The sequence below is a fragment of the Indicator indicator genome, chromosome 2, assembly GCF_027791375.1.
Source record: "Indicator indicator isolate 239-I01 chromosome 2, UM_Iind_1.1, whole genome shotgun sequence".
Classification (NCBI taxonomy): domain Eukaryota; kingdom Metazoa; phylum Chordata; class Aves; order Piciformes; family Indicatoridae; genus Indicator; species Indicator indicator.
In genome coordinates this window covers 56344028-56486690 of record NC_072011.1, presented here as the reverse complement: position 1 = coordinate 56486690, position 142663 = coordinate 56344028, and the positions used below count along the sequence as shown (strand labels likewise).

General features: G+C 43.0%; 4 protein-coding genes and 1 non-coding gene across 9 annotated transcripts; 2 read left to right on the top strand and 3 right to left on the bottom strand.

The window, feature by feature from the left end:
- Positions 1-24405: 24405 nt before the first annotated feature.
- On the bottom strand, positions 24406-39897 carry BROX (BRO1 domain and CAAX motif containing). The gene is made up of 13 exons (XM_054393792.1): positions 39842-39897; positions 38439-38569; positions 37599-37705; positions 36069-36165; positions 34037-34132; positions 33332-33404; positions 32876-32981; positions 31635-31724; positions 30191-30276; positions 28761-28842; positions 27587-27737; positions 26027-26186; positions 24406-25539 (listed from the first exon to the last, which is right to left on the bottom strand). Exons 2-13 carry the CDS (start codon positions 38537-38539, stop codon positions 25453-25455), a joined length of 1236 nt encoding a protein of 411 aa, XP_054249767.1. The 5' UTR covers positions 38540-38569; positions 39842-39897; the 3' UTR covers positions 24406-25452.
- Positions 39898-40923: 1026 nt separating this feature from the next.
- AIDA (axin interactor, dorsalization associated) lies at positions 40924-72552 on the top strand. Its single transcript, XM_054395421.1, has 10 exons — positions 40924-41033; positions 45218-45287; positions 51959-52012; positions 54467-54521; positions 61671-61734; positions 62835-62941; positions 68343-68465; positions 69501-69623; positions 71190-71307; positions 72193-72552. The coding sequence occupies exons 1-10, from the start codon at positions 40924-40926 to the stop codon at positions 72287-72289; spliced, it is 921 nt and encodes a 306-aa protein (XP_054251396.1). The 3' UTR covers positions 72290-72552.
- Positions 72553-75563: 3011 nt separating this feature from the next.
- On the bottom strand, positions 75564-105429 carry MIA3 (MIA SH3 domain ER export factor 3). Of its 5 annotated transcripts, none has more exons than XM_054399277.1 (29): positions 105279-105429; positions 104405-104538; positions 98179-98265; positions 93374-96302; positions 92208-92495; positions 90831-90946; positions 89407-89538; positions 88186-88207; positions 86077-86165; positions 85855-85932; positions 85529-85639; positions 84649-84720; positions 84354-84458; positions 83483-83605; positions 83244-83367; positions 81996-82051; positions 81824-81914; positions 81558-81696; positions 79582-79683; positions 79421-79481; positions 79257-79292; positions 79099-79166; positions 78460-78557; positions 78216-78347; positions 77943-78011; positions 77745-77815; positions 77534-77605; positions 76744-76900; positions 75564-76358 (listed from the first exon to the last, which is right to left on the bottom strand). In XM_054399277.1, exons 1-29 carry the CDS (start codon positions 105427-105429, stop codon positions 76033-76035), a joined length of 6039 nt encoding a protein of 2012 aa, XP_054255252.1. In that variant the 3' UTR covers positions 75564-76032. The 5 variants fall into 5 exon arrangements, with proteins under 5 accessions (XP_054255252.1, XP_054255253.1, XP_054255255.1 ...); XM_054399278.1 differs by having other exon boundaries at positions 77534-77602; XM_054399280.1 differs by lacking the exon at positions 105279-105429 and adding an exon at positions 104901-104931.
- Positions 105430-110330: 4901 nt separating this feature from the next.
- On the top strand, positions 110331-125427 carry TAF1A (TATA-box binding protein associated factor, RNA polymerase I subunit A). Its single transcript, XM_054397229.1, has 10 exons — positions 110331-110466; positions 111729-111895; positions 113047-113160; positions 114542-114740; positions 116977-117107; positions 118010-118168; positions 119729-119795; positions 120953-121073; positions 123014-123174; positions 125154-125427. Exons 1-10 carry the CDS (start codon positions 110331-110333, stop codon positions 125294-125296), a joined length of 1398 nt encoding a protein of 465 aa, XP_054253204.1. The 3' UTR covers positions 125297-125427.
- Positions 125428-141394: 15967 nt separating this feature from the next.
- Positions 141395-141467, bottom strand: TRNAT-UGU (transfer RNA threonine (anticodon UGU)). Its single transcript has one exon. It is a non-coding gene; the product is annotated as a tRNA-Thr (tRNA).
- Between the last annotated feature and the right edge of the window lie 1196 nt (positions 141468-142663).

The window sequence follows — 142663 nt, the reverse complement described above, 5'->3', positions numbered from 1 at the left end:
CTCTTAAAACAGAATTAAAGTAACCTGTTTTCTTTGGGCAGAAAAACTGATTTAATTTTTTTTTTAATAAGAACATTTTCACACCTTCACATAGTGTTTAATTTTTGCTGCACTTCACACCAAAGCCCAGCTGACTTTGTAAAAACTGCTCACAGGAAGTCACACTAAACTCAGAAATACCATATGGTCACTGAACAAGAAAATAGCCATGGTTACCAAAACAAATTAATGCCATTGATCACTTTAAAGAGAGATAGCTGTAAGGCTTGCTAATTATCCAAGGTGCTTATTATGTATTTCAAAGTTTGAAAGTAATTCTATACTTCTATCAAAGCTAATAAATCAATCATCTCTGTTAGAGGCTTGGAGGGAAAGTAAAGCTTGCTGCTCACATCTATGGTCAACATATGAGAAACATTACTATGAAAGCCATTTGAAAAGCCTCCTCATGGGAAAGGGTAACATTATGAGAACTAAGTGTTTTCACATGTTCCTTCTACCTTTGTTCTTTTACAGTCTTATTTTTCACCTCTTCCACAGCAAGATTTTTTTTGGAGGCTACTAATCTGAATTCCATCTTTTTCTTCTCCAGGCCCCTTGGGACTGTTCTCCCCCATCCATGTCTTTTATTCCTGTGACAGTAATTCTCTGATCAGTCAAAAACAGCTTCACATGGCATTTTCCAACAGAGTTGGGAATCTGCAATGGTAGCAGATTTGGAAAGGAGCGAGAAAGAAATCATCTGAAGGGAAACACCCTACTTTCTTACAATTTACTTGTTGTAAGACTGTCTGCTGGGAAAAAAAAAAAGAAAAAGAACATGCTCCATCCTCACGTCATGCCTTTTATGCATTACTGAGCAAAAGAAGGCAACTAAACTGAAGCAAAGGCACTACTCTGTATATAAAAAAGCCCAGACACCATAAACTTTCTCCGTGAAGGCAAAGTCACCACTGCAGCATTATTTATTATACAACCTGCAGACAATCTTAACTCCACTATGACAAATTCAAAAGCATGTTAAAAGAAAACAATAATTATAAAAAAAACCTAAACACAACCCCCCCCCACAACCACCTCCTAGGCTATGCTATAAAGTCTCAAATCCTAACTCAAATTCTATGTCTTCCATCAGTATAACATCACATCCCATTTTCAACATTCATCTGCTTTTAGCATTTGTACACATTTAAACCTCTAATTTCAAAATAACCATGTCCTCAAGCCAGGCTATTCTATTACCACAGGACATTATTCACTTTGCTGTAAAGTAGGAAATAAATCTTTCTGCAGAATTTGGATTTTCCTTTCTATTTAATGACTCGCAAAACACATTGTGCTACAATCATGGCGTAGTTCAGCCATTCTATTCCTGAACAGAACATGAATGTGAAAGCCTGTTATGCTTTCTTACTTTAAGCTTAATATTTCAAGACAAGTATATAAAAAGCCCCTAGATGTTTGTTTGCCTCCAATTTGCACCACAGTTCACTTGTACATTCAGCAATGAGCACAGGAGGCACCCCATAGTACTTGCAGTTTCTAGAAGCTGTTGAAAAACTAAAAGAAGCAAAAGTCATATTTATTTTGCATTCAAAGTAAAAGCTAAGTATATACAAAATAACTTGTGAATGTTATAAAGATAAATAATAATATCTATAAACATTCACAGTATGTTATAAAGTCAACAATTTCGTGATGACGAACTCAAGCGTTTGCCACAAGAGCCTATAAATGTTGATGCTTTAAATGTTTATATTTTCCTAGTATGCATTTTCCCACTCTGAAGATTGTTACCCCCCTCCTTGGCTGTTTCATACTGGATCTCTTCCACTTGCACCAATGCAAGCTGTTGGCTTCAGGCTGATTTCCCTTTACCCAGTTAGGGAGTACCATTTTTCTCCCAATCCCTGTCTGTCACAACTGCTTTCTTGCACCTTTACTCCACTGCAATACCACCAGTCAACGTTTTTAAGCATTTCAGCACACTTACAAGCCCACTGATAATTTGGATGCCCTATCTAATTGTTACTATTTTGCAGATTTGCCTAAGCCAGATATTCTATAACAAGTTACTTGCAATACTGATCAGAGTTTTTGTTCATTTCATAGAATCATAGAACTGTTGAGGTTGGCAGAGACCTTTGAGTGAGCCCAACTGCTCACCTAGAGCTCACAGTCCCACCACTACTGCTAAGTTACTATCACTCAACCATGTCTCTCAGCATCACGTCCACACATCTTTTAAGTATCTCCAGGGATGGTGACTCCACTGCCTCCCTGAGCAGCCTGTTCCAATGCTTGATAACCCTTTCTGGGTAGAATTTTTTTCCTAATAGCCAACCTGAACCTCCCTTGACACAACCTGCAGATGTTTCCTCTTGTCCTGTCACCTGCTGCATGTGAGACCCACCTCCTTCCAACCTCCTATGAGGTAGCTGTAGAGGACAATGAGGTCTCCCCTCTGCCTCCTCTTCTGAAGGCTAAACACCACCAGTTCCCTCAGCTGTTCCTCCTAAATCTTGTGTTCAAGACCCTTCCACCAGTTTTGTTGCCCTTCTCTGGACCTGCTCCAGCACCTCAATGTCCTTCTTGTAGTGTGGGGTGCAAAACTGAACAGAGTATTTGAGGTGCAGCCTCACTGATACCAAGTAGAGGGGGATAATGACACCCCTAGACCTGCCAGCCACACTATTCCTAATCTAAGCCAGGATGTCATTGGCTTTCTAGGCCATCCAAGCATACTGCTAGCTCAATCAGCCAGCCAAAAGCACATTCAAGTACATACAGCTCTTCATCCCTCTCCTGAAAAGGCCTGGCTCTCATTTGGGGCTATACAATAGGAATCATTAACCATTCAGCAAAATCGTATTTTTCAATCTTATCTTGAGGCTGAGAAAACAAAGTGTCCTATTGTCTTCCTCATAGAAGTGTTTTCAATTAAATATCCTCTAAAGTCCTCTCTTCTTCTCCCAGGAGAAAGATGGGAGGAAACCATCAGGTGAGCTGTCTTTAACATGGAAGCTAACCCATTCTGTAAGCAAGTTACAATGACAGTTTCAATGGCTACAGATGCCATCACTGATAACAGTAACTGGTTGCTTGCAACGAATCAGAAACTGAAGATGCTTGTGTGTGCACTGGTCATATATATATATATATATACACACACACAGCTGTACAGTACCAGGTTGGAAGGGACCTCAAGGATCATTTGGTCCAACTTTTCTTGCAAAAGCATGACCTAGACAAAATGACCCAGCATTCTGTTCAGCCAAGTCTTAAAACCATCCAATGCTGGGGAATCCACCACTTCCCTGGGAAAATTACTCGAATGGCAGATTGTTCTTACTGCATCTCTCTTGTAAATCTTCCCAGGAGTAATTTGTACTCACTACCACTCTTCTTTTCCATGTGACTGCTAGTAAAAGGGGAGTTTCTATCTTCTTTGTAGCTACTGTTTAAATACTAGAACACAGTGATAAAGGTCTCTCTTAAGCCTTTTCTCAAGGCTGCAAAGCCTAATTCTCTCAGCCTTTCCTCGTATGACTGGCTTCCCAGTGCTCTGATCATCTTTAGGGCCCTTCTCTGGAGGAACACATAAAGAACATAACATACTCATCTCTGGACAGAACTCTGCCTTATTGGTCTCTCCAACCTCCCCACTTTCTACCACCACCACTGCAAGCATCGATTAAGGAGCTTACCAAATACTAGTTGCACAGGCAAATCAGGAGTATCTTAACTTCCCAAGACAAAGGGTGCCATGAGCACCCTTCAGAAGCAACCGCTTTGCAGACCTTACATTACCACAGTTTTTGCGCCTAACAAACAAACGTGGTAGCTACAAGCAGCAGCGTACATCTGAACAAAAGACCAAAAGCACACGAAGGCTAATCGTATTTCAGACCATAATGAATGAAGTTAGGTGCCTGCACGTTTTTTTTAAAGGAAAAAAAAAAGCCACTACTCACAAAATAAAAAAAAAAAACCCAGAAGTCAACGCAAAACTAAAACAAAACACAGAAAAACCCCATAATATTAATTTTTACATCACGTTTTAAAGTAAGGCTTGGAACACACAAGGGCATAGCTGGCTGCCCAGCACCTGCAAGGGCAACCATGACCGCCTGTACACCTCCGCCCCAGCTAGAGCTCTTCCTCCTCCGCTGAGGAGGCGCCGGTACCCCGCGAACAGGGGTCTCCAGGGCGCTCAGGAGCGCTACCCCCTGGGGAGGGGGCTGCTCCCCCTGTTACTGCGACCGCTACTGCGGTCGAACCGTCGCCGCCGGTTCGACCTACTCCAAAGCGCAGGTCGGGAGGAAGCTAGCCCCATACGGAGACGGAACGGGAGTCCAGCAGACCGCCCGGCAGCCCCGAGTGACTTTAAGTGGGGGTAGCCGTCCCGGCGATGAGTCCGGTGGACAGGAGGAGAGAGGGCTGCCGACCGCAGGGCTGAGGGGCCCCGTCGCCGCCTGCACCGGGCTGCCGGGGTGCTCATAGGAGCCGGCTGCGGCTGAGGCAACCGGTACCGCCCTCCCGCCGCGGGGGCCGCACACCTCAGCCACGGCGGCGCGGAGAGACCGCCCCGCAGGGCCGCCCGCCCCCGGCGAGCTCCTCTCACCTCACGACCGGAGGCGGGCGGGGAAAGCCGCTGGCCCGCCCGGCGGCGCGTACCTGACGGCTGCCGGCGGCAGGGCCCCGGAGGCTGCTGCCCGTTGTTGTGGCCCGGGTGGCGACAGGAAACAAGCAGCCCCCGCGGTGGCGGCGTCTCCACCGTGGCGCAGTTACCATGGGACGGACGCCCTCTCCCTCCGGAAGTCACCGCCGGGGGGGTGGGGAAGGGGGCGGGGAGAGGCGCCATCTTGAGCGCGGCGCCCGGCCCGGTGTCTGTTTTCTGCCATCTTGAACGTGGCACCGACGCAAGGCGGCAAGGGCGAAGAACTTGCCTGAGGACTTACTCGAATCCCGGTCCTTCCCGCTAGGCTCCGTCCCCAGGAGCGGGAAAGGGTTATGCCGGGGAGATGATGACAATGCTTTTAAAAAAAAAAACTCTAAAGGATTGCAGCCTCATACACACAGATTTAAAAAGAGATTAAAGCAGAAAGTCATACCTGGGGTTGAAATTATTCTCTTCAGTGTATATATAATTGTAATAAAATTACTGTAAGGAAAAGAAAAATTACCATAGTGTAGTTAGTGGAAAATCTGTGGTCGTTTGGTATTGTTGTGTTTGGTTTTTTTCTGGAGAAATTCAGAAAGACACTAAGCTTGCCTCAGCAGCCGCCTTGTAATTTGAGGTGGTCGCAGAGGGCCTCTGGCATCACAGCAAGAGCGGGAACGTGGCAGAAAGCCCAGGAACGGCAGGCAAGAGGGGAGCACGATGAGGGGCTCACGTTGGCTACTCCGCCTCAGCTCCAGCAGCCAGGCCTACACAGGGCACAGTGTGGGTTGTAATGTCCGTCAGGTGGTTTCAGCTCAGCCTATAAACCAGATCGTTTCTCTGGCACATGCAGCATCCCCCTGCACACAACGCTCTTTCCGAGAAATGTTGATATGGTATGGAAAATTACACGTAGAAAACCGTATTATCTGGATGGATAAATCCAGTGTTGAAGCGCTAGGAAAAGCTTGCTACAGCACTAATGGTGCTGTCTTGTGCGTATGTTTTAGTTTTTAATTACATGATTGCATATTATTGTGTCCCGAAGGACCTCTGCCTCGTTTAGTGCACAGAATGGGCTGAAAGATGGTTGTGATTTTACTCAGAGATGTGGAAGGTATGTAACCTTTCAGCACTTGCTTTTGTGGTTGTAATAAAAGCATGTAATTTTTAAAACTTAGACTACAGCATTAGATAATCTGCAGTGATCTCTTGCAAATGACAAGCTGTTAGGCTTTCATCCTAGCATGAGGGTAATCGGGTCTCTGTAAGTCACTCAGAAGCACATGAAACACCTCAGGTCAGCTTGTCAGCGGTTCAAGAGCTGGAGTTTGCAGCCTGAGTCAGAGACACTGACCCCCTCCCTTCTTCCTCTGGAGTTCATTTAACATGTTTTTTATTAAAGACTCGTTATAATCTTGAGCTCTGACTCAGTCTTTATTCTAAACACCAGCAGTCCTTCTCCTGTATCAGCCTAAGAGTTTGGTCAGGCAGGAGTAGAATCAGAGCATGAAATGCTGTGGAAACTGATGGGTTTAACTCTGTCAAGTCTGCCACTAGAGCTGCACTTGAGCAGAGAGAGAGAGAAAATGAATTTTAGAGGCGATTTCTTCTCTGCGACTCAACGTGAGCAAATGGAAGAAGAAAAGCTCCAGCCCTTCCAGCTGCAGAAGGACTTTGCCACCAGGCCTGGTCAATTAATATCATATTCTGCCATTTAATCTCCAGCTGTGCTGATTTCTTCTATCAACTACTGAGTCACATATTACAGTTTCTGTAACTCCTGTAACATCTTCCTTCTCTTCATAAAAATGCACCCTAAGGAATGTTGTTTCCATGCCACGGCTCCTGTCTTTCAGTGCCATCTAGTGCTCACACGTGAAAGAGAGGTTGTAACTGATGGGATTTCTCATCAGAACGATTCGCCATGATTAACAGATTTTGAAAACTGATAGAGGGCACTGATACTGTATCCTTTTACAAATAGAGGACTGAGTGCACCCTCAGGCTCATGAAAGGCGTATGAGGAGCATCTGAGGGAACTGGGGTTGTTCAGTCTAGAGAAGAGGAAGCTGAGGGGAGACCTTGTCACACTTTACAACCTCATTTGGAGCAAGGAGGGGTCCAGCCTCTTCTCCTTGGTGGCAAGCAACAGGACTAAAGGAAATGGTCACCATCTGCACCAGGCAACATTGAAGCAGGATATTAGTAATTACTTCTTCACTGAAAGGGTTATCAAATATTGGAATGGTCTGCTCAAGGTGGTGGTGGAGTCACCAGCTCTGGAGGTGTTCAAGTGGTGTGTGGTCCTGGCACTTAGGGACATGGTTTAGTATTGACCCTTCAGTGCTGGGTCGAGGGTTGGACTGGATGATCTTCAAGGTCTCTTCCGAACAGATGTAATATATTCTGTTTCTATATATAAAGTCAGAGACATATCTATTCATTTTTTATTTTATGGCATTAAATTCTGACACAGATCTCTTTTACCTTACTTAAAATCAATAGCACTCACAAATCAAACACATATATATATGCACGTGTATATATATAAAAGTTATTCTGGGTATGCTGTTCTCTGTAATCAATTAGATTGCTTCAGAAAATAGTGGATGCCAAAAAGAAAACATAAACTATCACTCTGCTTCATTTTCAGCTTTCTTGAAAAAGAATAGCCATCCAGATCAGAGCTCAGCCAAAATTCTACCTGCAAAGTAAAACTGCAAAGCTTGGAGCAACAGATCATTCAGCCTGCCTACAAAAAGGAGCAAGGTGAGTTTTGAAACAGGGAAGAGACTAATGCTGAGGGATTATCCAGAGGTCACCGGTCGTCAGTTTCCTACCTTTTCTGTCTTGATGTCAGTCTTTATAGTGACTTCTTATTCCAATCCCCAATCCATGATCAGCAGTTAAATAGTTCATAACCATTGAAACACCCTTGTCTATTATTGCTATTAATGCATAAATTTAAGAGATAAACTTGAGTGACTTATAAAACCTCATATTGCTATGAGGGCCAAGAAAGGCAATGGAATCCTGGCTTGTATTAGAAGCACTGTGGGCAGCAGGAACATGGAAGTGATTATCCCCCTGTACTCGGCTCTGGCGAGGCCATACCTCGGGTATTGTGTTCAGTTCTGGGCCACTCAGGATGAGAAGGACATTGAGGTGGTGTTCAGAGAAGGGCAAAGAGGTTCATGAAGGGCCTGGAGCACATGTCCTATGAGGAGCAGCTGAGGGAACTGGTGGTGTTCAGTCTGGAGAAGAGGAACCTGAGATGAGACCTCATCGCTCTCTACAACTACCTGCAGGGAAATTGGAGTGAGGAGGAGGCCAGCAAAGTGACAGGACCAGAGGAAATGGTTTCAAGCTGCACCAGGGGAGGTTTAGGCTGGGTATTAGGAAAAACTTCTTCACTCAAAGGGTTATCAAATGGTGGAATGGACTGCCCAGGGCAGTATTCGAGTCACCATCCCTGGGGGTGTTTAAACATTTTGTGTACCTAGTGTTTAGGGACATGGTTTGGTATTGACCCTTCAGTGCTGGGTCAAAGGTGGGACTGGATGACCTTCCAACTGAGTATCTTGTGTGATTCTGTGAAAAAAGTGTTTTGCAGTCACCACAGAAAATTCTCTCTTGAAGATCCTAGATTCTGAATTAAGGTACAAATCCTGAACAGTACAATAAAAGGAACATGAACACAAGATTTCATCCCATAGTTTTGTACATACTTAAATCCTTATATATATATATTTAATGAACTTTACCCTGTCTATCTGGTCATGAAAGAATTTTGAAGTCATTATTTTCCAAATTAGTCCAGCTAAAAAGGGAACAAAGCAAGGTGCTCAGCTGCCTTTATTCCAGTAAAAAAATAATTTAATTAGAGAAATTTCAGATCAGACTTCTGCCATCTGTGTTTATCACACTTTCTTGAAATGACAGGAATTAGCATTGACTGGCACGAGCAAAGCTCATTATTCACCTGCCCACGTCCTACCACCCCTTTGGTTTGTCTGTTTATTTAGCACTTTAATAACACCACAGTAAATAAGATTTCATTAGGGAGCATTCATGGGTTTTGTCAAACATCTAGCACAGGCTTCTTCTAAGTCATGGTAGAAGCCCTCTTTGCAGGTTTGATGAAAAGGCAGCTAGCTGTTCTCCAGAAGAGACATTTTTAATGGATATGGACATTTTAAAGGACATAGACTAGGATCCAGAATGTCTTCTTTCTTTTTTTTTTGTCAACAACCAGAAAATACCTGTCTTTCAACAGAGGGGAAAAGTACTACAACCAACCTCTCGTCCCTTAAGGCACAGAAGACTGTCTGAGTTCAAAGCCAGACAGGTCATGAGGGACGTGAACTTTGAGGTTTGGGGAAAGAATAAGGTACTGAAGACTCAGCTCTCTGTTTCACAGCTGTCTTGTCCTTTCTGGCTCATATGAAGGTGTGAGAGCTGCCTGTTCATTCATGGTACACAACCTGCTATCATCTCTTGTGAACTAAAAGTAGGATCTTGGTGTTAGAAACCATCTCTTATTTTGTGCTTGTGCAGCACTTGACAAAACAGGGTAAGATCCCTGATCAGAACTGCTGAAGCACAGGATTGATGGATCATAGCTCAGATGTCTCTTTTGGAGGCATGTATAAAACTGCTGCCACATGAGACCAGACAGCAGAAACCTTAACAGCAGGAACCTGCTGCCTACTTTGCAACCTCAAACCTCTGTCACCGGGGGTGACACAGAGAAGCAGTTAGGCTGGGGTCCCAAGTCTGAGCTGACTACAAGATTAAGAGTCACAGATTTCCTACCCAAGGCAAGGTGGTACCCCCAAAATTCCTGGGGCTCGGAGATGGTGGCCAGGGCCTGCACAAGAGGGACCATAACATTTAGGGTGGTACTTTTTCTGAGGGCACTGGGGCTGGATGCTCCCAGTTTGGGTTGGCATCAGAGCTCTTCCAAAGTTCAGTTCTCAGCAGTAGTTTGCACATAATCATGAGTGTTCAAGGATGACAAAATACAAGAAAACAGTGTCATAGGAAAAGAAAAAGGAAAACTGCTTTCAACTGCTTGAAAACAAAAAGAGATAAAGCAAATAACTCCTTTTGATTTTTCAAAAGCTGGAACCCAGTAAGTTGAAGAGGCAGGTTCAGAGCAGATGCCTTTCAGAAGATTCCCTCCAGATCTCACCTTTACCCCTAACTGCCAACACATATATCATCAGGTACAAACCAGAAGCAGTAAAGAGAGACAACCTGCAAAAACTGAATAGGGTGCAAATGGTGCCTCTTGTGTGTGTGACTGAGACAGAAATGGCTGATCACAGGCCTCTGCTGTGCTTCACTTACTTTTGAAATCAGGAGAAAGTCAGTAAGAGCAGCTCTGCAAGCAAAGGGATAGTGTGGGCATTTTCTACCTTGCAGTGAAACATCAAAACCAATGATGGAAATGTTTGCTCCTTCCCTAAAGTTTACCTTGCTATAAGCAGAACAGCAGTCTCCCCTAGACAGTGGTCTTGGCATTGACACTAGCTGAAAGAAAGAAATTCAGAGCCCACAGTTAAAAGACATTGTTCAGAATGTGAACAAGGAACAGCACAGCTATAAGACATCTCTCCAACAAGCATACAGTTCTGAAGAGAAGTCAAATTTTTAAAAGATCACCAAAGAAGACAGATGAGAGAATGACTAAAGGGAATAAATTCCACTGCTTTGACCACAGCATTACTTGATCAAATCGCAGGAGTTAATAGGCAACAGGATTTTCATAAGACAACAGCTCTGCATAGTGGAAATAATTTAAGTTTCAATGTTTCATCCAGCAATGCAGACAGGCCTGTGGAGTGTGCCATCTTTATCAATGGTGACCACTGATTTATACATCAGGAGTTGAAAGGTGAAGGATTCAACTCTCCAGTTCCGAAATTAGGAAGAAACAAAATCGCCAGGGAAATGAGACACTCGGAAGCCTGTGAGAAAGTGATGTAAAATGCATGGCTTTCAATCACTTAACAGCACTTGTTATGCAGGAGTAGGCTGAGCTTCCGGTTTTGCTTGGAGATTGTGTCACTTCTAATCATCCCTGTTGAGACTCAAGCATGGTTTATAGTGGTGATTTGCATGTAGATGAATGAAACGTCTGCTTTCAGTGATTGTATTTCTGAAACTTGGGTTTCACTAGCTGAGTAAGAAAACAGCTTTTTGAGGGGACTGTTGCTCATGTAAAAAATCCTCATCCTCTAAACCATTGCAATCTGTCTAACTATATTTTTTAAAGGAAAAAATAAAGCTTAGCACACAGAACAGAGTAGCACTGATTTGCATTTCCAGCTGACAACCCAGTGACTTGTATATCCCGTTTAGCTAGGCAGAAACCACACAGGCTCATGCAAAAAACAAATTTTGGAGGTGCTTTTTCTCAACTACCACGAAACTGTCAGGGACAAAGAGAATTTAAACATCTTTTCAAAACCATTGTCTAGAAAACTTCTCTCACATAATGCTTTCCATAATCCACTCTTCCAGATGTACTTCCAGGTGGATAGATGATGGTAGTGCAGTGGATGTGGTTTATCTTGATCTCAGAAAAGAATTTGACAGCGTTCCCACAGCATCCTCACAGCTACGCTGAGGAAGTGTGGTTTCAATGATTGGGTAGTGAGGTAGATTGAGAACTAGTTGAAGAAAAGAAGTCAGAGGGTTGGGGTCAATGGGAAGGAAGTCTAGTTGGAGGCCTCTATCTAGTGGAGTCCCTCAGGGGTCAATATACTCATTGATGACCTGGATGAGGGAACAGAGGGTGCTGTCAGAAAGTTTACTGATGACACCAAACTGGGAGGAGTGGCTGACACACCTGAAAGCTGTGCTGCCATTCAGTGGGACCTGGACAGGAAAGAAAGTTGAGTGGGGAGAAATTGGATGAAATGCAACAAGGGCAAGTGCAGAGTCTTGCATCTGGCAAAGAACAACCCCATGTACCAGTATAGGTTGGGGACTGACCTACTGGAGTGCAGCATAGGGGAAAGGGACCTGGGGGGTCCTGGTGGACAGAAGGATGGCCATGAGCCAGCAATGTGCCCTTGTGGCCAAGAAGGCCAATGGTATGCTGGGGTGCATTAGAAGTTGTGTGCTTAGGAGGTCAAGAGATGTTCTCCTCCCTCTCTACTCTGCCCTGGTGTTGATGCATCTACAATGTCCAGTTCTGGGTTGCTCAGTTCAAGCAGGAAGGGACTTTTTAAGCTACATTTCAATATCTGAAGGAGACTTAGAGGAAGGCTGGGGAGGGACTATTTAGAAGGGCTTGTAGTGATAGGACAAGGGACAATGGTTTTAAACTGGAACAGGGTAGATTTAGGTTGGATATAAGGAGGAAGTTCTTCACAATGAGGGTGGTGAAATGCTGGAACAGGTTTCCCAGGGATATGGTGGAGGCCCTGTCCCTGGAGACATTCAAGATCAGACTTGATGTGGCCCTGGGCAACCTAATCTAGTTGGAGGTGTCCCTGCTCATTGCAGGGGAGTTGGTCAAGATGATCTTTGATGCAATCTGTGAATCTGTAAATAATAAAAATTGGAGTGTAGCAACAGAGCAATGGCCTTTAGAGACTGTCAGTGAGCTGGTAAGGGAAAAACATTTTAGAATTTGTTTTTTGGGAAGGGTTTTCTATCACCCTCATTCCAAAGAGTTCTTTCTGTTTAGATAAAATTTTCTAAGGTGTTCCTCTATTTCTTGAGATTTTTTCCTCAGGAAAAATCCTCAAAGGATTTTTTTCCTTTGGCCCCAAAACTGGGACAAGTATTTGTCTGCAAAGCCTAGGCAAATGTTGGTTTCTGATCCTTCTACCAGAAGCAATACTGAAATGAACAATCTGGCCACGCATCCACATCACCATTAATGTGCACCTCCATCTCATCAGTCTGAGGAATAACATTCCTAAGGTTTTTTAAACTTCTTGTTTGTTCATGTTCAAATATCCATCAAAATTTCAATATACAATAAAAATCCAGCTTAAATGCAGTAACTTCAGAGTGTACAGGACTAGTGCATGTAATAGAACACACAAACTAATAATCACACTGAAAGGTCTACTAAAGCTTCCAAATAGCTTCAGATAATTCAGTCAAAAAAGCATTACAGAGCCAAATTTGGTCCAACAGTAGATTGTTCATGGCTGAAATCATATTTTAACATCTTTTGTGGCATAAAGATTTAAAGCCTAATGAAGCACACCCTTTCCATTCTCCTAAGCAAGATACAGCTCTTGTTTACCTGGTTCTGTGTCCTGTTGTATTCCTCTACTATGTATTTGTAGCTAGGTTCACTGAGTCCAGGGAGTATGGAAAGTGTCCTTTTAAGGGATTCACATTCTGAAAACACCCAAAAGATGGGTATTAAATGGAACATCTTCCTTCTACTAAAGGGCTTTTTGCACAGGCATTTTGCATGATGGCAGAGATTTCCGTGGAGCAATCATACATATGAACATAAAAGCATCAGCAGAGGAGATGACATAGGGCAAAATTCATTTATTTAAGTGAAAAATCTTCTCCTTGCTTGGGAAATCTCCTTCATAATCCAACATTTACAACTTTTTCCGAACGTCTGGCCAACATTTCTGGGATAGCCATATCTCACTTACTCCATTCCCTGTCTATAAAAATTTCTTCCAGGCTATGTTTCAATTAAACAACTTCACCTTGGTTTAATTAATGACATGACCTCATAACTGTCTCAGCACAATTACCTCTTCCACCTCCTTGCTCTTTGTAGAGGTTAAGAAATAGAACTGACGTTTTCTGTATTTTAGGCAGCTGCTGAAGAAAATGAACTCATTGCAGCTGCTTTCAGGCCCCACCTTTTCAGACACAGCACTGCCCTGCCTACAGCAAACTGACAGACGTTGCCTGGAGTAAACCTCAGCCAGCACAATCCTGCTGTCAGCCTTCTGACACCATGTCCTTACAGCATTTATTACTCTGGTCCTTTCTTTCTGTGACCTCAGTTTCTGCCTCTGGGCCAGTTTCTCCTGCTTCACCTCTCCTTACACTCTTTCTACATTTGCACCATCCCTCTAGTTATGCCAGTTCAAGCTTAGATGTTCAACTGCTTTTCATAAAACTGCAACAGGCTTAACTCATAACCAATTTTCTTACTGCCTAGTAATTAATATACTGTATTGTGGGCCACACTGATTGCAATACAGTAACGAAGGTCACTGACAACTTATCATAGACTTTCTTTTCAATTGCCAAAAACTTACTAGCACTGAAGTATTTTGTCCAGTGTCGGCAAGAAAAGGACTTCCAAATGTCTGAAATCATGGGTAGGAATCAAATAACATTTTTTCTCTGGTCCATGTTAAAGCAGTTCTTTGTTTGCTTCACTGCTGTGAATCATAGAGGAACTAGGGCGTCTCAGAGTCTTGAGATTTGAGAGAGATGCTCCCTGGTTCAGCTTTTGCTGAACATTTGCCCAAGATGCAAATATTAGAAGCTGGAAAGAAGGTTTGTGTGTGGAAGGGACATAGGGCAATCTACAGAATTACTTCTTTTTTCCAGCATGCTCAGACTTTTGGAAAAGACTAATTTAAAGTGAACTTAAAAGAAAGCTGAGTGGCAGAACCAGTAGTTCAAAGTTAGGACACATGCTTTGAAGGTTACCTCATTACATTTTTCAATAAATCCCCTACTTGTGTTGAATCATGGAAAAGGAAGCGTATACACTGTGATCATGTATTATTTTCCCCCTATGATTCATGCCTTCTTATCAGTTGGAGAGGGGAGACTTCAGAGCACTACCTTTGGAGCTGGTAAGGATTACACAGCAAGGAAAGCTGCTGTTTGTAGGACCCCCATCTTCAGTCATGGAGAGCTTGAAATAAACAGAAAACTGAGGAGAATGAAAGAGTAAAAAATGGATTATAACAAAAGCATCTGAAAGGTGATACAGGGAATTGAGCCCCATGGCAGCCTCTGCCCTGCAGCTCCATAGGATTCCTCTGTGATTTTGGCAGCTCATAGCCACATGGTGTGTGCTTGTGGGCTCTGGTACGAAGCACTTGCCATCCTTTGGCAGAAGTGCTGACCAGAGGTTTGTGTAGGGGTCTTGAGCTTGCTTATTTACTTCTGATTATAAGTGATGTCTCCAAAATGTAAATAAATCTGCTGGAGAGGGTCCAGAGGACACCACAAAGATAGAGGCCTGGAATGCCTCTTCTACAAGGACAGGCTGAGGGAGATGGGTCTGGTCAGCCTGGTGAAGAAAAGGCTCCAGGGAGACCTTATAGCAGCCTTCCAGTACCTGAAGGAGTTGCCTGTGGCAATAGGATAAGGGGCAATGATTTGAAACCAGAGCAGGATTTAGATTGGACATTAGAAAGAAGTTCTTTACTATGAGGGTGCTGAGGCATTGGAGCAGGTTGCCCAGAGAAGTTGTGGACACCTTATCCCTGAAATGCTTAAGACCAGGCTGAATGAGGCCTTGAGCAACCTGGTCTAGTGGAGGGTGTCCCATAGCAGGGAGGGGTTGGAACTAGAATATCTTTACAGTCCCTTAACCATTCTGTGATTCTGTGATTCATAGTCACTGCAGAAAAATACAGAAGGACCACTATCCACAGTGTAACATGCTAAACATCCTGCAACATTTCTAACTGCATACTCTTAAAGTTAGTTGGTAGTTGACAAACTTGACTCTTGTCTTTGTATTGTAAAACATACTATTTTCAGATGCTTATCTGACATACTCTTCAAAAAGTCTCCATCCTGTACTACATTATGATGTTGCACAGCATACAGAAGAGGACAGAATGCAGGACATATAAAACACGCTGAAAAAAAGACCATGCTCTCTTGAATAACTACTCCATGAGTAAAGTCCTTTGTAAAAAGTGCTACATGACCTTGTAATTAAAGCCTATCATGCTGCATAAGGACAGAGGGCTGAACTGAGATTTCATACAGCTATTCATACTTTTCCCCTTAACTAATTTTGCCATCTTAAGTTGCTTTTTGATGTTTAGCTGCAATGCAATAATTGTTATTTATAATTAATACATCACCTGGTAATAAAGAAAGATAATCTAAGTATCTGCCACAAGGCTATGTTTGGAGATGTGATGTTTATTTTAAAAATCACTGGCAGCAAAAAGCACAGTGCACATGAGAGGGTGGAATGGCAGCAAGTAGCTTCAAGTAGCTTCATGTTACCTCAAATAAAAAAGGGTCAGGCATGGGTCTGATTTTGCTTAGAGTATTTACCAATACTTCACTGTCAGCATAGAGGGATAGACAGAGCAGGGCTCTGCCTTGGATATTTGTATTTAGTGTTTTCCTTAGGGGATGGGTTGATGCAATAGATGTACCTCTATTTTTGCAAATAATTGAGAGCAACATGGAAAACAGGAGTAGCATTCAACATAATCTCTATAAAAGAAGCATTCTGACAAACAAAAAAAAACAACAACAAAATCAGACATACAAAACAAAACCAATCAACCAACCAACCAACCAAAACAAAACAAGAAAAAGAAACCCAAAATAAAAACAAACCCAACAAAACAACCAGGATGTAAAGAAATAATTTCAGGGTTCTGCACTGAGACAAGATGGGAAACAGCTGTTTAGGTAGCAGATATGCTTACTCTTGGTGAGAACCAGCTGGAGGCTTCTGTTCTCTTTTGTATGTGACAGCATTTGAAAAGCATGTAGAGAAATTAGAGAAAGTCCAGAGGACAGCAAAAAGAGTAAGCAAATATCTTGGGAACCAAGATGAAGGCAGAAAGATGCAAAGGGATGGTGATGTTTAGTCTATAGATGAAAAGACTAAGGGGAAGTGTGGTGCCAGTCAAATACAGGGAAAGATCATGTAAGACAAAAGGATAGTTTGTTGATAGAACAAGAGAGGAGCTTGAAATGCAGACAGCATGATCTATATCAAATAAACTCTATTAGTGAAAGGATTCAAAAACACTACAGCCAGTTATCTGGGGGGCTGATGCAGTAACTATTACTAGAAGTCTTGACAACCCTGTCCAGAATTACTCCATCTCTCTTAGGGAAAGAAGCCAAACAAAATAATCCATCCTTAATTAGAATTCTCCTATTCTGAATCTTCTGCAAGTGCTCTCTGCCATGCTGGTTTAACTGTGAAGGTTGCACAAAATTCATAACATACCTAACATACTGCACTCTGGTTGTTACCTACCTGCATGGTACTGGCAGCCTTCCAGTACTTGAAGAGGGCCTACAAGAAAGCTGGGGAGGGACTTACTACAAGAGCTTATAGTGATAGACAAGGGGGAATGCATTTAAGCCTGAGGAGGGCAGATTGAGACAGGATATTAGAAAGAAATTCTTTAAAGTGAGGGTGGTAAGACACTGGAACAGGCTGCCCAGGAAGGTTGTGGATGCCCCCTTCCTGGAGGTCTTCAAAACTAGGTTGGATGAGACCTTGAGCAACCTGGTGTAGTGGAAGATGGCAGGGAGGTTGGGACTAGATGATCTTTAAGGTCCCTCCCAATACAAACCATTCTATGAATCTATGATAATCAGGTTTTTCTGTTGTCTTTGATTTGCTCTTTTGCTTGCATCAAGGCTGCCTCTAGGTATCCAAACCCAAAAATAGCTCCTTTACGGGTATTGTGAAATGCATCCTTTGGAAAAGACCAATAGGCTGATAGCAAGCAGTGTAGTCTGAATTATGTAATTGTTGATAGTGTTTATATCATCTGGCCAAAAGAAAACACAGAGCTTTAAAACTCAAGTGTTTTAACTCCTAGTAATAATTCCTTGAGACAAGACTAGTATTAAAAGAAGAGGAAAAAATAGCAAGGTTCTAGATTTGTTTATTGAACAGTGAATGCATTCCAGTTAATCCCTTAAAGTAAGCTAATCCTTCATATTGAAAAAAAGAAAAAGAAAAAAAAAAAGAATAAACTTTAACTTACTAAGAAATTTAGTGGTTGCAATTCAAACTGCCCAAAACTGAAAATACAGCCCCCAAGGTATGCATGGACCAGAGAGCATAAACAAGAAGAAAGCTTTTATTTTAAACGTCAAGACAAGCTTATCCATCAAGTTGCACTAAACACAGTCTTGTCCCATTCAGCTTGCAATATGAAGTGACCTGCCAGTTTGCAAAGAGGAAAGCCTATTTTCACTGATCTCCTCACACTGACCAGATCCAGCTAATACATTATTTACTGTAAATAATCCCACCATGACCAGCAAATTTTGATGGGATAGCATGTGCAACAGCTATACAGAGACCTGATTTTGTAAAGATCACAGAATGCCAAGTTGGAAGGGACCCCAAGGATCATCTGGTCCAACCTTTCCAGCTGATAATGTGGTTGAAATGGGATGGCCCAGCACGCTGTCAAGGTGAGTCTTCAAACTGTCCAATGTAGAAGAATCTGCTGCTTCCCTTGACACTCGATTCCAATCTCTAACTGTTCTCATGGTAAAGCATTTTCTTCTGGACTCCAATCAAAATGTCCTCAGGAGTAACTTGTACCCATTACCTTTTCCATGGGACTCCTTGTAAAGATACAAGTCTTGGAGATACTTTACCTGGAGGTACTTCACCTGTATCCCATTTGCCAGTTTGTCAAACCAAACAAGACAAAAAGGGCAAACTTCCATGTTTTCTCCCAAGAATCCGTAACTCCTTGCCTGACGTCTCTAGAGGGAGGGTTCACATTAACTGCAGTTGTGTCATATTTAACCTAGCTATTGGAAGACCTCCTTGGCTATCTTTGTAAATACCACACCTTTTATATGTCTTTCTCCATTTTTAATACTGATGTTTTGCTGTGTGGAGATTTCTTGTGGTACTCACAATTTCTTCTAAAAGCCCATGGCTAATCCTCCTGCACGCTGCTACCCTCCTCATTTGCAGATGCTCAGTGGTGGATGATTGTGTCCCATGGCTAATCCTCCTGTACACTGCTACACTCCCCACTTGCAGATGCTCAGTGGTGAGTGATTTGTGTCCCATCATTCTACTGTTGCATGCATGGGGTGTTACTGTTATGATTTAGAGGAATCTTGTGGTTTAACCCTGGCTGGAAGCTAAGCACCATGCAGCCACTTGCTCAAGTCTCAGCCCTGTGGGACAGGGGAGAGAACTGGAAGGAGAAATGAGCAAAAAGCCATGGGGTAAGATAAAGACAGGCTTGTTTTTTTTATTTTTTTTTAAAGAACCAATCAATCAAACAAAACCCCAACATCAATAATGACAATAATAATAATAAAAGACAAAGATGAAAAAAAACCCCAAGAAAACAAACAAGAAAACCAACTGAAGCCCAGTCAGTGCCTGAGCAAGAGCAAATTCTGCTAACCTCCCTCCGCCCCAGTTTTACTGCTGGACATGAGATCATATGGTGTAGGATAGCCCTTTCATCAGTGGAAGTTGGCTGTCCCAGCTGCATCCTTTCCCAAGTTCTCCTGTGTCCCCAGCCTGCTTGCATCTGGCCATGAGAAGGCCAGATGATGGTCTTTGGCCAGCAGCAAGTCCATGTTGGGATTGGCTGAAATGGGCTTTGTCCAACATGGGGTGCAACTTCTGGTGTCTTCTTACAAAAGCCAGCCCTGCAGTCTCCCAGCTACCAAATACTTGCCACATAAATGCAGCACAGGACCTCAAAGAAACCCTACACAGGTGTTATCAGCATCACACCACTCTCTTCCTACAGGGCAAATGCCTTGAAAAGGCTGCCAGTCCCTGAGACACAGCCCAAGAGATTGTCAGAGTTTGTAAGCGCTCCTGGTCATGGCCTTGGCAAAGACCTTTATGGAACAGCAGCTGCTTACTTCATCACAGACCATGAATGGGTTCCTGGATGTCACCACATAATTACACTGATGTTCGTTTGAGTGTCACCTGATGTAAAAGATGAAACTTGTTACACCTCTCCCCGTTTTAAAGCTGCAATGTCACTCCTGGGTGCCTACCCTTTGTGTTACACAGCCATCTAGAGGGGCTGCTGCCTGTGCTGACTCCATGCTGTTGATCAGAAATCACAAACCTGCAGGAAAATAGAGGCTCTGCTGACCCTTAGTGGCCATAAATCCATTATGGTACTGTAGGAATGTTTTTATAAATTCAAGAGTGCTCTTGTTCTGGTGCAGTTATGCAACTGTTACATTTTTGGGGGAGGAAGGTACTGACTGACTTGCTGAGGGCATAAACTGGGAGAAGAACCGACCTCCACCTCACTCCAACAACCTTTCAGGGAGTTGTAGAGAGCAATGAGGTCTCCCCTCAGCCTCCTCTTCCCCAGACAAAACAACCTGAGTTGCCTCAGATGCTCCTGGTAAGGCTTGTTCTCCAGATCTTTCACCAGCTTTGTTGCCCTTCTCTAGAGGTGCTCCAGCACCTCAGTATCTTTCTTGTATTGAGACACCCAAAACTGACCCCAGTATTCAAGGTACAGCCTCACCACGTTGACTTTACTGAAATCACAACATGCATTAATTAACACCTTTTCTATAGTTTTTTTCAGTGTACCTTGTTGAGGGAAAATTAACTTATTGCAGAAGGAAAAAGAATCAGAGTCTGACAATTTTTATCTTCTGGAAACTGCACTAGAGCCTGGGAGGCTAAAAGGCCTTAGTGTGTGTTTACACTAAAAACTGAAAAGGCCATCTGTGCCTCTGAAAATGAAAAACATGTTTCCTACAAATCTGCTTGCCACCTGAAGTGGCCAGCAATCCTCAGTTCCCAAATAGCCCCTTCACATATTGTACAGAATAGCCTACAGCATCCCAGAGCTTTGCAAACACTAGGATTTTGTATGGGCTTACAAAATCAGAACTTTTTTTTTTTTTGAAGAACCAGAAGCTTGGAAATTGCATCTCCTCCCTTCCTGCCCTATGACTTGAAAGTGCTTCATTGTAGCTACCACTTCCACATACACCCAGTCCATGTATTTTGCTCATTTAAATCCTCCTTCAGCCATATTCAAAGGATTCAAGTATTCTCTGTAATTATTAGTGTTGCATGACATTGGAGAAAGTAACACTCAGGACAGACCCTTGTTCTTGCTACTACCCTTAAAATTTTAAATGATGAAACAAAACCTGGTACATTAAGATTGTTTATTTTAAATGGTATTCCAAAACCCGTGGTTATATACAAATTTTCAAACTATGAAGCTTAAGATTGCATGGTGACAGTCCTCACAAAACAAGACTGCTCAAGTCAGTCTTAGCAGAGCTGATTCCATTGATATTTGATTACTCAGAGTACAGGATGGCTTCAAGAAGTTGCAGTCCATGAAGGCACCAAAGGAGGTAGGCCTTCCTATGGAAAAAGCTAACCAAGGGCTGCCTCAGTTACCATGTGACATCTCTTGAAATTCAGAGCATCACCAGGGGGAAAAGATCGGAGTGAAACCAACAGTCATTGTACAAAGGTCTTTATACTGCACTCAAAATCTGGAGACAGGTACCTGTTGCAGGGGCTTTTCCATGCCAGTCATACTCCCTCAACTAGGCCAGTTAGGGGGAAAAAACAAAACAAATTAAAATAAAAATAAAAAAGCAGCCTATGCTTTTATGATAATTTGGCAGTGATCTTTAGAGATGGGTTGTTATTTCAGGGATTAATGTATAGGCATGGACAGGACTGATGTTAATGTTGAAACTTAGTTTAGATACTAGACACATGGATGGGATGAAATGTGTCATCCCTCAACCAGTAGATAGCAACTTTTCATTTCTTTGCCTTGACAACACAGGCAGATAAACTACTGCCTCCTCTCACCTTTCCCCAGTACTGAAGGCAGAGATATGCTTCATGAGTTTGTTTTATACACAGACAGTGAAAATACATTTTAGTAATGCTTCCCATAAAACTCTTACCAATAGCACAGTACTGAAATCAGTGCAACAAAATCAAAATGACAGGAAGGAATATTTACAACCATATTGTATTGTACTGAAATTGCAAGGTCAGAAACTTCTAAAGTGCAAAGCTGACTACAGTCTACACAGATACAGGGATCCGTTCTCTTGCCCATTGTATGAGCCACTACCACTACTACATATCCATGCTGAACACTGAAGTGACCAAAGATCATCCTGAGGCTGACAGGCAAAACTCCTCTGCTGAATGCAGTGGGAGGCACACCTCAGCACCCAAGGGCCAAATTTAGTCCCTCAGTTGTAGGAGTGTCACATGCTGGATGGAGATTAACTACTGTAAACCCAGGAACAAGAAACATGGAGGAAAGTGTATTTAAATACATGGAGGAAAGTATTTAAATAGAGATCTTACAAAGAACTTTATGGTTTGGTTTATAGTAGGTTATAGACAATCACTACAGTTTTAAAAGCACAAAACAGAGGGCCCAGCACTCTGTAGTTTATTTAGCTGCAGTTCTGTCCTAGTTCAGACTGGGCACAAGTTTTTAAAGACTATTTACACCAAAAAGATTTGCAGGTTAGCCATGAGAGCCTCTAAAATGAAGGAGAGGCCAGAAAACCAGGCTCTTGCAGCATTAGAGTATTACCAAGTCACCACTCAAAAGACTTCATCCTTAAAAATATCTAAAGGAAATCGTTAACACAAGGAATGTGGCTGATAGGTTTAACTGAAACCTAGATTAACTGGAACTGTGAATTCATCCATATTCTTAAAATACTGGACAGTTAACCTACACATTATTTACCATAAGTCTTGCTATTACCCAACAAAACCAGAAGAGAAAACTGCTCATTGACTCATGGCTCTCTACACTTTGCAAACTAAACACTCTCTAGGTTCTTAGTTTTGAGTAAAACCATCCAATGTTTGCCATAGGATTTTAACTACATGTATACAAAATTTGTGTTGAAAAGCAACACATGTTAAGTGAATTGGTTTGTTCCATTAGTCTATTTTTAAACTACTACATCATATTTACTGAAATAGTCATGGCCTAAGAGGTTACATAGCTAGGCTTAAGTAATGCCATAATCTGACACAATCCACTTGGGGATGCCCAAAACTATTTACAGTCAACTTGATTCAAACAAACCACTTGGTTTGAGAAAGCGTCCAAAAAAATTGCAAATCCCTTAAGTTATCTTTGTTAAGAAGTTGTTTGGGAATGATTTAGCCATCATCTGTTACTTTTATTTTACGATATTCATATATTGACATACACTCACAGGGAAAAGCCTCATTTCTAATGAGCACCAGGACCTATACATGCATCAACAAATGGGGGAGTCTGTGCCTAAGTCCATAGGATGTGGAAGGGAAAATGAAGGGAGGAGGGAAAAGAATTCGGGCTGCATAGAAGGAAAGGGACAGGGTATTGCTTGAAAGAGTCCAGCCCCAAGCCACAAAGATGATTAAGGGAGTGGAACATCTCCCTTATGAGGAAGGGCTGAGGGAGCTGGGTCTCTTTAGCTAGAAGAAGAGACTGAAGGATGACCTCATTAATGTTTATAAAGATGTGAAGGGTGAGTGTCAGGAGGACAGAGCCAGGCTCTTCTCAGTGATGTCCAATGTTAGGACAAAGGGCAATGGGTGCAAGCTGGAGCATAGGAGGCTCCATGTGAATATAAGGAAAATCTTTTTCAGTGTGAGGGTGAGAAAACACTGGAACAGGCTGCCCAGAGAGGTTGTGGAGTCTCCTTCTCCAGAGACATTCAAAACCCATCTGGATGTGTTCCTGTGTGACCTACTCTAGGTGATCCTGCTCTGGCAGGGGAGTTGGACTCAATGAGGTTGCTTCCAACCCCCAACATTCTGTGATTCTGTGTGAAAATGAATTAGGTTGAGACAAACACACAGCTACCTCAAAACCAGTAACTAAAAAGTCATGTTATGAAACTCAATTAACTGCATCTTGATCCTTAAAGGGGGCAGGCTAAGCAAATGGAGATGTCTTCAGCTGCAGTACAGTTTTTAAAATTGAAACCTGTGTAAGCAAAGTAGCTCCCTACTCTGTTCTGGCATAAACCTAAGCTGGTCTTTTAACAAAACAAGAAGTCTGATCAAACTGATCAAGTTAAGAACAAATTTGAGTAACTCTTCATAAAACATATCCCAGGCCCCTGTGCAGTATCAGAAGAATCAGACCAATTTTAGACAGACATTCTTCTTGATGCTCATTATCCTCTATCTCCTAAGCTCTTGCAGAACAGAAACTTCTTTCAAGGCAGTGTAATTGATTTTACACTTATTTTTTGTGTGCAGAACTGGCTGAAAGAAAATACAGAAAGAAGGAGTTCTGCATTTCATTCACCCATAACAGCTATCTTTAAAAGCCTCTTTGCCTTTTGCAGCAACAAATTCTGTACTTTGGTCCAGTACCTCAGGATAAGCTTCCTATTACCCTTCCTCAACAGCTTTTGTTCCACAGGCCTTCAGGGAGCTACACACCTGCCCTCTAAGCTAAGTTACTCCAAGTCCCATGAAGGATTTCAAACAGAAGCACTAAATTATACCACAGTGGAAGATGAATCGATCCAAACAGTACAAAATGAGGAATGTGTCACAGTAAGTGCATAAGCCACCACGTTTTGTTGAAATAGGGACATTTTCAGGCTGTTCCTTTCTCAGGTAAAATGAAGTGATGCAACTGGTACCCAGAGACTGCAAGGCCCTCACTTCAACATATGCATCCAATCTGAAAGATGTTTTTGTTGACATGGGTGTTTTTCACTGCTCAGCACTAAAGAATGTTATCACATTTTCCACAGCAGGCAGAAATGGAAGAAGCAAGTTCTACAAAACGCTTTCCTCAGTCTTGACTGGGCTTGGCTTTTGGCAAGTTCTCTTCATTAGGAGCTGGTTTTAGTGCAATACTGCAAAAGCTGAGAAATAGTAGTGTTTACATATGGCATAAAGGAAACCTAGAGTTATGTTTCCCAGTTACACCTTCAGCTCATCTTTTGTCCCTTTTCTTCTAACAGCTTCTTATAGACACTACCTTGGTGGAAACACAGCATCTTAGCTACAATTCCATTACCTTATGCATCACAATTTCATGAACTCTAGTGCCAGGAGATTTCAACTCTCTGCATCTTTCAAACTTACCAAATCTTCCAAGCTTGAAAACTTCGAATGAATGACACTCTGGTGCATTATTTCTAAACTTTCATATTTCTTGCTGCATCATCTTCACATGCACTTAAAGGATTTTAATTGAAGGACAGGCGAACTAAAGCACCTTACTACAAATTTTAATCCAAGAACCCTTGTCAATAGAGAAGCTAATCTTTTCAGAACATAAAGTGTGCTCTAGTTACACTAGAAAACTGAAGGTTTTCCATGGTCTCTGAAATACCATATGGGTATTACAAACCAAACCCAGATTGGTTTTCTTTGCTCACTACAATTAAGTGAGCAGAACATGACAGGGTGCTAAGCCTCAGTGACAAAACCTGAATAAATATAACTGTTCATGCAAACTTTTGTTTGCAAAATTTGACATTACATAGCATATAATTTAATAGAAAAATCCTCAAGCATTACAATCATGATACTTCCTTTGCTATTTGTGGGTAGAAACTAAATCCACACAAAAAGCAACTCTCTAGAGGCACAATAGGAACATTTAAGCCCACTCATTCTATGATATCCCACTAAATCCCCAAAATAACTCAGATATAAATAAACTCCTAGAAATCCACCACATTCTCAAGCAAGATAGATGCACACTAACTAAATTAAATTAGTCCTCTAAATTAAAAAAAGAAGAATTAGAAAAAGTGAGATCAAAACTAAAGCCCCGAAGTCCACGTAATACAGTTTCAAAGTGAATTCAAAGCACTTATGGCACTTAAGAAATCTGGCATCCACTGTCTTTTTGAGGCTTTATATCTGGTTCCTTCAGAGGTTTTACTTCTTCATCTGGTTTTGGTTTAGCCTGCAAACAAAAAGAAAAAAATAAATACCACAAGTACAAACCACTGTGTCTGCACAGTATTTACCCACAGCTAACTTTACATATTCTAGTTTCACAGTCCCCTCTCTTTTCAAGGCTGAGTACTTCAAGCAAGCCTCAGGCAAGTGGGAAAAGCAAAATATTCTCTATTTCAGCATCCTTAAATGAATCCTTTTCTGAAAATATTTTTTTTCTACAGCATTCACTCCTGTAGCATTTCAGCAGCTTATACACATTGAAGCAATTCCTTCTATTCAGGACTTAGGAACAAATGACTCTTAATTTGCAGAGCTGACAGTATGACAGAGAGGTGAACGGACTTGCCTCCTGTCTTAGCTAAAATGTGAGCTCAGGTAGTAGTCTTGTGTCTGCACTGAGCTGGGGAACATGACAGAAGAGCAAAATAGCAACTCTGTATTCTAGGCAGAATAAAGCTAATAAGAAAGAAGAGTACATAAGATTATCTTACAGTGTCATCCTTTGGCCTCTTGGTGAGATCAAATGCTGCAAGTGTTTCAGGAGTCCAGTGTGCGTTCAAGGCAGGGAATTCAAAAGGAACAGGCTCTACTAAGCCATAGTTTGCTTTCAGTTCCAGCTGGGGAGCCTCTGCTGGCACCTTCTGAAAATAGCTGTAAGAGAAGACAGCAATGTATTTAAAACACAGTGCACTCTCTGCACGTCTGGCTTGCAATTCTAAACAGAAATTATCTGGGTTTTTACAGTGGCAATCACTGCTGCTCACTTTCTCGTCATTAAGGCACCATCCAACATGCATTCTCTCAGCAACATTCACAAGAACAAAAGCAATTCCTTGTTGGTATTGTTCATCCCCTACTAGATGTTTTCTTTCCTACTTGATAACCATTATTCCCAGTGCTTCAATGAGAAGAGCGTTTTTTTGTCCAAAAAGACCTTCAAAATCCAAATGGAGATTTAAAATACTTTCCCAAGAAAGACAAAGAGGACAATTCTTTTCCTAAATCAATCTTAATGTGCCACAGGGCATAATAGCAATGACACTGCACCATCCACAAAGACTTGCTACAACCCAAAGGCTGAATGAGGGTATTAATCTACTTTCAGCAAACCAGTGAGAGCTGAAAACTGACAAATACTGACACATGCTACCTTATTTCCTGTGCTGCAGCAGAGCTCTGTGGCAGGCACATCTCCCAAAACAGTCACTGGTTATCTGGTTTCTCTTTCAAAGTTTGTTTCTAGAGGGACATGGATTTGTTGAAATCTCCTGTATGCTGTTGTTGTAAACTATGACAATGGTTATTGAAGCCAAAGCAGAGTAGAGAATTTATTTTCCTATCTGCAGTTCAGCTTGATGTACTTGACAATTCTTTTCTTATTTAATCAATTCCCCTGTCATACGGGTCTTTAAATATCATATAAAGGGAAATAACAAATCTATTATGGAATACTATGGTTTAAGAGGAAGGGAGGGGAGAAAGAAATGAGCAAAAGCATTCTAAAGCCAAACTAATCTTGCTATTTTGAACTGTTTGGTAACTCTTTTTGGAAAGGTCATTTACTAACAGAAAGCCTTCCTCATAACAGTAATTATACTGGTAAAGCTCCTAGCACCCTAAGCATATTCTTCACTGAAGGCATGATTGTGTTTCAACTTCCTTGCTAGCAAAGCACAATCAACTACCAGTCTTCTCCATCTCCTCTCTGTCCTCTTTTGCCTACCAGATCCCAGCAGCTGGGAAGGCCTCAGAGCTACACAGCAACCTCTGCAGGACTTTCTCTTGTGCAGAAGGAAAAGAAACCAAGTGGCTGAGGAATGAAGGAAGAACACCACTTAACCTTTTCAGCATGCCAGCCCAACCTACTCTGCTAACTGGCACAGAACAGAGTGTGACAGCACAGACCCACAGCAAATCTGCTAAGAAAAAACGAGAGAACTGCAAATTTCTCTTTAAGTTACAGCCATGCCCTAAAGGACTGTAAGAACTGGAGAGTAAAATTTACCATCCTGTCATGAAATAAAGGCAGTAACAATTCACAAACTACTTACATGAATCCATTCTCTCTCTGGCATTTTTCTAGTGTGTTCTTAATCAAACTTCCCAACTTCCTAAAGAAGAGATGTCCAGAAGGTTTGGCAGTAGACCCAGGTCCTTTAGTTTCTCCATATTCTTTGCACAGTGCTTCAGCCTTGGCAAAAACTTTGCAAGAATGAAAAGTAATAAAAACAATTTACATGACTCTGCTAAATCATGATTCTGATCTACAGTGATGCATTTTTAGGAGATACCAGAATCTGTTTGGGCTTCTTCCTTCTCTGAAACAAAAATAAACTTGTTCCAAGGCAGTACTTCCAGTCAAGATTTACTGCACTGAAAAAGTGACTAGGAATATGAGGGAAAAAAAAAAGGAGAGAGAGAGCTCTTTAGGTAGGGAGATGCAGGAAAGCATTTGTATGCATGGGCCAAACTGTGCCACATAGTAGGAAAAAAGAGAGGGTATGAAGTTGATGCTCAAAAACTGATACAGGGTTGATGCCCAAAAATAAACACTTAAAATGGGTTGGGAAAAGGAGCACTTAGAAGAGCAGGCAGTATTTGGTTTACTGCAATTAATTCAACATAGTTTGTTCTTAATAAATCCTTTTTATTTATTTTTAAAATTAACAGTTCCTGATCTGATTATTTGAGCATTTTTGCACATTGTGGTTGTTACACAGTGCAGGCCATTGGGGTAGCAATGGCTTTGAGAAGGATGGGCAGAAGAACCTGAACTACTGCAAACTTTCCTTAATCTATCTTTCACATGAATGAAAAAGGAGGTAAGTTTCTGAGAGCCGTTTATAAATAACTGCATGTGGTCTAGATTTACTGTTTAATCTGAAACAGAGCAACCTCCAAAGCAGAAAAGGCTGCAGTAACTTAACAGACAGACCAGAAAACGTGATGAACAGACAATTGATTTTTACACTGTATTGCAGGCAGTTCAAAGCCAGTCTTGAACAGGCTGAGAGGTGAAGATGAAATTTGCTGCAGCACTGTTACAAAAGACCCTCTTTGGTAAGACAAAGAAAGAATATACTGTCTGTATTCAAAAGTGTGCTGGATTTTCATCTGGTGACAGATAAAACCTCATGTCTATGGGAGGCTAAATAAATATGGGACAGTAAAATAGAACAGGCATGTCATGATCAGACCCTGTAATCCAGTCTCAATCACACTTACATTTTTCTGATTCCTGCAGAGATCTGATTGCTTCCCCACATTTATCACTCGCCAGTAAAGTTTGGCCATGGTAACAGTATGCCTGACAGGAGAGGACAAAATCATTACCAAAATCATTGGGCACTTCCTGCACCAGTTCTCCTCTTCCTTACATCAGAGTTGATTTCTCTGAAGCTGCCATTCCCTGCAGATACTGACAACTTGGGAATGCAGGTCAAAGCAGCATTGTTGAACAATGCAGTTCAACATCAGTATCTCAAGGTAGATATGAAGCAAGTTGCCTCAAGACTAGCCAAGAGTAACTTTGAGCTGCATAACTGTTTTACCAAAAGCACTAGAACACAGTCTAGTTCAAACTTCTCTCTCACTGTATCAAATGTGCACCACTAAGTCCCATCACAGAAGGAGGATGAACCCAAATCAAACTTACAAAGCAAAGACTCTAAAAACTAAAACTACCTGAACACTCAAAAACTCAGTCTGCCACAAACATCACTGAATCCAGAAGCTGTTTTTTGCTACTTGAGATATTTAGCTATAGTCCAAATAACTTTTCCACCCCAGAAAGTCCCTTGCTTCACACTTATGCTTAAAGATAGTATTCTAGTGAGAACCGAATTGCCTCTTTTTTATTATCAGTTGTTGAGTTTAAATACTAAATACCACAAGTGGAGGGACAATCCCATAAACCAATGTCTATCTTGCAGTCCTTCCTTTGTTCTCACAGTATAGCAAGTGTTACCTAAATCTACCATTGCCACAGTTACACAAATTAAACAGTCAAAACCCAACACAAACCCCAAACAAACAAGAAAAAAATAGCACAGGTCTGACTCTCCCTCACCTCTCAAACTTGGTAAAATAAGGCAAGTGGCTTTTAAATACAGCTTTAATATAAGAGAAAGATAACTGTGTTAAATGCTTAGTTTGGGCTTCTTTTACAGTATGAAAGAGCCAGGAGACAGCCTGTGGCATGCTACAAGAAAAAATCCCAAAACACCAATTTGAGCAGCTGATGATCCCAAGAGGACCACTGCACTTGCTAAGAGATCAGTCATGCAAAAAAGGACAGCACTTGGAATGGTATCCAACATTACTTGATGCAGTTTCATTCAGGGCCTTCAGAAAGACGATCAGCTGTGGACTGTGCCAGATTGTGATGCAGATAATGGAAGATAAGTGTTATGATCACCTTGAATTGCTGCACTTAACAGTATGTGATCACAATCAATTCCACACTGAATTACTGAAGTAATTCCACTTGGCTCAAAAAAACCCCACTTCTAGTGCCACTGATGCACAGTTACCCTTCCCGGCATGGAAAGTCAAGGCAGTACTTGGTCCTCCTTCCCTAACCAGCCCTTAAACACCATTAAAAGATGTTAAAACATTAAAAACATGAAAAAGCTGCTGTCAGCTGAAGTACTTACATAAGCCATATAGAAAGAGGTCTTCAAGTTTAAGTACTTCCTCCATTTACCTGCATAGGTTGGATCCAAACTGGATAATGTTTGATCTATGAACACACATGTAAAGTTATTCTTTAAGACATTTCCATTAAAAAAATCTCTCACTCCCACACTCAAAGACCAGAATTCTTACACTTAGCGATAGATATTATCCATAAAGTAGCCAGAAAAGAAGTGGCAAACTACTCCTGAGAAGGCATAGAGAAACTGTGAGAAAAAAAAAAAAACACAAAAAAAAAGAGTTTATTGAGCAGCTATCCCTAGAACCCCTGAAACTGCTGTCCACTAATTCTGGAAGGTTAATGCTTTTAAGTATTTTTAGGCAGCATTTCAAAGCTCATTCCTAGTTTATAATCATAACGTCCTTTCCAGCAGGACCAGGGAAGTGATTGTCCCCCCGTACTCAGCACTGGTGAGGCCACACCTTGAGTACTGGGTTCAAAATTCAGACCCCTCACTACAGGAAAGACATTGAGGTGCTGGAGTGAGTCCAGAGAAGAGCAACAAAGCTGGTGAAGGGTCTGGAGAACAGCCAAAGGAACCTGGATTGTTTAGTCTGAAGAAAATGAGTCTGAGGGCAGACCTCCTTGCTCTCTACAACAACCTGAATGCAAGGTGCGGGTTGGTCTCATCTGCCCAGTAATAAGTGACAGGATGAGAGGAAATGGCCTCAAGTTGCACCAGGGGAGGTTTAGATTGGATATTAGAAGAAAATTCTTGACTGGAAGGATTATCAAACACTGGAACACACTCCTGAGGGAGGTGATTGAATCCCCATCCCTGGAGGTGTTTAAAAAATGCGTAGATGTGGTGCTAAGGAACATGGTTTAGCACAAGACTTGGTAGAGTTAGATAATGGTTGGACTCAATGATCTTAAAGGGCTTTTCCAATGGAAACGATTCTATGATCTATAAGAGCCTATGTATGCTACAAGATTTTATCTCCTACAGTGACTCCCATATTATCGCACTTACCCACTTGCCTCAGTAAGCCCAAAGCCCAGCTTTCTCATCTGGAAGGATGTACATAACTAACCTGCTACACACTTTACAGTCTGCATCATAATCTTCTGCTGAAAGGCAGATAAACCACACTCCCATTTACATCAAGCCATTTGTTTGCTGCTCATACATATTCTCAAAACATTACTCCACCTCGTCTTCCCTCACTAATATTTCCCACCCTTAGCTCCAGAAAAAAAATCCCACAAGATAAAACAGGCCTTACCAAAATATATCTGTTACACTGATAACTGAAGCCTTAAATACACTCAATAGAAGCTAAATACACAAAGTACATCCACTGAGAGACAGTGATGATATCACAGCTGATGGGTGGGTGAACCATGTCTGCTGGCAAGGAAGCATAAACCAGGTCACTAAGGATACAAAACAAGTCACTTACCAGCTTTTTGGTAGAAGTTGGCTGTTTCATAAGCAAGAGCAGCTATTAGTCCTGGATTGTGTTTCAGCTCAATAGCCCGAGCAATTGTCACTGAAAAAAAATTCCACACCACAGTATTAAAGTTTAATTGAAATGTCAGATCAAATCAGCAGAGGCATTTAGTGTTTTAAACCCTCACCACGTGAGCAGAAAACAAATATTGTGCAGTTAAGCAAACTGCAGAATAAAGATGGATTGTTTCTTGGATAGGATGATTCCAAATTAATAGAAAAGCTAAGGAAGTTTAGTCTGAATTCTGGTTAGTAAACCGAAGATGCAAGTATTTTGAAGTAAAGGAACTTGATGCATCCTGGGCTGCATCAAAAGAAGAGTGGCCAGCAGGTTGAGAGAGGTGATTCTGCCACTCTGCTCTGGTTAGACTTCACCTGGAGTACTGTGCCCAGCTCTGGGGTCACCAACACAAGAAGGACATTGACCTGCTGGAGCATGTCCAGGGGAAGGCTACAAAGATGCTCAGAGGGCTGGAGCACCTCTCCTGTGAGGACGGGCTGAAAGAATTTGGGTTGTTCAGCCTGGAGAAGAGAAGACTCCGAGGAGATCTTGTAGCTGGATTTCTGTATCTGAAGGAGACCTACACGAAGGCTGGGGAGGGACTGTTAGGGACTTGTAGTGATAGGCTGAGGGGCAATGGTTTTACACTGGAGCAGGGTAGATTTAGGTTGGACGTAAGGAGGAAATCCTTTACAATGAGAATGGTGAAATACTGGAACAGGTTGCCCAGGGATGTGGTTGAGGCCCCATCCCTGGACACATTCAAGGTCAAAGCTGATGTGGCCCTGAGCAATCTGATGTAGTTGGGGATATCCCCGCTGACTGCAGGGGGCTTGGACAAGATGACCTTTGAGGGTCCCTTCCAACTCCATGTGTTCTGTGATTCTTTAAACTGGGAATTTTTGTTAGGTGTGCATGACAGTGAAAGGACTGCATGAAAGATGAAAAAAGAAAAGGGGAGGAATGTCACATATGAGTTTTTCCAAAGTGGTTCCATTTGTAGTATCAGACTAATTTTTGGCATTTTCCTCCTATAATTGTAACTTAATTTTCTTTAAAAGCAACCTGCCCCACTAAACCACAATAATTCAGGAAGAACAATGGCATTGCTGCCAAGCAGACTTCATGAGACAAAGTAACCCACAGAGACTGTCATTTCCCAACCCCAACAAAAATGAATTTGAAGATACCTTCTTGAGCTTCAGCTTGGCACTGTATGATGTAAGAGTCTATAAGTCGAGCTTCTAAATCTCTTCCCTTTTCTACTGGTGTAATCAGTTTTGGAATGTGACTTTCCTAAGTACAAAGCAAGTCTCAGAGTTAGTTTAGGCTTAATAATACTGCTGCCACTGAAATGCAAGACCCTTATGCCTAACTGGATGGGACACAAAGTGAAGGTCCCAAGATGGCTGACTGCACTGTGGCACATGCCACTGGCCAGAGAGACAGACTGCTCGTCCACTGCCACTGGGAAACAGTAGCAGGGATTGAGTGGTAGCACAACATCTTGATACCCTTCTTTGTCCTGTTTCATTCAGGTAGTCTGAAGGATTTGTTTGTTCTGTAACCTCATCAGAAAAGCAAGGGCTAATACAGTAAGTCAAGCACTTGGAGACAAGAACAGACAGCAAAGACAGTTTTTCTACCTTCAAGTGTTTAAAAATCCCAGCTGCTATCTTCAGGCTCCTGTGAACATCTTTTGCTTCATCTTCTGTTATACTATGAATATAGAACAAATCAATGAAATCTCAGTTAGAAAGGACATCTAGATATCATTCAGTCCTTTGGAGAAGGACTATCAACAACAGTAGATCAAGATCAGTTATAGCTTGTCTAGATGAATGCCTCAAGAATGGAGAGTCTACCAATTCTAAGTAATCTGCTCCACTGCTGTAGTACTCTCATGGTAAACAAGTTTCTTACAGAGTCCAATAATTAAATAACCAAATAGAACTCACTTGAAAAAAGAAACATGAGATGTTGTACTGACTGTCAAATAAAAAGTAACCTCAGTGTTAAAAGCCAAAATTCTGAAAAAGTCAGCAGAGCTGTTACTTTGAGAGTCTGAGTTTTGTACCTGAACATTTAGAGAAGGACTGATGAAGAGTTTACTCATAACTAACACTTTCTCCATAGCTCAGTCACATGAGCCTAGTACACTTTGTTCATGGATACCAGAAGGGACTGAAGTGCACTTGGACATTACAGCACATGAATGAAAGCCAACTGCCTCCTCGAACTCCTACTGTCTCAGCTGGACATGCACTGCAGCAGGCAAAACTCACAACCCACTGCATTTTTTTGGTGGAATATCGCTGCAATGGAATAACTAAGAAAAGAAAAACACTTACTCTTCTTTTCCAGCGAGTCTAGATGCATATTTTGTGTACCACAGAGCGACATTAAATCCCATGGAAACCAGTTCAAACACTGCATCCTGCTGGGCACTAAAGAAAGACAGACAAACCCCCTCCAAACAATTTAATGCTTTCCATTTTGTTCTAACAAGTTCTCTTTGCTGACAGCTGATATAGCATGAACTGACATTACTCTCCATAAAATAAGAATTTTCCATTTAAGAAGCGAACAATTTCTAATTCAGAATCTCCTACTTGCTGAACTGCCTAAAAGATACTTCAATTTTTATTTTCTCCCTTTAAGAGCTCTTAATTATAATCTCCCACATTCAGATACCTACTCTCCTCACTTGGGAACTTTTATTTTAAAACAGTAACTTGAGATTTGTTTAGCTTTGGGTGTGGCTGAAATTTTTCCATCTTTTACTTTCCTTTTTTTTTTTTTTAAATTGCACATTTTGTGGAAAGCCTTCCTCTGGAATGTCTACTTTAAAGTTGTAGCTGCTAAGTTAATAAGTCAGAGCCTATTACATCTCTCTCGAATGAATGTTATTGCAAGTATTTATATAACTGTAGACAAACAGCATGTGCAAATAGCAGGGAAGTTCAGACACTAAAAACGTGGTCTTTGAAAAGAGTGAATTTGCAGTCACAAGCTCAGTATAGCTTAAGAACCAGCAAACTTTAAAAAGAAAGTTGTGGGAGTGGGAAGAAAACTATTGGCACAAGTACAAATGTGTATGACCATTGAGAACATTAGAAGAGAGTCCTAATCAACAGACTCTCTTCCAAGGGGAATAAAAGCTTTGAGGAAGTTGAGCACTTCTAGATAAAAACATGACAAATTTGTAAGCATGGTTATACAACACAACTACAATAGCAAGAAAGAACTGAATAATCCAGAAGGTTACAGATCTATGCTCCTACTTAAAGCACAAACTTTGTTTGCACCAGGTGTACATGTACTAGCACCTTCAGAGGACAAAGATAAAACCAAATTATTCAGCAACATTCAGCCTGGAGAAAAGGCAGCTTCAGGGAGGCCTTACAGTGGCCTTCCAGTCGCTGAAGAAAGCTACAGAGGGACGTTTTACAAAGGCTTGTAGTGATAGGAGAAGGAGGAATGGCTTTGAGCTGTAAGAGGGGAGAATTGGACTGGATTATTAGGAAGAAACTCTCTATAGTGAGGGTGGTGAAAGACTGGAACTGGTTGCCTAGGGAGATTGTGGATGTCTCCCCCCTGGAGGTGTTCAAAGCCTTGAGCAACCTGTTCTAGTGGAAGGTGTTCCTGCTTATGGTGGGAGGTTTGGAACCAGATGATCTTTTAAGGTCCCTTCCAACCTAAACCATTCTATGAATATATGAACATTTGTACTTCAAAAACCTCAGAACATACTGATCAGGCAATAGTGCCAAATGACAATGATTTAAACTGTAGTAAAATGTCTTATCATATTCAATTCACCAATATTCTCAAGGCTCTTCTTTCTGCTACTGCTCTAGCCAACTGTAGATACAGTTTGCAGATCAACTAAGTAACAATGAATCCTTCTAGCATTCATTATCATTGATTATCACATCCTTACAGAAAAATGATTAACCATCTTTACAAAGATAATATGCTTTACAAAAGAGTGGAACATCTCCCTTATGAGGAAAGGCTGAGGGAGCTGGGTCTCTTCAGCTTGGAAAAGAGGAGACTGAGAAGTGACCTCATTAATGTTTATAAATATGCAAAGGGCAAGCGTCAGGAGGATGGAACCAGGTTCTTCTCAGTGATGTCCTGTGATAGGACAAGGGGCAATGGATGCAAGATGGAGCACAGGAGGTTCCATGTAAACATAAGGAAAAACTTTTCTCACTGTGAGGGTGACAGAGCACTGGAACAGGCTGCCCAGAGAGGTTGTGGAGTCTCCTTCTCCAGAGACCCTGAAAACCTGCCTGGATGCGTTCCTCTGTGACCTGCTCTAGGTGATCCTGTTCTGGCAGGGAGCTGCATACCCTGTCATCACTAAGGCACACCCACCTTGGAACTTGTCCTTGTAATGTGTCTGTCCACTTGAAATTCTGAATGTATCTCAACTTGCAGTCTTGGGAAGACTCATCCGGTGAAAGGATAAAGCCTACAGAATACAAAAATGTGCCAAAAGGTACCCTCAAAGAAACAGAAACAAGTAATGAAGGAATGGGGATCAATGAGAATATGGATACAGAGAAAAGAATGCTTCTCACTGTACCCCTCAAAAACACAGGTTACATCCTGAGCCTTTTATTTTATTCCTTGGTATCTTTAGAACAAGATGTACAAAAAACCAAACTGGTTCCCACAAGAAACTCCTTGCTCAGCAGGTTATCAGCTCAACCCTGCGAGTCCTGATTGCTCAAGGAAAACCTTGCAGACATCTGCATGTCCCATATGATGACCAGCTAGGAGTTAGGACTGACCCAGGCACAGGATGGAGGGGCTGCACAAGGTGAGTGAGTGACTGTCCCTGCCAACATAGTAATGATGGGGAAATTCCAAGAAAAGCTGCCTCATCAACAGGGAGAGGAAAAAGGGCTTGTAAGCATGTACTCATGTAGTAATCACCTCTTTTGTCTCCAGGGCTACAAGAAATCCATTCTTTAGGTCCAGCAACCCAGAAAGCAGCAGTCAGTAGGATGAGATTTATATTTCACAGGCCAAAGAAATTTTTCAGGGAGGAGTAAGATGGACCTTAGTCTGATCAGGTCTTACAGACTTCAAGAAGTGAGGACTTGCAACAGCAACTATTGGGGTTATAGCTCTACGTGCTGTCACATATTTAGGAAGATAGAAAATACTTTTTCTTTCACATGCAGAAGATTGTAGTGACCAAACTCGATACTTTCCTGATACTTCTACTTTGCTGTAGACCAGACTTGGTCTACAGCAACATGGACTGATTATTTTAACTTTATATCTAGACCGCTGCCTTAGCTTACACCCTCCCAGAGACTGAGGGAACTAAACCAACTTGAGCTGCTTCACTTCCCACAGACTGAAAGATCAGAGTTTCCATGAACCACCTGAGTCCTGAAAACTCAGTCCTGAGCACCTGAGTGCATCATCAGAGGTGACCATCTACTGAAAATACAGACACTGTGTTAATGAACACCTAAATATACCCAGGACAAGCAGCAGCAGAAGTATAAACATGCAACAGAAGTTTACACCGACAAGTGACTCCTATCAACTAATTGATAGATTCAAGTTATCCTTAAGCAGCAATTCACCATAATCTAAGAGGCAGACAAACATTTTTTCCTCCAGCAGGAAGCAGAATGAAGTTAAAAGCAGGAAGACAGGCCTGCCAACACTTGGCAGGGTCACAAATGACACTGAAACTTGTAGAAAGGTCCTGGTGAATACTCATGACTGGCATCAAGCAATAGGAGCCATGAAGATACTCTTCTTCCCAAGAAGTGCCAAGCTTCTTTACAGAAAATCAGCACATGACACATTCTGGGAAGCATCATTAAGCCTCAAACTATATACCTTTTGAGATATTAGAGTATTGCTAATCAATGTTCCTACCTTGCAAGAGTGAGAAGTACAAGTCAGTTGCATTCTTCATCATTTCTGGATTACAGCTTGAGTCTGTAAACAGCTCCAATAGTCGTGTTCGAGATAACCTCAAATCACTGCATGGAGAGGAGGAAGTAGAAAAAAAAATCTAAGAAATTTTACATCAAGATGTACTATTAAGAATGTGGCCACCCATGTATACCACTATCCTTTTGGCTGGGACAGTGAAGGGAGCACCTGATTGAGCTATCTAAAGGCAAGGAAAAGTATTTTACAAGGACAATGCCTCTGGAGACATAGGATTGACTCTTTAAACCACAATCCATTTTGGACAGATAGCAATGGATAATCAGACTCATTATCAACCTGTTATTCTACCACAAACTAAAATAATGATGCCTTTAACTACCAAGAGGTTGAGTGCAGGGAAAGGGAAGGGAGGTAATAAGCAGGCACATTCCTCAACGTGAAGAGGTAAGAATAGATCTGCAAAATAAGCTGAGATCTTTTTTTTATTACAACATCTACAATAGAACATTCATGTCTTATTCACTTATGGAAATTGCTTTAAGTAATCTCTTGCAGAAGAATGCACAGTCATCATGAAGACAATGAAATGCTTAGTCCTTTGCCTCTGTATTATCATAATAGGCTTTGCCATGCACTCAGAGACTTGAAAACTGGGTAATTCATTCTTTGTAACTGAATGATCAAGCGTTGTCAGTGTCTTATTGCCTCAGCCTACACATTTCTTGTCATCTTCAAAACCAAAACTGAAGACTAACCATTACTTTTACACGTCTTCCAAAATGTGAGAGGTAAAGTGAAGCTAATCACGAGGACACTTACTTGCAAAGCTTTCCTGCAGCTGGAGTGGTAGCTACCCCATAAAAATTAAATGAAACAGGAGCTGTAGCCTTCAAAGGGTTGCGATGAAACCAGTGGGTCATTTTCTTTCTGTTGTGTTGTTTATACCAAATCTAAAGTGTAGAAAGAAATGAACAGCTGCAGAAATAGGTACAACTGAGACGGTGTATCAGTCATGCTCCTCAGCTCATAAAAATCTATTCAAAATGTAAAGTATTAGGAAAGAAATTAATCTGCAAATTTGTATGTCATTAGAAGAAATTAGATTTCTTATTTTCCATTTAAAACATTGTTTCCAGACACCTTGTCTTCACCATCCATGTGCCTAGTTTGAGAACCTTACTCTCTTGGAAAATATATACTTTCTGAGGCAACTATTTCAAATTGGGCAAAAGCCTAGAACATACTCTGCTCTGTATTACTTCATACTTTCTTGCTCGAAACCCTCCGCATTTGTTACCTCCTGTGTAAAAGAGAATGTTTCCCATGTAATTTACAGGTGTATCTCAATGTATTGGGGTGATTATATTGTGTTTGGTCAATCACAGAATGGTTTGAGTTGGAAGGAACCTTAAAGATCATCTAGTTCCAACCCCCTGCCATGGGCAGGGACACCTTCCACTAGATCAGGTTGCTAAAGGCCTCATCCAGTCTGGCCTTGAACACCTCCAGGGAGGGAGCTTAGCAGATTTTATTGTGGCACCACGGATATAGATAAAAGTGCAATTACTTGCAACCCCTGCTGAAAACAAGGCATATATTTACACACATGTAACAGACCTGGAAGTTCAGCAGAGTACAGCTGAGGCACACCATCTGTTTTCTTTTACTTCAATTTCAGCAAACATACATTAACATAAGCACTTCAATGAACTTGCAATAGCGATGCATGGTGGGAAGATGAAACAAGAGAGGTCTGTACTGCATAAAAGGAGAAACTTCACAGAATTGTTTTGCTTGGAAAAGACCCTTAAGAACAAGTCTAGCCATTATCTAAACTCTACAGGGCTAAACCATATCCCTTAGCACCACATCTCTGTGACTGTGAAACACCTCCAGAGATGGGGATTCAACTACCTCAGGACAGTGGAAACGTGGAACTAGTTGCCCAAAGAGCTTGTGTGGTCTCCACTTTCAAAGACCTCCAAGACCTCAACAGATATAGCCCTGAGTGATCTGATCTGATCTCAGAGCCATCTACTCTGAGCAGGACGCTGAAGGAGAGACTCTCCAAGACCTCCATTTTTTGAAGCTGTAAGTTCATTGTTGTAAAAAGCTTTGCAGCTTCACTTAAAAAAAAAAAAAAAAGACCTGCCGCCGTCCAGGTCTTCCAGACCGAGAAGACAATTTAATCTGTCAACACCTATCACGACATCTTGACCCACCTGCGCAGCGGTCTGCACAGCGGAGAGGTGCCGTCACACGCCTCAGTCACACCCAAGCCAGGGGACGCTTTGACAGGCACGGAGATCTTCCGTCTACACACCGCCTTTAGACCCCGCACCCGACAAAGCACAGAGAGGTTTGTTCGCCGGGAGCCTGCCCGCTGCCGACCGCCTTAGGCCTGCGCCGTCGCCTCGCCAAAGCCTGTCCGGTGCCAGCGGCACGCACCGACCGACGCCCGCCCCGACGGGCAGCCCCTTTCACAGCAGTAGCTGCAGTGCTGACCGGCTCTCCGAGACCCGCCGACAGCAGCGACTCGGCCACAGACGGCCCTCAGAGTCGCTGGGACCCTCCCGCTAACAGCCGCTTCCGCCCGGCCCTGCCGCGGCTCCTGGCCGTGCGTCACCCCCGCAGGCAGCACCGGCAGAAAACCGATAACTTCGTCCCGCGCAGTACGGTGGGCCGAACGCATCGATCCCGGCGGCTACATCCTCCTCGTCGGGTGCCCCTGGTACACCGGCCCCAGCCCCGTTCTTGGAGTCTCCCCGCCAGGACAACCGACGGAGGCATGGTCAGGGCCCGCAGACATCCCCCGGTAGGGACCCCTCAGCACCACAAAGAGGGGAGGGCACGGCGGCCCAGTGATGACACGGGCCCTCTCGGACAGATCACCTGTCTGCAGCGCTGCACAGAGGCCGCACTGCTTACCTAGAGGGGGCCTCCAACGTCGGCACGGCCGGAAACAGAAGGAAGGGGAGGAGCGCAGTCGTCCCCGCCTGACAGCCACCACCGCGACCCAGCTGGGAGGGCGGGGTCCCTCCGGAGCCATGTGACAGCCGCCATGACCCATACCGAGGCGGACGTCGCGGTTCCTCCTCTCCAGCGCCTCGACAGCGATGGCGTGAGCGGGCGCGGCCGGCGCAGCCTACCTCGCTGGGCGGCGCTGGCAGGAGGCGCTCGCCGCGTTTGGTTGTCGCGGCGGCTGGGCTGGGCCGGCGGCGGGCGCGGGGCTGGCGGGAGCGGCTGCGGCTGCCCGGCGCGGTGCCCCGGCCCGGGGTGAGCATGCTGCCCTAGTGCTGGGGCTATGTCGGAGGCGGCCCGGAGCCTCCTGCAGCGCTGGGGCGCCAGCTTCAGGAAGGGCACCGACTTCGACTCCTGGGGGCAGTTGGTGGAGGCGATCGACGAGTACCAGATGTGAGTGCGGGGGCGGGCGGCTCCCACCGCTGCCCCGCTGGTTCCCCGGCACGGCCCCAGAGTCCCGTGCAGGGGGCCGGAGGAGGGAGCGGCTCCTGGGCGGGGTAGGGCAGGGGGGGTCCTCGCCGGGCCTAGGCCGCAGTGCCCCTCACCCCTGCGGCGGGTCCCCTACTGTAATATAGGGTGTAGGGCCGTGGGCCGGGCCGTATCCTGAGGCGAGGTGGGGTTGGGGGTTCGCCCGACCCGCCGGGAACCGCCCCGTCGAGACCAGCGGTCGGTGGCTGGTGCTGCGCTGGGCGCTGCCTCGGAGCTGCTGGGCTCCCCTCAGGCGTGGGGCATCGCTTCGTGTGGGCACCGCTGGGCCAGGATACTCCCATCCCATCGTCCTGTCTCCCGGGCTTGTGGGGAAGGTGGGACTCGAACTGAGGAAATGGGCTGCCGAGGCATTAGTCTTACCCCAAAACCCCCATGCGACCATCAGGGTGGAAAGGGGCGAACCTGGCAGCCCCAGTTAGATTGGCTTGCACTGGGTGTGACCACATCATCCATGAATCCTTTGGCATCAGAGGGGGAGTATTGGCACTGCAGGGCACTGGTAATACTGTTCTTAAAAACACACCTGGTAGTTTTAGCTAAATGCTCTCCTCTACTGCTCTCTTCACCATGAAGATGAAAGTTATTTCTTTGTGATATGATTGCTGCAGGCTAAGTTTCTTACGGTGAGTTTTCTGGAAGCAGTCCAGAGGGTTTGCACTTGTTCACCGAGAGAAAGTCAGCTGAAGAGATGCTCTCCTAGAGATCTTCCAGCATTACTCAGTACTATTCAAGTCGTGGGCTGTAGCATCACTGGCTAGTGGTTCAGTTGCCATTCAGAGTACTAGGCTGCTGGCCACTTACAGCATAGTCATGAGATGCTATAATCTCATCATTTCATTCTCTCACCAGACATGATGATGCAAGTTCAGTAACTTGCAGTTCGCTGATGGTCTTTAGAGCAGGGCAAGTTATTACTACAAACCTTGGCACAGGGATGAAAAGAAGTTCTTTTCCAGATCTGTATCTGAGAAGAAAAAAAAAAACAATCATTGGAAAGTAAGAGAAAAAAGATATTTTTAATAATAGCCCTTGTGTGGACATCTATGGGGAGTCCAGTAGGATCCTAATGCTTTAAATTGTCTTGGCAGGCTTAGCAGTTTCATGTAATGACCTTTCTTCAGAATGAAAAGTCTTCAGGCTTCTCATTCTGAGCTCACTTCATTGAGAAGGAAGGTCACTAAACATTGGCAGACAGTCCAGTTTGAGAGTCGAAGTATAACTTTTGTTCCTTTCCTCCCAGCATCAGTTGCATCTGATGAGAATTGAAGTGATCTCTGTGCTCTTGCTTTATTTTGACTTTGTAAGAAAGCTCCTCTTGGGTAATAGTATTGTAAGCTGCTCTTATAAGCCTTATCAGGGAGTTTCTACTGAATAGAGTAGTCACCAGTAGATGAACTCTGTGGTTCCAGGAGGGAGAAGAAAGGGGAGAGAAGATCAAAGGGTCACAGAGAGATATCTCCTAGCGAGGAGCCAGAAACTTTTCACTGTGTTTATCATAAGCTTCTTGTACATACAGCAGGTAAATCAATAGTACTTCCAATCTATAGTGTAGAAGCTGCAAATAAGCAACACAGGGCACGATACCTACTTGTAGCTCTGGATGGACATAATATCATGTCTTAACAATACAATGGCTTTGTGTTGCTGCCTTCTGAAGTGGCAGTCTGAGATGGGATGAACAAGTGTGTTGCTGCAGTTGGTCAGGTACTGCTAACGGCTGGGTCTGTACTGATCAGCACAAGGTGGCTGGGAAGAAGCTGGTTGTGAGCTTACTGTTGGTGAGCTTACTGACACTGAATTTTTTTGTTGGTTTGTTCCTTTTGTTTGTGTTTTCTTATTTTTTGTTCGTCTCGTTGGGATTTTTTGTTTTGTTTTGTTTCACCCAAATCTGAGCTACTTCAGACCATGGATTTAATGGCTGCTGATGTGCAAGAGTTGGGGCTGTTTAGCCTGGACAAGAGAAGGCTCCAGGGAGACCTTGTAACAGCCTTCCAATACCTGAAGGAAAGCTGGGGAGGGACTTTTTACAAGGGATTCTAGTGATAGGATGAGGAACAATTGCTTTAAGCTGGAAGAGAGGAGATTCAGACTAGGTATTAGGAAGAAATTCTTTCCAGTGAGGGTGGTGAGACTCTGGAACACGTTGCCTATGGAAGCTGTGGATGCCCCCTCCATAGAGGGGTTCAAGACCAGCTTGGATCAGACCCTTGAGCGACCTGTTCTAGTGGAAGGTGTCCCTGCTCATTGTGGAGAGTTTGGAGCTAGATGATCTTAAAAGTCTCTTCCAACCCAAACCATTCTATGAATCTATGATGTAAAACACATAGACTTATATCTACTCAGGTTTTTGTTACTTATGTAAGTACAAGAGCTTGGTGCAAAGACTGGCCCTTGTTTGCTCGTGTGCTTACTCATGCAGGAGCCCTCTGAGCTGTCAGCAGTGCCTTCCACATTCAGTGTCCCCATCTGTGGAACTTGGTCTGATCCAACTTTGAACAAGCTTCAAGAGGGATGCCAGATGCATTTATTTGGATTAGGGTGGTTGGGTTTTTTTTATTAGCGACAAATGGAAAAGGAGTTGTGTTACTGATGCTTGCAGAATGTGGTGTTGCCTATTGTGGGTGGTATGCTGCTGATATGGTGATACAATTTCTTACATTGCTGCTTTTAAATGTCCTTTCTGTATGTCCACTGTATCATATTGGCAGGGTGGTAGGGAAGGAGCATACATTTGAATTCAAGCATGTTTGTGCTTCTTGTCTTTTCTCAGATACCAGCTTTCTCCCTTTACAGGGCCACTGAGTTGTGCAGTTACCTTGTCCTGTTTGGTTGTGATTTCACTGATGCTAGCTAAAAACTACATTGCCCCCAGTCCTTGTGTCTTTTTAAGAGAGCTTATTTTTAGGAAAATCCTAGAAGTAATCAAGTTCCAATTTTTTGTTTCTGACACAGGCTTTCTTGATAATCTGCTTTGGTGTATTACATCTTGGTGTATGTATTCTAATTCCCCTCTGAAAATCAGACTAATGCTCTCTGCAGTGGTGGCAAGAAGATGAGTCTCTTTAACAAATCGAACTTGTAAGGTTCTAGACCAAAGTGTATCATGGTATCCAGAGTACTGCTGCTGTCCCTGGGTTTCCCCTCAACCCTCTGTGCCCTTCCCCCTCTGCTTTTTTAGATAAAATTATTTACAGGCAATGGCAACAATTGCCCAAGGGTTTGGGTTGTTTAATGTTCTCCTTCCTCCCGGGACGGAAACTGTAACTCTTCCCATAGCTTCCCTCTCCAGCTTCCTTTCGCTTTCTGGAGCTGTTTGCTTGCTATTACTTTCCAAACCCCTTGGTACTCCTGTCTCTGTGGTGACAAGGGGTGTGGTCTCTGCTCTGCATGCAATGCTGACAGGCACAAATGTGAGCTGATGCAGCCCAGGCCAAGCCACCCTGCACCTGGCTTCCAACCCTGGAGGAGTGTGTGGCCATCACCTCGGCAATCTCTCGCACCCATCTCTCCTGGCAATCCAACACGGGCTGTTGTACCACAGGGGGTCATCACAGGGTGTGTGGTCTGTTAGAAAATAAGGGGATGGGGTGAGGTAAAAGGTCAGTGCTTGTAAGAGGGGCTGTTGTCTAGAAGGACCTTCCTACCTGGTCTCCCTTCACCACACATTATATGTGTAGTCTCCTCCGCCTAATGTAGGTGCATACTTTGTCCATCTTCTGAGATGTTTTTTTTAAGAGGTCCTACCATGGTTATCAGCCTGAGAGTCACAGAATTGTTTTGGTTGGAAAAGACTGCCAAGATCATCAAGTCCAACCTTCAACCAAGACCACCATGGCCATTAAACCAGGCCCCACAGTGCCATGTCCACAAGTTTCTTGCACACCTCCAGGGACGGTGACTCCACTGCTTCCCTGAGCAGCTTGTTCCAATGCATGACCGTTATAGAAATCTGTGTTAAAAAACAAACCAGCCCCAAAACTGTTTGGAGTAGCAGTCTGTGGGCCTCTTGGCTGACTTGTTGTCTGGAGACTGGAGGGGAGTGTTCTGTGTTGTGTTCCCACTCTACAATTTTCTTTCCCTCCATCCAGATTAGCGAGGCATCTACAGAAAGAGGCGCAGTCTCAGCACAACAATTCGGAATTCACAGAAGATCAAAAGGTGAGTATTGCTGTTTGCTCAGTCAAGGAGCTTGACTCATAGGTGTGGATGTGGATTATGTTTGTTTTATATTTTTTTTCTCTCTCAGACCAAAGCCTTATGAGACCTTTTTTCCTCCCTCAGTAGATGCAAACAGCCACAGAGCCCAGCATGGCTAACACGGTTACTGTCATTAGATGTGACAGATGCTCTGCTGTGTGATATTGAATGTCATGCATGCTGGCCAGAGTCCTTCATAACCTGGGTGTTTCTTATTTTGGGTGACCTTTTGGTAACTGGCTTATACAACGTTGTGAAGACTGAATACAAACTGTCTTGAACTGCAGACATACAGGGGTGTGTGAGGAGGATGTTAGCTTAACATGTAACACCTGACTGGGAAGGGTCCTGGCAGAATTCTCCCTAGTAGCCTCTCGACGTTATTTGTTTATAATCTTTCAAAATATTGAAATTACTTTAGTCCTTCCTGCCTCTTCTCAGTTAAAAAGGCTGTTTCTTGTCTTAGCATCACATTAATGCAATTCTCTGACAGGATTAAAGAGGAATCTACTAGCTGAGGCTCATACACTCAAGTATTTCCAGCAAAATAAAATCTTTGAGGTATGAGTTACTGCTGAGTTTCTGTCTTGTATAAAGGCATGCTTTTTCTTTGGAATAAAAAATTCAAGAACCCCTGTATTCCCAGACTTCCAAGTCATAAGATCACTGCTTTGAGCAATGGTGTTGCCTGAAATTTACATTCACTAGCCCAGAATCTCACTTAAGATAATAGGTGCTAGGGTAATGGAACCTGTGTTCGGAGATGTTGGCCCTGAATACAGGTCTTGGCTACAGAAATTAGGGCTTAACTGGATGTAGTGAGTTTCTTTAAGCACAGAGAGATTCACACCTTTACATAGAGTCTGACAGAGCTTTGTGACTGATTACTCAACATATACCAGTAAGAAAAGCAAAGAGCTGGTCTTCCATATTCTGTTTACTTTATGCAAAGAAGAGCATAAGGCTTGTGATCACCTTAAACAGAGTCCTAATCTTGGAGAAGGATTTGGTCCACCTTTCCTGAACTGAAGGCTTGGGAGCTTTGTTAGTGTTGGACAGCTGTTTACTCTTTGATAACTTCTGCTCTTAATCTGTTGCTGGTAGCTTTCTCCATCCTCCTCAGCTATAGCCTACTGCACGTTTCACTTCTGGAGATACTTTTGAAAAACATGGTTACTTCACGAATGTGAAGCTGTTACTCTCACCTCTGGAGGCATCATCTCCTGTGAGTATGGGAACAAGAACTACACAGGGCTTTGCTTCCAGATGTTCCCTGAATCTTATGGAAAGAACCTTGGACCAGATTGTGGAAGTGAGTGAGGTCAGCCATGAGGGAAGGCCAGGGGGCTCAGGAAGCAGAGATAACAGGCCTCAGATGTTAGATGCACAACTACCATCGTGTCTTAAGGCAACAGTGTTCTGAAAAGAAGAAATGAGTGGCTGTTTTGAATCCCTGCAGAGGTATACCTCTTCTAAAGCTAATATAATTTAAAGAGGTTGACGTTTCTATCTTTTTTTGTTATTATTTTGCAGGTAAGTAAGGTGCTAATGCACTGAAACTTTGAGCTTGTTCATCAGATGATGGTGCCTATTTCCTTAGCCACATACACAGATGAATATCCCAGACATCTTGTTGTGAGAACGTTCCCTTTCCCTCCTCTACCATCAGGAATGTAGTCACAGCAAAAATAAGAGTCTTGCTGTTGCTTTGAAGGAAGCACTGAGATCTCTGTACAGCAAAATCTTTTCGTGTGATGTCGAGCTCCTTGCTGTTCTGGTCTTCCCAATTTCTGCAGGAGCTCAGCCAGTATAATGTAGTGATCATGACCAATTACTGTCATCGCTAGTATCAGACACTTGGCATGCTGGAGAACAGTTCAGCATGCTTCTGGGTTTTCAAACAGTTTGGTTAAGTAGAAATGTATCTTCTCTCTAAAAATCTACATACCAAAAAAGCTACTTGTGTTCAGCAAAGTTCCTGCCAATGCATCAACCAGCATACCATTTCCTGGTGGTTCTGGACAGTTTCTTGCCCTCTTTCTGAGGTTCTGTGTGTCATTTAAGAGCCACCTCTTTATTTTTTTCTGACTGTAGAAAAGTGTTTAGGGTTGGCTTATACTACTGGCCAAGGCTGTGTGAAGAATTTTATAGACTGGAGAAGGCAAGGCTGTGAAGCTAATCATGAATTCCAGTTGCTTGATCCACCCTCACTGCAGTCTTTGTGTAGATGTACAGTTAGCTGTTTTCCAAAGGACCATACGTACTGCTGAGAGTTACTGTGAGGCTGTCATTGTGTCTTAATTGCCATACTTTATGGGGAAGATGAATTTCAACAGCAATTCCTCTGTATCAAGGGAAAGCTACTAACTTTACAGCTCCAGGGAAAGGACAAGGCTAGGTTCAAATCCTCAGCCCCATCTGTCTGTATAAACTTTTACTGTGTTTGGGTTTATTTCATGCATCACAGGTGGTGTTACAGTGCAGAAATGGCCACACTGTAATTGATGGTGTGTTACTTGCTAATATAATCATCCAATCTGTTAATCTAACAGCACTTGACAGATACCATCAATTTCTTTCCCAGGCATACTGTGAGCCAGTTATTGTTTATCTTGTAATAAATGGGTTCTTTATGGTAAGAATTCAGACTCTTAAATATTTGTATCTTGCCTTTTTGCTTTTGATCTGAAGAGTCAGTTTTCAAATACTGTAGGCTACTTCCCTTGATAGAGCAGACCAGCCTCCTGGATTTGCTGTTCAATCCTGGATTTTCAGCTTCCAAAGGGTAGTGGTCATACCTATTGCTGGATGTGCTTCTGGAGTTAACAGCCATTAAGGAAGGCTCTGTTTTGACTTGGATAGTTGACAGTGCTATAGTCTTCATTAGTGATTGTGAATTCTGTGAAGAATTTCTCTGCAGATAAACACTGTAATCAAAAACCCGTTGTGTTTAAATCTACTCATCCTGCAAACAACTTTAAGGAGGCTGTGCATCGATTTTATCACCTAGATGCTGTGCATGTGGAATATTAATAGATACAGTTACTGGTGGATTTACTGCAGTTGTTATTTTACCTTCATTCTTTAAAAAAAAAATCTGCCTTCATTCATGATCAGCCACTGTGTTTTGCTACATGAATTGTTCCAGTTGGATTTGGCCGTGGTTGTCAGCTTGCCTCCAGCTATAGTTACTCTCACCCAGTTCTCTGTGCAATAAATTTGACCTTTAAAGCCCTCTTGTAACCGCAGTTGCTGCTTCTTGTGTAACTGTTTTTGTGCTAGCCTGAGTTTTCTTCAGTATTAGAAAATCATGCTCTTTTTTTTTTTTGTGTGCTGAAATAAGAGTGCTGTTGAAGAGTCTTAGCATGATTCACTAAACTACTGGTCTGCTAATAGCCTAGACCTCTCCTGAAAGCCAAACTCTGCCCTGGCTCTGTATTTATGCAAACATCTTTGACTGCATTACAGTTAGCAGAGTCATTACTCACACAACTGCACTGAAGAAACCTTCACTGTGAGATCAACTGATTTTTTTTTTTTTCATTTCTAATCACAAGTTTACATAAAGCTGAATCTTAAGTATTGTAAACTAGCCAAGTTAATTATGATTCAGTATTTTTAATGAGATGCAGAATGTTTTCCCTGTTAAAAAAAAAAAAAAAAAAAGCCTTTGCATGGGATAGTTGCAGCTGAAAATGATAGCAGTGTTTAGCTGCATTTTCAACTTTTGGGTTGGGTGTGGTCCCTTAAAAAAATAGTTATGAATAATGCCTGCTGGGAGCTTGCCATGTTTCAATAGATTCCATATAAAACCTATTCTTTACTATTTTAAGACTCCCAAACTCTCTTCAAATAATCTGTTTGTAGAGCCAGTATTGCCCTCCAGCCCCCCAGGAGCCTGAGGACACACATTTTCTAATGCTGTTTGTTCTGTGAGGAAGTCACCCAGTTCAGGCAGTTTTAAGAATCCACAGTGGTGAATCTGCAGGCTAGGGAACAGGGCTGTTGCTGAGCTTATCAGTGAATTGGCAAAGGAGACAGGGGTTGAGCGATGCTTCTGGAGACCTCATTTGTGGTGTGAGCTTAATGCTCTGCATGTGACACCAGGAGGGGAAGAGCTGTGTGAAAATCTGTGGACAAGTTGTGATTCCATAGTGAGGCACGAAGCTGTGTGCTGGCACCCTGCAAACTAGTGATCCTCTCTCTGTGGTGGAGTTGGAGGGGTTTTGCTCGAACATGGAATGGGCATGCTCTTTGCTGAGCAGTCAACACCCAAGCCATCAGAACAGCTGGATTTTTGCAAATGTTAGAGCTGTAGGTCAAACCTTGGAGATTTCCCCTCCCTTCCCTAGGGAACCTTTGCATTCCTTTCTTTTACCCATTACTTCACACCTTCCTTTGTAAAAAGATTCTATCTTTACAAATGATTCTACCTTTCCAGATGTTCTCAAACATAAGAAAGAATTCCTTTAGTTACACCGCAGCTGATTAGATGGATGTCATGCAGCCTCACCCCGGGGACTGAGAATCTGCTTCTGTAATAATAAGTGGTGTCCTATCCAAAATCTGTTTTTCCAAGCTATGTTGGAGATCCAGCTATGGATCTTTGTAATGCTGGAGGCCCAGCTACAGTCCCTGTAACACAGCAGAACTTATTTCAGGGAGATAGAAGTTTTTTGTGACTTAACCTAGGCTACAAAATGAATCTCCTCAGAAAGGGGTCTCATATTTTTGTTCTGCCATGTCATGTGCAAGCATATGGTCACTGCTGCCTATGCTGCATCCTAGGCAGAGGAGAGAACAATGTGTATCCTGTGCTAATGTGCATCACTCACTGCTTTGTGGAAGGTGGTCAAAAGAGATTAATTGGTTGTAAAACCTGCGTACAGTGGGTAGTAATGTAAACCATGAGAAGGTGAAGTCTGGACTAATGCCATGTTGTGGAAATATTTAAGAAGAGAGGAGATACCAGGTGGGGAGAAATGACATTGAAAGCTTTGAGGAACCTGTGGTAGCAGATGAAAATCAGGTATCTGAGGCTTTTACTCTAGCTGTTGGCTCTGTCCTTCAGGTGTCTGATCTGCAGAAGATTCAGCTCCTGAACTTTCAGCTTTCAGCGTGGTGTGAGATGAACTGAAACTGGAGCCACTTAGCTTTTTGCCCAGCCTGTTGCAACCAGTGGTAGCCCAGCAGCTGCCTAAGAAGCAGCTTTGTGACCTCCCTTTGCAGGAGATTTAGGGCAGATGACTGGGGAAGGTAGCTTGGAAAGAATGTCTAGTTTTTATCTACTACTACAAACCTCTTGAAGCCCTAAATGTAACCCTCCTTTAAAGGGAAATTGTGGCTTCTGACTGATACCACTTAACTTGCCAGATGTCCATTCTCTTGAAGTTCTTTGATGCTAATGTTGTGCTCTATGAAGTCTTTTTCTCCCCTTGTATTCAGCTTGTGGGGATGAAGCTTTATATATTGCCTGATTTAAGAGGAGGGAATGAGTTACAGGTGCATATTTCAACTGCAGTTTTCCTTCCGAGGGGAAAATTTACTTTGAATATACACTGCTTACTTTGTAGCTTCATTGTCACTTTTTTTGCCTTGCTCTCTAAATGTTCCACAGTGTTTTAAATTGTATTTGTCCTTTATTTCTGCAGATAGTTTTAGTTTTGCTCATTAACTAAGCAAACTTTAGCAAATTTGTGATGGTCAGGCAAAGTATAGTAAACCATTCAGTTGCATCTACTTGTTGTCAGTTTTGGAAGTCTTAACTCCTCTTTTTCAGCTGGTAGTAATAGAAACAAATGTGACTCTTGCTGGTGCTTCTTATTTTATGAGACACAAAGACTTAAGCAGAACTATCTTCAAAGTAAGACTGCTAACACTGGGCTTGAAGCCCTTCCCTTTCTTCTACATTTTTAAATGGAAAAAGGAAATTACTTCCCAGTACTCCTCAGGGATATTTTAGACAGTTGACAAGTTGGAATCAAAGAATATATTTCATGCTTTACTTGGAGATTAAACGCCTTAAAATTCCCAAACTACAAAGTTAGAAAAATAATCCACCTTTATACTTCCTCTCCCACCAACACCCGTAGAAATGGACTGTGGTATTTCAGTGCTGAGATACTGAGCTTCTGTGACTTCCGAGGAGGGTTGACTTGGTCTGCTGAGATTGTAAGCCTGATAGAGGAACTGTAGGCATGACTCCTAAAACGGGCAAATGAGAACAAATCACCCAGGATCTCAGAAGCTAATAGAGTGGTTGGTTTGGATTGTTTCTTTTTTCCTCTTCATTATCACTTTGGGGCAGTTGAGTTGATAATTTATGGTGTGTTTGGCATTATGAGTAAGTGACCCTGCTTTGTGTTGATGAACTATGGGAAGAGAATTAAGTGGCAGATGTCAGTTTCATCTGTTGGCTTTCAGAAAATCTTACTTGTGTATGAAAAAGCTTTTGATACTGAATGATCTGGTATTGAGTAATGTATCTGAATATTGAGTACATCTGGTATTGAGTAATAGGTCTTTTTTCTTTGCAAGAAAACCCAATTGTTTGTATATACATTTTCAGTGTGAATATAGAAGAATTCAGTTTCAGTACTAAATTGATTTTTTTTTTCTTTTTACCCTTTCAGAAAACCATAGCTAAAATTGCAACATGCTTGGAACTGAGAAGTGCAGCATTACAGGTATTACTTTGTGTCTTTGTACTTTAGTCATAAGTAACTGCAGTGCTTTTTAAAGCTACTTTGGTGTCTTCAGAGATTGTCTTCAGAAGTTTTGACTGAGTGAACAAACCTTTGACACATAGACTTTCCAATCTGTCAGAGTGATGCCCCATGTAGCTGTCTTAAAGTGCTTATATGACCATATATTAGGGTTTCCACAAGAATTTAACTGCAGGGATTGTGTCTTTCATTCTTGGCCTCCTTTTCCTCCTTTGTAACTGATTAGTTTATCTTCCTGAACTATATACAAAGGTAAAAAGATCCTCAGAGCAACCCTGATTCAACAGCTTCACAAATGATCATAAATCATGAGGAAGACTATGTGTAGAACATAAGTGACTTCATAAATAGTTATGAAAACTGGCAGTGCTGTAGGGAAATGTGTGCAAATAATGATTTAGAAGCTACATTTTGGGCTTTTTTTCTGGACTGAAAGTAGATGTTATGGAAGTGACTTTCTTTTTGTCTCAGCACAATCTTATCCCCAAAACGAAAAGGAAATGAGAGAAATTTCCAAAAGAGTGTGGATGGGGAAGAGATGAATCATCTGTAGCAAAGTTTGGATTACTGGATTACCCTTTGTCAACAAATAGTGGTGAGAGGCAAATTTTACATCAAGGTACTCACAGCAGTGCCCCTCAGTACTTCATGTTGCTGTACAAGGGCAGCAGCTCCACTGAGCTGCCTTCAGTTGTCTGAGAGGTTGGAGTTTTAGGCTGTATGCTGGAGCTGGACTAATGAGGTGGGGGCTGACTAATCTCACATGTTTGAAGAATTATTTGATTAGCTCTTTCTATTTTAAATCTGAGGTGTTTAAACAGCATTTCACTTGTTCTGAGTTGCTGTGACTTTGTGACAAAGGGAGGCATGTTCCACTGTGGGGTGCTTCATAGGTGACATCTCAGAGCAAGAGCAGAAGATGAAACAATGCCATCATCTGCCAGACTGAAGAGATGAAGTCTTGCAAGAGCAGCTTTCCTTGCTTGTGGTTCCTCAGCAATAACTCAAGGACTTTATAACCTTGTATGAGGGTATTAGAGCTTTTCACCCATTCAGCTTTGTGGAGGGTTTTACTTGCTGCAGTTTTAGAATCATGGAATTGTTTTGGTTGGAAAAGACCTCTAAGATCATTGAGTCCAACCATTAACCTAAGATCACCACAGACATTAAACCATTCCCCAAGGTGCTATGTCCACCTGTTTCTAGAACACCTCCAGGGACAGTGACTCCACCACCTCCCTGGGCAGCCTGTTCCAATGCCTGACCACTCTTTCAGTAAAGACATGTTTCCTAATCTCCAACCTAAACATCCCCTGGCACAATTCCAGGCCATTTCTTGTTGTTCTATCAGTTGATACTAAGGAGAAGAGACACCCACCTCATCCCTACCTCCTTTCAGGTAGTTGTAGAGAGCAGGAAGGTCTCCCCTCAGCCTCCTCTTCACCAGACTAAACAGTCCCAGTTCCCTCAACCCCTCCTCATAAGCCTTGTTCTCCAGATCCTTCACCAGCTTTGTGGCCCTTAAAGCCTTTTGTTATAGCTTTTAGCAGAGGTTAAAGCAGATAGTGAATGTGGTCCTTGTTGACACTTTGTCAAAATCAGGGGGGAAAAAAAACCTCATCAGGCCTTAAAGAAATGTTGGGAAAAAAAGAGTAATCTGATGAGATGCCAGGGGTGCAGTGGCAGAATAGGTGAGACCTGGTTCTCTGTCTAAAAGAAAATGTCCACTCTCAATCCTCTTACGCACCAGTTTTCTTCTGCCAGCTCTGCCACTTGTCTTCTCAGAATAGGCCAGTTCTGGAAACTGTTCTGTTGGGTAAGTCAGGCAGACTTACTGGGAAGCAGATGTGCTACAGGCAGGTGAGGAGCTGGAGAAAGGAGAGATGGGAATCCCTCTGCCATTTGCAACCAGCTTTTAGCTGAGTGTTGTGCCAAGCTCACCCTGAATGCTGCAATTTCTGCCGGGGTTACGATGTTGGATGTGTCTCTTGACCTATGAATGCTGCTATTGGAGCATCACTTTGCATTGTAGTTTTATAGCTGATCTTGCTTCAGAACAGCTTGATTGGGAAAGAATTAGAACAAGTCCCTCTGTTAATGTTCCTGTGTGTATAAGTATGAAAGACCAACTAGTTGCTTTAAAAAATATATGTATCTTGCATTAGAGCTTGGAGCATATGGTAAGTTGTTGGGGTTTTTTCCCTCAACAAATGAGCAGCAATGTACTTTCTGCCCCACCTGTGAACCTAGCCTCTGTTGGGGAGATTTTGTTTGAAGTTTTGTAGGATATAGCATTGAAGTAACCTGCCACTCTTCAATAAAGGAACCACCTTGCATGCTTACTCTAAGTTATGGTAGCTCTGTCTGAAGAGAAGGTGCATACCAAGATCTAACTCTTTCTTTGTAATGTCCTAGTCCACCCAAGCACAGGATGAATTTAAACTTGAGGATCTGAAGAAGTTGGAACCAAGTAAGTAGTGTCTTTCTATTTTGAGTGACATTTATCATTACAATGGAGAATATGACAGCAGCGTAAATACTGACTGACCACAATGTGGTTTGACAGCAGTGCTGGGTTTGGGTGGTTCTTCCAAATATCTTTTATCACATAGGCAAAACCTGATGTGTCTTAAGGAGTGGAATATGGGTAACTTCTAAATCTATTAGTCCTAATGGTTCAGATAATGTATTCATCTTTATTCTCAAAAAAGTAATTCTCTGGGTGCTGCTCATTTTTGCCCAAAGTAGTAATTTCAGCTATCAGTTGTACGGTTTAAGTTTATCATCAGCTGGGAAATTTACCTGCACATCTCTTTCTTGAACTGCATTTCAACACTTTGTGGGCTTCCTCCTTGCAGCATGAAATTTATTATTTCTTCTAAAAATATTTAACTTGTGTTCATGGTAGTCAGCCACCTATCACCTATGACTGCAACGCTACCAGACTAACAAAGTTAAGAGTCAAAGTGAGGATATGAGTCAGTCTCTGAAGAGTTTTGTGTGGTGTTGTTTTTTCCCCAGCTGATGCTGGGTCAGTTTTTGGAATCTCAATCCAGAAATAACGTTTTGATGTAGGAAGTATCTATTTATCTGCTGCATTTTCCTTCCTGTAACACTGGCTGCTTTATTCTCGAAGCTTCCTTATGATCAAATCTTCCACATCTAAGCAATATTACCCTGCATGCTGACATTTCTGCAGTTCTTGGGGAACAGGTGATGTGGAAGAGTTTCTTTCATGTTGGCAAAAGCTGGATTTACTTTGCTTCTGTCACGGTTGTATCATTAAGGGGGATGGTGGGGTTAAACACGATGGACAGGCAAACATTTCCAATTCATGAGTAGGCTGAGCTTCTCTGCACTCCCAGTGCAGAGTAAATAAGCACAGGATCCTGTAGGGAAGCGTGTGAAGAAGCAGGGCATTGAACTGAGCTTTCTAATGTCTCTAGCAGAACAGAGTCCAACTGCTTTTAAACTGTTCCCTGAAAATCGAAAGTGATATGTTAGAAGGCTGTGAGATGTGAGGAGGCCAGAACTAAGGAAAGGTTGTAACTATGTGTAGGAAATAATCAGGTCTTTCTCTATCTGCATTTTGCATGTCTGGCCTCTGCATCCTCTGCTTTGGGATTATTTTGTATAGGTCCTCCTGCTCTCTCTTTATGAAGTATTTTAAATGTTGTAATCAAATAACTGCAAATTTTAGACTCCATTGTACAAGTGCCCTGTGAGCGACTGAATGATGGAAGTGGCAGAGGAATCGTGTTTTGATTGATCAAACTGTTCCACAAGTCAAAAGAAGTGACTGTTGAAGGGTTTAGTGAGAACTTGCATTCTGCCAATGGATGTGAAGCTTCCCTTGAAATGTCTCCTTTTCTTAAAAGTCAACATTGCAGTGCAAGGGTTCTGTTGCTTATCTTGCCCTCCATCAGAGAATTGATTTCTTTAGCTGTCAAAAGGACTGTTCATCAGTGTGAAGCACATTCAGCCCATGCCTCACACAAGCAGCTATATTAAAACTGAGGAAGAGTGTGTGGCCACCAGTTTTTGAAGACACTGAGTTATTTTCCTTGGAGGAGAATAGCTGCTTCTACAATGACAACTGAACATTGATGTTCTTAATGCTGCTGTCCAACTTGGATTGTTCTGGCATCTTTCTCTCTGAATTGTGCCTTTGTTTTGTGGTTTATATCGTGAACAGAGGAAATCTTAATCACTCGTTTCATAAAACACACCGTGAAGTGTTTTAGTTTGTGTGTTGTCAGTTTTCTCTTGCTTTCCACCAGAAAAAGCAAAAAACTCTGGGCTGCAAAAGCAAGAGATTTCTTTGTCATAGAATCATGGAATGGCTTAGGTTGGAAGGGACCTTAGAGATCACCCGTTCCAACCTCCCTATCATGGGCAGGGACGCTTCTCAACGAGACTTGCCTGATCAAAGGCCTCATCCAGTCTGGCCTTAAACACTCCCAGAGAGGAGGTATCCACAACCTCCCTGGGCAGCCTATTGCAGAGCCTCACCAGCCTTGTACTGAAGAATTTTTTTCCTAAAATCCAGTCTAAATCTACTCTCCCTCAGCTTAAAATCATTCCCCCTTGTCCTGTTGCTAGACACCCTTATGCAAAGTCCCTCTCCAGCCTTCTTGTGGGATCCGTTCCAGTATTGGAAGGCAGCTATAAGGTTCTTCCGAAGTCTTCTGTTTTCTAGACTCAACAACCCCAGCTCCCTCAGCCTATCCTCATAGCAGAGGTGTTCCAGCCCTCAGATCATCTTTATGATCCTCTTTTAGGGTGGATCAAGAACAGCTATGCATACAATTTGGCTTGTTTTAATTACTTTTGTGTTTGAAGCTGTCAACATGACTGAGAAATTTGGCTTGGATGTTGTTATAACAAACAGGGTCCTTAGACTTAACTTTTTTATTCCCCTTGTGCTGTTGAGTTCTAACTTTTCCTACTTAGGCTTGGATTTCACACTGCTTGAAAAAAGCAGTTGGATACTTTGGTTTGTTTCTAGGATTTGTCACTGAATCTTTTGTGCTAGAATGATGCTACAGGAGGGCTCATACAAACAAACAGTTCTCTTGAGGCTATGCTGTGTCAAATCATTTGCCAACACACTAGATCTCTCAAATCCTTTTCTTGTGAAAGCTTATACCAGCATTATAATACACATCACAATGGATAGGCTGTGAGATCCTGTGTGATCATTCTAGCCACTGACTAACTTCCAACTCAGTGTCTATGTATTATAAGAGATGGAGATACTGGGTTGTATTGGAGCGTGGTACCTGGATTGGTTTGTGTTGTCTATTTAAATAAACATCAATCAGTACAGGCATCACTGGCTGTAACTAAGAATTAAAGAGGACAGTAGTCTTTACCAAGTTAGTGTGTACTGGTTTTATGGCCCCTACTCCTTGGTTGTTTGTTTTTAGGTTTTTGTTGTTTTTGTTTTTTTTTTTTTTTTTAAATCTTTCAAGAGAGAGCCAGCTGCTGGTAAAATCAACATGATCTTGTCCAGTGTCACAAAAGAAAAGGCAACTGCTACACAAGAGCCTGCAGAACAATATTTTAAAGCGATATAAGTAGGGGCCACAATGCTGGGATCTGCCTTTAGTTAGACTTGTGGAGAACTTCCTGTGAATCATGTTCTCAGCACAGCAGCATTGCAGAGGGGAAGTGCTCTTTCTCCAGGTGGTGTGTTGTTTGTGAAAATAAAACAAAAGTGAATAAAACCCAAGCCAGTCTCTTAAAGTTTGGGTGCCTTACACAGTATTACAAAGGATATTCCTGTATGTTGTAACCTAATCCTGAGGCAATCCCAAGCACAAACACAGGCTGGGCAGTGAGTGCATTGAGAGCAGCCCTGTGGAGAAGGAGTTGGGGGTTTTGGTGGATGAAAACTGAATGTGAAACATCAATGTGCACTTGCAGCCCAGAAAGCCAAAAGCATCCTAGGCTGTGTCATGTGAAGTGTGGCCAGACGGTCCAGGAAGGGGATTCTGCTGCTTTATTCTGCTTTGTGAGACCCCACCTGGGATACTGTGTACAGCTCTGTGGCTCCCAGCATAAGAAAGAGATGGATCTGTGTGAAGATGACTGGAGGGCTGGAGCACCTCTGAGGTGCTCTCACCTATGAGAACAGGCTGACAGAGTTGCAGTTGTTTGGCCTAGAGAAGAGAAGGTGCTGGGGAGAACTTGTTGAAGCCTTTCAATACTTCAAAGGGGCCTGTAAGAAAGATAGGGAATGTAGTAATAGGTTGAGGCATAATGGACTGGAAAAGGTAGATTAAGCTTAGATATAAGGAAGAAATTTTTTGCTGTGAGGTTAGGGAGGCACTGCAACAGGCTGTGGATGCCCTTTCCCTGAAAGTGTTCAAGACTGGTTTGGATGAGGCCTTGAGCAGCTTAGTCTAGTGGAAGGTGTCCCTGCCCATGGCAGGGGGTTTGCAGCTAGATGATCTGCAAGGTCCCTTCCAACTTTAACCATTCTGTGATTTGTGTTGTTAGTTTGGGTGTTGAGTTTGTTGGGTTTGGGGTTTTTTGGGTGTGTGTTTGTTTGTTGTGTTTGGGGTTCGTTGGTTGGTTGTGGGTTGTTTGGTGGTTTGGGTTTTTTGTTTGTTTATTTGTTTTGTGATGTGTTTATTTTTATTCAAATCAACTGAAACTCTTGTGACAGTTGTAAGGAGGATTTTCCTTTTCTTCAAAGGATGATTGTTGCATTGCTGTTTTACTGCTTGGTGACTTTGGATAAGTATCCACTTCTTATCCTGAGGATGTTCAGTGGAGCACTTGTATAAATTGACCTATTACAACTTCAAAGTTTTTTGCTATCAGTGAGGAGACAGAGTTGAAGGCCTTTTAAAAACAGGTTAAAAAAAAAAAATCTGCAGGTTGCAAAAAGCAAGATCCTGTGAATGGTATTTCCAGAAGTGTTTCTGAGCTAAACATTCAGCATCAACTTTGCCACCATTCCTGCCAGGATGTCTGAAAGCAGAGTACTGCCCTGGGCAGGTCTGATACCAAAGCCTGTGTGTGTGGCTGCTGCACTGTGGTTCTGCATCACAATTTCAGGCCCTGTAAAACTGCCTTTTTGCTGAACTTTTATCAGTGGAGTGTTTTGTGCCCTCTAGTGATGACTGAAATGCAATGCTCTAGAAGGTTTTTTGCAGGGGTTGTTCATTCATGTTGAAAGAGAAAGTGGTTACTGGGGAAAGAGAGGAATCTAGTGCTTGCCATCCTTTGGGAGATGGGAGCAGAACTCCTGTAATTTCTATGGCTTCTGCATAACATGCCTATGATCTGTAAAAATATCACTTCACTGAGATTTTCCTGCCTGGGCCACTTTCACTTTCTGTGCCCAGTGTGAAGCAACTCTCCAAAGAGCTGGGGAATTCTGAGAGTGATAAAAATCCCCTTCTTTTCCTGAACCTCTGCTGTGCTGGGAGGTGGCTGGTATTAATCAGCTGCCTTTCCGCTGGGAAGTGGCTGTGATTCTTTGCCACCATGTCGAGGTCAGCATTACTGATGCCTCAGAGCAGAAGTTTTTGGAGAGAGAGAGGCAGAGAGAGGGAGGCTTGGCATCAGTTTTGTCTGTCACATCTCCAGTGACAGTACCTGAAAGGGGCCTGCAAGAAATCCGGGAAGGGACTTTTTACAAGGACTTGTAGTGATAGGACAAGAAGGGAATGGATTTAAGCTTGAGGAGGGTAGATTTAGACTGGATGTTGGGAAGAAATTCTTTCCAGTGAGGGTGGGGAGACACTGGAACAGGTTGCCCAGGGAGGTTGTGGATGTCCCCACCCTGAGGTGTTCAAGGGCAGTTTGAATGAGGCAACTTAGTCTAATGGAAGGTGTCCCTGCCAATGGCAGGGGGTTGGAACCAGATGATCTTCAAGGTCCCTTCTAACCCAAACCATGCTATGAATCCATGAATCTCCAACTGAAGGCAACATAAAGCTTTTTATGTATTTATATATTGCATCCAACTGGAGTTGGGCAGTACCTAACCTCTTGGGTGGTGCTGCAGGAATGAGAAAAAAAGAAAGCTGAGTGAGCAAAGACTGTAAAGACTTTTGGGGTTCTTTATAGCTTCCCTGAGGGATTCCTTATTTGTTGTAGCATTCGAATGGTGTCTGTTAAGTTAATGATGGAGCTCATGCTGAGTGATGTGAATATGAAGAATTCATCCTACACTGGCTGAATTGTAGTGTGCAGAGGGGCCTGGCAGTGATTCCTTGGACATAACTGGTATTTATTTTGTCTGGGTACTTGTGTAATCTGGGTATTAGTGTAATCTTAGCACTGTTTTAAAACACTTCTGTTCTCATTCAGTAGTCCTAACGGGAGATTTCCTGTGCCTCAAGAGGGTTTTTTGCAAAGTGAGGCTCAGTGAGAGGACTCTTTTTCTACCTCCTCTCTACCCAATCTGGGGTACTCTGGTAGGAGAGTGCCTCTCCCTGCAGGTGTTCTCTAGTAAATTTTTAGGCCCTTTAGCCATGATGAAATGCCTATTTCTTTGACATGCTTTTGGAAGGTTTACTTTTACTCATAAACTGTTTTGGAAGTAGGAGCTAAAATTGTGATTACTGAAACCCGAGTAAGTTTCCAATACAAATGGCAAAGCCATTCTCTGTTGAATGCTGAAGAGTATAGTTGGTGTCTCTGGGGCTTGAGGCTGAGATGTTGCACTGTATCTCTTCTGAAGTCTGCCAGTCTACCAAGGGCAGGAAAAACCCAAGCAAACCCACCAGCACCAAAAAACCCCACAACATACACACAAAATAGGAAATCTCAGCTAAGCTGTGTGTTACCAGCGTTCTTAGTCTCCCAGAGTGACTGCCTGAATGTGCAGCCTGTCTGTGTGCTGAAGTGTGTTTAGTTCTAGAGATTTCAGTCTTTTTGGAGCTCACAGCAATGACAGCACTACCCCAATAGTCACCAAAAAAACCCCAATAGTCACCAAAAATTGCTGTGGTTGCCTGGGGCCTGTAGCTTTATCTCTTGCTGCTTTTGGTTATTGCCATGTTGATCTTTCCTGTCCATATAAGTGTGGTGGTGATTATATACTGGAGTTGCAGTTAGTCTGTCTGAATACCACAGTGATATAGAATCATAGAATGGTTTGGGTTGGAAGGGTCCTCCAAAGGTCTGCTGCCCAGAGCCCAGTCAAGCCTAACCTTGAATATCTCCAAGGATGAGGCCTCAGCTACCTCCCTGTGCAACCTGTTTGTGTTCCACTACCTCCACTATAAAGATCTTCCTCCTAACATCCAACTTAAATCTCCTCTAATTTCAAACCATTGCCCCTTGTCCTATCACTACACACCCTTGTAAACAGTCCCTCTCCAGCCTTCTTGTAGGCCCCCTTCAGGTACTGAAAGATTCCTATTTGGTCTCCCTGGAGTCTTCCCTTCTCCAGGCTCTGATGAGGGCTGCACTGGAGTTTAAGATGAGAGAAGAGTTGGGGTTTCTGTATGCTCTGATTCTTCTTTTTTTTTTTTTTTTTTAATATTACTATTATTTGTGTGTCTGAAGGTGCTGTGAGGATGGACATAGCTGTGCAAAGCAGTAGAATTCATGCTTGGTTATGGGTTTGGATTCTTATTTTTTCTTTTCTCTGCAGTCTTAAAGAATATCCTCACTTACAATAAGGAGTTCCCCTTTGATGTTCAGCCTGTCCCACTCAGGTAAGAGAGAGCTGGGTCACTTTGTGTATAAAATCATAGAATTGGATTGGGAGGATCCTTTAAAGGTCAACTAGTCCACCCCCCCTGCAGTAAGCAGAGAAAATGAAAGATACAACTGCGGTTGATAATTTCATTAAAAATTAACTCAATGGGTATATATTTATCTGGATCAGAAGTATGTTAAGGGCAATGATGCTGAGGAGCCAGTCATGCCACAGAGCAGAACAGCACAGAGGGCTGGGGAAGGCAATGAGGGTTATGTCTCACCAACCATCCCTCTTGTTCCTTTGCTTCTTTCTGGGAGGAGTGGAGAGATGGCTCAGACATCACTGGTTTACATCTGAGAAAGGGCACAGTAGGGAAGAGACAGAAAAAGCATGACTGTGTACTCCACAAGTGGAACAAGCCTTGTTTCATGTGACATAGCTTTCTCATGTTCTGCAGATGTTGTTAGCATGTGCTGTTGTGATAATGTTGAACTGACATGTCCCCTGTCGCTAAGAGAGAGCAGCAATGAAAGGAAATTGCTGAAAACTTTAGAATGGCAAGAAAAAGGAGAGTGAAAGGCAGTGGCTGACCATTCTAGAAGCATAAATTATCAACCAACAGACAATATTCTAATCCATTTAAATACAGGATTAAGATTTTTCATATGTGAGTTAGTGCTTGTAGCCAGTCTGAGGCTGGTTTGTAGGTAAGCATCTAAAAGGGGGTGTAGTCTGGGACCTGGGGTACTCCTCAAACACTAGAATTTCTAAAGCCACCTACTTGCTGTACTGCTTTGGGTAAACTGCTTAATAAAAGAACATTTAAGTTCTGGGTGTCTGGGTACCACTAAAAAATCAAGGCCGTGTTTTTGTTAAAATTGGAGCTTGATGCATCCCTGCATCTCTCTGAAACTACCAGTATTGTCTCTTGTGCTTTCTGTTGCCTGGGCTCCTGCAATCTGTCAGTCTGTAGCTACAGGCAGCAGTTACTAGGAAGTATGAAATGGCATTGAAGCACATCGCCCCTGCTCTGTACTCCAGATGATGACTTGCGAGTTGAAAGCCGGATGATGAATGATCCTTGGTCTCGTCCTTCTTTCTCTTGTTTTACAGGAAGATTTTAGCACCTGGAGAAGAGGAACACTTGGAGTTTGAGGAGGATGATGAGGAAGGAGGAGCTGGAGCAGGGTCTCCAGACTCTTTTCCTGCTAGAGTTCCAGGTAGGTACACTAGCCTTGCCATGCCAGCCTATGTAGCTTGTGTAAATTCTGCCTGTGAGAAGCCCTTTCTGTGATTTGCAAAGCCTGGGTAGGGAGCAACAGGCTAATGTAAACTCCGGTGCTGTACTGGAGAACCAGAAGGGTGACCAGTGGAACTTTTTTTTCTCAGCAAACAGTGTCTTATTGCAAAAGAGTTGTATGGATAACCTGTGAGGGTGGTACCACCTACCTCAAATAATTAGCCTTTGTTTTGGGTTGTGTTTTGGGTTGTGTTTTGGGTTGTGTTGTGCTTTGGTTTGTGTTTTGTTTTGTTTCAAACTCAGTAGTTTCTTTCCACGCACTTTCTTTACTACCTGAAGTGTTTCAAACTCATCAGTAAATTGTGGCAATGTTTCTCCTGCAGGGAGCACAACATCCTCCTAGAGATGTGATAAGTTGATGCTGGTGATTTTTGTGTTGCATTTTCTGGTGAGACAATGGCTTAGACTCGAGTTCAGCTCTGAGAGGGTAAAGAGCAAGCAGCTTTGGTTTTGATAGCTTAAGTCCCTGTCTATGTGAAAGCAGTTGCAGAACTGGATACACCTACAGATTCTAGACAAGGGTCTCCTGGTAACTTCAGTTTGTGACAATTTACTGGGTAAAGGAATAGGATCCTCCAACAGAGGTTCTTTTGGTTCCAGGTATAACTTCTTTGTGGAATAAGTAAGTTTCTGGTTTCAGAGCAGGTTGGCAAACTTAGTGTTTCAGGAAGGAGATGGCAAGCAGGGATACTACTGCTGGAATTATGGGCAAAAGAGCTGGGGCATTGCATTGCTTATGCCTGAAGGAAATGGCTCCACAACAGAGTTCAGAGGGTTGTCATCAGTGGCACAGAGTCAACTTGGAGGCCTGTGGCCAGAGATCAGTACTGGGTCCAGTTTTGTTCAATATCTTTATCAACAACCTGGATGAGGGGATTGAGAGTACCCTCAGCAAGTTTGCTGATGATACAAAACTGGGGAGGTTGGCTGACACCTGTCAGGCTGTGCAGCCATCCAATGTGACCTGCACAGGCTGGGGAGCTGGGTGCAGGCAAATCTCATGAAGTTTAATAAGGACAAGTTCAAGGTCCTGCATCTGGGGAGAAATAACAACATGCACCAGTACAGGTTAGGGACTGCCCTGCTGGAAAGCAGCTCCATGGAGAAAGACCTTGGAGTGCTGGTGGACAGCAAGTTCTCCATGGAACAACAATGTGCCCTTGTGGCAAGAGAGCCAATGGGATCCTGGGATGCATCAAGAAAGGTGTGTCCAGCAGGTCTAGGGAGGTTCTTCTCCACTCTACTCTGCCCTGGTGAGACCACACCTGGAATACTGTCTCCAGTGTTGGGAATACTGTCTCCAGTGTTGGGAATACTGTCTCCAGTGTTGGGTTTCAAGAGACTAGGACCTGCTGGAGAGAATCCAACAGAGAGCCACAAGGATTATTAGGGGACTTGAACATTTCCCCCATGAAGAGAGACTGAGACCTGGGGCTGTTTAGTCTTGAGAAGACTGAGAGGGGATCTGATGTCTATAAATATCTGAGGGGTAGTATCAAGTGGAGGGGGCCAGGCTCTTTTTGGTGGTGTGCAATAATAAGACAAAAAACAATAGGTTAAAGCTTGAATATAGAAGGTGTAATCCTCAACATGAGGAGAAACTTCTTTACAGTGAGGGTGATGGAGCACTGGAACAGGCTGCCCAGGGGGGTTGTGGAGTCTCCCTCTCTGGACACACTCAAAACCTGTCTGGATGCATTCCTGTGCAGACTACCCTAAGTGATCCTGCTTTGGCAGAGGGGTTGGACTCAATCTCTGGAGGTCCCTTCCAGCCTTTAATGTACTGTGATACTGTGATCTCTGTCCTTAGCTCTGACCAGTGCATGCTTCTGGATACGATCCCTGCAGGCTATGCTGGTGTAGCTGTGCACAGAGCTGTTAAGCTCACAAATACTGTGATATATTGTGATATTTTATTGCTGATATTGACTGTCTTGATCCTTGTCATTCATGATAAATCCATTTATGAAGATGCATTCTGTTTGCTCCAAGTGCAGCAGAGAGAGCTGGAGGTGCTCTTGATATGGTGGTGAATGAGTAAGGCCTTAGCCACATAGTGCTAAGTGACCTCTGTGCAGCCCATCAGAGCTGTGTGCATGTAGTGGACATAGAAGTTGTGTATGTGCTTAAGAAAGAATCCAGGCTGATGACAAACAGATGGAGTTTACAGTTAAATCACTTTTAAAGAAGTGGAGAATGCAAAGGTTTGGGGCATATACTTTCTTACAGACTTACTCTTCAGTAAGACCATGCTTTTAAGAGGAGGTGAGAGCAGCTCCTGAGCTTACTGATATTTAACATTGTCATCTACTTAGTCTGACTTTTCTGATTTGTTTTTTTGCAATCAGTTAAACTTCCCCACAGCTACAGTAATGTAAACAAACCCAAGGTGGTTTTGTACTGCTGGAACACACATCTTGTTTCCCCATTGAATGTGAATTAGTGTGGTGTGTCTTACCTGCTTGGAGGTTGGTCTGTTGACCTTTCTCTGGGTGATGAGGCTTAAACAAAAGCAGTTTGCAGCTTTGAGTGTGCATTATAAGTCAAATGGACTTTCCATACTGAATTGATAGTACTGTGTTGCACTCTTTCTTCTGTATGCCTTTAATCCATAGTGCTTAACTCTGTTGTCTAACTCTATTGTCTATCATGGTCTTGTCTTCTACATGCATGGCTTCATCGTTATCACATTGCACCATTCATCTAACCCAGGAGCCAGTGAAGGTATGAGAACCTTTTAGTATATACAGTTATTTCTTTGATCATATTCATGTGGCTGTGGTGCTCTTCATTCAGCTCTTAGTTTCAGCCCTCAAAATACAGTCTTTGGTAGCAATCATAGTCCTAGGCATCACTGTGTTGATCTTCATTTGCCTTCAGTACCAGAAAAATGGAAGGTCATATTTGGTGATGTACCTCACATAGTTTTCTAGAAGTTCTGCTGTGCTAGTGGTGTAGCCAAAGGTAGGTGTAGCTGGATTTTCTTCAATGGAATACATAATTTATGGAAAAATCATATAGAAAAAGTACTTTTGTAGTTAGACTTCTCTGCTGCATGAAGCTGAGCTGCCTCAAACAGCAAAGGTTTCCTGCCTTTCTTCCTGACTATATACTCCTTTATTCCAGTGGTGTGTTGGCAGTGGGTTCTTCTATGAACCGTTTCCACTTGTGAACCCAGATGGAGATTTGTCACTTTTTCCCCTTCCTCTGAACTGGAGTTTGGGAATGGAGAGACTGAATACCTGTGTCTTGGTAGCAGTAGGCTGTTGGGTTGACTTACCTTTGTATGTCTGAAATGTGCTTGTAGGAGGACACTTATTTCATTTGTAGATGCTCCCTTCCCCCTCTGTCAATGATGCCCTGTGGTTATGTCTGAAATGCCTGGCAGTTTTCTCATGAAAAGCCTCAGTGTGAGCCTGCTGAAGGCTGACAGGCCCAAGCCATGGCTGTGGACTGGCAGTGTGATGCCCAGCCCTAATAAAGTTGCACCATAGAGAGGTTTCTGTCAGCTGGTGGCTTCTCTCTGAAATCACTACAGAGGCTTCAGTGAAAGACCTGCTTGGATGGTTCTGGCTCATGTTAGGTTACAGTCAGCTGCTTTAGCCCACTGGCTTGGCTGTGCCTCCTGCTGAGGCAGAAAGGAAACAGTGTTCCTTGGAGCCCATCTGTCCTACTTACCTGATGACTTTTCTGTCACTGCAAGTCTGCAGTTTCATTCATTCTGGAAAGCGTTTTTCAGGAACAGAATAGCTTGTCTTAAGGCACTATTTTTATGATAGCCAGCCTCATGCATCTTTGAGGTGTGTTTTTCTGTCAAGTATCCTATCACTTGGTCCTTCCCACTGATGGATTTTAGTGTTAGAATTGTTCTTTGCTCTGAGCACCATGCTGCTTTTGGCAGGCAACTGAAAGATGGCGGAGTGAAGGTTTTGTGCCAAACAGAAGGCAGGCATCCTTCTACCATGGTTTAGATCAAAGTAAGAACTGTCTTTGGACATCTGCTCAAGATGCCTTTTGACATTTCTCACACCACAGTCAGGAGCCTGTCCCGTTACTACAGAATGATGTCTGCAGACACAGCATGTTGGAGGCCATGAATCTGCTAGCAGCCAGGATGGGAAACAGAGAAGCATGCTGCATCATAGATGTGAATTCAGGTCTTGCTGATGATCCTGAAGGAGAGACTGGGCGTGAGAATACTCATGAAATCTTGCTGGAGCTGTGGCTCTAGCTCTAAGAGCACAATACATGGTTCCCTCTGGCATAAACAGTCGCTCTAATAGGACAAAACCATCTTGGTTCTCCAGCTCCTCAAGCAGATCAAGAGGAAAAAAGTATCAAGGAAAACCTGTGTTGGACTTGCCAAAGGAAACTATTACTTTGTTTAGACCTCAAGCCTTGGAATAACATTTTCTTTTTTTTTAAATTAGAAAATCAAAACTTTAAATCAAACCTGCCCTTAGGTCTAGGCATTTTCTGTCTTGGTGCTTACTCATCTAATACTGGAAAGAGGCTTGAAGCCTGCTTGTTTTCACTAAAATCAGTGTGAGGAAACCTATTCCATTGTTGATGGCAGAATGTCCCTCCTGGCTTTTAGTGAATCTGAACAGTTTGGATTTCTTTTGGATTTCTGGCTGCACTGTCTTCCTCAGCACTGTGAGGATTCATTTATTTACAGTGGCCATGAACTTTTACTGCTAAATGGTTTTGATATAGAGCAGGAAACTCCTTGCTTAATGCAGAAGGGAACTTAGGGGATACAAACACTATTTATTTTCCCTTTATGTTGAGGTTAAATAGAACTTAGATAATTAAGAATCTCTCTTCTGGTTCCCTGTTGTCCAGTGGGATTAACAACAATGTTCTTTTCCTCCTTATTCTCTCTGTCTAAATGTTCCACATGAAGCCAAGTCATGTTCAATGGGGTGGGACTCCTGAAAGTATCTGAATGTCTTGCAGCTGCAGACTGAATCCAGCCTTCCAAATGTAATGACATAAAGTGAGTTCCTTGAGTGAGTTACTCTGCATGAGAGCAAGAAAGAACACTTTAAACAAAGCTCTTCTCTGTTTTTATGGCATTATTATTTTTTTTTAATGGATTCACTTACCTTGAGGCAGCTCTGGGTTTTTTTGGTGTGGGCTTTGAAATCTCTCAAATGGTGTCTGTGCGCACAGACCTCTGCGTAGTGCTGCTGGGATATGAATCCTTGGGCTTTGAGCTCCCTAAGGAGATGAACGTCTTTGAGAGATGAAGGGGGGGTAAGCAAGGCCTCTGCTGTAAGGTGACAGAAGGGGTGAATAATGTGCTTTGCTTCCTCCAGGTACTTTATTACCCAGATTGCCATCTGAACCCGGGATGACATTACTCACTATCAACATAGAGAAAATTGGTCTGAAAGATGCTGGGCAGTGCATTGATCCTTACATCACAGTCAGTGTAAAGGGTAAGGGTTTCTTTTCCTGGCTCCTCATTTCTAATTTGGAGAGAGAGAGAGAGAGAGAAAGAATGTTCTCTGAAAACTCTATTGATTTTTTTTTCTTTATTTTTTTCCCAACCTGCTGGCTAAAAACATGTGTTGGTACTTGCATTTCCTGTGGTGGACTTAAGGCTTCTGTTTTAACCAAGGCTGGGAAAATTCTGGAATTGGGCAATAACTGGGAGCTGAATCTCTGGAGAAGACATGCTGGGAGCTGAAAGACTGTACTCCTCTATTCCAGCTGCTTCAGCTTACTTGAGTACAGATCTCTTTGGACTCCCTAACAGAGGGGTGTCTGGGCTTTCTGGAGGTGAACCACAGCCCACTGATTCCATTCACTAAACTAAAGTTTTGCTAAAACAAAGATCACCTTACGAAGGCTTAGTGTTTAGAACAATGGGTTTGAAGTATAGCTTGCAAGATAAATGAAATATGTTTTAGCCTTGGTAGTGAAATATTTCTGCCAAAGGCTGGTGGGCTGACAGCCTTGCCCTCTGAAAGCCTCCATGGATCTGTAAGAACCTCTTTGCCTGTTCTCACCATTTCAGATGGTTTGAGGCAGAGATTTTTGGTGTTGAGACTCCTTCTAGTGGGAGCATCTGCCTCTCCCCCATATTTCATTTCTTAGCAGGAAGCCCTTATAATCTGAACTGCTTACCCTTGATCTGCCCTGCTTGACTTCTGCTTATCTTTAGTCTTTTGAGGCATATGATTACTTTTTTGTTGTTTCTATCGTTTGTTATATTAAAATTTATAGCTGAGTCAACAGCCTTCAGTGACTTTCAGGTGTGACAGAGCTCTTGTACATGTCCTCTTTAGATGTAGCATTGGGTACCTAACATAGAAATAAAATACTTGTTAGATGTGTGATCAAGTGTGCCTTAACTCTTTTTTTTTTTTTTTTGGGTCAGTATTAGGAGTGGTTCATAAATCTCTTAAATCAGAGAAGCTTCTTGCATTCTGATGTGATTTTTTTTTTTTTTATTATTTTCTTTCCTGCAGATTTGAATGGGATAGATCTGACTCCTGTGCAAGATACTCCTGTGGCCTTGAGGAAGGAGGACACATATGTCCATTTTAACGTGGACATTGAGATTCAGAAACACATTGAGAAACTAACAAAAGGTATGTGGTGGCAGAGACCTGAAACAGGGCCCAGGAGCTTTGCAAGTGTTGGCTCTAGGCTGCTTCTGCTCTAATAAATGGGCTGTGCCTGAGCTGCTGTTGCTGCAGGGCTCAAGATCTAGACAAGGATAAAAATAGAATTTTGCATCCTACCTCTTTCAAATCAGTCATTGTGATGACTTGCAGACAAGAGAGGAATGAAGATAGATAAAATTGCAGCAGTTTGCTCTACTACAGAGGTACTGAGCTGCTTTATCATCTTCGTAGACATTGGGCAAACTGTTACCTGCATATGAATAATTGAGTGAGGAGCACAAGCACAAGAGTGTGGTGAGCATTGTAAGAACATGGTATAGCTTTTGAGTAAGTAACAGGCATGCTGGAGAGCAGAGAATTGCTGAATGGTAGTGGTTGGAAGGGGCCCCCCAGAAATCAAGTCCAACCTCCGTGCCAAAGCAGGGCCACCTACTGCAGGTCACAGAGGAACACATCTAGATGGGTCTTGAAAGTCTCCAGAGAAGTAGTCTCCACAACCTCTCTGGACAGCCTGGCCAGTGTTCTAGCACCTTCACAGGAAAGAAAGTTCAAGTGAAACCTCCTGTGTTCTAGTTTGTATCCATTGCCCTTTGTCCTGTCACTGGAGATCAGTGAAAGGAGTCTGGACCCATCTTCCTATAAATCTCTACCCTTTAGAGATTTATAAGCATTGATAGGATCCTCTCAGTCTTCTCCAGGTTAAACAGCCCTAGGTCGCTCAGAGATGCTCCAGTCCCCTAATCATCTTTGTGGCCCTCCATTGGACGTTCTCCAGTGGTTCTGTGTCTCTCTTGAACTGGGAAGCTCAGAAGTGGACACAGTACTCCAAATGTGGTCTTACTAGGGCAAAATAGAAGAGGAGGAAAACCTCCCTTAACCTGCTGGCCACATTCTTCTGAACGCACCACAGGAGACCCAGTGACCTTTTCTGCCACAGGAGCACACTGCTGACTCATGGTGAACTTGTTGTCCACTAGAGCTCTCCCCACGTACTCCTCCACTGAGCTGCTTGCCAGCAGGTCATCTCCTCACCTGTACTGGTGCATGGGCTGTTTTTCCCCAGGTGTAGGACTCTATACTTACCCTTGTTGAACTTCATGAGGTTCACCCCTGCCCAACTCTCCAGTGTGTTCAGGTCTCACTGAATGGCAGCACAGCCTTCAGGTGTGTCAGCCACTCCTCTCAGGTTTGTGTCATCAGCAAACTTGCAGAGGGTACACTCAGTCCCTCGCCCAGATCACTGATGAGTTTGTTGAACAAGATTGGACCCAGTACTGACCCTGGGAACATCACTAGCTACAGGCCTCCAGCTGAAGTGCACCACTGATCACAACCCTCTGAGCTCTGTTGTTCAGCCAATTCTCAGTCCACCTCACTGTCTGCTCATCTAACCCACGCTGCCTGAGCTTACCTGTGAGGATGTGATGGAGAGAATTCCCTCCAAAGTCTGTAGAGCAGCTTAGCAGTAGAGAAGCTCTCAGATAACTGCTGTCTTTGCTAATGTTTCTGCTAAACCATTTTCCCCTCTAGGTGCAGCTATTTTCTTTGAATTCAAACACTACAAACCTAAGAAGAGGTTTACTAGCACCAAGTGCTTTGCTTTCATGGAGATGGATGAAATTAAACCTGGGGCAATTGTCATAGAACTGTAAGTGACTTGCAATTATGTCAGAGGCAGAAGAAATGAACTAGTTCTCAGTTACAATGTGTGGCTTGTTTGCATCAAGGAAGGTTTCTTAGGCTCATTAGACTGAGTTCCCTAAGGAAAAAAACTATTTTTAAATAGAGAAGGGAAAAGAAAATCATTTTAGGCAAATGAAATTGCTAGAGACCCTCCTCAAAAACAACTCTTGCCGAAGAGCCTGCTGTTTGTAACTAGACTTTGTATAGGTTAACAAATTCTGTGTGGGGGACTTGTTAATTTTGACCTGTATTTTAGAAAACAAATAGCCAAAATCAACTCACACAAGGTTTTGGTATGGAACTTCTCTCAAGGAAATCTGCATTGAGACACAAGATACTGATGTTGTACTGGATGTTGTGAACATTTCCAAGGGTTGGTCTTCCTGCTTGAAATAGATGAGCCAGGCATGCTGCAGTGGTTATGATGTGCACCTACCCTCATTGTGGGTAGGGAAGCTCTGAGTGAGGCTTTTGGGGTTTTGTTTCCAGGAAGAGGGTGAATCCTGCAGTTCTGGGCATTTCTAGGATGACTGCTCAGTCTGTGCTAGCTGGAGTGCTTCTGAAGTACTGAGTAACTGGCAGTGCCTCTCCTGCAATCCAAAGTATTATATTGGGAATTCTCCTTACAGAAACCTTGCGTTCATTTATAAATTGAAATCTTTGTTAAAATAATAATCCAGAGAAAACAGGGGGTTCGAGTTTCTTCCTGTAAATCGTTGTTGCTTCCAGTAAGCCTTGTCAGAAATATTGTAAAGAGGATGGGGATCAGGACAAGCTTTGTAGTAGGCTTCCATCTTCCTGCACCACTGTTACTAGCACAGGGAGTAACTTTACTGTCTTGTGGTTACAGGTACAAAAAACCCACTGACTTTAAAAGGAAGAAATTGCAGCTGTTGACCAAGAAACCACTTTACCTTCACCTCCATCAAACGCTGCACAAGGAGTGACCCTAGCTGTGAGATTTCTGTGAACTGAACCACCAGTCATGGTAGCTGTGTGTAGTAGCCTTAGCCTTGGAGGGGCGGGAGAACACCTGTATTGATGCCAGTAGGTCAGACGGGACCATCACACGCTGCACAGCACTGCTCCAGGGGCAGAGGCAAGCCTCTCATTCAAGTGCAAGATTATTTCAGTACTTTCCAGCTAGAGGTTTTTCTGAGAGCCCTGAAATATGTTGACTGCTTTTCCTAATTTTGCTGTTCATCATGTTTTTTGTTGTTTGTTTGTTTTTTTTTTTTCCCTCTTAACCATTCCTACCTACCTTTTTTGCCTCAGGCTCCACCCAAGGATTGAGACTGCCCCTTTGCCAGACTTGTAGCAATAAAGACGTGACAGGCCTACTATTGTAGTTCCTCTCATCTGCATTTCAGAGTCCTCTCTAGTGGGCTGGGTGGCAGGAGACCAGGAGAAAGATGAAGTGGGATGGGAAGAAGCTTGAGGTGCTGCAAGTGATTGAGAGAGAGAGAGGAGGGTGCTGGGTCAAGCAGGATGGCTACAAAAGAGCTCCTCAGTCAGCTGTTCTGCTTTGGTCAGGCCAGGAGGAGGAGAAGTGCAGATGAGAACATTGAACTACGATTTTAACAGCCTTGCCTGATCCACTCGTACCGAGTTTTGGACACAATGCCTGTTACAATCCTTTACCTTGCTGTTATTCCTCAATAGAGCTGATTTTTCTGTACCTTGTCCCAGAGTGATTTGCAAAGGTGGGAGTGGGACGCAGAGAGGCTTTCTCCAGGGCTTCATCCATGTGGTGGTGGCTTACTGTGCCATTTTAGTGACAGCAAAGGCATGCCCCTCAGCGTTCCAAGCATCAATTTTCCAGAGCTTTTGGTAAAGTAGATCTGGCTAGCAGGTTGGACCCACCTTTTACATGAAACTGCTGTTCTTAGGGAAACTGATTGTCTGCAGTTTTCTACATATTTTGTGCAAGTCTGGAAACTTACTCTAAAAATTACCTTTTTTATGTAAGTAGATAGGATTATCCTTTATTTTCTATATTTTTTATTTGGTGTGTAATAAGCTGCAGGACATTGGCTTATGACACGCTCACATTCATCTTTTGACCTAATAAAGGGACAGAAGTAGAACCCAGTCCAATCTTTCCTATATTTGTGTGGATATTTAATACAATACTTTTAAGTTTGATATACTTCTTGCATATCTAACCTAGTGCCTAAATACTCCTCTGCTATGCTAACGAAACCCAGCTCCCAAAATAGTGTCACTATTAGGTTTATTTTAAGCAGTCTGGGTGCTGATGTATCACCACTTCCTCTTTTCTGTCATGTAACCCCAAGATGTTAATTTAGGCTTTAAGGGAAGGGGTGTTACTGTTCCTCATGATGTTTGTCTGTCCAAAGGCAGGAGTTCAGCATGATTGGCTTTCCCATATTGATTAGGATAAAGAGCTGTTTTCCAATGTCCTAATCTTCTCACCTTCCCTCTGTTCTGGTGCAACTGGAGATGACGTTATTTAGGTGTTACCACATCATTTCCTCAAATTCCACTACCTGTTGGAAGGGGGGGAAAAAAAGTGCAATTGAAATTTTCCTGTTTACGGGTCTTTCTGACACCCCCGAGGTATTTCATCTGCTGCAGTGAATATCAAGCCCTGAAAAGGTATCACTGTCAGTTATGGAAATACCTTGGAGTGCAGCCTTCTGGGTGCCAGACCAAAGGAGGACACATACATTCTTAAGTCAGTCATCCTTTGACCTCTGCCAGAGGATGGAGCAAAGCTTTAGTCTACAGCTGCAAGTCAATAGTTGGGGTATTGGGTCAATAGTTGTGTTAACTGCCAATGGTCCCCACTTGGCTCAAGTCTCTCCCTCACCTTCTCAGAATCCATAACACCCAGCACCCCTGCAGCAGCTGGTCTTGCTCAGCAGAGGACAGTCCTGGGGCCCTGTGCCAGCTCTGCCATCCTCCTGCATCTGGTGGTATCAGCAATGTCCCTGCTGTGCCTCACAGCACCCCAGCCTGGTGCTCCCATCTGGCTTCAAGTTGTTAATACTGGTTGGGGTGGGGAGGAGACACCAACCATCCCAGAGCTTGGTGTTGGCGAAGAACGTGAGCTTGGAGACCTCAAACGTTCATTGCTGTTTATGTCATTGGTCACTACCCAACTGAACTACAGCCCTCGTGTCAGCTGCTTGACTCCTCCCCAGCCTGTCCCCATCTCTCTGAACTCCCGTGATCGGAAATGTCATCTTCAGAGTAGTTTTGGTTAAATACGCAAGTGGAGCTTTGTATTTAACAAATGGTGAATTCATGGCTGTAGAGTGTGAAATACTATTTTTAAAGTTGCTTCTCTCCTTTGCAGTTTTTTTCTGTGAACTGTCTTTCACCGCACTACTTCCCCCCCTAGAAGCTCAATGTATTGTTTTATGCTTCAGTGATGTTCTGTCTTTGTCTTTCCTCTAAAAGCTAAAGCTTGATGCTTGTACTGTAAGAATGTAACACCTAGAGGGTGAGTTTCATGGCTGCTTGTCCTCTGGCAGTAAAGCTGTAATGGCATTGCAGTAGGGGTTTTTTATTATTCCTCATTTTCCATTTTTTCCTTCACTTGGGTACAGAGCACTTTTGAAAAAACCTTTGTGTCTAGGTAAGAGGCCTGCTCTGCCAAATGCTCTGTCCTCAGCCCTGTGCTAGCACTTGCCCTCAGCCTTCCCTGAGCATCTACCAGCGTAGGGGTGCTTACAGCGCTCCCTGGTGGCTTGTGCCTGCAAATGAAGTTAAAGCAATACTGGTTCCTATGGAATACACACCCCTGCTCTGCTTAGTGATGTGAAAAAGGCTGTCACAATAGAGCTTCCTTACTGCTAAGGAAGCTAAAAAGCCATCCAGGCTAAAATAAGCACTCAGCTCTCAAACCTTGTATTTCATGTTATGAGCCAGTCTTTTGAGTTTGGATTCCAAATGCATTCACCTCCACTGCTAAGTACTTCTCAAGGGTTGCATCCCTCCACATGATCCTCATGATGTGGTTCAGCATGAAGGTAACCCACCCAATCTTACAGCAGTCATTCCACCTCAATTCACTTCCTCACCCTGGCCTTCTCTGATTCAGTCACCAAACAAAAACTGGCACTGAAACAAAGCCTTCATGATTTAGCAAAAGGAGTTTTGCTTTTTATTGTAAATCTCCTTTGAGTACAGTGTCATTTGTGCTTCTGATCTCTGACCAGACATCTTATAAAAAAAAAAAAAAAAAAACCCAACCAAAAAACCCAAACACCACTACGTCCCAGTCCTCATGTAAACCCCTGGCCTACAGTAACTTCAGCTCAATGATGTGATGGAGAAGGCAGGTAAGATAGCATTTTACTTAAAAATTATTTCCACAGGAAATGATTTGATTTACATTTTTCACGAAATCAGTTAATTCACCAACTGGTTACAGAGGCTACATTTAATTCAAACTAGCCACACAGGTACTTCCTTTCTATTGCACGTTTAGAGGAGGTTCAAGTCCATCACAAGAAGAAGGTTCTTGCAGCCCAAGAGGATGGATGAGTTTAAGGTGATCATAAATGCACATCTGTAGCAATTGGATAAAAATTGATCCTGCAAAAGCTGCAATATACTGAAATGAGACAAGTGGCTTCAAGGAGAGAGCCATTTCCTAAAATCCTGACTGCAGGAAGTGCACTGGGGTCCATTCCTTTGAGCTGCTGACCAGAGGCTGCAGTTAGGGTTTCTGCACTGGTGGTTGTGTGTAGTCCTTTGAGCCTGGTGGTGGTGGAGGGCCTGCAGGGTAGTCTCTAGGTCCTGATGGAGGCAAGTCTCTGTTAGGAGAAGGTATATAGTCTCTGGAACCAGGTGGAGGGACCTGTGGGCCTGGAGGATAATCTCTTGGGCCAGGAGGACCTAGGGGTTGAAAAGGAGGGTGCCCACGTCCATAGCCTCTTGGATCTGGAGGAGGGGGTAGTGGGCCAGGAGGCAGATCTCTCATTCCTAAGGGTGGGCCAGGTAAGAAATCTCTTGTGGCTGGAGGTGGCAAGGGAGCACCACGAACTAGAAGGAAAGGAAAACACAGGGAGTTAAATGAAATCTTGCTGCAAAGTAAACGGTGAAGAAGGTTCTGATGTGTTCTTCATTTTTTGGAGCAGCTCTGGTGTGGGTCACTGTCACATGCAGACCTCAGAGTCTGTGAATTAGTTTGTAGTGACTTGGCTGCTGGTTTCCAGTTTAGACTAAATGAGGAAAAATGCCTCCTTCATCGCTTAGCATGAAAGAGGCTTGAAAAATTCCACCTGTCCAAGCTTACTGAGCAAGACAGCTCGACCCCAGGAAGTGTGGGGAAGTATCTGCCATGCTAACAGGTGGCAGATCTCAGTTCTGCAGCAGGCTGCTGAGAAGCACAGTGGGGCAGGTTCAGCACATGGCAATGCAACTGTACCTAGGGGCACAGGAAGAGGTCGAGGCCCAAAGTGCCCACGGAGAGCAGCTGGCGGCGGTCCATAGCGAACTGGTGGTGGAAGTGGAGGTCCCATTGCTGGGGAGGTCATGATAGGTGTCCCAGGGAAAGAAGGTGGACCTTTGGGAATAGCATTAGCCTGTGGGAGATGAGGTTATTTTCAGTGTTACTCACTCCATCACAGAAGTACTGACACTGCTGAACACCACAACCATTCACCCAAAGAGCAAGAGGTGGAAAAGTAAAAACCAAAACCACACAACCAGGACACAACACACCTCAAAACACCTTAATGAGGAGAAAAAGGGGAAAGTTACTGCACCATCACTGTCCCTTCACCCAGTGCACCACCTGCAGTACCTAGGAGTGAATGCTTGGTGTACCTTCTGAGATGACAAATTTCCTTCAGCTAGAGCTGTACTAAAGAAAAATTCAATCCCTTTTGAAGTGTCCTTGGTGGACACCCCTTTGGCAAAGGCCTGGCACCTTGAATTACAGATGGAATTGTGCTTTAACACCAGAGGTAAGTCAGCTTCCTGGGATTAGTGTTGTAGTCACTCAAAAGCTTTTTGTCTGCCGGCCTTAACCAAAAAGATTTGTTTCCTTAGTTCCATAAAACCCAGAGAGCAACTGTTAGACAACCACTGTGAGGCAGAGGTACCAGCCCTTGGTTAGTGTTGCAGTTTGTTACTTGGCAGCTCAGAGCACCCAGCCTGTTACACTCCTCTCCATCAAAGCAGACTAACACCATATGCAGCCTGTGAATACTCACTGTAACTGGTTCAACAGAAGGTGAAGCAGCAGTGGTTACACAAGGGGCTTCAGACTCTTGGGGAGAGGGCTGCTTTGTTTTTTTTTGACAGCAAGTAAGGATAGTGACAGAATGTGGACAAGACAGAACATGATACAGTTAAAGGAGCAGCAGGAAATACAGTGAATCATGTACTCAATGATTCCTGAAGGTTGGGTTTTTTTCAGCTTACCACTCCATCCACTCCTGTGGAAGGGGAGGAGGTTCTTGGCACAAGCAGGGATGCTACAGCAGGCCCAAGGTCTGCAAAGACAGCCACAAATGCCAAGTCTTACCATGGCTGGGGTAAGGAACATGGCTTTTAAATTGCATTTCTGAATTGAAAGCAAAACTGAGTAAGTTGCAGATGGTTGAAGTCCACATAACTTACCAGGAAGAGACATCCTTCCAGGTAACTCTGGTGGCCTTCGTGGAGCAGGGGGACCATCTACCACTGAACCTTGAGGGAAACAAGAACCCCAGAGACTCCAATCAACACCTGCCTGAGCTATTTCTAGTTTTCTTAAAAAAACAATGACTCACCTGTGTATTAATAAAGCAGGTATCAATACTTAACATTATCCCTAGAACCAAGACTGGACCTCAGTGCTCCTGGGTTTGTAGTGTAAGAGATGGTTATCAGAAGGAAAGCTTCACTGCTTACCAAATTCACCTCTTGAGCCTTCCCTTCGAGGAGCGGAAAGGGGTCGAGCAGGAACGTCTATCATCTGCGTGGGTGATGGATTTCCTCCACTCACAGGTGATGGGCCAAAAGAGCCATCCCTGCTCAAGGGCCCTATGCCAAAGAGGAAAAAATACTTGATCTACTTTTCTACAATTTATCAGAGCCATGTTTTAGGGTTTACTGATTCAAAGACAAAACGGTTGGGAGAAACAGCAGCATTTACCTTGTCGTGGTGGGACTTGGCGATTGGGTCTGCCTGGAGTTGGCTTTACAATTAATGGTCTTTGAAGCATGCTGAGTTTTAGGTTTACATCTATTAATCTAGTTTGAAAAAAAGAAAAAACATAATATTTTTAATTATTCAAATACTACATGTCAGTTATATTTGTTATAAAATGTAACAAGGCAAACTGCATGGCAAAATGTTGCAGTTTTCACCAAGAAATCTTACTTTAACTATCAAAACTGTTTAATACCAGTTGAAAATTCCTAACTCAAACACATCCTGCACATGAAATGAGAGGAAGTGACCTGAAATCGTGCCAGATGAGGTTTAGGTTGGAGATTTGGAAGCATTTCTTTACTGCAAGAGTGGTCAGGCATTGGAACAGGCTGCCCAGAGCGGTGGTGGAGTCACCATCCCTGGGGGCATCCAAGAAACATGCAGACATGGCACTTTGGGACATGGTTTAATGGCCATGGTGGTCTTTGGTTGATGGTTGGATTCAGTGATCTTAGAGTTCTTTCCCAACCCAAACAATCCTATGATTTAAAGCACAGACACTTGCCCTGCTTGAACTCCCCTCCCAGTCATCCAGCAGCATGTTCAAAGAGCAATAAAACCACTCTGTACTGCACTCACTTTTGTCTCAGGTTGGCTGCTTCTCTTTTTTCTTTAGACAGAGCTCTCTCAGCAGCGCGGGCAAGGATCTGTTAGGGAAAATTTTGCCAACTGCATTAGCTGCACCAACCTGAGGTCAAATACAAATTGTTTGCTTCAAAAAGGATAAGCATCCTTACCCAATTGTCATGTGCCTTTTTCTCATGAGCAGCAATCTGAGAAGAAAAGAAGTATTTTAGTGTGTTCCGTGTTGGACAAGCCACTATCTCTCCAGTAACTCACTACAGAGCACTGGAATGGTGCAGTAAAAGGTGACACAACCAACAGCAAGCAAGAACTTTACCTGGTTTTTGTAAGATCTCTCTGTTTTTTGCAATTCATCTTCCATTTCTTGGATCCTTTGCCTGTACAAAAAAAGAAAAAAGAGGGGAAAGAGAGAAATTTAAATGACTTCTTCCATAGCTGAAATAAAGGAAAACAACAGACTTCAGGAACTGAGGTTACTTGTAAACTTTCACTTCCTCGATGGCCAGCACAGCTTTTTCATCTGCAGCAGACAACTTCTGCTCCTTCTCCTGGCGCTCATACTCCTCCTGGGTTAGTTTTCTGTATCAGGGAAAAAAGAAGCACCATGTATTCCACCATTCTCCACCTGCAACTCAAATACAAGGTGTTCCTCTGCTACCAACAGTGATATCAGCATCTATCATAATGGGCAAGAATACAGAGAATAAAAACATTTTTTGAAGCAAATCAGACAAATACTGTCTTTTCAAACCAATGGACAATCTCTGTTTATAAAACCTGAAAATTAAGGATTGGGAAGTTCTGTGAGTACCTAAAGATCTGTCAGAGTTTAACAACTGCAGACAGTTCATCTTCTTTTGGCACCCTGTAGCATACTTACCACTGTGACTGATGGAGATCCAGCTTTACAAAAGGTAAAAATAAAGCAATCTGCAGAACTGACATCTCACCAGGGTTTTAAACCAAGAAGTGAAGGTGTACTGAGAAAGGGGGAATCATAGAACGGTTTGGGTTGGAAGGGACCTTAAAGATCATCTAGTTCCAACCCCCTTGCCATGGACAGGGATACCTCCTGCTTGCTCAAGGCCCCATCCAACCTTGCTTTGAACACTGTCAGGCTTGGAGCACCAGAATTTCTCTGGGCAACCTGTTCCAGTACCTCACCACACTCATGGGGAAGAATTTAAGGGCTATGTGACAAACAGATTCAATAATGATCAACTGTGTGGAAAGAAGCTTTTTTTAAAGTGTTTTCCACAGCAATTTATTACATAGCAAATTTCAAGGGTCCTTTTATGCCCTCATGGTTCACTACTATTTCATTTTTGACATTTTTCTGGAAGTATTTAAGTCCATAAGCTGTTCACAGCCTACAAGAGCTATCCCACCAAAATGGAACCATTAAACTAGTAGTAACTGTGTCACTAATAGCCACTTCAAGATAATCCCCTTCCATGGCTACACATGGAAACAGTTTTCAGAAAAATTACAAAAAAAAAATACTTGCAGGAAGTCCTTCATTTTAATCTTGAAGTATTAACAGGCAGTGTAAGGTCTAGGAAGTTCTGGAAGGAACTGAAAACCTTAAGAGAGGTCCAGAGGAAGTTTTCCTTGAAAGATGTTCTATCCTTCATCTCTCCCTTATGCATTTACCACACCTGGATCTTGTAGTTATGAGGTCAGGGAGTTTCACTGCTGAGGTGCTATCTAGCCTCTGGTCCTCAGCTTGTTCCAACCCTCTGCTTCCCCCAACCCACACCCTTGAACCTCAGAACTTTCAGTTGCTTTTTCCAGCAGAATTTCTGTTTTCCTACACAATTTACCTGAAAATGTCCCCAAATCCCCATCTCAAATTTTCCCCACAAAACTAAGATGGGTATTACAGACATTTCAGTAAGTAAAGAAATGAGGAATGAACACACATAACTTGTTCTTCACTGCTAGCAATTCATTCATCTCAGCCATCACCTTAATTTAGCCCTTTAAGAATGCAATAAGCTCTCAAGGCTAAAATGCTCAGCTTCTACATGATGAGAATCAGATTCTGAGCTGGGGTTAGAGTAACCCAAACAAATCTTAATGGCCACAATCTTCTCCTTGACACTTCTGTACAATGCGGCATAGCAACCACAGAATCTGCAGACAAAGCCACCCATCTCCCTCTTCCAAAAGTTAGTTGTTTGGGTTCTTCTTTTAATGTTAGAAGGCAACATTGTGCACGGTAAGTGAAGAGTCTCTTTAGGGTCAGTGAATGGTAGGAAAAGTGAACAAAAAAAAAAAACAAAACAAAACCAGCAAACAGTACTAGCTTCAGCCACACTGAAACAGCAGTCATCAGCTTTCATTCCAAATACATCTTCAAATTATTTGATCCTTCTGAGCAAAGAGCATTTGGACAGTGCCTATGATACAACATAGTCATGTTGTCAAAAAGCAGTGAAAGGAAGGCTTACTTCTGGAGTGCCATCTCCTTCTGCTGGTAAAGTTCACCAAGAATCTCCACTTTCTGCTGTAGAGTTTTGCATTCATTTTCCAGTCGAGCTTTGGCTGACTGGAGCGAAGAGGAGTCATGCTCTAATTTTTTTATTTGCTCTGTTGGAGAAGCAAAGGTAGGTGAGGAAGCTGAAGCAAGCTGCAATGAAAACTGTTATGACACTTAAATGCTGTTTTCAAACTGCAAACAGCATTTCATCCTAACCATTCTTTTGGCTAAGCTTACCTTCCAGCTCATGTCTTGCTGCTATTTCATCACTCAGTTTGCATTGCAGAAGATTTCTGTCTTCCTCAACTAAGGATAACATGGTTTTTACCTGAAAAGAAGAACAGAAAGTTTATGATCTTAGGCATAGCAGTCATGTGCTGCACAAGATATCTAATAAATGCTACCATACCCTGGAGACATCCATCATCTGCTTAATCTGAGTCTTCATCTTCTCACTCTCATTGTCTAGAAGAGAAAAATATATTTGTTTTCCCTGGGTCTTAATCCCAGTTCCCTGAAATTTAGAACTGTTTTAAAAATGCTTCCTACACTTCAATCTGGGATAAATCTCTTACATAGGAGAAAAAAAAAAAGAAACAAAAACCCCCACCCAGAATACCCCAAAGTAACGACAAAAAACCCCAACAACCAAAACCACAAATAACCCAGACCAAAACAAACCCCCTCCCCCCAAAAAAAAACCCAAACACAAAAAACCCCCACAACAGAATAATAAAAAACCCCAAAAAAACAACAGAAGAGGGGGAGATGGGGAAAAAAACCCACAACAGCAATTCCATGACAAGCACAACAAAACTATTAGATTTAATCCAAAAGGCATTCAGAAGATTCCTTCTTGTCAGTTCCTCTAGCCATCACACTAATATGAATGTGAATAAGTATCTAATATGAATAGTATCTAATATGAATGAGAATAGTATCTAATATGAGTGAGAATAGTATCTAATATGAGTGAGAATAGTATCTAATATGAGTGAGAATAGTATCTAATATGAATGAGAATAGTATCTAATATGAATGAGAATAGTACTGGACATAGTATCTGAAAAACCAAAAAGTAGAAATTTCCAGCACACACATACCATATGGTTAGAAAAAAGGAAAAAAAAAAAACAACATAAAGGAAAATAAGAGCTACAAGAGGACTTCAAAACCAGAGATGCAGCAAATACCTGTGCAACATCAGGAATGGCAAACTGCCTGAGTGGTTTTGAAAAAGGTCTGTTTTGATTTTTCAGATTTAAAATATGTGATTACCTGAATTAGTTACCTGTCTAGAGGTAAGCACAATGCTCATTAAGGATTCATGCTAAAAATAAATGTGGCATAAAAACAAAGCTGAGATTCTCAGCTTTCAGAACATTCTTAGTTACTAACCTTCATATTCCACCTTAAAAACTGTGTCATTGCACTTACAATATTCCTAAAAGGTAACCTGAAAGCAGTTATTGATCTTTTTAATGGTTTCTCCCTTCAGTCAGGAGATATTTTGTGTCTTGAGGGTTCAAGCTGGCAGTCTCTAAACTCAGAGGGAGCTACATGCCAGGACTCCCCCTGTTCCCCATGACACGACAGGAGCGTTGCACCACACACGCTTCAGCCACTGGCCTAGCAGCAGCAGGTGGCATTACTGTACCTGGCAACTCTCCATTGGCCAGGTCCTCTCCTGTGCTCCACTCACACCCTTCCTCATCCTTCCTGGCCTCAGCTGCTGAATCCATGTCAAGCTGTTTCAGCTGCATAATGCAGTTAGTTAAAACCTGGGAATGAAATAAAAGGTTCACTGAGGAAGAATCACTCCGCATTTTTCAGGTCTTTTTAAGTACTTTCTGATGTGTAATATTCAAAAGCAAGCTTGTAGTAGTGTGAACCTACTTCAATTTCATTTTCCTTGTAGGCAAGTGCTTCTTCTATGTCCTTCTGAGATTTCTGATACAGTTTGATCTGCTCACTGAGCTCAGTATGCCTCTCACTCCAGCCTTCAGCTTCTTTCAGCAGCTGTACAAAGCACCAAGGCAAGATGATAATTTATTTTTAGTACAGGGTAGATGTAATAAAAATCTACTTCATTGCCAGCTCTGGTGAGAACTGATCACCACAGGTCCCAGATAAAGGGTAAGCTTCACAGTTACCACACTCAGCACTAGTCCCTTGGCAGAACTGGATGCTAGGAATCTTTCTGTATTATTAAATGGTTTTACCAATTTGGTATTTTCTCAGCCAATATCCCAACGTAACAACCTAACTGCTCACACACTTCAAAATACGAAGAATTAATTGCACTCCAGGGTAATCAAACCACATTCCTTAAAAGGACATCTACTTAATACACAAAGAAATCACACAGATATTTACAATTATTTGTAAAATAATTTGTCATTTCAGGGCTAAAGGCCCTTCCCATTTAAGCTTAGCTTCAGAATTGCTTTTTGGCAACTCTTCCCTCAGTGCCGATTATGCAATGACTGCCACATCAGCACAGACTTTCTGTGAAGCTGCTGACAAAAAACTCAAATCACTGGGAAGTGGCAAAGCCTTCCTACTGAAGAGATGTGGTTCACCTGCATGAAAAGCCTGGTCAGACAGGTGCAAGGGATTTAAATTTTATCTTGATCATATGAAATGTGAACTTCTGACACATTAGGGAAACAGAGACATGTTGAAGTTATACTCAAAAAACTAGGAATAAAGCCATCATATTTTCTTCACATGAGAAACAAAGTCATATAGCCTGGGCATAACTTACTTGTTCCTTGCTCTTTTTCAGACGAGCATTCTCTTCCTGCACATGATGAAGCTCAGACTTCACCTTTTCTTCACTTAGTTTAGCTTCATTAAGGGCTATCTGCACCTACACAGGAAGCACAAAGCACCAAAAGGCGTAAAGTCAAACTGTAGCGGAGTAAGAGCTACATATTACCTCATAAAATGGAAAAGAAAAAGGTCTATGTGCTCAAGCTACCATTTTCTATTACATCCTAGGTATGAATTTTCCTGGTACAAGAAGTGTGACTGTTGAGAGGGTGTAGGTAATGCTTTACCTCTGAAAGCTCTGCAGAATGCACACTGATAGCCTCTTGAAGTTTCTCCAAGGACTTCTGGGTTTCAGAGATCTATGTAAGAAAAAAAGATGAGCTGTGACTTTGCATTAGCCTGGGACATGGCTTAGCCTGATTAATTATTTTACCTGTGTAATTTAACTTCCCTTTCATGCTTTCAAAACCCCAATACATTTCCCCTTAGTGCAGCCATTAGATTCGGAGCAACACAGTGCTGCCTCATCAGCAAGGTAAGAAACTGAAACACACAGCACATTGGAATCAGTATCTCCCATGACTGCCCATTTGTGGATAAGAAATTTCCCTGTACACCTGCAACAGTCTAGAATGAAAGCAACACGTGCTACTGTCCTTAGCAACAACTTCTGATCAAAACAAGACCAAAGGCCTTGCTGGAGCTTACTAAAAAAAATTGGACTTTAAAAAGGAGAGAGAAAAAAAAAAAAAAAAAGGAACAAAAACCCTAAGTATCTCAAGAATTAAAGATCCTCACACCTACTACAGAACTAAATGCTTCCTTCAAGTACAAGAAAACATCTCTTAATAACCCAAAACCTTCAGCTCATATTGTTAAGGAACTTCCTGGCTCCATCTAGGACATAGTAGACTAGTCCATGACTTGAATACCTTGGTTTGTGTGTGAAAGCACATAACCACCCAAGTCCCATCAAAATAACCTACCATCGACAACACCACCAAAAAACCCTCTTCAAACCTGGGATGAACCTGGAATCTCATTTCGGTTCTCTTTTTGAGGAGGTTCGTCTCATTTGTTCTCCCTCTATCTGGTTACCCATCAGATTGTGACCAGCTTTTAGGGTTACGTTAAAGAGCATTATAGGAGATAAGTGATTGCTCTTACCTTGTTCTGTTTCTTCTCGTTCTTTTTTCTCTCCGTTTCAAGCATTTTCTGCAGATTTTTTACTTTGTCATCTAGCTGATGATTCGCTTCTTCCAGTTCTTTAACAGTGTCCTTGAAAAAAAAAAAAAAAAAGCACAACAAAACAAAACACCAAATATAAAAGATTAATAGAATGGCTTAGGTTGGAAGGGACCTTGAAAATCATCTAGCTCCATGGATAGGGATACCATCCACTAGGCCAGAAAGCTCAAGGCCTCAAGATCAGCTAAAGTAAATTAGTTTATTGATGTTTTTGCCTTCATTAGAGACAATTAACTGTTTCTTACCTTAAGCCCTGCAGTTTCATCAGAGAGAATGTCTTTTTGTTCTTGGGCCACTTTCACAGATTCCTTTGCTTCCTTTATCTAAGCACAGAAACAACCAAACAGAAGCAGCAAAACTGTCAACGTAATATTCAGTAAGAATAGAAAACAAAAATATTAGCTGTTGCAGTGACTGTGTCATTAAGTGAAAACCAGAAAATCAGAAAGCAAAAGCTAGAACGATACCTTTTGATCATACTCTGAGATCTTCTCTAAGATTTCTGTTTTTTCTTGCAGAAGGTTTTTAATCTTTTCAGCAAGCTGTTTTTCAGTCACTAGGGAAAAAAAAAAAAAGAAAAGAAAGAAAAAAACAAAAAGGCAAGCTTATAGTACTGTAGTTCATATCCAGGGGGGTGGTGGGAAATCAGAATTATCATTACTACAGCTTCAGGGAATATTTTCCAGGACTAAAGCATAAATCAGGACAGTGCCGATTCCCTGGCAGTCAGCCCTTTTTGCAAGAGTCTAACCATCTCCAGCTTTCATTGAACGTTGGAACACTGACACAAGGCATACAGCTCTTGCATCCATTTCACAGAAGCTGGTCACAGAATGCACAGTGGAGCAGAGTAAGCTGCTGGCTACACACAGACCAGATGCATTCAAGGGAAGAAGGGGAAGCAAGGACAAACTAAAAACTGGGGGAAACGCAACACCTTCCTTAACAACCACCATTTTCTGCTGTGTTGAAACCAAATGTTTGGGTAGCAAAGATAATTGGATGAAAGATCTGGAAGACCTATTGGGAACAGAAATGAGACTGGCAACTAGCAGACAACATCAGAAAGCCTCAGGGAACTGCACTGCTTTCTAACAGACTTCCAAAGGGTTGTGACCAAGCAACAGTTCTTTAGGCATGCATTTGTTTCTCAACCTAAACAGGTCGCCAGCCAACTCTTAGGATTCAACCAAGATCATTAACATACTTCTACTGCCAATTAAAGAATGTCCAATTGTCCTTCTTTTTCAAATCCTAAGCCACCTCAAGTCCCATTTGCCTCACAGCAAATCCTGAGGCACAAACAGGAAGCACTGGTTGTTCCAACTGCATCCCACAGGGTGCAGTGGCAACTGCTACTCCTCCTTCGCCACCCACATGCAGGATTCCAGGCCAGAGGGCCCTGCTCTGTTGAGGAGAACCAACACGGACTGCTGAGGTACAAGACAACTCTCAGCAGTCTAAGGAGGCCAAGAATCCCTGCATCAGCTGTCTCTCCCAATTCTGTCATGAAGAATGGATAATAGATTTTATCTTTGAGATTCCAAATGTAATCCATCTTTTAATGCATTTTGGTCACTCTTATTTTTCCTCTATTTTGGATAAAGATTTTAATATGAACATGACCTTTATCATGCTTGAAGAATATCTATTGTTCTTAGCTTTAATAGTTTCTATACACTGCCACCCAAAAACATATTTTTTGGGAGGGGGGAAGAAAGAAAGATTAGATCTATGTTCCTTTTTTTTTTTTTTTTTTTTAAGAGTGGGTGGATAAGATATTTCTACCCCTCCAATTACCATAATTGTTTGGCAGTATAGAAATCACCTTACAGATCTAAGATGGATTTTTTTTCAGTTCATCAATTCTGCATTAGTTGTACAGAAGGAAACTGCAGTGTAACTACAAAGAAACTAGAGAGGAATGATTTATAAGTGATAGTTTGAGAAAGAAAGAGGTAGAGTTCATGTGAAGCCAATTACTTAATAGTTTTGGTTTGTATTCAATTATTAATGTCATCTATCACCTCTACTTCTTTTTCATTAAATAGACTTTAATCTTACATACTTGAAGTTGGAGAAATGCTCTTGTAAAAAGCAAGGTGCTGGCCATAGGAATATCTTATCTGCATGTTTAGCTCTACATATAGAAGATCTCTCTGCAACTCCACAGGAGATTCAGGCTCCCCTCAATCCAAACAGGCAAGAGGAACTGCTTTTTGTGAGATGTGACAAGCAAAAGCAGATTCACTGCTAGTCAGAAGACAAAACCAAACTCTGCCCCACAACCATTTCACCAGCAAACCAATGGATTGTATTTATGCTGAACAAAGTGAAACTTTTCCTTACCCTTTAATTTGCAGGTGCAAGCTGCAGTGTTTCTCCTAATCAAATTACCAAAAGCAAACCCAACATTTTCAGGTTCAAGTAAATTACACCTACTGGCCAAGCTTACACCATAACCTTAGTGTTCTCTTTGAAAATGAGTGAAGATGAATAACGAATACTTGGTCCTCTGAAGAAATCTTCAGCACTTTTAAATGACTAAGTACACTGAAAAACACAGAGAAGCTTACCTTGATATATTCTACTCTTTACCTATAGAAAAAAAAAACACAGGCATTAAAAAAGTGGTAAGTGAAAAATTTTATTAATTTTCCCTTAAGAAAAAAGCCACCACTTATATGCAGATTAAAGCAGCATATCGAAAGTACATCTACCAATGTCAAGAAGAGTGTTGAATAACACTACAAACAAGCTTAGGCTGTTTTCTAATAAAAGCTTCCAGGCTAATGCCCTGGTCCTAGAGCCTTAGTAAATGCCTGTTTACTCAGTCACTAAAAGGATAGCAGAAACTGCCCAGATCCAATTTGCAACACAGAAATGAAGCCATTTTACATCAAACGACTGTCATGAACTTGCAAACACACAAAAATACTTACATCCCAGTTCTGATCTTTTTAAAGCAATGTTATGTTTATATGACAGTTGCTCATTTCAAAATTAACACCATTAAAGAAGCATTTCAGAAGCTTTCTTCTTATGTTGCTACTTTAAGACTATTTTGTATCTGAAACTGACCTAGAGCGTTCAGTACCAAAACTAAGCAAGGAAAAAAACTACCAATATTGTTACCAACAATATTTTTATTTATTTTTGTCATGTAAAGTACTCCACAGACTTCCAAAGTGTTTCATCACTGACCTAAACAGCTTTAAATAAACTGCCCTCTTTGCTTTTCATCTCTCTATTCCCAAGGAGATGGCACTGGTATACTTGAGAGCACTTTTCTTGAACAGAAAATTATCCGTGTAGAAAAAGAGAAGGACAAATGAGAAGAAAAGTGAGGAAAGGGCTCTCCAGTGAGACTTAAGATTAGGTGTTTAGGTTTCTAAATGCAGTGCCTGCAAGCAGTTGGACAAGATGAAGGGGAGGGGATTAACTGCTTGTTTTGGAAATAGTCAGCAACAGGCTCAAGCACATGGAAAGCTTCTCATTTCAAAGATATGCTGACCCTTTCCTCAGCCTTCTTGATTTACATAATACTCCCCTATTTTGCTTTCGAAACTGCCTGTTGCTAAAAAAAACAACCACCTCAATTAACAGCTTAAAGGAAACACTTCTTAGCTTGAAGTAAAACTTTAGCTATTAAGCCTTCCCATTAATGCTCTGAATGGAAAAAGATACAAAAGACTACATATTGCTTTGATCCCAGTAATGCTGAAAATGTTTAACCATACAAGAGACTGAGCAGTAAGTGAAACAGCAGCAGGCTTGCAAGCATGAAGTATACTCACTGAAAGGCAGGTTCTCCAGAAAATTATAGTAAGTGTGGCAATTCCCACTAAGGCAGTGATAATAACAGGCTCCCATGGAAGTCCATGGAAATCAGGCCCTGGACGAATTTCTTCAGGCAGCATAGCAATCAACTGAAAACCAACAGCATGGACAACTATGAATGCGTTATCATTAAATACTTGGGCAAAATAAGCAATCTGCCAAATGCTTTTACTTCTCTCATAAAGCCAGAGAAGCATCTAGAGCTTTCTTGCAGTTTTTCTGCCAACTGAAAACTGAAAAACCAAGAAAACCACAAAGTAGTTTGATGGTTGCATTTCAGCTCAGAAGCCCATGCGTCTAAAGGACACCTGCCACAACAACCTGCTGGCCAAAAACCAGCTACTCCAGAATAAGCTGATACACGTATTTTGCACGGTGCTGGTAGCCATTCAGTCCGTTTCCAAATAACGCTGTAAGGATGGAAAAAAACCCTAGCTCTACATCTGGTAACAATCCAACAAGAGCAGCTCAGATCTCTTCCACACTATCACCCTGGTCACAGGGTCATGTGTCTCGTCATACGACTGACTATCTTGAAGGCCAGAGAGCACCAACTGCCTGGGAAAGGTGTGAGTACCTGGTACAGCTCTGTACAGGGCTGACCCAGACATGGCGCTCAGAAAACAACCTGTCCTGGCCACACGGAAATCGCTGCCACCTCCCTGTCCCCAGGTGACAAAAGTGTGGGATTCAAAGGAAGGTACACACTTGCCCCTGCCAAGCCCAACCTGGGGGCGAGCGGGCGTCTTCGCAGGCATCCTTTCCCCCCACAAGCGTCGGAGCGCGGCGGGAGGCAGGCAGCGATCCCTGCTCGTCTTGACGCCAGCAGACGCCTCCGCTCCCTCCCGCAGGATTGCCCCACATGGCAAAGCAGGGGCGAGGGAAAACAGCTCCTTCACGAAGGGAGCGGGACAGGTGTACACAGAGGTGACCCCCTCGGGGACGCAGAACATCTCCCTCAGCCCATCTCCCCCGGCAGGGCAGCTGATCACTAGAAGCGCCGAGCCCCCACCCCTCCCGGCGGTTTGGACCGGCAGAACCCCTCCGCTGTTTGGCACCCGCCCGCCGCCCGTCAACGGCTCCCACCGACCGGGGAGGGCTGTGTGGGGCGGCCCTGTCCGGCGCGCGCCACACCACCGCCCCTCCGTCCTCCTCCTCCCGCCTCGCGCACCTGCAGCGGCGGCCGCGCGGGGGGCTCCATCAGGCGCGCCCCGGCCCCGCCGCCCGCAGGCTCCATGGCGGCGCGAGCCCAACTTCCCGGCACACGTCAGCCCTCCGTGACCCCGCCCCGCCCCCCGGCGCGCGCCCGCCCGCCTACGTCATCGCGGAGCGCCGCCGAGCTCCGCCCGCAGCCGCCGCCGCCGTCGTCTCCACCGCTCACCTGTCGCGAGAACTCCCGGGCTGCGGGCACCGCTTCGCTGAGGGTTCCCTGTAGGGAGGCGGCAGTGCCTCCCTCAGTCCCGCGTCCTCGGGGCCAGCTGGCGCCTTCATCGGGGTCTGGAGGAAGGAGAGACGTGTTACCCCACGGAGCGGCCACGCCCTCCGCAGCTGTCGCCAGCAGGGAGGGAAGGGCTGCTACGGGGAACCCCCCACCTCGGTTCCTGCAGCATCTTAATGCTTTAAGAGGCAGAAGTCCTTGAAAAGGACGCTGATGCTTCAGAAAGCGGCAAGAGTCCTTAGAAAATATGCTGGTACTTTAGGAAGAGACAAAGTCCTTAAGAAAGGCCACTGATGTTAGAAAAAGGCCTGTAGATACTAAAGCCACTTTGCCAAGCCTGCCTCAGCGCACACAGCACTTCAGCAGCAAGTCAACAACAAAGCACACACTCTTCGATACAGCACTAGTCTTACTCCAGCATAACCTTTAAGCCATCTCTATTTCTTCCCTATCTGAAGCCTGCTACTGCCCCTCCCTGCTACTGTCAGCGCGAATTCAAGGTTAGCATATTCAAATAACCTCCTGCCCAGCCTGTTGTTAACAGAACAGCTCTTGTGACTAGTGGTTCTACAAGCATCTCCCCTGTTTCTTCTCAGGACTTCTAGCAGTCCTCATAGGAATTCCTGGCAGACAGTATCTATCCATCATTAAGGAAGGAATGGAAGATGGTCTAAACTGCTTAATCATGTAAGTAATCTACCAGCCATTTAAAATCCATTAGGTATCTGCATTCCCTCAAAACTTAGAAGTTTCTCGTAAGTGCTTGGCTATGGGGACAGTAAGCAAGATTTATTACGTATAAATCAGAGGTGAAAAAAGCTAAGCTTAGCTCTAAAAATGGAGTCAAAGGTAGTTTCATGCAAAAACAAAGCTGGTGAGGATGATGGTAACAGGATCATTCCTTGGCACAATGAGCAGTCAGCATAGCTTAGCATACTTGCTCCAACAGAGCCCAGTCAAACATTTCTCCTACTCCAACAAATACCTTAGCCAGAAATTAGTGAACTGCCTGAGAGAAACTACACTCCATCTTTCCTGGAAAGTATAATACAGCCCAAAGTCACAGGTTAAAAAGGGCAAGAAGAGAGCACATGATTCTTATTTCTACAGAATGAGAAGAGGTAGTAGAAAAACCACTCTGCTGAGATGAGTGGTAGTGAGACAACACTGCCACTAGAGGGACTGTCACGGATGAGTGAAAGCTGTTAGGATTACAGCAACTTAACAATGAACATATTGGTGACAAACCTTGGCGTTCAAGCGTGCTCCCCTTTAAGAGAACAAAACAACCTAATTTCAAAAGGTTGCCCATAAGGTTACCTGCAGCAGTATCTTCGCTGGCACTCTGTCCTGAATTAACTGACCCAGAGGCAGTATCTCCCAGCAGTGATCCTCTGTCACTGTCACGCTGTTCTTCAGCTTTATTGTCTGAGAAGTTGTCCTCTTCATGTTCACGTGGAATGCTATCAGCCCTCTCCTCCTCTTCCTCCTCCTGAATGGGCTGTTCTGTCCTCTTATCTTCAAACTCCTGAAATTCCTGATTGCTTCCACTAGTGGCATTTGGATTTCTGGTGGGTACTGTGTCATATTCTGCTTCTTTTGCACCATCTGTGACAGACAGGGATATGTCAATTAAACACTGAGCTAAGGTGCGTTTCTTACTCAGAGCTGTCTCCAGTGAAATACTGCATTTGACACAACTCTTTTGATACTTTTTTAAACACTTCAACTTCTGTATTGCTTCCAATATATTCTGAAATCAACTTTTAGTAATGTCTAATGAAATGTTTACATGGAATTCATGCAAAGTACCAACAGCTTGAAATATTGTGAGGTGAAGTATTTTCATCTTTCATGACTGTAAAAGGAGCCTTGGCAAGATTGCATCTTACTGCCTCGCACATTAATTAGAAAAAAACAGGAAGCTTTTAGCAGACTCCATCACTGGTTCTTCTCCCATCAAAAGGTCTGTCAGTTCAGTATTTCTTTTTATGCACTCCTTTGAATGTGGGCAAAAATATGATAGGGACACCTGAGATTTTAGGTGCCTGGATTTAGTGCCTGAATTTTGCATTTATCATTGGATCTCTCATAATTAGGTGCTAGCTAGTTCAGAAAAGAAGACTTCTCTGAACCCTCCAGAAAATTCAGCACATTAGTGTATCTGAATCCCCATTTTCTTGAGAAAAGGAAGTACGACATGACCTGAATATGACTCTTTCTAGGAACATCCACACAGATCCCATTTACCTTACACAAAGAACGGCCCCTAAGAACAGATGTGCTGAGCTCAACATTTTCTCTCAGAATCTGGCCTGGGCCTGGGCTGCCCATCACAATACCACAAACATGCCTTGAAACTAAGTAAAAACCCCAGCAGATTCCACAGGGCCTCTTTCAATAAAGCTTCTCTAGGTTACACAGTATTGTCTAGGAGAGGGTTTTATTTCCATTTCATCTTTTTACTAACGGGTTTAATGTCCTACCTTGAACATGCAGCTCATCATCTTCCTGTTCTGGAAGAGATGCAAGTGGGACACTCTCACTTGCAGATGAGTATTTACTCCTTAAAGAATACATTAATTCTTGAATATCATCCATCAGGGCACTCTCCTCATCATACAAATCCATTTCTTTCACCACCTCCTCTTTATTTTCTGCCACTCTGGAATCCAGAACTTTTCCTACAACATCCATAATGCTGGATTCTGAAAATTCAAGTATCTGGTCCAAAGCTTTTTCTATATCTTCGTTGTTATGGCTTGCCTTCCGAGCAAGCTCCATCTCTACCTTCATGTCATGAAACATGGCTTCTATCCTCTGTGCATGCTGAAGCCCAAGGTACTTTTGCAGACGTATCACACGCTTTTCATCCAGAAAATCTCTCATGATTGTGAGCTGCTTCACAGACTCACTGAAGTCTGTTACAGTCTCAGCTGAGCTGTCTGCAGGACTTAGGGAATGAGAAGATTGCTGGTGGTCATTTCTTGTATGCTCCAAGTTTTGCACCTCTTTTACATCTTTCTGTGTAAAGTCCTCTGGAAGATGATCCTTCCCTTGGTTAAAGTCATCGTCTTCTGTGTCAGAAGATTGGAAATCATGTTCTTCCACAGCTGGTAATTCCTCAGCTTCAGAAGGCTCATCATCATCTTCCATGACATGTTCCATCTCATCCACTTTAGCATCTTCGGTCACTGGTACCTCAGCTTCTTCATTCTCAGTCTCGTTTGCATCTTGCACACTGATGTTTTTTTTAGCCTCCTTGGAAAATGAGTTTGTTTCCTCTCTTGTTCCATAAGTAGGATTTGCAGCTCCCGAAACAGCTTCACTTAGTACTTCTAATTCAGGGTTTGACCTTCTAACGTTTAGCATGTCACCCTGTACATTTGCAGCCCTTACTTGTGACAGCTTTGCACTAGCAGCATTCTCATCTTCCAGTAGCTCTTCCTCTACTTGTTTCAGGCCAGGGTCATCTTCAGCACCTGGCTCTTCAGATGTCAATTCCATTCTTGATGTTCTTTCTTTCAGTAAATTTGGGCCAAGATTTCTGTCTGGATCCGCATCCTCAGTATGAGCAGTCCCTTGCCAAGTAAGATTCTCTGTATTAGCATTCTGTGTAGTGCTTTCTGATTTTTCTTCTGGGGAACGTTTCTCAATGCTTTCTTCAAATACTGGCACCTTGCCAAGATTTCTTGAAAGCTCTTCTTTCACATCTGCCTCTGAATACTCAGTCTCATTTTCCCATGGCCCAGGTTGCTCAATAGCTCCTCTACGGCTTGAGTCTCCCTTCCCTGTGGGGGTTTCTTTCATGTTTTTCATTTCAGGTTCTTTGCTAAGAGAGGTAGGGTTTGGATTTTCATGATCAGTCTCCCCGATTCGTTTCAAATCTTCTTCATGTCTTAGAGGTTCTTTCTCCACAGCAGGCATTCCATGATCCAGTTTCTCTTTCAAGAGGTCATTATCTCCTAAGTCACTCTGAGATGCATTTTTGACCTCTTGCACTGGTTTGGCTGTAACATCAACAGAAGGCTTGTTCTCAGCTCTTCCTTTCTCCTTTGTTTTCTCCCATAATTTTTCATGCTTTAAATCACTTTCCAAGGCCTCTTCCATGGTGTCATCCTCCAACTTTTTCTCATCTTTCTCTATTTGAGAAGGTGGCACTTTTTCTGGACTTTTGTTGGTATCACCAGCAGATGGTCTTAAAGCACCTTGCTTGCTTTGAACAAATGATTTGGACTCCAAATCATCTCCTGGACTAGGCAAAGTGTGAGGATCAGGCACAGCTGTATTTTTCTGCTCTTCAGTATGCGATTCAGTTGCATCAACTGTGAGCTGCTCTTCAAACTGTTCAGTTTTGTTTGTTTTTACTTTTGAACCCAGATCTCCTGTACCTACAGGTTCCTTTCTAAGGAGTTCTTTGGAAAGATCCTCAGGTTGAGTTGTTCCTGCTGCTTCTCTTTTGCTAATTAGCTTCACATCATCGTTTTTCTCTTTTGTTTGTTTAGACTCTGACCCGTCCACACTTAAACTGTCAGTGGACTTCTTGCTTTTACTGAAGGCATCCTTAAGAATTAATGCATCTGAATCACGTTCTTCCTCATTGTCTCTTTGGTTATTTAGCTCTGTAGCACCCTTTGCATTTTCATCAGATTCATAATTTTGTGACTCAATGTCATCATTCTTGTAATTGTCTAAACCCACTGGGGATGTAACACCTTCCTCTGCTGTAAAAGACAGCAAAGGAATTTCTGCAGACTGATCTGCAGAGTCTGGCTCCTTCTCTGCGTCATGAGCATCAATGCTCAACTCTTCATTCAGATCATCTTCCAGTGACGTAACAAGGCGAGTCACTTCATCATCTGATACAATAGCATCAGCGGTTGAGCCAAATTTTGTTTTCAAGTTCACAGAGAGCTCTCTGTTTAGAAGAGTATAGGCATCGACTTCTTCATTCTCTTGGTCAAGTTGAGTGGTTGCACCCTGAGGAACACTAGTGTTTTTGGTATTTTCACTTTCTAGCCCTTTGAGTTTCCCATGTAGCATTCCTTTCAAGCGCTCATGTGCAATTTGATCTCCCTGAGAGTGTTCTTCGTAGCTATTAACACTGGAGTCTCCCCCAGTATTTTCAGTTCCTTTTTTAAGAGAACTGTCTGCTTCCTCTATCATGGTGAGGGCTTCCTTGTCCTCCGTGCTTAGCTCAAGACTGTCCATCTCCAAAGCATCAAAGGACTTTATTCTATCAGCCTGTTCAATCTCCTCATTCCTTTCAATTCCTTCAGCTGGTTTTGTCCCTGGATCACTTGACTGAGTTTCCCCTTCATTTACTATTGTCTCTTGCAATGGCTTCAAAAGGTCATCCACATTATAGTTATCAAAATCATCCCTTCCGCCATCAAAGCAAACAAAGTCTGTTTCCTAAAATAAAAAACACCATGCAGTCACAAATATTGTTTTCTTGATTATACTGATAAGACCAAATCCAGAGAGGGATGAAGCAGTAAAATAAATTATGTTAATTGTGCAGAATTAAACCTCTGGAGTCCCTCACCAAAACTCTTCACTGGAATTTTTGCCCAATGCCTCTTAGAAACCCAAATAAAAAGATTATGACTTAGCCCTGTCAAAGACCTCCTAGTGAGGAACAAACTGGAAGTCAGCACTGGAGTTGACAGTATTTCACTTTACTCATCACCTACATCCTGAGTTAAGAACAAATCTATTGCTGAATGCCAGTGAGAAGGAAAATATCATTAAGCTTGTCTGTCACAATCTCTTGTGGCTGTCTCTCCTCAAATGACTGATTCTTCCAAGCAGGAGGTGCCTGTCAAAAAATTTCCAAAAAACAAACAGCAGTGCAAGCTACTTCATTTTCCTCAGGGATCAATATTAGGGCCAGTTCTCTTCAATATCTTTATCTGATATTGATATCATCTGATATGATCTGGACTAGAAGATTGAATGCAGCCTAAGTTTGCAGGTGACACTAAGCTGGGAAGAAGTGTTGATCTGCTCAAGGGTAAGAAGGCTCTACAGAGGGACTTGGACAGGATGGATCAACAGACCGAGGCCAATTATATGAGATTTAACAAGGCCAAGTGCTGGGTGATACACTTGGGGTCACAACAACCCCATGCAATGCTCCAGGCCTGGGGCAGAATAGCTGGAAAGCTGCCCAGCAGAAAAGGACCTGGAGGTGCTGGCTGAACACGAGCCAGCAGTGTACTCAGGTGGCCAAGAAAGCCAATAGCACCCTGGCTTGTATCAGGTGGAGGGAGGTGATTGTCCCCCCGTACTGAACACTGGTGAGGCCACACCTTGAGTACTGTGTTCACTTTTGGGTCCCTCACTACAAGAAAGACACTGAGGTCCTTCAGCAGGTCCAGAGAAGGGCAATGAAGCTGGTGAAGGGTTCATTAGTCTAGAGAAAAAGAAGCTAAGAGGAGACCTTCTCACTCACTGCAACTACCTGAAAGGAAGTTGTAGCAGGATGGGTGTTGGTCTCTTCTACTTAGTAGCAAATGATACAACAAGAGGAAATGGCCTCAAGTTGCACCAGAGGAGGTATAGGTTGAATATTAGAAGAAATTTTTCATTGAAAGGGTTCTCAAACACTGCAACAGGCTCCTCAGTGAGGTAGCTGAATCCCCATCCCTGGAGGTGTTTTAAAGACACAGAGATGTAGTGCTGAGGGACACAGTTTAGCACCAGACTTGGCAGTCAGGGAATGGTTGGCCTCAATGATCTTAAAGGTCTTTCCCAGATGAAAATTCTATAGGGTTCTGAAGCTGCGTCAACAAAGAGGCCTCACTCACACTGCTGAGGTTACTAGCAACTAGTGCATGTTAAAGCCATGTATGTGTGTAAGGGTTGAAGGGCTAGTTCTATAATCAAATGTATCAGGTTTTGTTTGTTTCTGATAGTACTTGAAACCTCAACAGTTTGGAAAAGAAACAATTCTGAATACATACCAAAGAGTTTATGTGCAAACCAGTCAGCAGCATTTCTAGAGCTCAATCTAAACAGGTTTTTTTAGGAGAAAAATCAGAGTATTCAAGAAAAGAAAAATAGATGCTCACACTTTGGGCTGATGCTTACACACCCATCCACATACACAGCTGTACAAACACTCTGCTCCCCAAGATACCCATGAATCTCTGCACACACGTAGCTGCTTACTAACAAAAGGTAGCTAAGGATCCCTCATAGTCCCATTCTCCTCCTCAGGGATTTCACTGAATGCTGAGGTAAGAAACACTGAGAAGCCCAATTAAAAATAACAACTAAGACTTACATCTGTTGGTAATTCTAGCTCCTCATTGGAATAATTATGATTTATTTCAAGTAAATCCTTTGGAAAATATCCAAAATCACTTCCAACCTGCCAGAAAACAAACAGAACAAAAGACAGTAAATCAGCTTTTAAAATCATGTGAGTGTTAAACTCCTAACTACAGACACTAGAAACAAACACAAAGAATTTCTTAATTAAGGTTAACACTGTGAATAGAAGAAAAAGATTAGCAATGCCTTGTTTATGCAGAAGTTTTCACTGGTATTTTATAGTTAAGATTTCACAACACTCCTGTGAAGTTCCCTAGTGTTACTCTTCATGTTTTAAAGCCTGTCTTACAAGGAATTACTAGGAAGGCTGGGAGTGAAGCCCAGGTATTCTGGCTCATCTGCTTAACTATTGTGCACTCTCACTGGCACCACTTATGCTTCAAGTATTTTCTCAAGTAGTAAGCAGAGGAGGATCTTTGACTAATAAGATTTACATCTCCACACAGGGATTGTAGCCTGAAATGTGCACACTTCGTACTGGAGGGGAAAAAAAAGTAAATTCTTAAAGCAGATTTTAGGAAAAAGCAAAATTGTACCTGAGGTAATAATCTGTTTTAAAACCTGTGTGGAAAACATACCCCCTTTGCAAATGCACTTCTCTTCAGTGACTAATACAAGCAAAAAATCAGTTGCAGATGGCTATTTTCAAGCAAGTCAATGTGCTAAGCCAAGCCAAACAGCAGAAGACAAGAATCTCTTATCACTCACCAGATAAGATCTACATAGTAGTGCTCTCACTCAAGAATTCTGACAGGAGCTGTCAAAAAGCCAACATTAATAGTGTGCTATCACTATGCAGATTAGATAATCCAGGCAATTAGGCCTAGTTGGATACACCTAGAAAGGTTCAGACTTCCTAGACAACCAAAACAACAACAACAAAAAAGTATTGGTCATTTCCTCAATATTCTGTTATAGGAGGAAGATGACAGTTGCCAATTTTCTTGAAGCATTTGTTTGGGAAGAGCACTCAAAAAACAAATTAAAAAGGAAACCAGCTATGTCAAAACAATTAAAGACATATAAAGATGTGTTGTTATACTGATACGACTGCAATATGTTAACTTGGGCAGAAGTTTTCTGGATTTACAATGGCACAGAAAAGAGAAGCAAATTGTATCCAGTAAATAACACATACTAGTACTTTTCTGGAGGTTTGGGTTTTTTTTGTAATGTAAGTGAAATAAGCACAGATACATTATAGGCTTTCCTTTTTAAACTATTTTTTGTTCAAATCTTACCTTCCATAGTTGGTATCTCTGAAGTTCATTACAGATATGTATATATATAAAAAAAAATCTATTACCTTCTCACCTTTTGTAAACACAGAGATAAGAGTCATATGGAAGAGAGGTATGTATACAGGTTTATAATTACTGGGAATGGAAAAATAAACTAGACAAGTCAAATCCATAGTTTGACCTTGTGCTGTACACTACAGTTTTATTCTAAATTGGCCTGTTTCTCTCTACAAACTTCAATCTCAGTTTTAAATGATCTTTCTGAAGACAAAAGCCAAAGCTTCAATGCAGCATCCTTACAGACTAATCTCTGACTCCTCTTATAATTAGGCATCACGATTTGAAACTCAGTGCAATCCAAGCTGCTGACCATACAAGTCCTCTGCAGTGACCCAGTTTGCCACTTATGTGGTTTATGAGCCATATGGGATCTGCATGCCCAAAATTTCATCTGCTCCTCTTCCTACAATTCCTCTCTTGTAAGGGAAAAAATGCCTCATTGTGCAAATAAAGGAAACATTCTTCATTCTCTACAGACACGACAGAGGAAAGGCACTACAAATGCCAAGTAAATATGAGAGAAAAAAGTGCATCCTTCATTTTTACTCCCTCTCTAGCTAAAATGCTGTGGGTGGATGAAACATGTAGCCATGTGTACAGCATCTCTCCCCACCAGTGTGACAGTGAGCTGAGGGACTCACCAACCACCACTGACCAAGAAGTCAGACCTTCATACAACCTAGTTCGGTGACAGAAAACTGACAGCTGGAAAAGACATTCAAATGGTTTTGATCTTAAAGCCCACATCCACAGGTACCTAAAACTGCAGAACAAAGAATGCAGCCTGTGTCCTGGGATGTATCAAAAGTGTGACAAGCAGAAGAAGAGAGGCTATTCTGCCCCTCTACTCTGCTCTCCTGAGACCCCACCTGGAGTCCTGTGTCCAGTTCTGGGTCCCCCAGCACAAGAGGGACATGGAACTGCCAGAGTGGGTCCAGAGGAGGACCACAAAGATGATCAGAGAGCTGGAACACATCCCCTGTGGGGACAGACAGAGAGTTGGGGCTGTTCAGCCTGGAGAAGAGAAGGCAGCTCTCCAGTACCTGAAGGAGGCCTACAGGAAAGCTGGGGAAGGACTTTTTACAAGGGCTTGGAGTGATAGCCTGAAGGGGAATGGATTTAAGCTTGAGAAGGGGAGATTTAGACTGGATATTAGGAAGAAATTCTTTCCAGTGAAGGTGGTGAGACTCTCAAACAGGTTGTAGGATGTTCCCTCCCTGGAGGTGTTCAAGGCCAGGTTGAATGAGGCCTTGAGCAACCTGGTTTAGTGAAGGGTGTCCCTGCCCACGGCAGGAGTGTTGGAACCAGGTGATCTTTACAGCCCCTTCCAACCTCAACCATTCTATGAATCTATGATCAAAGAAGAGTTGGTTTGATCTGACTTTGCTGAAAGCACTGTCAAGAAAAAACAGAAAAAAATTCCTTGATCTTCTGGGTCTTCCAGGCATACTCTGTCTTTCTATCTTACTCCTTAAATTTACCCTTCATACATAGGGTAATAACAGAGAGGATATAAGATTTTTTTAAAAAACACCCCAGAACTAAACAACAAACACAGCCAAAACAGCCATGATCAGCAGCCAAGTCCATTTCTTGTAATATGAGGCCAGAAATAGTTTTCTCAACCTCAAATCAAAGGAATGAAGTTCAGCTCTTTGCCATACAATAAAGCAACAATTTTCTGCAGCAATAATTTAAAGAGACTTTGCTGAAATATTATGTTAAAATGCAGCAGGTTTTTTTCCTGGATTATCTGAAGCAGTTTTAGAGTTGTGGACCCTGCTAAAAATGAAGGCAGGAGAAATGCATAGCAGGAAAGTCTACATAACACAACTTGATGGTGTAATGTTTCAGGTGGATGCTGAAGAAGAGACTTAAGTACAGGACACAGTGCAGTGGACAATGAGAGTACCAGGTCTGCTGCAGTGGACAATGAGAATACCAGGTCTGCTGCAGTTATTGGTTTGGAGACCAAAAAAAAAAAAATCAAGTACTTCCCTGAAACAGATGTATTTTTGAAATTCACAACAGAAAATCACTACTAAATAATGATCACAGCATATTACCCAAGATTAGGCTTTGCTTTATTACTGAGGTTTAGACAGCTCTGCTAAAAATTGCATGCCATGTAATATATAAAACATGTATTATCACTCAATCCTAGAATTTTTTCCACATGCAAAACTCTCACGGAGCCCATGGGAATTCTGCAAGCAATGAAGTATACAAGACTGGGATAATAAAAAAAAAAATCTGTTTTGTTAAAATACTGCATGTTTGCTGGCACAGGGCAATAAAAATCAACAATAGCTTGAAAAGGGTGGAGCGAGTTAGAAAAGCAAAGGCAGATAAAAACAGGACCCAAGTGCTATAGACTTTTCTAAGCTCCTTTCCTATCAGATCATCTCACTTCAGATGAGAAATACTATTGTATTTCTTGGGGCTCCTCAAAATTGATTTTGGGATTAGGGCCTGTTATTTACAACTTGTTTGAAATAAGTCCCAGGTTGCCGTATTTGAAGCTTTTTATACACAGAACCACACAGAATGGCAGGGGTTGGAAGGGACCTCTGGAGATCATCAAGTCCAAACCCCCCTTGCCAAGGCAGGTTCACCTAAAGAAGGTCACACAGGAACACACCCAGGTGTGTTTTGAATGTCTCTAGAGATGAGACTGTACCACCTCTTTGGGCAGCCTGTCTGTCACCCTTAAAGAATTTCCTCCTCAAGTTTGAATGGAGCTTCTTATGTTTGAGTTAGTGCCCATTACCCCTTGTCCTGTCACTGGGCACCACTGAAAAAAAGACTGTTCCCATCCTCCTGACATCCATCTTTTAAGTATTTATAAGCATTTATGAGATCCAGCCCCTGCAGTCTTCTCATTTCCCTAACCTCTGCCCCTACAGGAAGACCAGAACATCAGTTATCCCTTGAGCTGTTAGTTTCCTTTCTGCCCTAACAAATACTTTCCCCAAAAACTTTAGAGAACGGAAAAGGTCTGTCAGGTAGATGCAAGGGATCAGACTTGAGCACACAAATCACACGATGAGGTCCCAAAAGGGCTGTGGCAGAAGGTAACATGCCTTCCACTGGAATCTGCTCGCTCACAGACCTCACTAGGTAGTCTGGTTTTAATTAGCAAGCAGCAGTCCCCCACTAGCTCCACAGCTGCACGCAGCAGGCACGGCTGCTCTGCATAAATCAAGTCACTGGCATGGGAAGTCACGCTGCAGGAGAGACCCCAGCACAAACAGGGTCAGACGTGCCAGTGCCCTACTCAATGCACATGGGTGGGCACCTCTGACCCTGCTGCAGCGTTGGCACACTGGCTGTTGCAGTGTTATGATTTACTGCAAAAAAACAGTAAATTAAACTGGGGAAAAAAAGGATTATAGTCACCAAGTCAGTGTGTCATCACTGCCTTAAAAGGGACACAGAAAATAGTGTAGCACAGTTTTAAAACAGCAACAAATACAACAGAGTTTTGCAATTCTTTTAGACCTGCCAACATCAGCTCTTACTTGTTGAACTCAAAGCAAACATCCTTTTAACTTGGAGACACACCTATCTGTTGCATGAGCTTCCTATTAGAAAATAAACTGAATATTAACTCAGCAATTATCTTAAACATGCTGTCTGATCTTGCAGTCTGCATTACACCTTGTTAGGAGATGCAAAATTAACCCCACATTGCTACTCCTTGTCCCAACAACTGGCAGCCCTGGAAACCTGTACTGGCTACTTAACCGGATTATTTCTGTCACAGTACATGTCAGAAGGGAATTACCAGCATGATACAATTATAAACTCTTCTTTAACCACGTGCCACAATTTTCTGCTCTGTTCTGTATCATTCTAATTGGATTCAGCTCCTGCTGAGAGCTTGGCTGTCCACACCCAGCCTGAACAGGTTAGAGAAAGTGAGACATCCTGCTTTTCACTTAAACCACTAGTCCCACAGTCAACACCCAGGTGTTGCTTCAAAGCAGCCTAGACCACTGTGGAAGGCAAGTGTCTATCCCCAGAGTAAGAAATTATATTGAAATAGATTATTTAGACATAAAAAGGTAGGCAGGAGAAGCATGGGCCACAGGGATGGGATCTAAGCAATCTTCATACTGCCAGCATTTTCCAGGGATGTGCACAAAAATTGCTCATCCTCCAGGGTATCTGAGTTCGGCTACTGTCAGGCAAACAAGGGGTTTAGCATGAAAAACAAAAGGAGTCTTCTGTGAAACAACTACGAATATGGGAATCCTCTTGTCTCATTAACCCTCTCTTGATTGCCCAAAGTGGGCAACCACTTGGATAAGGCCACTACTCCACAAGCTGCTACAGCGTGTTAGTAAAGCTCAAAGAGAACTTTTTTTTACTTTTTTTTTTTCCCTTTCAATTCTGCATGCAGGTTAGATAAAAAGGGGAAGACAGCAACTGAATATCAGGCAAAAAAATGCACTTAAAACATGTACATGAATCAACCTTCAGCAGGATTACAGAGAGTGCAGGAGGAGACCATATCAGGGGTAAACATAAAGGGTAAACTTAAGCCTCCCTAGATGAGAAAGGAGGCTCAGCTTCCAGGCAGGCTCCTGGGCCAGCCTTCCCTGTGCTGCAACAGGAGGTTGTCAAGACCAAGGCAGCTGTTTTAGCACACATTAGCATTGCCCTTTTTTAACAGCACTTAATAATGCCTTAGATTTGATCAAACCACATCCCATTTCATGCTGATCTCAGGAGGACAAAATGGCATTCATCATGTTACTTAGCTGTGTTCAAGCCCTTAAGCGTTCTCTTAGGAGGCAAAAGGGAGGAGAAAAGCTTACCAACAGAAAGCACTGAGGAGAGCAAGTAGAAGAAATGCTTTACAGTACTTACGCTTCCAGCCCAGAGCTCGGTTGATTTTCCTATTAGTTTGTAATATACGTACACTGCTTCTCCCTTCTTAAAATTCACAAAGCGACAGTCAGGACCCTTAAAATCCTGCATCGCCTTCCCCCGGCACATCAACACTGTCCAAACAAAACAAAAGAAGATTATTACTATTAAAAAAAAAAATTAATGATAATATAACTGTTTCATGGAAGGAGTCCTTGCTAACTGGCTGCAAAAAAAACCACCTTCACCCCCGCTGCGCACCAGTTTATTTTCCAGATCGAGTCAAGAGATAGTAACTTAAGTGAAAGTGCAACTAAAATAAATTATTAAAAAACAAACAAACAACAAAACAACGAAACAAATCCCAAGCTCACCGAGCAAACCAAGCGTTTGACAAAGCCCTCGCGAATTACATTTCAGAAGTATGTTATGAAGCTAATTATCTATACTAAGCGAGCCGGGGAGATGACACCGTATCCTAACGAATAAACAGCACCTGGAGCGGGCGGGTTACGGGAGGGCTTTTGGAAGACAGAAAATCCCGAAGGGGCTGTGGGAGCTCTGCAAACTTGGTCGAGAAGCAGGGAGCGAGGCGCGCCGGCGCCGCGTTACCATTTTCCCGATTCGCCCCGGTTTCCGTGCCAGAGCACGGGGTGCGGGGAGGACTTTGGGAAATGCACCCGTGAGACATGCGACGCCTGCATCTTTTCCAGCAGCAACTTCCCGCAGAAGAGAGGTGGCCTCCTGGCCATGCTGAACGCCAGAGAACAGGCAGGATTCCCCCGACACCCCGCCGAACTCCCCGGGCAGGGGTCTCCCGCCACCCCCAGCTCCCCGGGCGGGGCTCGGCATGTCCCCGCCGCCCCCCACTCACTGCTGCACTCGGGGTCGGCGCAGCGCTTGCGCTCGGCGAAGCGGCGGCCCAGGTCGGGCCCGGCGGCGGCGGATAGGAGGGAGGGCGGTGGGGGCAAAAGCAGCATTAGGGCAAGGAGCAGCCGGGGGTCCGGCGGCGGGGCTGCGGCCATGTTGGCGGGCGCCGGCGGCGGGGAGGGAGCAGACACGTCAGCAGCGCCGGCGGGAGGGCGATGTGGCGGGGGAGGGACCGGCCCGGCCCAGCCCGGCCCGGCCCAGCCCCACCGCCACAGCGGAAGGAGAGCAGCGCCAGACCCTCCCTCTCTCCCGGCGGCATCCCGATCCTAAGCCTGAGCCCCGTCCCGACTCCGTGCAGTGGAGACCCCGGCTGGCTATGGATCCGCCCCCTTTCAGGCTCCCTCTTAAAAGAGGGCTATCTCCGTCCTGGAGGGGTAAGAGGGGATGTCTCTGCTCCTTATTTCATAGAATGTCTTGAGTTGGAAGGGGCCTATAAACGTCATCTAGTCCAATTCCCCTGCAGTGTGCAGGGACATCTTCAACTAAATCGGATTGCTCAAAGCCGTGTCAGTCTGACCTTGAATGTTTCCAAGGACGGGACCTCCACCAACCTGTCCCAATGTTTCACCACCCTCATTGAAAAAAAAAAAATAAAAAATTAGTATATCTAAATCTGCCATCTTTTAGTTTAAAACCTTTACCTCTTGTCTTGTTGCAACAGGCCCTGCCTAAAAGCCTGTCTCCATCTTTCTTAGAGGCCCCCTTTAAGTACTGAAAAGTCACAATAAGGTCTCCCCCGAGTCTTCTTTTTTCTAAGCTAAACCCCAACACCATCTTCATATTCCAGCCTTCTGATCATTTTTGTGGCCCTCTTCTGTACCAGCTCCAACCGGTCAATGTCTTATGCTGAGAACTCCAGAGCTAGACGCAATACTCTCTGCTTATGAATTGTGGTTTTCCCTAGCAAAGGATCACCAGCACAGCGCATAAAAGGTGTAATTGACCCCATACCACCCCCCACCATGGGTAAGGATGTAACAAACCCAAACATCCACCTCGCTGCTCCTGCCCCACTAAGATCACATCTGTGCTTGGGAGAAGTGAATGTTGCCAAGCAAGCATGTCATCTTTCCCCACGACCTCCTGAGAGTCTGAGGTTAAACCTGCGGTAAGCTCACTCACCCGTAGTCCTGCTGAGGAGAGTACAGGCAAATGAAGAGTTTCACACTCCACTACTAAAAATGCAGGGTTCCCAACAAGCCCATTCTTGCCCTTCACTAGCTTCAACTTTCACTTGCTGCTACATTTTAACTACAGATGTTTGCAAAACAAAACACGTCCTTCTCAGAAGTGTGCCTTGCACTTAAGGATTGCCCCTTCTTCATTTCCATCACATTTATAGTTTTAGAGATCTAACATGGCAGAATAACAGCAGAAGTCACAAGTCATGTGCAGGAGAAACACAAATAGAACTTTTCTCTCTTCTGTTTTTCAGACCCATGTTATTTGTTCAGCACAGACTCTTTTTCTCTCTTCTGTTTTTCAGACCCATGTTATTTGTTCAGCACAGACTCTCAGTGAAAAAAGACAATCAAAAATGCAGCCAAGAAGGGATAGGTAACGTAAGAGAGTCTTTTTGCTGGTTTATCAAGTGGCCAAAATTTTTTAGTTTTGAATTTCTAAAGTGGGAAATACTGAAGGAGCTTCCAAAATGAATAGATGCTTTGCAGAACCAATGGTCAAGGTGAAGGATTCTGCTTTTTTTGTGCATGTTAAAGGACAAATCTGGGCCGCTGAGATTGCTTTTTAGGACCTCTTTTAAATTAAGTATCACAAGAGTCAGCAATCATCACTTCTAGCTCCATTAGAGGCACTGCTTATATTATCCTCATGATTACTGATTTTTGCTCTCCATACTGTCATTTCCACAGCCTCATCATATGGGGTCTGAGATCCAAGCTTAATTCCTGCTGAGTAATCTCTGAAAAACATGCAAGCCTTTCACTTTCAGCCCCCATCTAGAGCAGTTTAATATTAGCGTTGGCACCTCATTGCCCAACATACCTTGGAGATCCTGCCACTTCTTGCAGTCCAGTCCATCCTGAGGTTGAGGAAACATTCACACACTATGGCAATGCACTGAGTCATCCCCCCAGTGCCACACACATTCTCCAGGCCCAGGGTCGTGGCTGTAGCATGCAGCATTGCTGACAGCTCTCCTGGAGACATTTTGACATTTTTGTATTTCACATCCTTTAAAATGAGGCAATACCTATTTGCCATTGCTGATATTGGCTGACAAAAAGCTCTACGAAAGCCCAAGTCATAAAATTTAGAGGTGGATTTTATCACAATTTGCAATATGGAAGTAAACATATTCAAGCATGTTTTAGCGTGACTGTAGGAATGACAGACAAGTGATTTTCCCCTTGACATTAATATTTCTTGTGGCTTAATGCCCAGCCTGATTTTTTGGTCCAATTGCTTGTGAAGACAGAGCTGCTTGGTAATTTTCCATCACTACAAGGTTATCAAGCTTATCTTTATTAAATGACCAACATAAAAGGTGACAGTGACTGTGGTCATAAAGACAAAAGCAAGAGAGGGAGATGTGAAGAGAAACAAGATCATATACTACTTGCATGTCATTGCCTTTATTGGGCAATAACGAGTAGCCTACAGTCAATATACATACACAACTGCTGCAACTGTCCAGCATTCCTTACAATTTCAAATATTTCATAGTTAATAATCTACCCACTTAGTAACATACTCAGTTTTCCCCGGTGTATGACATGAAAGAGAACTGTTTCACTTAGCTGGGGTTAAACACTAAAGGATATTTTGGAGGTAAAATGAGTAGATGTGGCACTTTGGGGCATGGTCTAGTGGTCATGAAAGTGTTTGGTAGAAAGTTGGGCTTGATCTTAAGAGGTCTTTTCCAACCTTAATGATTCTAAATAGCTAAACTGAACTGTGAGAGTAGTCCTGCTGTACATGAGGAATCTTAACTGTGTGTCTATAGTTACAAAGCAGCTCTCCCATCTCTCCTGCACTGAAGTATCTACTAAAGCAACTAATACTGATTAACAAGATCAGTTGGTTAAGTTTATGTAAGAATCAGCAATGACTCTCACTCATGAATAACATAGGAAAAGTAACAAGCAAAATGCGAACATGCTTCTAACGTAAGAACTTTTAGAAATAAAGTGGAGTTTTATAATAGAAAGAAAAATAAAATGGAGCAAGCTGGACAGTGAAATTAAAGCACTGACATAAGAAAAGTTCAGAAATGTTGCAGAAAGTGACGCACTTGGGGAACACAAATTATCAATGAGGTATTCGCACAAGGTACATGTTATAAAAGATGGACAAACAAGCAGGCATTGGTGCTAAATAACTCACTTGTCAAGCTAGTCAAGTGAGTGAACTCTCAGTAACACAGAATACTTAAGAACTGAAATGCTGGTCACATATTGGAAGAACACAGGATTAAAAAAGAAGGGGAGAATTCTGTTATCCTCACATAGGTTAATTAAATGTCATATTAAGGTATGATAATGAGGTTTAATGTTCAAATGCTACAAAGAACTGTTCTGCCTTATACTATTGCCTTGACACTGTTATTGACCACAGTTGAACCAGGGTACTGGATTACATGAATCTGAGAGCCAGTTTATTATTTACACACCCTCACATGGTAGAGCCCTTCAGAAAAAAGCTGTAAATTCTTACTTGGAAAACTGGACTTTACACACATCAAAACACTCCATGGCAATGTCAGCTGCCAAAAGTGATATGAAGAAACAAGGTCCAGTACAAATTTGTACAAAGGAGATTCTGTGGTTGAGGCAGGAAGATTTCTAGAATCCAGGTACTCTGCAGGAGCACAGACAATATTGTTGTTCTACATTATAAAAGATTTGGAACTGGAATGCTTTTCTTCTAACATGATATTTAACATTACAAACAGAAAAGTACCAATACAGCTAATGAACAAAGTGACAACAGCATCTAGTTAAGTACGATTTTTAGAGTAACTATTGAATTAGTCGCAACTGCATTAATGATCTGATTGTGCTACCTGTGGATTAAAACATCTCTCTGCCACACTACTGAACGCACCGCGGCAGTCTCCCATACTTCTCTTTTTGCCAGCGGGTCTCATTTCCTCGCTGCCCCAAGCAGCAGAAGAAAGGCAGCTGCAGAGTCTGCGGAGTCGACTCCCAAGCTGCCTGCTGCCCTTTCTTGGCAGACTCTCGGGAGGCTTCGGGCTACCCCCTGCTATCTGCCACCCTGGCACCGCCGTGACCGCTGTACCTCCACGGTTTGTATCATCCTTACACCGCCTTGCTCCAGCCGGTGGATCCCTATTCTCTATTTATTTCGGGTGGAAGCAAACCCCAGCTTTGCCAGCCGCTCAGCCCACCGCCGAACCTGACAGCGCCCGACCAGCCAGTCGGCCTGGGCGCAGGCCCACTAGCGCCAGGGCCTTCCCCGAGGTCTGCACCGCTTTCTGGCCAGCCCCCGAAACCCGCAGCCGAGGGGAACACCGAAGAAGAAAGACGCTTTTTACAGGCTGAATTCAAAGCAGGTGGAGGAACCGCCTGGCGTAGCCTTACCCAACACGACCCCCCCCCCAGGGCCACCAAGCCTGCCACCTCGTGTCGCCACCCGCTCACTGCGCAGGCGTGCGAAGAAAGTTGCCTCTTCCATGATGGCGAGGTGGCGACAGCCACTTTTATCAGTCCGCATGAGCAGGGCAGTCCCTCCGCCCCGCCGGCCCCCAGCATGGCGGCAGCCGCCACACGTTTCCCAGGGTGCACTGCGCCTCCCGGCACCCCGCAGGAGGCGGTCGCCGTTAAACCCAGCTCCCGCCAAACCGTCTGGAGATCGTCTCTGGTGGTTTGGCTGGGTTATAACGTTTGGAGCGGCCAGAGGTTCCTGAAGTCTCCTTGCAGTTGAGTCGCCTGCTACGGTCAAAAATGGGCGCTGCCCGCTGCAGTCGGGCGGTGAGGCACCATTAGTGCGGGCGTGGGGGCCTGCCTGCGGCGCCATGGACAGCTTTCTGGAGGAGGAGGAGGAGGAGGAAGTGGCGGCGGCGGCGGCGAAAAGTCCTGCTGCGCAGGCGACGAGCACTTTGTTGCCAGCCCTGCACCTGCCATTCCTACCACGGCACCTCTACCAACCGGGTAAGCGCGGATCTGCCCGGCTCCGGCCGTTCTTGCTTGTTCTCGCCCGACTACCGCGGCTCCCTCGGCTGCGCCGTTCCTCTGCTCCCGGCCTTCTCTCCGCGTTTCGCCTCTGATCTCCCTCCGAGTTGTGCCGTCTGGCGTTCCCGGTGCCCCTTCCCTGTAGCGTGTTGGGGCACCCGGCAGCATGCGAGGGGCCTGGAGGCGGCTGGTCCATATCAAATAAAGGTCGATGAGGGTACTGATAATGAAGGTGTTGTGGGTGCAGGTGTCTGTAAAGCCTCTGGAGATGTTGCTTCAAAATAGCTTTGTAGCGAAACGCTCTGTCCATGTCAGATGACTTCTCAGTAACTTTTTTAGCAGGACTCAATTACAGCTGTATTTAATTCGTCATGTTTACTGTGGGGTTTATTTTCTTACTAATTTTGAGGTTAGGCTAGATCTATAAGTAGGCTGATTAGAAGTAATTTTGTAGAATGCACTGTAATAAAATTGCTTCAAAACCACTGAGTTGTTACTTTGCCGACAGCAGTCAGGTAGGAGGTGGTTCAGTGAGCTCTGCGTGCCCTTTGCAGAATGCTCTTATGGCTGGAGTGTTGTAGGGACATGTTTGAAGGTTGGACTCTATGTTAGAGGTCTCTAACTGAAACAATTCTATGATTCTGTGACAATCATATGTAACTGTGAGCTTTAAACAAATGTCGAAATGGAGCTTCAGATTTGTGCTGTAACAGGAGCTGAAACAGTATCCATGTTGGAAGGGTAAGTGGCTTTCCAGTTGTGCACTTAAAATAATTCCCTACGTTTATCCTTGTCCATAGTACAAACTGCTTTGATACTTGAGTAGTCTGTGTCTGTGCAGATCTTCAACGCAGCAGTCGTGCAAACTTGGGTAATGATTAGTAAGGCAAAAGAGTTGTCCCCAGAATGTATGGTGAAGTGATAAAAGCACTGTGGTCCAATTCTGGTAGAGCAATAGTGTGTAATGATTTGCTTTTCACTGTTTCAGAGGTCTGCAGCTATGTGCTTCTTGTGGAAAATGCTATTTCATATTAAATTTCCAGATGTTGATGTAGCCTTGCTTCCCTGTGGACAATTAGGGTGTGTTTAACTTCAAACCCATGTAGCTTAAAATCGCTTTCTGTAGTGCCTGAGGAAGAGCTTGTGAGAGAGATACTGAAATGGTAGGCACAGTGCCTGAATAGGGGCTGTGACAGTTGTGGTCTCTGATGTTGTTTGTTTGTTTTGTTTCGATTGTTTAGTGTCTTATGAACATAAATCAGACTTCAAGAAGAGCAAGGAAGCCTGTTTAAGTTACATTCAGGATGCCATGCTACAAAAGCAGTGGAAAAGGGCTGCAGAGTTTCTGACCTACTATATTGAGTCACTAGAAAAAGACTTTTCTAGAGAATCTGTGGGTCCATCAGAGGTAAGCCAGCATCCCTTAATAAAATTATTTTCTAGCTAAAAAAATTACTTCTAAAAAGTATAATACTTCATGACCAGCATTTATCTTGACTAATTACAGGCTTGACTTTTTTTTTAATAATTGGAAAAAAAGTATCAGAGGTAAGACCTGAAAGGTTAAGTAATGGCAGGCTACAGAAAATACACCAGACCTCATAACTGGTAGTGCTTAAGGCAGCACACTGTCCAATTACTCAACAAAAGTCTGCCTCTCTTTAGGTTTAACCAGTCTTGACAGAGCTTGAATTCTGCTGAGATCTTTCTCTCAGGGGTGCTGAGCAACTGCAGTGTTGTCTGCTGTTTCTCCTGAGAGAGTGTTCAGTGCACCTGAAAGGCTCTCTGAGTTTGCAGGCTGTTCCTTTTTGGTGGGGGTTTGGTTTGTTTGTCGTCTTTTTTCCCACCCCCCCCCCCCTTTTTTTTTTTTTTTCACATTGGGTCTTGACACAGCAGATCAACACTTGGCTTAGTGTAAAGCTTGTATCTATGAAAAGTCATTGTAAAGTAATTTACTAAAAATAGAAAGGCAGTAATAGTTTGCTAGTGGCCTCCCATCAGTCAGAACCCATTGGAAAGTTAGTGGCCTGTTTAATTTTTTTACCAACTCCTTTACCACTTGCAAGAGATCCTGGCAGAAACAGGAGGAAAGGATCAGAGCTGTTAAATGGAGTGCTTGAACATGGATTAACCTGCTGGAATATTTGGTTACATTGTGTAGGCAGATCTTGACAACAAGTGCATGTAGGTCTAATTGGAAATAATCTTCATTACTAAGTTACTTGTTCAAAAAGAATTGTTTACTTTGTGTCTCAGCAAGATCATATCAAAGGAAAACAATTTTTCAGTAGCAGGAGGAGGAACCTTTTGACAAATGCAGTTCTCACAAGTTTTGCTGGAGTGCTGTATGCATGAGCAACTCTGAAGTACCCACTGACCATAAAAGTCTTAATTATGTCAATTACCATAGCAGTAGGTAACACTTAGTATTAATTTTTAATTTGCAATTCAAATGTAAATTTTTTTTCATATGTTACAGTAAATTTGATAAGACTGTATGCACGGTGACTTGCCATTTTTGTACTAAGGTTATTTTTTAATTTTTCTCCCCTTTAATAGATGATTTGGAGAATGGGAGCTGAAATTTTGTGCCATCATTCCGGCAGCAGCATTAAAGAATTCAACTCTTTTACAGAACAGATGAAAACTTTAGGATTAAAGAGGTATTTGAAGGTAAGTGTGCTTAGTGCAGTCTTGATGATTTTCCATGTTTACCTGAATGCTCGCTTAAAGATTAGCTTCTGGTTCTCTTCTGAAATGCTTTACTGACAGGAGTGTCAAATCCAATACACCTGAGTTAGCAATTGCATGATATTTTAAAGGCTTTTCTCTGCCTAACTGTATCACATTTGGTCTGTATGTTGGATCACAGATGGAGGTTGTCAGTCTTTAGGTCCTTTAATCTTCTAATTTGAAACAGTTACATTATTTTCATGCATGCTCCAGTAACACCTTATTATTCATTAACACCTGCCAAGTTTTCTTTCCAGTCCTTAATTTGGCCACTGTGCAAACTTGTATTTAAATATTGTCATCATTATCTGCTCGCTTTTCCAGTAGCTAATCTGTATAGACAGGAGAGGGTCTTATACTGTGGCCCTCTTTGTCACCTAGCTGTAGTGCTTTTGCTGTGGTGGCTTGTTCAAACTTTTTGTTTGTTTGTTTCTTTCTTTGGCTCTTTCTCACTTATGATGATGCTTTTGTCTGTAGTTCTGCTGTATTTGTTCAAAGCCTTCAGCAGAAGCTCTGTGAGAGTTTACCAGAGCTAACTGAAGGTTTAGTCTTTAATCCAATGCCCAAACTAACATGATAAGCTGGTAGGACATCCCTCCTTCAAGTGTTCTGCAGCTGGGTGGTGAAATGAAAAATCAGCAAATGTAACCCGACTGGATTTCATCAGGTCACTCTTTGATCTTCCTAAATAGATACACCTGTTACTGACAAGCAGGTTTTTGAGACAACTGCTTTCTGCTGCCTGGATAAATACCACTGAGAGTCTACCACCTGATGTGTGACTTTCTGCTCCATGTGTTCCAAGAGCCCCTTTTCTTTCCCAGGGATACATCTTTGTATATGCTTTTAATTACTAGTGTCTCCAGTGTCTTCAGACAGAAAAAAATTACTTAGGTTCTCATCTCATCTCTCTGCCCCCAGTGAGACTTGTATTCTCCCAGTCATATGTAATCTTTCCAGTCATATAATCTTTTCAGTTGTAAGAGACCTTTAAGATTGTTGGGTCCAATCTTCAACCTAAGACCACCATGGCCATTAAACCATGTCCCAAAGTGCCATGTCCACACATTTCTGGAGCACCTCCAGGGACAATGACTCCACCACCTCCCTGGGCAGTCCTGCATTTTTCTCCAAAATTCCTTGTAAAGATGCTGTTTGGACAAATAAAAAAAGGGTAAAACACCCTTCTAATTAAAATGCTTTATTAACTGTTTGCTATATTTCATATGCATGTGAGTAGTCAATCTCTTCTTTGCTGGATTGATGAGAATCTCTCCATTTGTGATCTGAAACACTGTGGTCTGGACTATTTGAATTGCAGATTTCCCTAGAGCACACATTTTATCTCCTGTGTAATGGACTAATAGATGAAGCTTACCAAAACCTGTCCCTGGCAGAAAGTTGGAGGTTTGGAGAACGTTCAGCCGTTCAGGATGAGGAAAAGAAACTGATTCAGGCTTACAGGGGCCTGTTGGACTACTACAGCTGGTGTAAGCAGAAGAACATCCTGTTAGAGCATGGTAAGTGATTTGTGTGGAGCTGTAAACTCCCAACTTGCCCATGCAGGCACCATGGTTTGCAATGACACCTTTCATTTGAGAATTTCATGTGGATTGTACAAAATTCTGTATCAGCAGCAATGGTGATGTCAAAATAGCACGCTGATTAGCAGCTGTCTAAAGTGTCCTGAGATGCTCTTCTGAAACATTTCTTATGCCCAGCATACAACACCTAAAATAACGATCATTGCTGTAAGTGAATAATTCCTTTGGCATAGTAGGTGTAAAAGTGCTTGACTGCTGCCAGAATTTGGGGTGTTGGAAAAAGTGCCCCCCAACTTGTCTCAGTTTCTTTAAAGATAGTGTCTTGAATTGAGTTGAACCTGCTGCTGTTCATACCATGCTGCAATCATGCCAGCTTCAAAAACGAAAGTGCTAACTGGAGCAAAGTATTACGGGGCTTGAAGTTTAGATTGCAACATCAGAGGCTTCCTGTTCTGGATGCTGCTTCTGGGTTTTTTGGGTGTTGTCGGTTCCACTGGGATGGCAGCAGGACCAGGAGGGATGGGGAAGTAGTTTTCTGGCTTGGGCTTTTGGCTCCCTTGCTTCTGCTTGCTGCTGCTTTGCCCTGTGCTTTTCCTGGAAATAGGCTAAGGTAATTATGCATTTTGTACTATGTTTATCTGTGCTCAGTTGTCTCAATCCCAAGTTTTTATGTTATTTTTCCCTCACCTCTCTGTTGGGAAAATAGAGAGGCTAACCTGCTGGTTCAGTTTAACCTGTTTTGTTCTGATTTAAACAACTACAGATAAGTAAGTTGCTATTTCTGTATGGTATCTAGTTCTGCATGTACTTTGCTGGCTGTGTGTTCAGTTACATTAGATCTCTCCTAGTTTCTGTGAAAACTTACGGAATTTTTGTTGATGGACTGTGCTAATTTAACACAGCTTTTTCCCTACAACACAGAAGTGAGGGAAGAGTAATACATAAAAAACCTCTGTGCTGAATGTTATGAAAAAGGGGAAATAAAGCGGGAAACAAAAAAATACTTATTTGGCTCTGCCTCCCTCTTAATGTGATACAAAGGTTTGGTAGTTCAGTTGAGGGTTATCTTCACAATGGTAATGGTTGGTTGAGAATAGTATTTGGAAAAGATAGATCCAAAAGCAGTAATACTACTTACAAAAGGAAGGAACTTCCCTGGGGACTTTAGGAATATATCAAATACTCACGATGCTGTTTGCTGACTGTACAAATTCCTCTTTTCATCCCTTTTTATAAGAGAATCCTTCTGAGCTGATACAGCTGCTTATCCACGTGTGGTAGGGGAAGACCCAAGAGAAAGGGTGCTCTCACTCTGCAACTGACCTGTTTTCATGAGAGCCACCTAATTTATGTCAGATGTCACCATGGAGAGCATGTGCAAAGCCAGACGAAAGAAGTAGGCACCAGGAACAGATAGAGATCTGTTCCTTTGCCCACGCTTGTCCCAGCATGGGGTCTGTCTTCCTGTGCCTGGCAGGGCATGTGGCTTGGGGGAGGGCTTATGTGAGTCTTACTGACCCACAGCCCTGGGCTGGGGGGAGATATCTCCCCCTGGCTCCCTCTATCCCAGCCTCTGTGCTTCCCCCATCCTGTTTTCACAAGGGGGGTGGGGAGGGGCTTTGGATGTACTGCCACATTGAGAGAAGAGTTCAATGAACAAGTGAGTTAACAATCATAAATACAATGCACAGTTACATTAGCCTGTTTGCAGAAAAAGCACAGCAGAAAGCAGCAGCAAGCAGAAGCAAGAGAGCTAAAAACCCAAGTCAGGGAGTTACTCTCCCATCCCTCCCTGTCCTGCTGCCATCTCAGCAGAAGAGAGCCAACATCTAAAATCTCAGAATCCAAAAGCAGGAACAGGAAGCCTCCCATGTTAGAATCTGAACTTCAAGCCCCATATTATTCCGTTCCAGGCAGCACTTCCATTTTGAAGCTGGCATGAGGCAGGATGGTATGAATAGCAGCAGATTAAAACTCAGCCTTGTGCTGGTCGCATCTTCTCTTGGACTACTGCCCATCATGCCCTGTAAGTTGAAACTGGGTGATGATAAATTTGAAGAAGAGTTGTAAAAACTTGTTTCAATACTGAGGAAACCAAGGCCTCTTTTCTTACAAGTTTGTCCTCTGAATGAGGTCCTTGTGTGGTAAAATGTGATCGTCTCTTGGGTCCACCACTTTTGACTAATTTTGTCTTTCTTTCATGTTTTGGTAGGCCAGGATGGCTTTGAAGACTTGTCTGTTGAACAGGAAATGCACAGTTGCTTTCGGAAGGCAGCAGTGAGTTTGCAGGAGATTATTACAATACCTGGAGTCTGGGATCTCTTTGTGAAATGCTATGTGGATGTAAGGGCATGTTTTACAGACACCTTCCTCTTGTGTTTACCTGTCTAACTTTCATTCAGATGTCTGTCTGCAGGTTTTTTATCTCTGTGTGGGTGACAACAAAGTATTGTTAAAACCACACATCTATATGTGTGTCTCACAGGCTATGATTTAGAGCACAGTTTATTCCTGGTAGAACTGAAGAGCCTGCACAGAGTACAAAAAGAGACTTCTCTGTGCATTGCCAAGCAAAAGAAATAGACAAACAGTTTGCATGTTTTGTTTTCATGGAGATAGTACAGAAATTGGAGCACAGCTGCTTTGTTTAAATTCCTGAAAAAAAATTCTTTCTTTTTGGCAGGGCACTGTTTTTCTGGGTACACTAAAGACACCAAATATGCAGCCCTTCTGTTCTGATTGTTTGGTGGTTTTTTTCTGTGGGGTTTTTTATTTATTTATTTATTTTATTTCTAATCTCCTTAGAATTGGTAATTAACTTCAGGTTAAGAAATTTGTATTTCTTAATCTTAAAATATTTAAAAAATTCTTTACTTTCTATAATTGCTGACTTCTCTAAGCACATTTTATGGCATTTCGGTGCTGACAGCTGCCAAATTCTTTCATTGAGCTTCTTTTTTTAAAGACCTGATGGTGTCTCTTTCCAGTGAGCAAGCACTGGTAGTTCTTTGCCAATTACTTGTTAAAGGAATTTTCTCCTGTAGCAGCTTCTGTGTGTGAATTTTTGTCTATCTGTGATGAGAGTAACCAGTGAAATGAAAATGTGCTGGACTTAGTCTTATCCAATATGCTGCACTCTAAGATACAGCCTGTGCTATTGGATAGTTCTGTGGCAGCCCAAAATTCATTGTAAGACTTTGATTGCTGATATATGACAAACTAATGACAGACTTGACTTCTCTTAGTTGTTGGAGTTCTATGGAGACCATAACGAAGCCCACCAAGTATTAAATGAATATGCCTACAACTCAAAGTTTCCTGCGAATCCCAATGCTCACGTGTACCTCTATCAGTTCCTGAAGAGACATGGTGAACCAAAGAAATCACTCATATCTGCACTGAAGGTACATATTGTGTAGTAGGTACAGTCTGTGGTCATTCGTGTTACATGGTGGTCTGACAACTTGGGTCAATTGAGCTCCTTTAGTATTATTTACCCTATTGTATTCCTGTGGGAAGCAGAGGGTTAGAGGAAAATTAATGGGAAGAACACAAATGGGGGGCAAACAGTATCCTTTTCTGTCACAGAGCAATAGGGGTTGGAAGGGACCTTCGAAGATCATTAACTCCAACCCCTCTGCCAGAGCAGGATCACATAAGAGCATGTCCAGGCAGGCCTTGAAAGTCTCCAGAGACTGGGACTCCACCACCTCTCAGGGGAGCCTGTTCCAGTTCTCTGCTACCCTCAAAGTGAAGAAGTCAAGGTGGAACTTCCTGTGTTTGAGTTAGCCCACTACCTCTTGTCCTGTCACTGGTGACCACTGAGAAGAGACTAGCCCCATCTTCCTGACACCCACCCCTTAAGTATTTGTAACCATTAATAAGATCCCCCTCAGCCTCCTCCAAGCTAAGCAGCCCAAGCTCTCTTACTTAACCTTTCCTCATAATAGATGTTTCAGTCCCCTCAGCATATTAGTGGCCATGTGCTGGACTCTGTCCAGCAGTTCTTTGTCCTTGAGCTGGAGTGTTCAGCTGTCTTTGAATTCATATCTGGTTTGCCTTTTGATACATGGTATAACTTATTAAAAGTCAATAAATAAGCTCAGAGAATGACTTCATGTGCTTGCAGAAGGCTGTATCAGCAGTCTAGTACATAACACATCCTTATTTCTGTTACAGTTTGATCTCTACAATGCTGAAGAAATTAGATATTTCCTTCACATTGATCTTGTCCAGCAATTAGTTTCTCTGCTTATTTCCAAGGAGCTGTGCATTTAAGCTAAAACAAGTTAATTTCTGCTGGCTGTTGGCAGGCAAGACCTTGCAGTTTTAAGCTTTTGCATAGCTGCTTTTAAATTCCTGCTTTTCTTGCCCTAGCTCGTTGTTTGCAGGAAGATACCAAGACCAACGTTTTGTGTAAGCTGTTTTGCCACTTGATGGCGCTATTGTGCCATCACCGTCAAAGTGAGGTGTTCTAAAACAGCTTTATAAAATTTAGGTTTCAGCTGTAGCTTATATGTATAAAATTCCATCTTGTCAGTGCTTTTTAGCAGTAGCTTTAGAGTCTAGTCTCTTACAAGATAGTGACTACTCAAAGAAATGGTTTGATGTGTCTGAAAACCATGATTCAATGTGCAGGCCTAGGAAGGAAATAATGTTGCCATCTAAAAAGGGGACACTGGGTGTGGATTTGGGCTGCTCCTTGGGAATATTTTATTTGTCACAAGCAGTGTTTCTCAGCAGCCATTAAGGTATTTCATCCATGGTGCCACAGTGTCACAGATGTGCAAAACGGACCTAAATATCAAGGCCCCTTAGTACCAGATTGCTTAATCTTCCAAACTAAAGCACCAAAAACTCTGGAGCCTGTGCTGCTCTTGATCAGGTAAAAGTCTTCAAAAGTTTTCAAATAAAAAAAAAATTATCTGGGTTTTGTGGGTTTATTTTTATCTTTATTTTTTCAGATCTTGCATGATATTGTTCCTTCTCATGAACTGATGATAGATTTTAATACTATGCTTCAAAAATCAAGTAAGTCTTTAAATACCTTTGCTCTTTATGTTATTCTACAATAATATTCTCAAATTATTCTTCAGCATTCTTAATGCTTTTAAAAGTAATTTTGTTAAGGAAAAAGCCCAACAGCCCCCATTATGGGAACCTTTAAATTGGATGTGTGAGCAGGCATTTACAAACTTCTGTAAACAAATCCCTTTCTCATTTTAAAGGCTAATCAAACCAAACTAGTCTAAGGCACAGCCAGGATTTCAAAAATAACTTAATATGTTGTTAAAGGTACCCTACTCTGAATCTCCATTCCCTTTTTGAGGTCTCTGATTTATTTATTCTTCCTTTTCTGGAGGAATTGAGATGGGTCTGTGCTTTTAGTTCATGGTTACTAACCAAAGAACAAAATCTTTCCTCTTGGAGGGAGCTTTCTCTTCAAGCTGGTAACATCTTCCAATTTGCAGGCTGTTTTCTCCATGCTAATCAATTTAATTCCAAGCTGTCTGTCTTCCTGTGACCTGGTATGTTCCAGCAAGTCAGCAGATGGTGAAATGTCTTTGAATCAAGATTGTCCTCTCTTACTTTTTCTCTTTGGGAGGGGAAAAAACAAGCTCTTGGCTGAAAGCTACCTTTTTCTGTTCATGCATGACACTTGTGAACTTTTCATAGCTAATTAGGACAATCTGATTTTTTGAAGAAGATGAAGAAATTATTTTAAGAGCTCTGTTGACATGTAACTACTGATATGAAATGTGTGTTTTATTCCTATCAGTCCCAGATTTTTTTTCTGGTAGCATCTCAGGATTTGAAGTGGTCAAGAGGCACCATGTTCCCCTCCTACAGGGAAGAACACGTTGATCAATGAGGCCCATTAGACTTACTGATTAGGGAACTCTGGAAACAGCAGCTACTGTAACCGAGGCAGTGTGGGATAAGTGAGCAGTGCCTCTTGAGTTAGCAGTTCTTGAGCAAGGTGGGAGTAGGGACAATGTTTCTGGTATGAGTTGTGCTCTAGAGCCAGGGAACCTTATCTCTTGGAAGAGGCAGGAGGCAATGAGGGGAACCCCCTCAGTAACAGGGAAAAGAGCAGTATTTGGGGAAGCAGGATGGAAAACTGTTTTTCTTGTTGTTTACTCCAGCCCAATCTAAGTAATTAATTTAGCAGCCTAATTTTCTTCTAGAGAAAAGGAAAAAACGTCGACTGGGACTGGAAGTTATTTTTTCAGCCTTGGATTATGCTGGCTGGAAGGAAAACCTGAAAGCCTGGAGCTGTTTGGCAAGACAGATGAAACAAATTGTCATGTAAGTATGTCTGATGCACTGTGCTAAAAACAAATGTGTCAAGTCTCCACCTTTGGGCAATTGACAAGTGACACTTCATAGCCTTTTCTTTCATGCTGGGCAATGGAAGAATTATCTGACCTACCCTGTGGCTGTGCTTGTCTGGGGTGTGCTTTCACTGAGAGGAAAGGAGAAATTATTGAGAATTCCAAATTTCCATTTTTGTAGTAGTCTGAAAAAATTGGTTTTGAGGGGGGGTTGTGTATGGGTTGTTTTGGGAGTTTGGGGGGGGGGGGTTGTGTCGTTGTTGTTTTGGGTTTTTTTTGGGGGGGTGTGTGGTTTTGGGTTGGTTTTTAAGTTTACGTACTTCTGCAGGAAGAGTTACTCAGATGCTTGAATAGCATTTACTGCCCATCACTAATCTCACTCTTTGAGGGAAGGCAGAGGAAACAAAAGTTGTTTTGTCTTCTGCTCTTGTCACTATGCATGCATTACCTGAACTGCTGGGCTGTGGTAGAGGCATAGCTGGTACTGTACAGGCTGGTATGTTGTGCAGTGTTGGAGAATGCAGCAAATGTGTTCTTAAAAGCTTGAGCCCAAACACTTGGGGATCATGTTGTCACCAGCACTGAATGACATGGCCTTTGACTTCAGCAGTAGTAATCCCAGGCAGTCTGTGCCCAGAAGGTCTAATGTCTAGACTTTATTTTACCCAACAAACAGGGTGCTGTCTAAGCCCTGTATATTTACAGTAAATTAGTGACATATTTTGCTGTTTTATTGCCACCTCTGCAGCATCTGCTGTTAGGGAATAGAAGCTAGTGGATTAAAGCTGGGAGTGTTGTTACATTCAGTTAGTAAAAATGGTATGATACTCTAAGGTCTAGAGAGGTTCTCTTCCCCCTCTACTCTGCTGTAGTGAGACCACAGCTGTAATACTGTGCCCAGGTTTGGGCTCCCCAGTTCAAGAGACAGGGATCTACTGGAGGGAGTCCAATGGGGAGCTGTGAGGGTGATTGAGGGACTTGAACAGCTCTCCTATGAAGAAAGACTGAGAGACCTGGGGCTATTTAGTCTTGGGAAGAGAAGGCTGAGAGGGGATCTTATTAATGCCTATAATTATCTGAGGGATGGGTGCCAAGATGAAGGTGCCAGTCTCTTTCCAGTGGTGCCCACTGATAGGACAAGGAACAGTGGGTACAAGCTAGAACACAGGAAGTTCCACCTCAGCATGAGGAGACACGTTTTTTTTTTTTTTTTTTTTTACAATGAGAGTGCCAGAGCACTGGAACAGACTGCCCAGAGAGGTTGTGGAGTCTCCTTCTCTGGAGACTTTCAAAACCTGCCTGGATGTGTTCCTGTGTGACCTGCCCCAGCTTTGGCTGGGGAGTTGGACTCAATTTCTGGAGGTCCCTTCCAACCCTTACCATTCTGTGATTCTTATCTGCATTTATGTATTGGAAGACAACTCCAGAATATCTTGGTAAAACACTGGGCATCTTGTTTTTTTTATGGGAATATGACTTCCTTGTGTGAGAAGGTTTGGATGTCTGAAGTGCTTGGTTTGATGTCTTTATAGCAGAACAGTATTTGGGATAAATTACTATTTGAGTATGCACAAAGAAACACAAACCTTCTCTAAAAACAAACCAATCCTTTCATGCTACTAATTTGTTGACAAACTTGAAGAAACTTTTTTGTTACTGTAGGACAAACTGGCACAAGTCAAAGGCTTACTTCATTTCACACCATAATTCCAAGACTAAGTAAGCCTGCTGGAGTTCACCTCTGCCTTACTAGTGTTGCCAGGGATTAAAATAAAGGTTATTTCTGTTCAGTGTTACAGTGTAAGGTCAGTCTGTCCATGCTAGCAATATAAGACCTGTAGCAAGATGATTATAAAATTGTCTCCTAATCATCTCTTTATGCCAATTTAAGCTTTCCTGTAACTTATTTTCCAGCTCTGAGAAGCATCTTGACTGGATCAAACAAGAGTGGAGCTCCAGAAAGGACTGGTGGCCAGCCTTCCATTTTAGCCGTTACTTAGCAAAAAGGAATTGGCAGGAAAATGAAAGCCTTTCCTATGAAAAAGCTGTGGTGGCTGGAATCTTGCTGGGAAAGGGTAATACTAAATGTTCTTTCCTTTTCACTATATAGAACAGAAATTATGTCTTGTTTTAGCCTGAATTAAACAGGATCCAGCTGATCTACACTTTGGAACGAGTGTAGTTTCTTTCTTCTGTGAAAGATTGTCTTTGAAGCTGAACAGCAGAAAAATGCTTATATTTGTTTGCTTTTTGAAAGAGGAGAATATTTTGCATTGCTTGTCTTATCCTGGTTTAGAATTCTGTTTTATCCTGCCTTGTTGAGCAGTTACAGTACTATTTCTCTTGTTTAACACTCAAACTCTTATTTCAAAAAATGCACAGCATGCTCCTGAGTGAATGTTGTGAGGACTACAGAGAATTTGCTTGCTGGATGCCAGCCTAGGCAGTGCTTCTGCAAATAACTGGGGAGCAGCTGGTCCTTAAGGTTGTAATGTGAGGCTCTGAGCGACCTGCTCTAGTTGAAGATGCCCCTGCTTAGTGCAGAGGGGATTGGACTAGATGACCTTTGGAGGTCCCTTCCAACCCAGACCATTCGGTGTGAAAAGAGGAGGAGGGGAGTGGGTATTGAGTGGAAACCATCAGTTTTGTAAGGAGGTGAAGATCGTGACCTCTTTAGTAGCGTTCTTTGAAATGCTGCCAAAACCAAGTGAAATATCAGGCCAAGAAGCAGCTGCTAAATTGAGAATATGATGTGGAGATCATGGTTTGGACTATGAGTTGTTAGGCAACTTGTGTGTCATCAACTTTTCCCTAAGTTTATATTCTGGACTTCATGAAACAATTTATCTTTTTTCTTTCAGTCAGATGTTGTCAAATGTCTTCCAGCTTTACCAAATTATTCAAGCTCTGTTTTTCTTTAATGATGTTTCTATGCTTCTTGGTGTCAGTGTCACAGAAATCACAGAAACATTCAGGTTGGAAAAGACCCTCAGGATCACAGAGTCCAACTGATAACCCTACTCTGCAAGGTTCACCCCTAAAGCATATCCCCAAGCACCACATGAGAGCATGAGCATCTCTTATCCTTATCCTTTTAACTTATCCAATGCAATAAGTTAATCTATGAAATCACTGCTGCTTTACACTTTTAAAATTTTACTTCCTAGTCTATTTGAACAGTGAAAACAAAAGAGAAAAATGTTTTGTAAGACACAGCGTATAGTAATATCATGGCATCCTGGCCTGTATCAGGAATAGTGTGGCCAGCAGGAGCAGGGAAGTCATTCTGCTCCTGCACTCAGTGTCCAGTTCTGGGCCCCTCAAATCAAGAAAGATGTTGAGTTGCTTGAACATGTCCAGAGAAGGGCAGCAAAGCTGGTGAGGGGTCTGGAGCATAAGCCCTGTGAGGAGAGGCTGAGGGAGCTGGGGGTGTTTAGCCTGGAAAAGAAGGAAGCTCAGGGCAATAAGGCTACAACTACCTGAAGGGTGGCTGTAGCCAGGTGGGGGTTGGTCTCTTCTCCCAGGCAACCAGGAACAGAACAAGAAGACAGAGTCTCAAGCTGTGCAGGGGGAAGTTTAGGCTTGATCTTAGAAGTTCTTCACAGAAAGAGAGATTGCCCATTGGAATGGACTGCCCAGGGAGGTGGTGGGGTTGATGTCCCTGGAGGTGTTTAAGAAAAGACTGGATGCATCCAGACAGGGTTGGAAAGTCTCCAGAGAAGGAGACTCCACAACCTCTCTGGGCAGCCTGGATGATGCACTTAGTGCCATGGTCTAGTTGATTAGTTAGGATTGGGTGATTGGTTGGACTTGATGATCTTGGAGGTCACTTCCAACCTGGTTGATTCTGTGATTCTGAGAATGTTTGCTGGGTCAAATGAAGATAGATTTAATGCTGCAGTTATCTATCTTGTGTGTGTGTGTCTTGAATCATTTTATTACCTTTCATTGCTGAAAGCTTTCTTAGATGTTGCATGTTACTTAAAGCATTTTCTATTTGATTCTTTCATTGTATAACTTAATATTTTGTGTTTGTTCTTCTTTGTTTGCTTAGATTGCAAGTACTTCAAATACGTGTCACACCAAGGCTGCAAAGCTCAGGTGAAAAGGTTTCGGATACTGAAGAAATTTGTGAATAAACACAATCGTGTCTACCTGAGAATATCTGGTCTTTCAGATTCCTCTGTACAACCTTAATATAGAAGACATCCTTAAGGTTCTTGCAATACTTCCTCTCTGTGAAACTGACTTCTGTATTGGTGCTATTCTAAAAGTTCTAGGCAGACCCAATCAACTTAGAATTAGACTTTTTTAATATATTTTTCTGTAACAAGGCTTTGGTTTGTATTTATTTTATAATAAAATGAATATAAATCAACTGATAAGGCTGAAGAATTTTTTTAATACCAGCCCCATATTTCTGTATGACATGCAAGCAGATTTCAGATACATCTTGAAAAATATTTAGTATTATGGTGTGGAAGTTCTGTATCGATGGTGTTGTAGGGTTTATTCTCCTCATGTTTAGACATGTAAGTAGTGATATAAATGACCACTGGGAGTTACTTCAGAATCCATTCAGGACTAGCAGTGGCATTCATGATAGGTGTTGTGTCTTAACCTAGGAACAGTTCATGGTGCATTGTGAAAATGCATTCTCAACCTGTAAAGGGTACATAGCTTGCTGCTTATAACTGAAACATGGAAAATGGAGAGGTATGTACCATGGTTTTGCATTGTGTGTTGAGAAGAATTATAAGATGTGAAGATCTAATGCAGCTTGTTCAAACAGATGATACACTTCCACATAATCCAAAGGCAGTTTTTCCACATGTCATACTTGGTGGTTGTGTGTCCAGTTCAGGGGTTGTTTTCACACTGTTGGTGGGGGAGTTAGTGGAAGATTACTGTAGCTATGTGGCTGCAGAAGGAAACCAATGCTGCAGTGCTTTGAAAGAGCAAAAGCACACAACTACCAAGAACTTCTGTCTGGTGGAAGAGACTTTATAGGATCTTTTTGCAGTCTTGCCTGAGAGTTGAAATCTGCAGTGTTGCTATGTTTGGAGAGGAAATGTTGATGTGTTGTCACAAAATGCTTTGCTTCAAAACACCAAAATGGTTTCCAAATATTACCAGTCTGTAGAACTCTGGTGGATGAATTGCTTGAACTACTTCTGGGAATGAAATAAAGATGTCTTTAATTGCATAGTAGTATATGGATAAGCTGTGCTTTTAGAAGCTGAGTGCTTTAGCTGGGATTTTTTTGGTCTAGGTTAAGATAGGTCTTGTAAAATGTGTCTTAAACAGTAAGTGAGATACTTGCCATAACTATATTTTGTCAAAAAAAGCCCATCAGGCAGTTATTCATCATTTCCCAACCTGTGTGCTGGTTTAGTTCTGACTCCCTAAGAATGTGGCTGCCTCCTGTAATAGTCAATTACTATGTTTACTGGAGATCTTCAATTGAGTTTTGGCTTAGTTTAGATTATGCAAAAAAAAACCTACCCCACCATCCTGTAAAATAGGTTTGGTTTTCTTATGAATTGTCCTTCTCATGCTTTGTGCAGACCTTCTGTGAGGATTTTCTTTATGTATTTATTTATGTTCTGTGTTCCCTTCCTCAGATTTGATGTGGCCCTGGGCAGCCTGATCTAGTTGGGGGTGTCCCTGCTCACTGCAAGGTGGCTGGGACGAGATGGATTCCTTCCAACCCAATGCAATCTGTTGAACAGATAGCACATGTTTTCTTTCCTGCTCTTCTTCATGCTGAGGCAAGGAATCTGTCCAGGAAATCCACGTTTTCTGTGTAGACCCATTGTCTGTTGTCCTTCTGTTATTCCACCTCTTGTTCTGCTATTTTTAATGTTAAAATCTAACACAACTACAAATCGGCTTTACCTTCTGCTTTCCCTGTTCTTAGATTGCTGCTCTTCCTTGTGCTTTCCTATTACATAAATCTTTACTCCAGTTCAAGAAAAGGAAATTAATGAAGTCTCAGCTGCTTTTTAAAGCATGTGTGTTCTTACCCTGTTTCCCTTACCAAGTTCTCTGTATTCTGAGCAGCTTTCTCATTCTGGAAACTTTGGCAGAACTTGGCTTAGATTTCAGAGCAGTGTAAGCATTATCAGCAGTGAACAAGCCCATACCTTCCCCTTGGAGCAGTCCTGCAGAACTGGAGGATTGATGTGTTGTGTACTGGCTTCAATTTACAGTTCTTCATGGCTTTCTGTAATTAGTGTTCTTACCTGCAGTGGTTAATGGAAGATTCTTCTCTGTCAGGTATTGCTGCATTTAAAGAATGGCTGGAGAGTGCCATGTTGGGCAGAATAACCCAGACTGTTCACTGCAAAGAGTCCTTGGGTAATGTGAGCAATAAGCTCTGTGGGAGGTTATGTATTCTCTCCTTGCCTGAAAATGAATAAAGTTATTTAAGCTTTTTTGCCCTCATCAGAGGGCAACAAGGAGTGTTGTCTCCTGATCTTAAATATCAGTTCTGCATGTGGGTAAATGTTTTGTGGTTTTGCCTGCAAAGTGGCATGCTTCTAGGAAAGGAAGAGAGGTATCTTAGCAGTAGATAATGCTACCCTAAAGAGCTGAGAAATGCTACAGAATCAAGAGGACAGTAGTTACAGATGCAGAGTGTGCCAATATCCCCACGTCTCTGCTGTTTGTTGTGGCTTCAAAATAAGGCAAATTGCCAGAGACATCCAAGCAATGCCTTAATTTCTGTGATTGTCTGCAGTGTTTGAGAGCAATAACTGAAAGAAACTGATAGCTCAGCAGACTTAAATACTTGGATTTAAAGTCCTTTATCTCATGACAGTGCTGAATCTGGCAACTGGCATGTTTCCAGCTCATTGAGATCCAAGCAGAGACAGGATTATTGGCAGGCTGATGGATGGTCAAGGTGCCCCAAGTTAGAGCCACAGCAAAACAGATGCAGGGGAAGTGATGATGACCCTCTACTCAGCACTGGTGAGGCTGTGCCTTGAATGCTGGGTTCAGTTTTGGGCTCCTCACTACAAGAAACACATTGAGGTGCTGGAATGTGTCCAGAGAAGGACGATCAAGCTGGTGAAGGGTCTGGAGAATGAATTTTGAGGAGCAGCTGAGGAAATTGGGATTGTTTAGTCTAGAGAAGAGGTGGCTGAGGGGAGACCACATTGCTCTCTACAATTCCCTGAAAGGAGGTTGGAGTGAGGTGGGGGTGAGTTTCTTCTCCCTAGTATCAGGTGATAGAATGAGAGGAAACAGCCTGAAACTGTACTAGGGGAGGTTTAGGTTGGATATTAGGAAAAATTTCTTTCCTTCAAGAGTGGTGAGGCACTGGAACAGGTTGTCCAGGGAGGTGGTGGAGTCACAGTCCCTGGAGGTGTTCAAGAAATGTGTGGACATGGCACTTTGGGACATGGTTTAATGGCCATGGTGGTGTTAGGCTGATGGTCAGACTCTATGATCTTAGAGGTCTTTTCCATCCAAGACACTTCTATGATTCTAAAAACCCAGAGGTTGTGTTTTTGGGTTTGTTGGTTGTTTGGGTTTTGTTTGTTTGTTGGTGTGTGTGTTTTTGGGGTTGTTTTTTTTTTGGTCATTGTTCGTTTGTTGTTGTTTGCTTTTTTTTTTTTTTTTTTTTTTTTACAACAACCATTTCCCAGTAAAGACTCTGAGGACATCCATAATTGCAGGGTATTCTCAGCTGTCATGTTACACTGATGGTTTTAAGAAGCTAGGATTGGGAGCTTTTGGCTTTTCCATGAGCCACATGCAGTTAAATCCTGTGGGAAAGGGAGATGAGTTTTGGATGAGCAGAAGCATTCCTATACATGAGATTCTCCCTGCAGCTTCCTATTCCCCACTCTGCCTGTGTCCTAGGGTGGTAATGCAGTAAGTAGGAAGCTGCTAGAAAGAGCAGAAAAGATACCTTTGCATTGGTATTAGTTCCTCCAAGGATTTGTGGGGAGAAGAGAGATCTAATAGCCTGTTTTTTTTTTTTTTCTTTTTTAAAATTACTTTGTTCTGATGTTTCAGAAGCAATAGAACAGATCACAAGACCTTGCTCTCTAAGATGCTCTTTTGTATGGAGATATGGAGGTAGGGGAGGGTGTGCTGAAGCCACTCTCCCAGACTGGCTGTTCACTCCTGCAGCTGCAAGGTACAGCAGAACTTCTTCCTCTGCACTAGATCCCTTTGGCTCTTGGTGTGATGCTGATCTACTCATGCCTTGTGATGCATGCAGCACAGCAGTGATGAGCACTCTGGGTGCCTGGGGCTTTGTTGTGATATTACAAGTAGGGCTGTGTACATGAAAGGAAAATGTTTGTAAGAAGGGAGCTTGGTTGTGGTCGAAGTACTCACGGTCTGCTTGTGGAAGAGCAGAGCTTGGGAAGCCTCTTCCTCAGGAATAAAGGCTGAGTACACACAAGGTACACCTGCAGACACAGCTGATGCTGGGCTTTGCTCATGCATTCCTCACCAGTGGTGAAAGAGGGCAGACATCTCCTGCATCTTTAAATCAGTTTAATATCAGCTGGGATCAAAGCCACTAAAATCACTTAGCTTAAGAACAGAATATCATGGTCAAATTCAGGCTGTGCTGGTGCCTTAAATGTGTATTTTCTCTTTATTTTTTTTTCCCCTGAATTTCTTGTTTTAACCCTGAATATATATACTTGGATTTGTGGGTAACATCAAGGTCTCTGTAAATCGTTTTTGTTTTTTTAATTGTTGTTTTTTTTTTCTATCCTGAAACTACTTGTACCTATAATTGTTGCCTTAATTTCATTGCATTTTATGGCCCCTGTTCAGTCTTTATGAACCTGGAGCCAGGTTTGGGGCCTTTTAGAAGGTGAGTACAATGGCAGTTAGCAACTGAATATTATTCACTTGTGTTTGTAACTGGTGAGAGATTATCAGGTTATGTATATGGGTACTATTTCATATTTTTGTTTATTACTATTTCCTGGTTGAAGGATTTCTCAACCAGTTTAAACTGAAATGTAGGGATTAGATTTGTGAGTGCTTCTAAGGACATGAGAAATGTCTGGAGGTTCAGCTATATGATGCGTGAAATGCTGAAGAGGCAACCCACAGGGCTTCTCTCCTGCCAAGCATTATACTTCAGAGAGAAAAAGGGAAAGAGAATGTAAGCAAATCTGAGTGAATGCTGAGCTCTGTGGCTGGCAATTAATAAAACAGAGAGGATGAATGAACCACACTACAAAGTAGCCCAGGACTCTGGTACATCTGACCTCAAGAATCTTACACTGAAGGAAGTGAACATTTGGCTGTGCGCTGGAAGGAGCAGCAGCAGCTACAGAATTTCCTTGCCCACGTGTTACTTTGCCTCTCTTTGTTGTGCCTGATAGACAGTCTGCTGGGACAGCCTCAGTGTCTGGATTATGGGCCACCTTTCCAGCCCCTTTTTCTCTTAGAGTTCTGCTCTGCCTATGAAAATTTTGGCTGCTGTGATCAGGACAGAGGCAACAGCATTGCAGCAAGATACTGGGACATCGTGGATTATATTGATCCCTGAGGGCATAAACTGCGTGGAACAGATATCAAAGATCTTCTGTGTCAGGTAGGGCAGAAAAATAGTATCTGTATCCTGCACTTTAGGCTGACTTGGGTGTCAGTTGTGGTTTTGATAGCCTCTTACATCTAGCTGTGTTGCAGCAGGGCAAAAGTGGGCTGAGGGTAATGGTACCTAATCCTCAGCATGCATTTGGCAAAGTGCTTTGTGTAAGGTCCTTTGTGGTATCTGGCAAAGTAGTGATTATTTGGTAGCAGCAGTGATTTATGAAAGCATTGCCCAGTGCAGATGATGATTGGGATCCTGATGCTCTGTTAATTTTCTCCTACTGGAGTGGCTACTAAATTTTTGGATTACAAATTCTACAGGATCAGATGCTTATGGCAATTATCAGGCAAAATGATTGGATCCCTGCACTGCATGAGTTATGTGGTTTGTGTTCCTGCTGAGAGTGCTCCAAGTGGTGTGGTTTTTAAAGTAGAACAAAATGTAATAGGCAGCAGTTTCACACAGCTGTTGCAAGCTCCTGAGGCTTCAGACACTGCATTTTCAGCAGTGCTGGTTCCATTCTGTCCACCAGGCTCACGGAAGCAGGCACTGTGTGGTGAGAAAAGACCAAGGGCAGTGTTCTTCCTGGGCTCTCCTGCAGAACTGACCTGCCTCTTGTAACAAACGTTGGTCATGCAGAGCTAGATTTACTGCCAAAACCCAAAGCAGCCAAAAGATACAAGACCTTACCAGGGACGAACAAAACCTTTCTGTTCATATTTCCTTAGCCATAAAATATTACCTGTGTGCCAAAATGCTTCCACTCTTTGGATGCTGACAAGATTCTGACATCCCCTTGGGGCAAGAGGGGGACACCCTTTCAGCACCAGCACTGAAAAAAAAGGTAACATCAGGGTTGTTTGTCACTTTACGGTTGGGAAATGAAAAAACCTCACCCCTGTTGCAGGTCCTAGCAGAACCACCAGTGTTGGTGTCATGAAGATTTTTCTTACGTGTGGAAAGCAGAAAAAGACACTAAGAAAAAATCAAGATTGCTTCTTTGATTGCTCGTTCTGCAGGGTATAATTTGATTTAGTATTTGTTGTAAGTGTACTTAGTAGCAAACTCCACCAAACTACCCTTTTTTATTAACTTATTACTTTGAAAAATCCATTTTTTCCACTTCTTCATAGTTTTTTTTAAAAGTAAGATCGCTGTTAAACTTTTGGGGAGGAGTTTGATTGTTGTGTTGCTTTTCCTGTTTAAGTTGGTGACATGTCATGGTGACAGCCATGAAAATAAGGCTGGGTCCTCTGGCAGATATTATCTCTGAATTAGTGGAGGAGCCAAGATCTGCCACAGGATTTGCTTTAAGTGCTGTCACTTTGCTGTATCACTTTGTTACCAGTGATCTTCTGCGGAAGAGATGGAAGATGATCTCCATTCTACCACCTCTGGACAGCTTGTAGTCACTAGCTGTGGAAGGCTGACATGTACTTAATGCCACATCAAATACCGAAAGACAGATGCATAAATATGATTAGGATGGAATTCTGCCAAGTGCTGACTTCTGCTCTGTGTGGCAGCGCTTCAGATAAACTGCTGCTGGTAACAAGGGCTGTTATTGATACTATTCATAAAATCATAGAATGGTTTGGGTTGGAAGGGACTTTAAAGATCATGTAGTTCCAACCCCCCTGCCATAGGCAGGCACACCTTGTACTAGACCAGGTTGCTCAAGGTCTCTTCCAGCCTGGCCTTGAACACCTCCAGGGAGGGGACATCCACAACCTCCCTGGGCCACCTGTTCCAGTGTCTCACCATCCTCACTGGAAAGAATTTCTTCCCAAATCCAGATTAAATCTACTCTCCTCAAGCTTCAATCCATTCCCTCTTCTCCTATCACTACAAGCCCTTGTAAAAAATCCTTCCTCATCTTTTTTGTAGGCCCTTTTCAGGTACTGGAAGGCCACTATGGGGTCTCCCTGGATTGTTCTCTTCTCCAGGCTGAACAGCTCCAGCCCTCACAGCCTGTCCCCACAGGGGAGGTGCTCCAGCCCTCTGATCATCTTTGTGGCCCTCCTTTGGACCTGTTCCAGCAGTTCAATGTCCTTATGCTGAGGGCACCAGAACTGGGCACAGTACTCCAAGTGGGGAACTTGGGACACAAAGATTAGTCTCAGAAGCAGTGGTAGACAAAACAATATTAATTTGTCTTTTGAGCAAAATTAGTTTCAAGAAAGAGATGTAGGTGCTTGTTGATAAAACTCCACTACTAATAGTTGCTCTAGATTAGCAAACCCAGCATTATTTCACTTTTCTGGGGGGGGAAGACCAGGGTAGCAGTGATGTGTTACAACAAAGCAGCTCATTCAGTCAGGTGTTCCTTCACTGCCAAAAGCAGCAAACAGTAAAAACCAGCCAACTTCTCCCCCAGCCTTCCCAGTGTGGTAGTGAGTGATCTGCTGAATGCTCCCCAGAGGAAGCTGATTTGGGTGACTGGAGCAGTCTCACTGGTGCCACACAGACCAAGGAAGGAAGATGTCATCAAGTGCAGCTTGTCTTGACAGTGGAGCTGTGTTTCCCAACAGAAAAAAGATGGTTAAATGAGGATGTGTTCTGGATCAAGGATTTTCTGCTGTCGAGGGTGGCGGGACTCTGGAATAGGCTGCCCAGGGAGGTTGCAGATGCCTCCTTTCTGGGGGTATTCAAGGCCAGCCTGGATGAGGCCTTGAGCAACCAAGTCTAGTTGAGAGGCATCCCTACCCATGGCAGGGAGGTTGGAGCAGATGATCTCTAAGGTCCCTTCCGACCTAATTCATTCTATGATATAAATCAATCTTATTCACCACAACAGCACTTTGCACTGTGGGTTATAGACCAAGGTTTTATTTGGGGCTAAGAAAAGCCTCTCGTTTCAAAATTCAGTGGAAAGGTCTCTGTGCATAGGATTATTGCTATGGTCACAACGACCAGATCTCTCACTAAGGTGAAAGTACCTTAGTGTGTACTTTTTGTACAGTGTCCTGACAGAGAGCTACAGAATACAAAAAGTGGTTACAAGTTGGTTTTTTTTGAGTGCTTTAGTGAGTTCTGATGCTGCAACATTCAGCTGGGGGAAAAGAAATAATTTGCTTGTAATGAAAAGGTCCTGGATTGTCTGGTTAGGACAGCCTGTCAAAGGTGTGCAGGGAGATGGAGGCTTTGTGAAATATGTACTATTTTATGTACTAACAACAAGTGGAGTTGAGTAGATGTTAAATGGCTCTTCTGCTGGTTGTTCTTCTAGAAACTAAGTTATTTGAGAGACAAGAAGAGTTTTGCCTCTTTTACAAACCACTGTAACTTGCTTGGTTATTGTTCTAGTGGATGCTGAAGGAAAGGCATGAGGAGCAGTTGCTCTCCTTGGCAACCTTACAGGAATAAGAAGCCTCTGTCTTCCATGCTAATTTAGCTCTTAGTAGAATTTTTTTTGGGGGGGGGATATGACTGTGAGATGGTTAAATATTTGTTGTATGGTCTTCTTTCTATTTGTAGCTTCTGGTTGCTTCTTTGATTAGAGGAAAGCTAGAGGAAAAAAATATTTATACAGAGGAAAGAAACCTTTTGGAGGGGACTACCATATCAGGTAATGAAGGTCCTGCTTTGGCACTGTGCTTAATCAAGAGCTGCTCATTCTGTGTGACATCCTGCTGCAACCAAGAGATTGTTTGCTGTCTCAAGGAGCCCACCTGCCACAGAACAGACTATAACCCACTTACTGGAAGTAAGACCAGATTGAGGCAGTATCTGAAGGAGTTTTCTGACCATGTGATATAGTGGAGAGCCAGGAAAATGAGGGAAATGAAGAACTGGGATTCAGCTTGAGTATTGAATCTGAGATTAGTTTTACTTTTTCACTTCCCCTTAGGTGACCTGTACTTTACTTTTTATACCAGTGCCTATGCTTCACATGGATTGCTCTGCAAGTTTATTGATCCTGCAAGGATTAAAGATGACTTTCCATGCCAAATTCTTCTATAATAAGGATATATTCACAGTAGAAAGACTATTATGTACTACTGATATATAATCTTGCTGACCTCCACATTTAGTCCTTGGTTTTTATTCATTCACCATACATCTGATGCACCTTTAATCAGTTTTGGTGAATTTATTCCTCAGTCACTCAGAATTAGATAGAGTTCCGAAACCTTAAAGGTCTGGGGCAGTAAAGATCAAAATAATGTCACCTTGAGTGTGTTTCTGAAGTATAGCACAGTGGTGTTTTAAAAAATGACATATCCTTCAGGACCATGACATCCAATATCTGTGATGGGTTTTCTTATAAATAAATTGCAGTCCATGGTTTAGTTTTCTTCACAAAGAAGAAAGGAACCTGATGATTCATGCAGTGTTTAAGTAATAATTGGAACCTGATCTTGGGTTTTTCCAAGCAAAATGTTTTTTCCTCAGCCTTGCTAAAGTCTATTTTTATAATAATAAGCATGCTTATGGAATTTTTTACCCTCTCAACCTCCTGGATCTTGCAAAAAAGTATTAAATAAGTTTCAAATCACTCTGTAAAACAAACACAGCACTAATGAGTCTGTGCTGTTGCTGAGATCTCAGATACTAAATGAAGAAAACAAGTTATGTTTTCTTGGGAAGTGAAATCCAAAGCTAGGTAGTTAACTGAAGCTCTGTGCCAAGGTAATGGGAATGGGAACTTGAGTTGCTGTAACTAATTGAAGAGACTCTTGCCTTTAATAGCTTATTGCAAACCAGGAGGCTGTTGAACTGCATTAACTGTGGTTGACCAAAATGTAACATTTTCAACTGAAGGAAAAAAAAAGTATTTGTGAGCTAACATAAAGAGCATGCTCAAGCTCTTGACGTATTTCACACAGCCCTGCAGTCCCTTTGCTATTCCCTAATGTGCCATGAAGACTATCAGAATGATAAATAATCTCTTTTTTTCTCCCACTCTAAAGGAAGAAATGCAGCTTTGTTTCACAAGCAACCTGCAGGATCCTTTCCAGGAGGCTTCCTGCCCAAGGACTGGTGTGCAGTAATGCACCATGTTATGATGACTCCATGGGGGCCAGCAAGCTCCTGCTGGGAGTGCAATGGCTTCACTGCTCAGAAGAACTTCATGGAAAGAAGCCAATTCTTCCCTGTGCTTTTGGATCATCGTGTTCATCACAAGAATCATAGAATGGACCTTGAAGATCGTCGAGTTCTAACCTCCCTGGCACAGGCAGGAATATGTTCCAGCAGATCAGGCTGCTCAAAGCTCCATCTGTCCAATCACTTCTGGAACAGGACCAGGCACTTATTCCCTTGGCTCTTTGGAATTTATTTTTGGGTTTTTTGGTTCCCTTTGTTTATCTTAGACTAGATGCTGCTCTGCTCAGCTTTGTCGTTGTCTGTTTGCTTAAGCACTTTGCAGGCTTGTCCAGGGTGTGCAAAGCACTGACTGTTCTTCTGGAGGCTGAGCTTGCTTGGCCCTGGAGCAGAGCCCTAACCTCTAGGTCCTGGGTTGTACTCTGGCCTCCTCCTGACTGTATTACATGTGGAGATTTTTTTCATTTCTCCTTTGCTCTTGATGTGATTTTTACATTTCTGTCTTGCTCTGAACAGTGGCTGGGATCAGTGGTTTCTCCAATGGGTGCAGTACCAGTCTGTCCAGCCCTGAGACTCCCTGCCCACACTTTGGCAAGCACACTGTCAAGGGCAGCAAGCTACACAAATGCCTGCTTCAAAACATTGGCAGGGACACTGCTAGCTGTCTGATGGCAACTTCCCTAGGAACCTTTCAGGAGAACTGATGGCAGCAGTGTCTCAAGCTCTTATTTCAGCTTGCCTCTCCAGCAGTGCTCTTGGAGACAGCAGAATGGGTGGTGTGCCTCTGCCACACCAAGTCAGGAGCAGAGGGAAGAGATTTTAGAAGGTGCTTTAAAAGTTTGAGGGGTGGGGGAATGCCTCACCCACCACCCAAAACCCCAGAAACCATGTAAGAACCCTGCCTGATGAGGAAAGACTGAGAGAGACCCGGGCTGTTTAGTCTGGAAAAGAGAAGACTGAGAGGAGATCTTGTTAATATTTACAAATATCTATGGGGTGGGTGTCAAGAAGGGGCCAGTCTCTTTTTCGTGGTTCCCAATGATAGGACAGGAGGCAACAGATACAAACTGGAACACATGAGGTTCTACCTCAACATGAGAAAAAAACTTCTTTACTGTGAGGGTGCTGGAGCACTGGAAGAGGCTGCCCAGAGAAGTTGTGGAGTCTCCCTCTCTGGAGACTTTCAAGACCTGTCTGGATGCATTCCTGTGTGACTTGGCCTAAATGATCCTGCTTTGGCAGGGTAGTTGTACTTTATCCTAGAGGTCCCTTCCAACCCCTTCTGTTCTGTGCTCTCTGTCTATGATTTGCATTTGTTGCCTCCTCCCTCCTTGCTGGTTTCTCTCCTTTCTCACTCTCCTTGCTGCAACACCCTTTGAAGGTCACCCCTACGTTTTGTAGGGCTGTGTGGGAATATTCTGGTGTGCGTACAGAGATCCTTCTGCTGCACCATGAGCAAGTGGAAAGCACTGTCACTGACATGCCTTATGTGCATGAATGAGACCCCCTCACACTTCTACAGGGGAGTACTGGTGGGAGGACAACCCAAAGTGACCGAAGCCTTAAGTTCAACTAATGCACAGCTGTGCCTCTAGCAGCAGGACATGTAGCTGAACACAGCCTTGAATTTGTTGGTGGGCTACAAGTTCAGGCAGGCTAGCATCCCACACACAAACCAGCTATTGATATTGTACAAAGACAGTCCAGACTGCTTGGCAGGAGAAAGTTGATCAGAAGGGTGGTAGAAGAGAAGCTGCAGCCTTCCAGCTGCTCTTGCTATTCAGACAGAGATCTTAGCCTTGCAGCCCTGAGTTAGGCTCTTAAATTCTGCCTATGTTGTACTCCAGGTGCTTAAAGTGCTTTCCTGACTCTTCCAGCAGATGCAAATGACAACAAGGGATTGATGTGTGTCTCTGGAATAAAGAAGCTTCTGTAATCTCTTGGATATCTGCATATGGTTTTCTGTTTTGCAAGGAGAGCACTACCAGGTAAGTGTAAATACCAGCCTGTTCCAGTGGAAACAGAGTAAATGGATACCCTTGTCCCACCTGTGAGTGGCTAGGCTTTACTTTTATGGAGAAGCAAAACCCAGAACCACCTGACAGGTGTGTGGTTGAGAGCTTTAGCAGTCTGAAAAAAAAAACCTAAAGCACTGAGCAGGAGCAATCTTTGAAGTTAGGTTATCACATTTAATGTAGGCTTCTGCTGTCTACTAGGTGCCATGCCTTCTCTTAACCTCACTCCCTGATTTATTTATTTTCTCTAAGTGTTGTGAAGTAATCATGTAAAAGGGCATCACAAGGGAACTCATGGCTTTGATTCGGGCATTGGATTTGGTCTGTGAAGTTCTGAGTGACTGTCCCTGGCTCTGACAAGCTCTTTTAAGTTAAATAATCCTCTCTGTAAATCTAGGTGAGTCAGTCTCACTTTCTCTTGGCCTTTTTCTGTCCTGTGTCACATGCAGCTAGGGCAAGGGTTACACCTTATTTTTTGAGTAGAAAGAGTGTTTAGCAAAGTGAGGCTATCTTATCTGGGATTTCCAGATATTAGTGTGATATGAAAAATTCATATTGTTACATCTGTCAAGGCTTTCATCATCTGGACTTATTTTCCTTAAACATACATTTATCACTTCTAAAATTAAACAAATTTTATTTCCAAGAAAACCAAGGCTCTCTTGATTGAAGAAAAAGAGGTTTAGATAGAATGTATGTCTTCTTTCAGAATGCTGGCTGTTTTTCTGTAACTGTAGCTCTGCTAAGGGTTTTATCAGTCATATCTCTGAATTAGCCTTTTGCCTTAGAGCAGGGTTGCTGAATGATGCTAATTACTTCCTCAGAGACTTTCCTTAAGCTGTTTAATGAACCTTCAACAACCAAGCCTTTGAAAAGATCTTCTACCTCCACTGCAGCCATCCCCAAATTTTCTTCTAAGAGAGCTGGAGAGACCCCCATCCACCAAAATAAAAGCACCAGCAGTGAAAACAGATCCATCTGGTAGAGAGAGACAGAAAATCAGCTAAACCTCACAAGCCAAAGCAAGAAGGGAATGTTCAACACATTTCAGAACTACCCCAGCACCACCACCACAACAAAGCCCACAAAAAAACTCCAACCCCAAACAAACAAGCCAATAAACAAAAACCACCACCAACAAAAAACATCCCCAAAACAAGCAAAAAACCCCAACCAACCCAAACAAAAAAACCCAAAACAAAAAATGAGCTCCCACCTAAGCAGAACCAAGAAGATTCTTCCAAAGAAAGCAGCACTGGCTAAGGAGAAACTGGAGGAGGATCACAAGTAAATGATGAAGAATCAGCTTTTGAAGGTCAGCAATGTGCCAGACAAAACCCAAGTCACTTACAAGATGATGAAACAAATGTTCTGAATAATGGCCAAACAGAAGTGAATCAGCTGCATTGTCATGCCAGTGCTAAGTTCCATATATGTTCTATTAACTCTTAACAGCATCAGCTGTTTTTTGAAATCCTGCTGTGATGTCCTTTTCTGGCATAGGTAGTGGTGGCAGTCTCTGAACACTTGCTGGTACAATTTGCCTGTGTACACCTGTTTAGTAAGTGCAAGTGCCTCCAACATGAGACTTACAGCATCATAAAGATTGGAAAAGTCTTCTAAGACTATCAAGTCCATCTGTCAACCCAGCACCCCTATTCCCAAAGTGCTATCTCTATACCTGTTTTGAATACCTCCAGAGATGGTAACTCTATCACCTTCCTGGGCAACCTCTTCCAGTGCCTGACTACTCCTGCAGTAATGAATTTTTTCCTAATATTCAATCCAAACCTCCCATGGCACAACTTCAGGCTATTTCGTCTTGATAGTTACTTTAGAGAAGAGACAGACCCCACCTCACTACTATTCAGGACTTGCATCTTTTATCCAAGAATATGAAATAGATTGTTGACATACCTCTCCTTTTTTGTGTGTGTCCTGTAACTGAAACATCTTTGTCGGTGACATGGACAATGGTGTTGAGTGCACCCTCAGCAAGTTTGCTGATGACACCAAGCTGTGTGGTGCAGCAGACACGCTGGAGGGAAGGGATCCATCCAGAGAGACCTTGACAGGCTGGAGAGGTGGGCCCATGACAACCTCATGAGGTTCAACAAGACCCAATGCAAGGTCCTACATCTGGGTCGGGGCAATCCCAAGCACTGATAGAGGCTGGGCAGGGACTGGCTTAAGAATAGCCCTGAAGAAAGGGACTTGGGGGTGCTGGTAGATGAGAAGCTGAACATGAGCCAACACTTTGCAGTCCAGAAAGCAAACCACATCCTGGGCTGCATCAAGAGAAGCATAGCCAGCAGGTTGAGGGAGGTGATTCTCCCCTTCTACTCCGCTCTGGTGAGACCTCACCTGGAGTACTGCGTCCAGTTCTGGAGCCCCTATTACAAGAGGGATATGGACATGCTGGAATGTGTCCAGAGAAGGGCCATGAGGATGATCAGAGGGCTGGAGCACCTCTCTTATGAGGACAGACTGAAAGACTTGGGGCTATTCAGTCTGGAGAAGGCTCTGAGGAGACTTTATTGTGGCCTTCCAGTATCTTAAGGGGACCTACAAGAAAGCTGGGGAGGGACTTTTTAGGATGTCAGGTAGTGATAGGACCAGGGGGAATGGAGCAAAACTAGAAGTGGATAGATTCAGATTGGATGTTAGGAAGAAGTTTTACACCATGAGGGTGGTGAGACACTGGAACAGGTTGCCCAGGGAGGTGGAAGAAGCCCCATCCCTGGAGGATTTAAGGCCAGGCTGGATATAGCTCTGAACAACCTGATCTAATGTGAGGTGTCCCTGTCCATGGCAGGGGGGTTGGACCTAGATGCTCCTTGAGGTCCCTTCCAATCCTAACAATTCTATGATTCTGTGAAATGCAGGAAAAAGTATATTTTACTTTTTGTTATAGTCAGGTAATTAAATTAGATTTTTTTTTTAAGCAATATTTTTTTTCAAAGTATATATCACCTGCAGCTTCTGAAGGAAGGGCTGGAACTGTTTAGCAAATCTTAAACCCAAATAAAAATCAAAACAACACAAAGCAATCCTCGTTACAGCTGAGCAACTGGATTGAACCACCACCTAGCTTTTAAGTGACCACAGGCTGGATTCTGTCCAGCTGGAGAGCACCTCTTGACCAGCAGGTAAAGGCTGGGTGCTGCAACTTTCCCTGGCTGAGCCTCTTCTCCCTGGGCATGGAGCTGAACTGGAGAAATGCTGGTGCCCCACCAGCCTGGCTGGAGAACAGCTCCTGTGACATCAATTGGGGGAAATTCATGTTGGGAGAGCGAGGACCTTGGGGTTGCGTTATCCACGGGGGAAGGGGGGCAGTAACAAACTGTCAGACGTGTGTGCATGTATTTGCGTAGCGGAGCTGTGGGTCCCCGCTTTTGGTGTAAAAGGGAGACAAACAAACGACGTCATTTTGCGGTTTCCCCCGTAATCTGTCACCTACCGCCATCTTCTGGGTGCAATGCAAAGAGCGGCACCTGCACACGGACCGCCATGCTCTCCCTTCGCCCTTTGCGGAGCGACACTCCCTGCGCTGGTCGGGGGAGGGGGGACAAAAAAAAAAATAAAATAAAAAAAAAAAAAAGCGCGACCGAAAACATACAAAATGAAGAGCGCCACACAAGAACGGAAAAGCAGCGGAGGCCCCAGCGAGGATCGAACTCGCGACCCCTGGTTTACAAGACCAGTGCTCTAACCACTGAGCTATGGAGCCACCTATCAGTTCCATTCCTACCAACAGCTCCTGTGCCGCTCTCAGGGGCGGCACTTCCTGAGACCTTTCTGGTGTTAGCGGAGGTACAGGCAAAGATGTTTAAGAGCCTTACCGATTTCGTAGAATCGTTTCGGTTGGAAAATATCTCTAGGGTCATCGAATCGGACCCTTAACTCTACAAAGTCTGGTGCTAAACCGTATCCCTCGGTGCTACGTCACTGCACCTTTTAAATGCCTCCAGGGAGGAGGATTCAGTCACCTCTCTGGGGAGGCTGTTTCAGTGTTTGAAAACCCTTTTAGTGAAAGAATTTTTCCTAATATCCAACCTAAACCTTCCCCTGCAGCTTGAAGGCCGTTTCCTCTCATCCTATCACTTACTGCTAAGAAGAGACCAATCCCTGTCGGACAACAATCTCCTTTAAGGGAGTTGTAGAGTGGGAGTCTCCCCTCAGCCTCCTTTTCTCCAGCCTAAACAATCCCAGTTCCCTCAGCCACCCCTCATAAGACTTTTTCTCCAGACCCTTCACGAACTTTTTTGCCTTTCTCTGGACATGCTCCAGCATGCAGATTACTCTCTTACAGTGAGGGCCCCAAAAATGAAGCCAGTACTTAAGGTGTGACCACACCAGTGCTGAGTACAGGGGGACAAGCACTGCCCTGATCCCGCTGGTCTCACTGTTGTTGATACAACCCAGAGTACTGTTGGTCGTCTTGGTCACCTGGGCACACTGCTGCCTGCTTCACCACTTTACACTGGAGGGCACCACTGGGCCTCTTGCCCATCGTCTGTGGATGCTTCACCTGTGACAAGCTCCTGAAATTTCCCTCCTGCCTGTTTCCTTCATGGCAGAGCTCTGCGTGAATGCAAACCCTGCTTCACCTGTGTGGCACCTGCTGAGGGTAACAAGGGGACCTTCCCTGCCCTTTATCAACAGGTGGACACACTTGCTGCAAGTTTAGAGTGAAACTGTCCTTGCATTGGAGAGTATTTCAGTGGCAAATCAAGCTTGCAAGACCTCCAGGTCATCTAGTGGTATCCTCTATGTTGTGAAGGAGGAAGCAGTTGTTCCCTGTGGTAGGAGCCAACAGAAGATTTTGGTCTTGTGCAAAGTGGGGGGTGGGGGGGAAGTTTAAATGGAGAAGTTATAATCAGCTTGGTGTCGTAGCTCTTCTTGGGTTTTGTGAAATAAGTACTA

Excerpts from the sequence above, each read along its gene's own strand:
- TAF1A (XM_054397229.1), top strand. The coding sequence starts at position 110,331 with ATGGACAGCTTTCTGGAGGAGGAGGAGGAGGAGGAAGTGGCGGCGGCG. Across the intron at positions 114,741-116,976 it reads GAACATCCTGTTAGAGCATG|GCCAGGATGGCTTTGAAGAC; the intron begins GTAAGTGATTTG and ends ATGTTTTGGTAG. Across the intron at positions 118,169-119,728 it reads CACTCATATCTGCACTGAAG|ATCTTGCATGATATTGTTCC; the intron begins GTACATATTGTG and ends TTATTTTTTCAG.
- BROX (XM_054393792.1), bottom strand. The coding sequence starts at position 38,539 with ATGACCCACTGGTTTCATCGCAACCCTTTGAAGGCTACAGCTCCTGTT. Across the intron at positions 28,843-30,190 it reads CCTCTTTCTATATGGCTTAT|GCATACTGTTACCATGGCCA; the intron begins GTAAGTACTTCA and ends CTCTCCTGTCAG. Across the intron at positions 27,738-28,760 it reads TCTGCAGGAATCAGAAAAAT|TTTTTGCCAAGGCTGAAGCA; the intron begins GTAAGTGTGATT and ends ATTCTTGCAAAG.
- AIDA (XM_054395421.1), top strand. The coding sequence starts at position 40,924 with ATGTCGGAGGCGGCCCGGAGCCTCCTGCAGCGCTGGGGCGCCAGCTTC. Across the intron at positions 45,288-51,958 it reads AATTCACAGAAGATCAAAAG|AAAACCATAGCTAAAATTGC; the intron begins GTGAGTATTGCT and ends TTACCCTTTCAG. Across the intron at positions 62,942-68,342 it reads TTTTCCTGCTAGAGTTCCAG|GTACTTTATTACCCAGATTG; the intron begins GTAGGTACACTA and ends TGCTTCCTCCAG.
- MIA3 (XM_054399277.1), bottom strand. The coding sequence starts at position 105,429 with ATGGCCGCAGCCCCGCCGCCGGACCCCCGGCTGCTCCTTGCCCTAATG. Across the intron at positions 78,348-78,459 it reads CCAAGTCCCACCACGACAAG|GGCCCTTGAGCAGGGATGGC; the intron begins GTAAATGCTGCT and ends TCTTTGGCATAG. Across the intron at positions 76,359-76,743 it reads ACCTCTTCCTGTGCCCCTAG|TTCGTGGTGCTCCCTTGCCA; the intron begins GTACAGTTGCAT and ends CTTTCCTTCTAG.